At 47.0% G+C, this 124,203-nt stretch overlaps 4 protein-coding genes across 11 annotated transcripts; 2 read left to right on the top strand and 2 right to left on the bottom strand.

Moving 5' to 3' along the window:
* Nucleotides 1–3,389: 3,389 nt before the first annotated feature.
* Nucleotides 3,390–14,111, bottom strand: Tmc8 (transmembrane channel like 8). Its single transcript, XM_036196805.1, has 16 exons — nucleotides 13,748–14,111; nucleotides 13,259–13,503; nucleotides 12,991–13,139; nucleotides 12,359–12,508; nucleotides 12,057–12,142; nucleotides 11,401–11,537; nucleotides 11,024–11,171; nucleotides 9,379–9,549; nucleotides 8,653–8,792; nucleotides 6,189–6,312; nucleotides 5,734–5,831; nucleotides 5,398–5,581; nucleotides 5,146–5,276; nucleotides 4,904–5,062; nucleotides 4,290–4,368; nucleotides 3,390–3,894 (listed from the first exon to the last, which is right to left on the bottom strand). Exons 1-16 carry the CDS (start codon nucleotides 13,760–13,762, stop codon nucleotides 3,649–3,651), a joined length of 2,262 nt encoding a protein of 753 aa, XP_036052698.1. The 5' UTR covers nucleotides 13,763–14,111; the 3' UTR covers nucleotides 3,390–3,648.
* A 1,624-nt stretch (nucleotides 14,112–15,735) lies between these two features.
* Nucleotides 15,736–29,483, top strand: Tmc6 (transmembrane channel like 6). Of its 6 annotated transcripts, none has more exons than XM_036197501.1 (20): nucleotides 15,736–15,862; nucleotides 17,147–17,285; nucleotides 17,390–17,508; nucleotides 17,626–17,721; nucleotides 18,210–18,368; nucleotides 20,039–20,144; nucleotides 20,247–20,343; nucleotides 20,516–20,773; nucleotides 21,117–21,307; nucleotides 21,817–21,961; nucleotides 22,780–22,935; nucleotides 23,187–23,338; nucleotides 23,430–23,609; nucleotides 25,151–25,246; nucleotides 25,397–25,472; nucleotides 26,448–26,581; nucleotides 26,688–26,864; nucleotides 26,968–27,046; nucleotides 28,057–28,121; nucleotides 29,210–29,483. In XM_036197501.1, exons 2-20 carry the CDS (start codon nucleotides 17,230–17,232, stop codon nucleotides 29,343–29,345), a joined length of 2,478 nt encoding a protein of 825 aa, XP_036053394.1. In that variant the 5' UTR covers nucleotides 15,736–15,862; nucleotides 17,147–17,229; the 3' UTR covers nucleotides 29,346–29,483. The 6 variants fall into 6 exon arrangements, with proteins under 6 accessions (XP_036053394.1, XP_036053392.1, XP_036053393.1 ...); XM_036197499.1 differs by having other exon boundaries at nucleotides 16,008–17,285; XM_036197500.1 differs by having other exon boundaries at nucleotides 15,736–16,373.
* Nucleotides 29,484–33,631: 4,148 nt separating this feature from the next.
* Tnrc6c (trinucleotide repeat containing adaptor 6C) lies at nucleotides 33,632–116,750 on the bottom strand. Of its 3 annotated transcripts, XM_036194825.1 has the most exons (21): nucleotides 116,727–116,750; nucleotides 114,885–114,906; nucleotides 98,855–99,181; nucleotides 85,531–88,128; nucleotides 76,239–76,451; nucleotides 71,787–71,953; nucleotides 69,424–69,504; nucleotides 66,441–66,498; nucleotides 62,395–62,537; nucleotides 60,486–60,659; nucleotides 59,173–59,310; nucleotides 55,768–55,887; nucleotides 53,397–53,480; nucleotides 52,925–53,165; nucleotides 47,717–47,884; nucleotides 44,546–44,737; nucleotides 43,945–44,088; nucleotides 37,557–37,751; nucleotides 36,731–36,801; nucleotides 36,012–36,151; nucleotides 34,299–35,388 (listed from the first exon to the last, which is right to left on the bottom strand). In XM_036194825.1, the coding sequence occupies exons 4-21, from the start codon at nucleotides 87,908–87,910 to the stop codon at nucleotides 35,028–35,030; spliced, it is 5,070 nt and encodes a 1,689-aa protein (XP_036050718.1). In that variant the 5' UTR covers nucleotides 87,911–88,128; nucleotides 98,855–99,181; nucleotides 114,885–114,906; nucleotides 116,727–116,750; the 3' UTR covers nucleotides 34,299–35,027. The 3 variants fall into 3 exon arrangements, 2 of the variants coding, with proteins under 2 accessions (XP_036050718.1, XP_036050719.1); XR_004945599.1 differs by lacking the exons at nucleotides 98,855–99,181; nucleotides 114,885–114,906; nucleotides 116,727–116,750 and adding an exon at nucleotides 33,632–33,911 and having other exon boundaries at nucleotides 34,867–35,388; nucleotides 85,531–87,985; XM_036194826.1 differs by lacking the exons at nucleotides 98,855–99,181; nucleotides 114,885–114,906; nucleotides 116,727–116,750 and having other exon boundaries at nucleotides 60,486–60,635; nucleotides 85,531–87,985.
* Nucleotides 64,291–65,008, top strand: LOC118590217 (transmembrane protein 14C-like). Its single transcript, XM_036198105.1, has 2 exons — nucleotides 64,291–64,457; nucleotides 64,801–65,008. The coding sequence occupies exons 1-2, from the start codon at nucleotides 64,291–64,293 to the stop codon at nucleotides 65,006–65,008; spliced, it is 375 nt and encodes a 124-aa protein (XP_036053998.1).
* Nucleotides 116,751–124,203: the final 7,453 nt, after the last annotated feature.

The following is a 124,203-nucleotide window of genomic DNA, read 5'->3' as shown; positions in this document are numbered from 1 at the left end:
TTAACAGGAAGCTGTCTGAGCAGTGGTCTCACAGCCAGAGAGCAGAGGGAAAAGCTATGGGAAGAACCAGCAAAGATGTCAGGTCACCTGAACACCAGCTCTGCTCCTCAGTGAGGCCCTTCCTGCCAACCACCTTGAGTCAGCTCTGCCACTGAGCACCCACAGTCTGGCATCTCCCCCCGGGCTAACATCTGTACCCCACACACCTCTGTAAGATTCTCCAGTGGGAGCTGGGAGAGGGAGAAGACTTTGATTTAGTTTCCAACAAAATCTCTTTTCTTTAAAAATTAGATTTTTTGCCAGGCGGTGGTGGTACATGCCCTTAATCCCAGCACTCGGGAGGCAGAGCCAAGCAGATCTCTGTGAGTTTGAGGCCAGCCTGGTCTCCAAAGCGAGTTCCAGGAAAGGGACAAAGCTACACAGAGAAACCCTGTCTCGAAAAACAAAACAAAACAAAACAATCTAAGATACTTATTTGTATTTTATGAGTGTGTATGTGTGCCTGAGTGCTTGTATGCCACCATGTGTATCCAGGAGCCTGGGGCAGTCAGAAGAAAGTACCAGATCCCCTGGAACTAGAGTTACAGATGGTTGTGAGCCAACATTGTAAGTGCTGGGAATTGAACCCAGGTCTCTGCAAGAGCAGCAACTGCTTTTGATGGCTGAGCCCTCTCTCCAGCCTCCATCTATTTACTTTTGAGACAGGGTCTCACTACTGTTGCCCTGGACTAGCAGTGCAGGCACATTTCATGGCGCCCCTGGTACTCATCACTCAGTCCTGACACACCACAGAGGTGTTGCCCAGGCCTCCTGCACTCTGACCACCTTCTCAGTGTCTCAACTGGGCAAGCCTGGACAGCGTAGCACACTGCGTGCCTTTCTCAACACCCGACACCTGCCAATCTCCTGCTCACATCCTCCCTTTCCCCAAAGCTGTACCTGGAAGGACTCCAACAAGCCCTCCCTTGGAGGTGCCATCTCCAGAGGCCCCCTGGCTTGTCCTCTGGTTGGCAGCAGGTCTCAAGTCCCTTCCTACCTCTCCCACTTCTGTATTTTGGAGCATGACTTAACAATATTTTGTTTAGTTTTATGGTAATGTTTATTTTTAGGTGGTTTCTATTGTTTGTTGTTTGAGGCAGGGTCTTAGTTTGTAAGCTGCCCTAGAACTCACTAAGTAGACCAGGCTAAACTTGAACCTACAAAGACTCACCTATCTGCCTCCAGAGTGCTGGCATCAAAGGTGTATGCCACCATGCCTGGGCATTTTGTTTTTTTGTATGTTTGACACAAGTTCTACTCTGTGTTCTGGCTGGCCTGTAACTCACTATGTAGACCAGGCTAGTCTCAAACTTAAGGCTATCCTTCTGCCTCTGCCTCTTGAGTGCTGGGATTACAGGCATGTGCTACCATGCTGGACTAGTTTTGTCTTTGAGACAGGGTCTTGCTGTGTAGTCTATGCTGACCTCAACCTCATAATCCTGCCTCAGCTTCTCAAGTGTTATAGGTGTGAACTATGAACCGGGCTGAAAAAACAACAAATAGCCAGGTGGTGGTGCTACACACCTTTAATTCCAGCACTGGGGAGGCAGAGGCAGGTGGAGCTCTAAGTTCGAGGCCAGCCTGATCTACACAGTGAGTTCCAGGACAGTCAGAGTTACACAGAGAAACCTTGTCTGGGGGGGGGGGGGGCAACAAATAAACAAAGAACCACAAATGAACAAGTAAGCCCAAAGACTCCACTGCTGCTGGGCCTTAGAGCTCGTGATTTAGAGAGTGGGACAAGAATCTGTTTCCAGCAGAGTTTGCTGCGGCTGCTGCTCAAAAAGCTGTTAATTGCTGGACGGTGGTGCACATGCCTTTAATCCCAGCACTCGGGAGGCGGAGGCAGAAGGCTAGCCTGTGAGTTCGAGGCCAGCCTGGGCTACAGAGCTGTTAATTAATGTGTTATGTTTACCTGGACAGTTTGTGACCTCCTTCCCATTGATCACCAGAGCCTGCCTGTGCCCATCCAGGTCTTGATGCTCCAGACACAGGGCCATGCACCTCTCTCCTGCCCTGTCTTTGTGGACCCTGGAATGGGGAGGCCACCTTCCACCACCTACAGTACATTCTCCACGTGTCTCAAAGTGTAGGCCTGTACATACCACCTAGACCCTGGCGTTTAGAGGCACTTCATTGGTGTTTGGTTACAGATGGGAGGAGGCCCTGTGAGGGCCAGGCAAGCTAGGCAAGGTCAGTCACAGGACGTCTGAACGGGCCAAGTCTTCAGTGCACCTGAGAAGACTCCAGTCTCCAGGGCAGAAGTCCAGGCAGGAGCTACAGGCTTCTCAGCTGGGTGGATGGCCCATGCCTGTCACCCTAGTGCTTGGAGGCAGGAGGATCAGGCTACCTTGGCTACATTTCCTGTTTCAAGAGAATAAAAGACACCCCCTGGGGTTCCCTCTGCCTCTCTGCTAGCAGTTCTGCACTCTAGCTGCCTTACCTGGGTACTTTAAAATGTCCCCACAGAGTCTGGCGCATGCCTTTAATGCCAGTACTTGGGGAGGCAGAGGCAGGAGGATCTCTAGATCTCGATGAGTTCCAGGGCAGCCTGGTCTACAGAGAGTTCCAGGGCAGTGAGGGCCACAACAGAAAAACTGTCTCAAAGATAAAACAAAAACAAAAACCCAAATAAGATGCTGACCCCCATGCCTGACTATGGCTACATCCAGACCAGTCACCTCAAAGCCAGAAGGATCCATTAGCATCTGCACTTTATGGAGATTTCCCTCCAAGCTGTGGTTTCAAAGCCATTGCAGCAAGAGATGGGGCGAGAAGAGGAAACCCAGGCTGCACCCTGCCCTGCCATTGTATCCCCCATGCGCATGCTACCTTCCAGGGTTGCCTCCCACAGCACTCCCCAAGGTCTCTAAGTGCAGGCCCGCACCTGCCACTGAGTCTGGCGGGGTGTGTGCACTGTCACGCCTCAGACTCACTGTCAGCTCACAGGAAGGCTAAGAGAACAATGTTCTGCAGAGGTGTGGCCATGGACCCTGACCTGCTTTCCCCAAGAGACCCAGAAGTCACTGAACTTAAGCAAGCCACTCTCAGGATCAGGAGTGACCTCAGGGCCCCACCCTGGTTTAGTGTGTCTTGGAGCCCCTATATCTAGTTCAAGCCCCAGCCTTGCCACTTGCTGAGCATGGCTTCACCTTTGTGCACAGGTGGGAGAGGGTTAAGCAGGTGGTACAATGTGGGAGGGGGGTGGCAGAGAAAAGCCCTCAGTCTGCAGAGACCAGGGCTTGCAGCATCATGGAGAGAGGTAGGTATACAAACATTCCGGAAAGCAACCCTTTCCTAAGAAATTTGAATGCTTCAAAAAAATGTGTATTTATAATATATCCATGACTTAATATACATACCATTATGTACACTACAAAACACTCAATAAAACATATGAAGGGATTAGATAAAATAAAATAGAGGTAGAAATTCTCATGTTCTTCCTGCTGACCTGAGGATAAGGCCCCGGAGCCAGCTGTAGTCAGTGGTTCCTGGGACCAGGGATCAAAGGTAAGGAGGCGGAAGGGCTGGGAGTGGAGGCGCCAGAGGAAGCTGCCGCAAAGCCCGGGGTAGGGTGTGGGTGTGTGGGGAGGGGTCGGGTCGGTGCTACAGCTCTGTGCGGCTGGGGAAGTGAAATTTGGAGACGGGAACCGAGGCACCGGAGCTCGAGGAGCTCAGCCTGGTGGAGGGTCCTTTCAGGGGTGTCCTGGGGCCGGGTGAGCCTGGACACGGGAATCCAGGGCAGAAGGACCGCGGACGCGAAGCTCGAGAGTGAGGGGACTCGGGTTCCGGGCTCAGCTCCCGCAGCAGCTGCGACAGGTCGTCCACCAGATGCCACTTGTCCTGGACCAGCTGCAGGGAAAACAAGAGACCAGATGTTAGTAGCTTGAAGCAAGCTGCAGCCGGAAGGCACGCCCACAACGTAATCTGAGGCCTTGGCCCCGCCAGGGCGGGTTCTCCACCTCGAAGCGGGGGTGGGGGGTGGGGCCCAATTTAGGACCAGACAGCACCACGGCCCCGCCCCTAACAGTCCCGGCCCGGACCCAGACCACGCCCACCCCCTGAAGCTTTGCTTCAACCCAAGCCCACGCCTCTACCAAAGTAGCCTGCCAGTGGCGGGAACCAAGGGTTCCTCCCTAACCTCCGGGTACACTAGGCAGGAGAGAAAAAACCCCTAACTCTTCTCAGCCAGATTCTTCATCTAGCTACACACTCCTAAAGGGTTGGGCCGAAATGGAGCCACTCACCCACACCAGCTGCTTCCGCAGCCCTTGGATGGCTCTGGCATTCGCCCGGGACTGGGAGACGCACACGGTCAGGACGAGGCTTAAGGCAGATAGGATTCTAGGTCAGTCACCTCCCAGGCCACAACGGTCGCTGCCTGACTTCCTCAGTCTTTATCTTTGAGACAGGGTCTTGCCTTGTAGGCCAGGTTGCCCTGGAGCTCACTCTGTAAGCAGGGTGGCTTCAAATTCATAGCCATCCTCCTGCCTCAGCCTCCCGAGTGCTGGGATTATAGGTGTGCACCGCCACACCAGATCTCCCGTCTCAATCTCACAGTTCTGTGCGCACTGTCTTATCTAAAAACTCCCTTCTTCTCACAGTCCCTCCCTCCAAACGCTTCAGCATGGGAAGGCTGCTTCCTCGGCGGCCATGCGGCGGCCATGCATTCCTCAGTGGCATCCTAGGGGCCCCGAGGGCCTAGAGCATGCCCTCAGGTCACCTCTCTTCGAGTCAGTTTCCCTGGGTCCTACACCCCAGGACACTGTCTGGGGATGCTCCGGTGTACACCACCCCTGGGAAGGAAAAGACAAAACCAAGAAACTGGGTTTCTCCCACGGTCCCTGCTGTCCAGAGGCACCTGAGCAGAACGAGGAGCGGGAAGCTGAAGGCATGGGAGCTGAGGTAATGGAGGGTGCGCTGGCCAGAAAGGGGCAGCTGGAGGGTCATCAGCTCTGGCACCACCTGCCAGGGGGCTGAGTAGTTGGTGAAGAGGCCGCAGTCCCAGGAGGAGTGGGTGCTGCAGAGACGGGAACAGACAGCGTTGTCAGGGTCTCGGGTAGGAGTTGCTGGACCAGCCTCCCAGCTGCCAACCCCCATCACCTGGTGATCACGTAGGCCAGAGGTACTGCAGCCAAGAGCAAGCCCAGGAGCAGCACCAGTTGGAAGAAGAAGGTGGAGCTGGAGGCTCGGAAAAGCCTTGGGGACGCTCTGGAGTTCCTCAGGAGGGTGTACTGGAGGTGGTCGAGATAGCAGGACTTACCAGGGTGTTTTGTGGACCATGGAGTCTGAGGTCCAGGGGAGGAAGGGCAGAATGAGGATGCAGTGCTCGGATGCCTGTCCCAAGAGCCCCACCTTCTTGATGTAGAAGGTGAGGAAGAGAAAGGCACTGTTGAGGAGCGGCAGCAGGGGACAGTAGAAGAGGCCCATCCAGGTGACAGTCTGCGCGGCCACAATGTCCAGCACATTCTTTGGCACCAGGAACTCCTCCCGGTCCAGCCAAGTCCAGAACCAGCCTGAGAAGCGCTCCACTAACAGCCTGAGGTGATGGGGGGGGGGTCTGGGTACACTCCAGGCAGAGCCACATGGGTCTTCCCTATGGGCCATCACACCCTTACTCATGGGGACAGACCTGGCTTGCGCTTGGCAGTGGCCTCCAGCCATCCCCTGGGGTGTCCCCCTGTAGCTCACCTCCGAGGCAGGCTGACCAGGAAGGCGAAGGCCACAGTGAGCAGGAAGTTGAAGATGATTAGTTTATATAACTCTTCACCCACCGAGTTCTCCCAGCACTGGGGTACAGAGGAAGGGGACCCATCACTATCCCCAGGTTCCTCCAGACTCTTGTCTCACCTACTGCTTGCCGGGTTTGGAGGTGGGTTGGTGGCTGGGGTGGGTCTCAGAACCTTGCTTGCAGTCAGACATAACCTCGGGGGGGGGGGGGGGGGGGGCAGAACTAGAGCAGAGGGCTCCTAAACCAGAAGAGCTATCGCAGGACATCTGGGGTGTGGTGCGGGGCGCCCCCTGGGGGCATGCCATGGTATAGCAGCTCCGCCTCCCGCTACTCACAAAAGTAGAAAGGACCGGGACTGAAAGGCCCGGGCTCTGGAGTTTGAGGCGGGGCTTTGTGGGGAAGGATGGGTTACCACCTGGTATTCGCAGGCGTTGTAGCCGTAAGCCTCGCAGCTGCTCTTGTTTCTGCCTACGCACAGCACGGTCTGACCCAGCGAGAAGGAGAACATCCCCAGGCTGGCCAGCTTCAGCACCACGCACCTGAGGGCAGGGGCTGCATCAGAGGGGGGTCAGGGCTCTATCCAGGCTACAGAGCGGCTGGTGTCTGAGACCTGCCTCCTTCTAGCCTGCTTCCTCTCGCTCCAGTGGTTTTCAAAATGCATCCCTCAAGCCTGACTCCACATAGTGCATGGGGAATGGGTCCTGTCTCTAAACCAGTTTGGGAAATACCGCCCGGGGCCAGCTATCCTCCCTGCTGCCAGTTCTACGGTTTATTTGGACGAGTCCTGCAAGAGAAAGTCTGCGCCTTCCTGTGTCTTCAGAGTCTCAGTTGAGGAGACACCTTCCTCCTCCTTTATTTACTGCGTAGCCCTGGCTGGCCCAGAACTTACTATGTAGGCCAGGCTAGCCTCAAACTTACAGAGATCTGTCTGCCTCTGCTGCTAAAGGCTGGTGTTAAAGGTGTGCACCACCATGCCTGGTCACCTTCTGTGTGTGTGTGTGTGTGTGTGTGTGTGTGTGTGTGTGTGTGTGTGTGTGTTGGGTACACTCACCTGCACAAGTGCGTGTGGAGCCCAGAGGTTGACTTTGGGTATCTCCTCTATTGCGCTCTACTTACATTTTTAAATTTTTATTTTTTTGAGACAGGGTCTCACTATGTAGCCCAGGCTGGCCTGGGACTTGTTCTGTGGACCAAGTTTGCCTCAATCTCATAGAGATCTGCCTGTCTCTAACTCTCAAGTGCTATTTTTTAAAAAATTCTGTGTTCTGTGTCTCTATGTGGGTATGTGCATATGAATAGATTTGCCAGTGAAGGCCAGAGGCACTGGATCTCCTTGGAATCAGGGTTACAGGCAGCTGTGAGCGGCCCAATGTGGCTGCTGAGAATGTGATTGGAGTCCTCTGGGAGAGCTGGACCTGGTCTTAACTGCTCGGCCATTATATCCAGCCTCTACTTTTAAAAATTTATTTTGAGACAGGGTGGTTCACTGAACCCAAAGCTCAGTGTTTCAAGTTAGACTGGCCAATGAGCTCCTGGGATCTACCCATCTCCCCCACCCCACTGGGGTGGGATGTGGGGTGTTACAAGCACGTGCTACCACACCCAGCTTTTATGTGGATGCTGGGATCTGAACTCAGGTTCATGCTAAGCATACACTCCATGCTAAGGTACATCCCAGCCCCACTTGTTACCTCCTGGGCTCACTGCTCATATCTTACGCTTCAGTAACACATGCCAAGTGTAGTTTCTAAATATGTCAGGACCACATTGGTCTGATGGCCTGAAACCATCATATGCCTATAACCTGGACAATTACAATGTCTGTGTGGCTAGAATAGCTGGGGACCTAGGGTTGGTCTCCAGTTCAACAGAGGCTAAGAGGCAGGGGTGGCTGGAAGCTTTTACCCTTTGGCGTACCTTTGTTTTTCTTTCTTAAAAAACCAAAACCAAAAACAAGGTAAGCCTGGTATAGTGGTGCTAGTGGTACATGCTTTTAATGCCAGTACTGGGAGGTAGAGGGCGGTGGGGCAGGCAGTGTCTGCCCCAAGTGCTGGGAGTAGAGGATGCACCACCATGCCTGACTTTCTTTTCTAAGGCTGCATTGTATATGAGAGCTTCTAGGTGATGCTCTTGTCTCTCCTCCGTCTTTACACAGGTGTGTTGTAACTGGTTACAGATGTGTGCCACCACATCTGGCTTTTTACATGTGTTTCAGGGATCCAAGCACAGGTTGTCAGGCTGCATGGCATGTGCTTTTCCACACTGAGCCATCTTGCCAGCCCTTGACTTTGGTGGTTTTGACAGCTTCTTCCTGTGTCGTCCAGGCTAGCTTTGAGCTTGTGATCCCCCTGCCTCTGCCTCTCAAGTGTTAGGACTATGCCACTATGCCTGGCACAGTTTGAGTTGTTTCTCATGTATGTGTCAAAGCAAATCAGAATTGATTGTGAGGGAAGCTGAGGAGAAGAAGGCAGGACTCTGAGGTGAGGACAGAGAAGCGACTGAAGCTGGCGAGGCATGCAGAGGTTTCGTGAGGAACCCTCAGAGTGGGGCTCGTGGTGGAATCAGGACCAAGTGGCAGGATGAGGGGACGAGAGTGACCTTGGCCAGGATACTTCAGCAGTGAGTGAGGTCCTCAAGGCAAGGTGTCCAGCCCTCCCTCACGGTTCACAGGAGCTGTGTCTCCAATCGCCAGACTTTGTAAGTGTTCACAGCTGGCTCTTAACTCCCCGAGGCCAAACAGCACCCCTACCCCTCAGATTTGGGGCCCGAGGCTGAATGTTCTAAAAGCACTGCCCACCTCTACTTTGGTGTACTGGTGAACATGAGAGTCTCCCGGTTCAGGACTCTTGGGGACCACGATGATATCCCCCCATACTCACCAGATCAGGGTGAGGTTGACCTCAGTGCTGGGAGGGTAGTTCTCCAGCTGGATCAGGACTGTGAACAGTTGGGGACCCAGGAAGTTGACCAGGGCAATGACTCCAGGGGGCAGGTATTGCAGGACCAGAAAAAGGGACTCCTGTGGGGTGGAGGAGGGAGTCAAGGTTCCAAGGATGCAGCTCACTCGAGGGGCCCTGGCCTGAGCCTCGGTCTTCTCGGCTGCAAAGTGGGGCCACCTATCTCTTCCCACAGTTCACACCAAAAAAACAAGTAAACAATCCATAAAGAAAGGAATACATGGGGGGCTGGAGAGATGGCTCAGCAGTTAAGAGCATGGCTGCTCTTCCAGAGGACCAGAGTTCAATTCTCAGCACCCACATAGCAGCTCACAACTGTCTATAACTCCAGTTCCAGGGGATCTGACACCCTCACACAGACACACATACAGGCCAAACACCAATGCACACAAAATAATTAATTAAAAAACACAATAAATAGCCGGGTGGCGGTGATGCATGCCTTTAATCCCAGCACTCGGGAGGCAGAGTCAAGAGGATCTCTGTGAGTTTGAGGCCAGCCTGGGCTACCAAGTGAGTTCTAGGAAAGGCGCAAAGCTACACAGAGAAACCCTGTCTCGGGGAAAAAAAAAACAAAAACAAACCACAACATAATAAATAAATAGATCTTTAAAAAAAGAAAAGAAAAAGACATACACCATCCCTCACCTCCTTGTTGTCCTGTGAGTACTTGGTGGCCCAGAAGATGGCGCTGATGGCTCCAGCCACTAGGAGTCCAATGAGGACGTTGGTACGCACGTAGGTGAGCAGGCGGCAGGCCTTCTGCGCCCGGGTCTGCTGCAGAGCCAGCTCCAGGCGGCGGGCCTCTTCCAGCTCCACCTGAGGGCAGGAGGGGAGGAGTCCTGAAGTACTCCACACCCACCCACCCTCACCCAGTCACTAGCCACAGCTAATCATAGCCACTCCCTCGCTCAGCTGCACACACACACACACACACACACACACACACACACACACACCCCTACCGTTTGTAGTTTTTTTAAAAAAAGATTTATTTAGGGGTTGGGGATTTAGCTCAGTGGTAGAGTGCTTGCCTAGCAAGTGCAAGGCCCTGGGTTCGATCCTCAGCTCCACATACAAAAAAAAAAAATTATTTAAAAAAAAGATTTATTTATTTATTATGTACATAGTGTTCTGGCCGCATGTATGCCTTTAGGCCAGAAGAGGGCACCAGATCTCATTACAGATGGTTGTGAGCCACCATGTGGTTGCTGGGAATTGAACTCAGGACCTTTGGAAGAGCAGTCAGTGCTCTTAACCACTGAGCCATCTCTCTAGCCGCCCCCCACGCTTTTAATTTTATTTTTACACTCTGTGTGTGTGTGTGTGTGTGTGTGTGTGTGTGTGTGTGTGTGTGTGTATGCCACGGTGCACATGTGGAGGTCGGAGCAGAACGTGGGAACCGTGTCTTTTCTCTCACAGTGAAGACATATGAATGCAGGTGGGACCCAGAGATAAACTTCAAGTCACAAGACCTTTTACCTTAAGAGCCATCCTGCCAACCACTTGTTGAGACAGGACCTTGTCTCATAATCTTAGCTGGCCTGGCACTTATGAAATTGTACCCCAGACTAGTCACAAACTCATGGCAATCCTCCTGCCTCAGCCTCCTAAATGCTGGGATCACAGATATGCATATCATACTTAGACACATTTACATATTTATTTATTTTGTGACAGGGCCTCACTATGTATTGCTGGCTGACCTGTAGCTTGCTATGTAGTTCAGGCTGGCCTTAAACTCACAGTGATCCACCTGCCTCCACCTCCCAGGTGCTGGGATTAAAGATGCTCGCCACTGGGCCTGGCTCACACATTCTTATAACATCTGCGTGTTCACATACACAGCTGGTTCATACTGTCATCTAGTCACTCCTGTTCACACACTGCCCTCACCCACCACTTCATCACGACAGACACACACTGCCCCTCACACACCACTTCATCATGACACAGACACACACTGCCTCTCACACACCACTTCATCGTGACACAGACACACACTGCCCCTCACACACCACTTCATCACGACAGACAGACACTGCCCCTCACCCACCACTTCATCACGACAGACACACACTGCCCCTCACCCACCACTTCATCACGACAGACACACACTGCCCCTCACCCACCACTTCATCATGACACAGACACACACTGCCCTCTCACACACCACTTCATCATGACACAGACACACACTGCCCCTCACACACCACTTCATCATGACACAGACACACACTGCCTCTCACACACCACTTCATCGTGACACAGACACACACTGCCTCTCACACACCTTCAGTTCATTGCTGATTCCATGCTTCTTGATGGTAGCAGCTTCCCACACCCGGATGCAGAAGTCCCAGGACGAGAAGACTTTGGCACTGAGGGGCGCCCTATAGCCCTGGCCCAGGAGTGGCTGCCGTGGGAGCCCCTCTACCATCCTGGGGGAAGGAAGGATTGCTGTGGGGGTTCCTCCACTCTCCAGCCTTGGCAGTGGTTTGACTGGGATTCTGGCCTCAGAAAGCTGGGGCAGGGACCCCTGTTCCTGGGTACCAGCCTCACTGTGTAGGAGGCAGGCCAGGGTGAGCCTATTGCACAGGGATCTATCAGCCAACTGATGAAGGATGGCCAAGGATGGAGGCCTGTAGGTGACTTGGGGTCTTCCCTCACCGCTGCAATGTCCCACAGAAGCAGAGGAGCAGGCAAGCCATTGGGCTGAGGAGGTAGGCCAGGCGGATGCTGTACGCTGAGCTGTGCTCTGGCCCTGCCTGGTAGGCACCATAGAAGAGATAGGTGTTGTTGAAGGCCTGGGGACACAGTGAGGACATGTAAATGCAGGTGGCATGCTGGGCCCTGTTCTAAGTGCTTGTCCTGCAAGGAAGAACAAGACCTCCCTATGTGTCCCAGGCTGGTCTTGAACTTGTGACCCTCCTGCCTCAGCCTCCTGAGTACTATGTTTGCAGGAATGCACCACTGTGCCTGGCCTAAAATATCCATTTTACAGACACTCAAAGAAGCTAGGTGACTCACCCAATGTCATACAGATTTGGGTCCAGGACTTAAGATACTGGCTCAGTGGCCTCTAGGAATTGGCGCACATGTGCTTATCTTAGAGGCCTGGACACTTTCTTCATTTGTCTTTTGCTCCAAGCTGGGTTTTATGGCTCATGGGCACATCTCCCTAAATCTCTATATCTGGCCTGGCTGGTCTGTGTAAGACTCTCCCCTAAAAGCCAAAATGTCCCTTGAGGAGCAGGGGCCCTTCAGACTAGAGTCTCCCAGATGCCCCAGAGCATAGCCACATAGCCAGGAGAGATCCCACTTACCCTGCCAGTTAGAATATTCCAAAGTGGGTTGTGGAATCTTGGAATGCCACTCTGGGGCTGGTGGCTGCCAGGGCACTGGAGGCCTGCTGAGTAGTAGGAAGAGAGGATCAACAACACAGGGTCCCCAAGACACAGGTGAAACTCAACCTTCCAACTCCATTGCATCTACCCTAACATCGAGGCTGTCTGAGGTTGTGTTGGGAGGCATCTGTGCAGAAGGTAGTATCAAGCAGAGTCCAAGGCTAGCCCATGCAGCATGCCCAGGCTGAGGTCCACAGGGTCAGGGCAATCCCAGCACTCACTCAGTTTCAGGGCAGGGCCTGGCTCAGCATGGTGGAGCCAGACCAGGGGCAGCAGGACAAAGCTGCCCGTCATCAGTACCGTCAGCATGTTCAGCAGCAGCAAGAAGCGGAGGAACGTGAAGTAGGACTGGATGCCGGTCCCGTAGAGGCCTGTGGGAGAAAAGCAGGGTGCTCTGCTGTCTTCCATTTTCTTTTTTTAAAAAAGATTTATTTATTTATTTACAGTAGTCTGTCTGCATGTATCTCTGTGGACCAGAAGAGGGCACCAGATCTCATTTCAAGTGGTTCATGTGGTGGCTGGGAATTGAACTCAGGACCTTTGGAAGAGCAGCCAGTGCCCTTAACCGCTGAGCCATCTCTCCAGCCCTCCATTTTCTATACAATTTTTCCTTGTAGCAATTACATTCCTCCTATTTGACTTAGAGATTGCCAACGTTGAGAATCACAGGGCTGTGTGATGCATGTGAGTGGGGACCACCCCATGGCAATATTGGGACTTCATGTGCAGTATGTCCAATAGCCCTCGGAGGGCTGTCACTCACCAAGGTGTGCATGGGAGGAATCCAAGGGGTGTACAAGGATGGAGGAGCTGACTAGGGAGGTGTTAAGGGAGGGTTGGCATGGGATCCTACCCCCAATCTCGTAGAGCGCCTCCTCCCAGAGCCCGAAGCCGCGGGCCAGCCTCTGCGCTGCCTCCCTCAGATGCTGTCGGGCCACCTGCCCTCGGCGACGCCACCGCTGCCAGCAGGAGGTCTTCACCCCCTCGGGCTCTCGCAGGTCCCTGTAGGACCGTGGCGATGGGGGCGCCCTTGAGTCATCCACCTGACAGGTACAACCCTCTGGCGTGCTCGCCCGCCCCCACCGCGGCTCCCCCAGCGTCTGCGAGCCGGCCGCACCTACCGGATGAAGCGCTTGTCGGCCATGGCGTAGGGCAGCATCCGTACCGGCGCCCGGGAGGCGCACAGCCGCTCCACTTCTTCCTCCCACAGCTCCTCCGCTGCCGCCCGGGAGTCAGGCCGTCGGGGGGCCGGTCCTGACTGCACCGACCACTGGCGAAACATCCCAGGGGGCGCGGGGGGCAGACAAGTACGGTCCTTGCTTTCAGGAGGAACGGGGGGCGCCCGGTGATGAGCTTCGCCTTGGCCCTGCCATGTCCACAAGTGAAAAGAAGTCTGCTGCGGTCGGAGCCGGGGCTGTCCCACTCCACCTCCGACCCAGGCCTAGGTCTCCCAGCCTGTCGAATGAGGAGAAGGGCCCCGAGGACGAGAGAGAGGGAGAGAAAGAGAGAGAGAGAGAGAGAGAGAGACAGAGACAGAGACAGAGACAGAGAGACAGAGACACACACAGAGAGAGAAACCACCCGCAAAGCGAAGGCTGGCTGTCACAAACCTTAAGCTTTTCCATGTGCGCATTGGCTTTTTGGGATGTCACCCCGTCCTGAACCCCGACAGCTCCTAGAATCCTGCTTTCTGCAACACCCCAGCTTTGGATGTGCTAGGGTCCCGGTCTGTGTGTTCTTTCTTGTCCAGCCTGGGTCTGCTCTGGTCTTAAGGGACCCAGAATAGGAGGCGTGGCTACGTCCCCAACCGTGAGAAAAGGAGGAACCCCCAAACCACCCCAGAGGAAGCTATAGACCGGGTCCAGCCCTGGGCCTCAATTCTTCCCTCTCACCGTCCTCTCCGCACAGCAGGCAGCTCACAAAGGGGCAAGGGACCAAGCTCCCGAAGAAGCTCCCTCGTGCGTGCAGCGCTGGACCCACCAGACAGGGCTGTGAAGGAGTGCGGTGGGGTCACGTGACAGGAACCCCCCTGGGGGGGTGGGAAGCAGCGTCTCCTCCCCTCCACCCACTCCCGCCTTCCTCGCAGTTTCCTCTGCATCTGCGCGCACTTCCTGCACCGGAGCGGGGGGACACAGGTGAGAGGCGTGGTGAGCGCGCACCAGGCCTCCCTCCGCTCCCTCCAGCTCCTGCCAGCCCCCTTCCCGCCCGCCTCGCAGAGGAACCCGTTATCTGCCCTCCCCAGTCGCCCCCGAGAGCGTGATAGTGACACATGGAGGTTCCAGAACATCGAGCTGCTGGCTCTCCGGGACGCTGCGTTATTTCTTTTCTTTTTTGTTATTTCAAAGCAGGGTCTCACTGTGTATGTAGCTCTGGCTGTCCTGGAATTCACTATGTGACCAGGCTGGCCTTGAACTCACAGAGATATCTGCCCAAGCCTGGGGTTAATTAAAGGCTTGTACCATCACTCCTGGCTGGCGCGTTATTTCTGAACTTCCCGCTTTCATCCTAGGCACTGCCCTCCTGTATGTCCTGGCGCCAAGCCCAGCCTAAGTGCTTAGGAAGCGACTCGGTGCACATCACTCACCGACCAGACCTTCAGCAGTTCATCTCGGCCAGTTCCCAGTTCTGGGAGCCCTAGCCTTTCCTCCGTGTTCACCTCTTTTAAGGCCCCTGTCATCTCAGCTCTGGATTCCCTGAGCCTCCCTGCGTCCCTGCCCAGTGACTTTGTATTTGAAGTTCATGCAGGAAGGCTCCCTAGGAAATGACTTTTAGGTTGGGCCAGAAGTTATGCAAATTTCAGTGCAAGTGCAAGAGGGAGCTGAGGAGAGCTGGGTCAGCCACACAGGGACATCTGTTACTGCCCTCTCCACTGCCTCAGCTCAGCCGGACCCTAATCGCTCAGGCTTCCACATCACTGGACCCCACACGCTTTCTGGCGTCTGTTGTCTTTTGTGGGGGCAGGGGCTTGGTTTTCCCTTTTACTTCCTTCTCATGGTCACCCTGCCTGTCACATGGGGGAAGGGGCTCCATGGAGCACTGTGGTGGCCAAGTCCCCTGCTCCAGCTGGCGACACCCTGAGGCTGGTGACACTTTCTCAGCCTGTATGTCCTCGTCTGTGAAATAGAAAGGTCATTGCCTATGTCTCGGTCACAGAAAAATAGGCAATTGGCACATTTGGAACATTGGGTACCGGAAGCGGCTTGAACTCTGGCTTCAGAAATAGACATCACGCCCAGAGCAGAGGAGGCGGTAACCCCATTCCTTAACTGGAGATGGGGAGCAGTGAACCGAGGCTGGGAGGAGGGGATTGCCCAATCCCTGTGGAGAGGCTGGGGACTGCTAAGTAACCCCGGGACGTGAGTGGCCTTGGAGGAAATACCGTCCCGTTTGGAAACCTGGAGAAGCTGAGTCCTACAAAAATTAGGGACTCCACCTAGGGGTTGTATATATCCAAATAGTCGGCCGCGCCCACTTTGCTCAGAATTCAGGGTGGAGCGCAGGGGTGGAGTCCGAAGCTGGCGGGCACAGGGCACTGTTTTGGATGGGCGGGGCCTACCCGCGGGCCGGAGCAGGTCATGTGACCTTCCGGGCCCGCTGCCATGTGGGCGGGTGGTGGGGCTTCCTCCATCTGCCAGTCTGGGAACCATCAAACCTGGACCCTTAATTACTGTCTGTTAATGACTCTTCTGCTGGTGGAGCTGAAACCGCGGCGGGTACGCGCACAGGTGAGCCACTTCGGGGAGCGGGGCTCCTCCCCTCCAGCTAGGCGCTTGGACCCGGGTGCAGGGTCGCAGCTCGGGTGTGGGGGCGGACACCTTGGGTGCGGGTTCCCGGGAACTGCCGCTGCCGGCCTCTCTCCGTCTGGCTCAGGGCACAGGATGATGCGTCCCGGAACTGCGCACACCTTGCCCGCCCCAGGCGGGACTGAAGTCCTCTGGCCCAAGTAGATCCGGAGTCCCGGCCGGGAGCCTCAGCGCACAACCAGCATCTTATGGAGAAGAGGTGTAGGGCAGCCTGGGGCCTTGAGCCTGAGAAGTACTGTGACCAGGGAGGGGACCCTGAAACTAAGTGGGCACCACCTCGCCTGGCTGCTTTCCAGTCGGGCGATGCCACCTCCGGCTGGCTCCAGGCTGGCCCCTCCCTGCTGTGCTCCACTGCGGCGCAGGCGGGGGCGTGCCTGGAGCGAATCGGGGTTACGTGGGAACGCTCGGACCTCGGGAGAGCTCCCCGAAAACTGTGAGTTCTCTAGGTGAAGACTAGGAGGATTTGACGACAGGGCTGGGCCTGCCTTCTGGGGGGGGGGGGCAATGCTGCTGGAGGCAGGTGATTGGCTGCTCCTTCCGCCGCGCCCTCCCTTAGGGCCTTAGGCCAGGAGGACAATAACCCCTTACAATGCTCTGGTTGCGATGGTGTGGGGTGACAGAGCTGGACAAAGGGAGCTTGTGTCGGCTCAGCTTCCTCCTCCAGCTTTAAGCTGCGTTGGGAATGTAGGGAGTCAAGTCTCCCGGGGACTTGAGAACTTTGGAACACCCAGACCCGAGCGTTGTGGTGGGTTTCAAGAAGTCCTGTGTTTGGAGTGGAGGCTGCCTGGGCGGTGCTGGGGGCAGGGCTTTGCGGCTGCCGGGCAGCACTTCCTGCTATAGAAAGAGCTTTGGGGTCAGAGGGCGGGCACGGGAAGTTCTCTGAGCCTCCCTGCCCCTTCCTCTTTTCTAAAAGAGTTGAAGCCTTAGGGGCTTCAGAGGCCTGAGAACAGACCTCTCCCATTTTCCTGGGACTAGTGACATCTAGGAAACCAGTGGGGAGCTGTGGCCTCACGCTTCCTTCCTGTTTTCTTTCCTTCCCCACAGCCCGTTAAGGGCGAGAATGTTATTTGGGGCCACTCATTAATTAACCATTTGTTTAGCTGTGGATGGGGGGCAGGCTGGGGATTCCTGTAGTGTGTTTGTGCCTTAAGTATGGGCCCCCAGGGAGTGGGTGCCAGGGATTGAAAGATGGTTTTGTCTCAACAGATGGGCCGCGTGGGGTCCCATTAGCTGCATCTAGTCTCTGAGCTCTCTTAGGTCTGCAGACTGGCTGAGGGTGTACCACAGCCATGGCTCAGCCACTGGCTTTAGTCCTCGATGTCCCAGAGACCACAGGGGACGAAGAGTAAGTACCCTGGTGCTGGTGGTCTGGGATGTATCGCCCTGTCTGATATGAAGCCTACTGAAGTGGGAGAGGGCTGGAGCATGGATTCCCACACTCCTCCCTAGCAGTCGGGAGCCCAGCCCCTATGAAGAGAGTGAAGTCCATGACTCCTTCCACCAGCTCATTCAAGAGCAGAGTCTGCGGGTGGCCGAGGAGGGGCTGGAGCTGCTGCCCTTGGCTCCAGGTGAGCAGGCCTTCTCTCTGGGGTGGGCAGGGCCTGGGACTATGTGCCCTTACATGTTACAGGCCTGGGGTGGGTGGGGTGGGCTGGATGAAACTGCTGCGGTGTCTCCATTCCTAGGCAGGGGTTACCAGACCCTCCCAAGGCCTGAGGGTGCCCCCACCCACAGCATGGCCACTCTCCGCATCTTGGCCAGCATGCCCAGTCGTACCATTGGTGAGTGGGACCCTCTGTCCTTGTTCTGACTTTGACCTCAGCCTAGGTGTCTGAACCTAGAGTTGGTTCCTCTGGGCTCCCAGCCTCCCTGTTGCTGGGGCCTGAAGCTCAGCACAAGCTGGGCCATAGTCACCCTTGCTGGATTCTAAACATGACAGCATTTGTCATAGGGTTAAAAATGGGCTTTTGGAGCCCGGTGGCAGCGGTGGTGGCGGCGGCGCCGCACACCTTTAATCCCAGCACTTGGGAGGCAGAGGCAGATGGATCCCTGAGTTCAAAGCCAGCCTAGGCTACAGAGTTCCAGGACTTACAGAGCCAGGGCTACACAGAGAAACCCTGTCTTGAAAAAACCAACCAGACAAACGAACAGAGGTTCCTGGGTTTCTGGCAAAGGGATTTCCCCCCAGCCCTGGTGCTGAGATCTGCCCAGAGGGGTATACTGCCAGACCTGTCCCTGCCTTCTGCTACCCTGCCACTTGTTTTCCAAGGTCGCAGCCGTGGGGCCATCATCTCCCAGTACTACAACCGAACAGTGAGGCTCCGGAACAGGAGCAGCCGGCCCCTGCTGGGGAATGTGGTGCGCTCTGCCCGGCCCAGCCTTCGCCTGTATGACCTAGAGCTGGACCACGCAATCTTGGAGGACGATGGTGAGTGAAATAACCTAGTCTGTGACCTGAGGGCTGCCTGGCTGTGAGGCCCCTTGGGTATCAGGCACGAGCCACAAAGGTCCCTGGGTCAGCATGCCCCCCCAACATCCATCACTGAGTGCTGGGGAGGCTTCCAGCGTGTGGTGGTCCATAAACCAGTCGTGGCTGTTAGCTTTCTTCCTGCTGGGTGAGTAAGAGCTCAGGTCCAAGTGTACTTGGAGAAGACACTGCAGGGGAACCACCTGGGAGCGCCCAGCCTAGGGCTCCAGAAAGGCTTCCCAGTGACCACAGCAGAGGAGGCCAGGGCCTGAGACTGGAGCAGACCTGGCTTTGTTCACAGCCAGTGTGAAGGGCCTTAGGAATGGGAGAACCCAAGGCTCTTGATGGTAGGAGTGGAGTGGGTTAGAGTGTTGTGGGTCCCGAGTTCAGGTGACTGCCCCAGCTTCTCTATTTACTCTGCTGCCTGGCCATGTTCTACCTTCTCCACAGTCTGCTCTCCCTTGCCTCCCATCGTCCCTCTCTGTGGATGGGATTGTACTAGGCAAACACTCTACCCCATTGGTCTGGTTCTCCAGCCCTTGGTGACTGAAGACTGGGTCAAGGCCTGCTCAAGTTGGCCTTGAACTCAGATCCTCCTGCCTCTGAAGATCATTTATGTGTAAATTTGGAGTTGGGAAATTACCCCCATGGGCTGGTCGTAGCAATGAAGGTGGTATCTGTCTATTTTGTGGAGCTGGGCGTGTGGCAACAGTTTCTCTTCCTGTTGTGGTGATAAAATGCTCTGCCAAAGCAGCATAAGGGACACAGTGTTTACTCTGGCTCACAGTTCAAACTGTGGTCCAGGGTGGGTCGTCAGGTGGCAGGGGCTTGAAGCAGCTGGTCACCACTGATGCATGCTGGGACTCTGTTTCCTCCATTTTATATTGTCCAGGGTCCCTATGCAGGGAACATTCATGTTCATGATTACAATGGGTCTTCCCACACTGATTAAAGTATCAACATAATCCCTCACAGGCACGCCCAGGGCACATCTTCAGGTGATTCTATCAAGTTGACAGTTAACACTGACATCATGGTGGCCGTGAGGAGGCAGTGCTAACCTGTCCCCCATTCCCTTGTGACTTTGTGCCTCTGTTGTGACAGGCTTAGGACCTCTAAGATGAAGGACACCACCACTGGGTCCTGGAACTTTTTTTAAAATTTATTTATTTATTATGTATACAGTGTTCTGCCTCATGTATGCTTGCAATGCCAGAAGAGGGCACCACGTCTCATTACAGATGGTTGTGAGCCACCATGTGGTTGCTGGGAATTGAACTCAGGACCTCTGGAAGAGCAGCCAGTGCTCTTAACCTCTGAGCCATCTCTCCAGCTCCCCCTGCTACTCTTTATGTTGAGTCTCAGGGTACCTTGATCAGGTCAGACCCTGCACTCTACTTTACAAGGACTGATCACAGCTGAGAAGATGCCAGTATCTGGGGATAGGAGAAGGGGCTCCCGGGCCCAAGGGGTAGGAAGAACGAGGGAGGGCTGTCTGGACTGCTGGCCTGGGTCTGGCTTTGGCGCTAAGGGTCTTAGAGGGTTGTGTTGGGCTGGTGGCTGCCCAGGGCCCTGGTCAGTGTGCATCGGAAAGGATGCTGGGTACTGAGGGACCTTCTTCCTCTGGGCAGAGAAGCGGAGCCTGCTAGTGAAGGAGCTTCAGGGTCTGTCTGCGGCCCAGCGGGACCACATGGTCCGGAACATGCCCTTGAGCCTGGGTGAGAAGCGCTGGCTTCGGTGAGTGCCCCAATGGCCTCAGCTGGCCTCTCTGAGCCAGGAGGCAGCCACATTCCTCTGTAGTCTAGGCATTTATGGTCTAGGCATTGTCTCTGTCCCCAGAGAGAAAAGTTGGAGCCCAAAGGGAAAGCGGAGGGGTCAGCAGGGCCGAGGTGGGACCTTCTCCTGCTGCAGCAGGCTCAGATACAGCTGCATACTGGTAGGAGGAGTTCTGAGCTGTAATGTCTGCTGTGGGTGTGGCTGGCTGGGGTGGGGACACCCTATCCTATTACTGTCCAGTCAAGCGACTTCTGACCTGGCTTTTTCCTGGGGCTGTGCATGATCTGTCTGGCATCGCAGCCCTCAGGACTGACCTGCAGCAATTCCTACAGGCTCTGCACAGCCTGGGGCTGGTACTGCTCTCAGGTCTGTATGCTGCCAGGCCATGGCGATATGCTCTGAAGCAGATCGGCGGCCAGTTTGGCTCCAGTGTCCTCTCCTACTTCCTCTTCCTCAAGACCCTGTTGGCCTTCAACACACTGATGTTGCTGCCTCTGCTGGCCTTCCTCGTGGGAGTACAAGCTGTCTTCCCACCTGACCCATCAGGCCCAGTCCCTACCTTCTCTGGTCTAGAACTCCTCACAGGCGGGGTGAGGTCTTCAGCTCCTGTCATGTCCTGTGCCCGTCCTGTCCCAGCTTCCCTGGTGGGCTCCTACCTGTTCCCAGGTGTCCTTATGGGTGGCTTCTCCTCCTGGAGGCCTGAGCATAGGCGAGGGCAGTGGTTCTCAACCTATGGGTTGCCACAACTTCTGGGGATTGCATATCAGATATCCTGAATATCAGGTATTTACATTACAATTCATAACAGTAGCAACAAAATCATCTTATGGTTGGGGGTCCACACAACATGAGGAACTGAATTAAAGGGTCGCAGCGTCAGGAAGGGTGAGACGCACTGGGCTGTGGGGATCCCTGACTCTGGCCTCCTGACAGGGCTGGTTCACACACACCGTCATGTACTATGGCTACTACAGTAACGCCACGCTGAGCCAACCATGCGCCTCCCCATGGGAAAGTGGCCAGTGCAGCCCCAGGCTGGGCAGGCTGCCCTATAACATGCCACTGGCCTACCTCTTCACAGTGGGGGCTGTCTTCTTCATGACCTGCATCACCCTGGTATACAGGTAATGCCTCAACCATGTGGCCCTCACTCTGAGCACCATCCTTCTATCCACCGGTCATCTGTAGCTCTGCCCACCCATCCACCCACCCATCCATTTCCCCACACCTATCTACCTACTCAAGTTCCCACCCATCATCCACTTGCCTGTCCATCTCTTTTATCTTGATCAGTCTTTTTTCTGCCCCTATATCTGTTCATTCTCCCACTCACACCCATCAATCATCTGTATACCCATCAACTTGTCTATCTGTCCACCCACTTATTCATCTAAACTATCCTTGCATCTCTCTATTTATTAGTGCTTTCTTCTACATGTCAGTCCATCCACCCATCTGTCCATCCACCTATCTGCCTGCCAACCCATTTACCAATCTATCCACATGTCCATCCATCCATCCATCCATCCATCCATCCATCCATCCATCATCTGTCCACTCCTTCACCTACTTATCTACCTCTCTACCCATCTCTCCAGTTGTTCACTTTCTGCCTGTCTCTACTGCTTGCTAGCATGTCCCACTCCTTTGGGGAAAGCTACCGGGTTGGCAGTACTAAAGGCATCCATGCTCTTATGGTCTTCTGCTCCTGGGACTACAAGGTGACTCAGAAGCGGGCCTCCCGCGTCCAACAGGACAGCATCTGCACTCAGTTGAAGGTGAGCAACTACCTGCCCACACATGGCCCTTGAAACCACATTAGTATTCAGCTCAGGCAGACATGGCCTGGATCCTCTTAGGATGTTTTGGAGTGGTGTTTGCGAGCTGGCCCCAAGGTCCTAGCTGGTGATCTTTCCCTAAGAGTGTCTAGGCAGGTCTGATGCTCTTACACCCTTACTTCAGTTGGGTTGCCTCTGTGGTGTTAGCCCTGAGCTCCAGGGCCATCGAGGAACTGGAGTTATAGAAACTGCTACAATGTGCTTAGGCTTGGACCAAGAGGAGGACAGGGGTCCCTTTCTTGGGGCACTCTGTCTTGTCCTGAACCCATCCGCTGTAGCCAAGAATGGCTTCCTTTATAGTCATTTAATGACTGCAGTAGCCAGAGGCTAAGGACTACAAGGGCTAATTGAAGCATTGGTCAAATCCTATGTATAAGGTTCAAGGTCCCAGGGCTGGCTGGGCCTCATGGGAATTCTCTACCTTTCTGGGGTTTCATGCTGCAGTGACTCATGGGAGTTTCTACTGGGGAAAGGTGTACCCATCCCAGGGGCTCTGGTTGTCTAGGGGCCACCCTTGCCCATAGGATGGGCGAAGGCCACAGGCTTGGCACTTGGGATTCCTAGAGTCTAGTCTGTGGTGAAGGGATAAGGATGGGGCCTCAAGGTGGCAGCTGTCCTGCATTCCCTGGGTCCCAGCAGAAGCAGGTGTGGCCTGTGCCTCTTTAGGGAAGGGGGGGGGGGGGCTTCAGCCTGCCTGTGTGTTGGCCATGTGTCACTTTGGGATCCAGTGACAGGAGCATGCTGCCTCCCGCCTGCAGGAGCTGCTGGCTGAATGGCAGCTGCAAAAGCACCCCCGGAGCACGTGTGGGCAGCTGTGGCAGGTTGTCATGCTAGGTCTGGGATGGTTGCTGTGTCTGGGCACCATGATGGGCTGTGCAGTGGCTGTCCTCACCTTCTCAGAGGTCATGATTCAGGTAAGGCAAAGGGACTGAGACCCCACAACCCTACTAGGCCCATGGTTCACACTCTTCCTTGCTTCCTGTGTGGTTGGAAATGAAGCCTGGGGCAAGCTGTGTGTCTTAGGTGGGGGGTGCTACCTGCCACATTGCTCCCATCTTCCAACCAGACTCTTCCTGTAGTGCTTGCTCTTACAGGACAGCCATGGTGAATATGTCCCCGTGGGTGGTGTTCCTTTTCTGACTGAGCCCTCTCACTGTCCTCATAGAGATCTGCTGCTGGCGGCCAGGGGTTGGAGCTGCTGGCTCTGCCCCTGGTGGTCAGTGTCCTTAATCTGGGTGCTTCCTACCTGTTCCGTGGTCTGGCCACTCTGGAGCGGCATGACTCCCCTGTGTTGGAAGTATACATGGCCATCTGCAGGTGTGTGGCTGTGTGGGCTGCTGGGTAGGGTTCCTTGGAGCATCTGTTGTCTGGCATTCCCCTCAGCCTTCACCACCTCTTGTCTGTACAGGAGTCTCATCCTGAAGATGGCTGTCCTGGGTGTGCTCTGCTATCACTGGCTGGGCCACAGGGTGGCCACACTGCAGGGTCAGTGCTGGGAGGACTTTGTGGGCCAGGAGCTGTACCGCTTCCTGGTCGTGGATTTCATCTTCACACTCTTGGACTCTCTTTTTGGGGAGCTGGTATGGAGGTGAGGAAGCTCCACCTGGCCCTCCCACCCTGCCCTCTGGGCCCCTGGTTCCCACCTTGGTCAGCCAGGGACAGGTGGGACAGGGTTGACGTGTGCTGGCTACCCCTGCCAGCCCGTGAGAAGTCCCTACACCAAGGAGGATGGTGGACGGCAGGATGGGGGTAGTTTCAGATTAGAGAGGGAAATGGTTTCAGTATTGCTCAGACAGGAAGAGAGAGGGAGGGGCATCTTTCAAATGTCATGGGGGCATTGGATCTAGCTTTTTGAGTACTCTGAGTCTTTTTGTGTTTTCTTTGAGAATACATGGCTTGAAGGATAGTTGAAGAATTAGATACCCCCCCCCCTTTTTTTTTTTTTTTTTTTTGGTTTTTTGAGACAGGGTTTCTCTGTGTAGTTTTGCTCCTTTCCTGGAACATACTCTGTAGCCCAGACTGGCCTCGAACTCGCAGAGATCCGCCTGCCTCTGCCTCCCGAGTGCTGGGATTAAAGGCGTGCGCCACCACCGCCCAGCGAAGATACCCCTTTTAAAACTTTTCTTATACATGTATTTATTGTGTTTTTGTGCATGTGTGTGTGCACATGTGCACTGGGGAATGTGGAGGTCGTTTCTCTCCTAACCATGTGGGTCTTGAGGGTTGAACTCTGGTCACTAGGTTTGGCAGTAAGCCGTTTTACTAACCCTCCCTTTTCATTTGAGGTCAATCTTGATGAGTTGCCTAGATTAGCCTTGAAGTTTGACCCTTCTACTTCCCCTTCCTGAGTAGCTGAGGTTACAGATCTGTGCCACCCTATCCACAAGTCCTTGTTTTTTTGTTTTTTTAGATAAGGTCTCTGTAGTCCCAGCTGGCCAGGAGCTCCCTACACAGACAAAGCTGGCCTCAAACTCAGAAATCCTCCGGCCTCTGCCTCCTGAGCACTGAGGCGAAAGGCATGTGCCACCATGCCCTGCTACCCCTTGGTTTCTTGACACACAGTCTCACTGTGTAGCATAGGCTGCTCTTGGCCTCTTGAGTGCTGAGAAAACATAAGGATTTATTGTTTATTTTTGTGTTCTCTAAGAGTCCTGGCTCCCCCCCACCCCCAGACATGGTTTCTCTGTGTAGCTTTATGCCTTTCCTGGAACTCACTCTGTAGTCCAGGCTGGCCTCGAACTCACAGGGATCCACCTGGCTCTGCCTCTCACATGCTGGGATTAAAGGCATGCACCACCACCGCCCAGCCCCTGGCTGGCTTTTTTACTCATAATCCTCCTGTCTCAGACTCCTCCTGAGTGCTGGGATTTCAGATATGCACCACCTTTCCCGTTCCAACTTTTTGTTTTGTTTTAAAGCAGTACAACACTTGATGCTATGTGTTGAGATTGATGTCTCTTAGAGAAGGGTCTGGGGAGAGCTTCTGTGGTGACAGCCCCTAGGTCCAGATGGCTGCTGTCTCTCCTGACATTTGCTGGGTGCTGGCTTGCCCTGGTGCAGGTAGCCCCTGCCTGGTGCCCTGGGGATGAGAATCTCCCCTGCCCATCTCTCAGGGACTCCTCTGTCCAGGCTCATCTCAGAGAAGAAGTTGAAAAGGAGGCAGAAGCCTGAGTTCGACATTGCTCGGAATGTTCTGGACCTGATTTATGGGCAGACACTGACCTGGTGAGGGTCTCTCCCCTACCTCCTGCTGGCTGTTAGCCACTGCCTTCCTTCCCTGGGCACAGCAGCAGCCTTTTGGTCCTGGGTGGGTGACTCTCTGGGCAGGGCCGGGAGAATGCTTACCAGCCCTGCCGTCCATTCGTCCGTCTGCAGGCTGGGCGTCCTCTTCTCCCCCCTCCTGCCTGCAGTGCAGACGCTCAGGCTGCTTTTCCTTTTCTACGTGAAGAAGGTAATGTGGGCGTGGCGGTGGGCGTGGGCGTGGTGGTGGGCGTGGCGGTGGTGGTGGTGGGCGTGGCGGTGGTGGTGGTGGGCGTGGCGGTGGCGGTGGGCACTTTTAATCCCAGCATTCCCAGCAGTGGGGAGGCAGTGGCAGACAGTCTGTGAGTTCAAGGCCAGTCTGGTATACAAACAAGTTCCAGGACACCCAAGGATACACAGAGAACCCCCCCTCTGTGTCTCTGTCTCTCTCACACTCACACACACACACACACACACACACACACACACACACACACACACAAAGTGGGTAACTTGGCAGCAGGGTGGGCCTGAGGCACTGGGCTTCTACTCCATGACAACCCTATCTTAGGCAGGCTGGAGACATCTGCTGTCTCTTGGGAGTCATGCTGAGTCCCTCTCCCTAGTTAGTGTGCTCAGGGGCATAAGCCAGGTCTTTGGTCCCCACTGGTTCTGGGCCCCCTTCTGGCACTGGAGGTGGTGTACTCACCAGGCTGATATGGGCAGTACAGATCCAGAGTGCTGTCTCTGCCTGTCCTGGGTTCTGGCTTGGGGCCTGGCTGCAGGCTCAGCCTTGCCCACCTGTCCCTTTCCTTCCTTTTTGTATGGGTTTATTTTGGCTCCTTTAGAGGGCAGTCCACTGTGACAATGGGAGCAATGGAAGGCAATGGGAGCGGGAGGCAGCTGGGCACATGGCGTCCTCTGTCAGGAGCAGAGATGAGTCGGGGACCCCAGCTGGTGGGATGGTGCCGCCAGCATTCAGGGTGGGTCTTCCCACCTGTTAAGTGAGTCTAGGAACACTCCCGGGGGTGCCCAGAGGCTGGTCTACTGGGTGACTCTAGAGTCAGTCAGGTTTTTAAGTAAGTAGCATTAATCATACTCTTAGAGGACGAGGGTAGGGAAAAGGTGCTTGGGGGGCAGGGCACGGTGACCTTGGCAGAGTGCATCTCACAGCCTCTGTCCCCAGGCAAGCCTGATGGCCAACTGCCAGGCACCTCGCCGACCCTGGCTGGCGTCACACATGAGCACTGTCTTCCTCACCCTGCTCTGCTTCCCATCGTTCCTGGGCGCGGCTGTTTTCCTCTGCTATGCTGTCTGGCAGTGAGTAGAGGCCTGGTTCTTTGGCTTTGGGATGACACAGAACATGCCTTGTCCTAGCTGAGAGTGGGACTGTTGCCTCAGGGATTCTTGTCCCTCTTTTCTCCAGAGTGAAGCCCTCAAGCATCTGTGGCCCCTTCCGGACTCTAAACACCATGTACGAGGCAGGCACGGTCTGGGTGCGTCGCCTGGAGCATGCCAGCTCCGGGGCCTCCTGGCTGCCCTGGTTGTACCACTTCCTGGTGGAGAACACTTTCTTCCTTTTCCTCATGTCAGCCCTGTTGTTGTGAGTTCTACAAGGTGGGGGTGGCAGCGAGGCTGGCCTGAGGTAGTGCCCTGTGCTGTTCTGGCCCTGCCATCAGCCTTAGCCTGAGCCTCCATTTCCTCAGGGCCGTCATCTACCTCAACATCCAGGTGGTGAAGGGGCAGCGGAAGGTCATCTGCCTGCTCAAGGAGCAGATCCGGAACGTGAGTGCCGCATGTGCGGCTCCTAGCTTGTGGGCTCCCTTTGGCACACCTGTTCGCTCTTGTAGCCTAGCCCAGGTTGTCCTGTGTACTGAGATAACCTTGGATTTCTGATCCACGCCTTGTTTATGTGGTACTGAGCATTGCACCAGGGCCTTCTGTATGCTAGGCAAGCACTCTACCAACTGAACTACAATTACAATCCTTTTTTCTCTTTTGACAGTGTTTTTCTGTGTAGCCCTGGCTGTCCTAGAACTTGCTCTGTAGACCTGGCCTCATTAAACTCAAGAGATCCCCCTGCCTCTGCCTCCCTAATGCTGGATTAAAGGAGTGGGCCACCACCTTCCAGCTAAATTTTTTTTTTTTCCTTTTTTTTTTTTCCTCCGAGACAGGGTTTCTCTGTGTAGCTTTGTGCCTTTCCTGGCTCACTCTGTAGCCTAGGCTGGCCTCGAACTCAAGAGATCCTCCAGCCTCTGCCTCCCCAGTACTGGGATTAAAGGTGTGTGCCTGGTGTTTGTTTTTGTTTTTTTTTTTTAAGTGATTGTGGAGTTGGTTCTCCTACTTCTTTGTGGGTTCTGGGGAGCTTTTCTGCGGATGCACCTCTACGGCCTTGGTTTTTGTTTTTGAGATAGGGTCTTACTTTGTAGCTCAGGCTAACCTTAATCTCAAAGTCATCCTCATCTCAGGTGCTTGAGTACTGGGATTAGTATGAGCCACTTCTGTGTAACTGGGGTTAAGCAGAGAGCAGGCTTGAAGCAGTCAGGCCTCGGGAAAGAGTGGGCAAGTAGCCTGTTGTTTAAGGTATGGGAAACAGCGGGCTCACACGGTACTCTCAGGATCTAGGTATGTCTGGGGCCCTATGTACATACGTGGGCCATCAGAAGGGATCAGAACTAAAAACATTATTATTAAGGAGATAGTATGAGCTCCACAGGAAGTCTAGAACAGGTCAACTCTGGGGTGGAGGGATGGACAACTTCTGTCTTCTCATGCTTGTGCTCTGGCCTTTCCAGGAGGGAGAGGACAAGATCTTCCTGATCAACAAGCTTCACTCTGTTTACGAGGGGGAGCAGAGCAGGTGAGTAGAGGCCTGTGTCAAAGGCTGGGAGAGGAAGGAGGGTGGTATAAAGTGGTGCTTCCTTGGTGAGGCACTTCTGGGCTCCAGGAGTGAGTGCCTGCCTGTCTCACTCTCTGCCTTCAGTGTCCCTGCCATGTCAGTTAAAGCTGGGATGGTGTGTGTGTGTGTGGGGGGGGGGGTGCTGAGATACCCCCAGGGATGGAGAGCCACTTTCGGGCACAACTGAGGTGTGTGGGTGGTGTTTTCCTTGCATGTATGCCTGTGCACCATGTGTGTGTCTGCAGAGGTCAGAGGACATCGGATTGCCTGGAACTGGAGTTAAGCTACCATGTGGGTACTGGGAATTGAACCTGGGTTCTCTGGAAAAGTAACAAGTGCCTTGAAAGTCTGAGCCATCTCTCCAGGCACAGATCAGTTTTACAGTGACCTTGAAAGCAGAACTCCCTGCTGAGTGGGGCACAGACACCATGTTTCTACATTTGCACACCCATGTGGAGGTCCCATCCCCAGCAGGCTGAGGCTTGTTCCCCCAGGCCATGTCTGCAGGTCCTCAGCTGAAATCACCAGGGCTGCTCTCTGCAGAATACAGTGAGGCTGATGTCCTGCACTGGAGGCATCTCAGAACATCTAGTCATCATGGGCCTCAGGCTATCTTGTAGGGGAACCCAAGGTCAGACACACAACCCTGCCTCTGTGCCTTTCAGAGACTGCAGTTTTCCTTAGTAGTGGGGTCTTGGCTCCATGTGGTCCTCACAGCTGATATACATGCTGCGTTCCTAGATTCCCTGTGTTGATGACAGGCCTTTCCCGAGGGGACTGTTACTGTAAGCTGCTCCACACAAGGCCCACTGATACTCCAGTTTTGGACCACAAAGAGGCCAGTTCATGTGGCCCAGCAGCTCTCCCTGGCAAACGTAATCCCTGGTGGTTCTTCACACTACTCTGCCAGTCTGGCCTTCACTGCCCTAGAGCCTTCAACCTGGGAGGCCTAACATGCATCACCTAAGACTCAGGGCATCCACTGAGCCCCTAGCCACACAGGTCGGACGGACTTTGATGTTGGTTTGGGTTATTCTCCTTTCTGGCAGAACTCAGGAGGCTACCACTCCAACTGCCCTGCTTGTGGATGGAGGGGAGAGAAATGAACCTTGCACCCCCAGTCACCGAGACCCTTCAGGCAGAGACTTGGACCTGAGGTCCCCACGGGACACCACAGCAGAGTGACTTTTCTTTCCACAAAATCCCCAAGGTGATGGAGCAAGGATGTGGGATACTCCAAGGGACTGTCCTATCTGGGACTCACTTACCCTGGGTTTTTACATTTTTTAAATTTATTTTGAGAGGACAAGATCTGTCTATATAGCCTTGGCTGCGTTGAGTTTACTATGTAGACCAGGTTGGCCTTGAACTCGAGACCTGCTTGCCCAAGTACTGGAATCAAAGGCATGTGCCACCACCCTTGGCTTTCCCTTTCCCCAACTTTTTTTTTTTTTATTCTGATTAAATGGGTTTTGCAATATGGGTTTGTGTTTTGGGATGAGCTTGTGACCTGCTCCTGCCAGGTGCTTAGGGCCCACTAGGTCTTCCATGGGAACCTCAGGACTTGGGGCTAAGTGAAGGTCAGCCTCTACTGGCAGAGGGGAAGTGGCCACATTCTTCTGGGCAAGACAAAAGGCCTGGCTGTGCCCAAGGTGAGAAACCAATCAGTGGTGATGTTATGTGGGTAATAGAGGAAGGCAGATTTAGGGAAGAACTCCCAAGGATGTTCTCAGTGCTCTGAGTGAGCAGCCCCTTAGTAGAGGGATTAGGAGCACCCAGTCTAAGGTGGATGGTGTGGGGTGAGATGACTTGGGTGAGCTGAGCTACAGGTGCTTGGTCTCACTCCTGAGACTGAACAGCCACAGTATCCTCCAAGTCTGCAGTTTTTTTTGGGAGTCACCTTGGGCCGGGACATGCCAGCAGTGCTGGACCCACCCTCATCCACGGAATCACAAGTCCCTGCTGGACACCAGCCAATCATCCCCCAGCTGGTCCAGTGCCATCTCTTAAGGCCAGCAACATGGAAGGCTCCTGTGACACTAAAGTGGATACCATGGGTGTTTCAGCAGAGTTCCTAAGCTGTTACAGCTGATCTGGGCTGGATGGTGCTGTGTCTCCAATCCCCATGGGCACTCCAGACAGCCTACCCAACTGGGTTCTGCACTAATTGAAGACATTAGTGGGTGATGACCTTTATTGTCATCAGTTCCACTTCACAAGGTCAGGACACCACTGAGAAGGGAGGGAAGGCACCCAGGGTGTTGCATAGAATCACCAACACTGTTTTCTATCAGCCCAGATCCAGGTGTGGAGTGATTCCCAACACAGAGATCCAGGCACTGCCCCATGCTTTGCCTCTCCTGACCTCCATTCCTTACCTTGGGATGGGCTCTTCTGCAAAGCCAGCTGCATTGGTGTTTTGTAGGCGTAGAAAGGGCTGAAGGAGGAGTTAGCTGTAACTGGCAAATGAAATCAACTCTAGACTTGGAAACTGCAAATTTCTGTTTAGCAGGTAGAATCGTTTCACAATGAATACAGAAGTCAGTGTGGGGGTCTCATGTAGTCCAGGCTGGCCAAGGATGACCTTGAAATTCTGATCCTCTTGCTTGCACCTCCCTAATGTTGGCATTGCAGGTGTGCATGACCATTCCTGTCCACTCTGCTTCTTGACCTTGGCTGCACAGGGAAGCACATGGGATTTGAAACTACCTGTCCCTCTGCTGCCCCAGAGGTCCTTAGGGAGTACACAAGCCAAGCACTAGGATTCTAAAGGTCAAGGCTGGTAACTACTCTGGGTGGAATCTTGCATCATCGGTCACATGTTGACATCTAAGCTGAAGACTGTTCACAAGGATGGGTTGGTAGGATTCCCTTATTGCCAGCAGGAGATGAGCTTGTGAGGACGACTCTACCAGCAATGACTCTGAGAAGCATTGGCTCACAAGGGCACACATCACCCTGGCCTAATAGGTCTTTTCTAGTACCATGGCTGCAAAGAAGCTTCCTGGAATAGCCCTTGCCACCAATGTCTTGTCTGTTTCACTCAGCCTAGGCCAGCCCACAGTAGCTCCCACCATGTCTTGTGCCCCAGTCAGGCTAGCCCACCTTTGTGGGCACTCTCTGCTCATCCCACCACCTTGGCTGGGCATCCCGCCTTCTGTCTTCTCTGCTGTGCCACAGTCTTGTCAGAATAGTATGGTGATTGGACAGCTCCAAACCCACCACTTTTTGGACCCCTGACATCAGGCTTACTTCATCCAGTCTAGTTCCATGAGGTCTTTTCTGCGGGCCCTCATTGTCAAAGTCCCACACAGCCTCGATAGCTGGGGTAGGTGCCACCTCCACAAAACCTACTGTTACTCCCTGGACGTCTTGAAGGCACCAGAAGGTTGACAACAGCACCTCCCAAATGCAGGCAAGATCCTCTAAGCCACTGCCTCTTTTCCCACAGGAGATGGGAACATCTGTGCCATGGCCGCTCCTAGGCTAGCCCTGCTCTGCTCTGCTGCTGAAGTCCTGGCCAGCAGAACTGGGGCTTGCTGGAAGGCCAAGGGCAGCTTGACATCCGAGTCTTGTTCTTCCTCTGGTCTTTGGGTTCCCGTGAGGCCAGGGCCCTTCAGTGGTTTCCTCGGCAGAGCTAGCAGCTGTCCTTTCCCGTGAGTCCCCTGTGGGAGGCCAGGGCTCTTCCTCAGTACACAGCGGGTCACTATTAGAGGGTGAGAGCTGACCTCGTGTTTCTTCTTTCACCCAGTCAGTGAAACAATGAGATCAATGAAACACTTAGGAAGCATATTATTGCCTTTTCTTTTCTGCGTTGGGGGTCTCGAGCCTGTGGATTCAGGCAGTGCTACTCCTCAGCCTCCTGAGTACTGGGGCTACAAGCGCATACCACTGTGATTTTTCCAGATAGTGCTGGCGATGGAACCCAGGACCTGTGCCTGCACACAAAGGCCCTACCACTGAGCTACATCCCTGCGTCTCTGGTCTCTTAATGCCTGCACTGGCATGTGACAATGAGTATAGGGCGGTGGTTCTGGGAGAACCTGTAGCCTCTGGCTCCACCCCGCTGCTGGCCTGGGCAATGATGCATCCTATTCAATCAGGCCAGGAGGACTTGGAAGCTGTTATGCCTTGCAGGGCTATTGATAGGATCCACAGATTCTTAGCAAAACCAAAGAGCAAGGCTGTAGCTTCAAGTCAAACAGCCAAGTTCAGGCAGGAACAAGTGTAAACTCAGCAGACACAGTAGGCTGTCTCCACACCAAGTGAAAAAGGAAGTCCCTGCCTCTCACAGATGAAAGACCCAGTAATAGTGAATAGCCAAGAAAAACTGCAGTTTATTAAGACTCAACAAAGCGCTGTATTTTTGAAAGCAACCTCTGGTGTGCGTCCAACCACCACATTCCATGAGGGGAGCATTAAGCGCCACAAACTCTTTTTCTTTAATCTTAGAGTCAGAGACATTTTAAATTCAAAAGGTTCAAAAAAAGGGGGGGGGCACAAAAACTGAAAACATCCTTTACTTCCATTCCCAGTTTTAAAATATTAGGAGTTTTTCTACAACTCAGTGCTAAATGGCAGCATGGCAAGCTGTACGTCTGGGAGCACACGCACGCACACGCACATATTTGATATACATACTTGGTTATACATACATCAAATATCTAGGACGCACGTAATGGCGATGAGATGCAGTCACTCTGAGGAGGGCCGTTCCATGGGATACATGATGAACCCAGTTGTGCATAGTTCACGATCCTCTAGAAAACCAGCGTTTCTCTGCGATCCTGCAGGACTTGCTTTCTTGTTTTGATAAAACCATTAAAAAGCTAATTAAAAAATGTAATGCACAAGTTTCCTGACCACATAGGCAGGGAGTACAATGTTCATATATTTTTTAAAACATACTTGAGGGTGTGTTATTTCATTGTCTTTCTTCCTTGCAAAACAATCAAAACATTGATCATCTTTAAAACATAAAGCAATTTTTAATATATAAAGCACTCTTCAAACATCTATTTCTTTTGAGTCCATTATTTGGTAAATATGTAACTGCTACACATTAGAGATTAGGTATTTTTCTTCTTTGTGTGTGTGGTTTTTTTTTTTTTTTCCTTTTTTTCTTTTTTTTTTCCTTTTTTTTTTTTTTTTTTTTTTTTTAAATAACATCTTCAGTGCTAGGAGTTGGGTTTAAAAATACATGAAATGGTGTGGAGCTGCCCCCGGGAGCCCTGGCTTTCCTGAGAGCTAGCCGGCATGTGCAAGACAGAGACCACAATGCCTCATCACCTTGAGGAAGGGTGAAGACAATCGACAGAGTCCATGGTGGATGGAGGAGACAGCACGTCCCATCCCACAGCTCTGAAGTAACACATCTGCATTCTGAAAATAGGTTTTTTGTTTGCTTGGGTTTTTTTTTGTTTTGTTTTGTTTTCTTTTTTTTTTTTTTTTTTTACGATGGAAGTCTTTTTTATTCCTTTTAAATTTTTAATTTTTTTTAAAATTTTATTTTAAAGTCTGAAGGAGAACAAAAGGTCTGTAAACAGGTGGGAGCCCAAACCACAGCTCCTCCAAAAGCAGTCACAACCCATGTCCAAGTGCTTGTCCGCTCCTTGCGGAACACCCATTCTCTACAAGTATCTATGGCCACAGTTCAACAACGGTTTTGTTTTTCTCTTTAACTTTATATTCCAGATGGAAATGGTGCAATACTCTGGTAATAATCTTCTTGCATTAGTCCACAATGAAAAGCTGCTAAAGGTAGATAGACATATTATTTCTCCAGAGATATACACTGTAACTTTAAATGCAATAACAGAGTCCTTGAGTAAACATTTACACATGAATTGTCACCAGCCCTGTCCCATGGGTTCTCTACTGTTCAGGGTTAGCTGAGGGAAGGGCAGGGACACCTCAGTGCAAAGTTAGAAGCGAAGAACAATGACATGTGACCAATGCGCAAAAAAAAAAAAAAAAAAAAGAGCATATACTGAATAAAAGGGAAACCCACAGTTAAATCCTTCACACACTCAAACACGCGCACACAGTAAGCGCTAACTGTGCAAGAGCACAAGCACACACATACACACTGTTCCACAAGCACACATGCACACACACGCGCGCGCACACACACACACACACACATGCACGCACGCACGCACGCACGCACGCACGCACACGCACATGTAGGCTATGAACGTAGACATTTCCTAGAGCCTGTTTCTGTGCACAGATGTCACCGTGGAACTGTTCACATTTCGGTATTGGCCTGCTGGGTTCAAGTATTTGCATGTTTGATATGTCTTTTTTTTTTTTTAACTTTTAAAAAATATTTTTTTGGGATTAAAAAAAATGACATGAAAAAGTAATGAAAGAAGGGTAATGTGCATAGGCGGATCCGGGGGGGACAGAGCACTGGCCACTCGCCTCAGCTCTGTGCCTGCACAATGCAGCTGCCTGTCCCGCCCGCCGCCTCTGGTAATGTGCATAATCATCACAGGCTCACTTTAAATAGGCTTCAAGTCTCCCCCCACCCCACCATAAAATAACTCTTTCCAGCCCACAGTCTGAAAAGTGCCCTTCATGATAGAACTATTCTAAGCAGCTTTTATACTTAAAACTCAAAATGACAACACACCGTACAACATAAGACGACATAAAATAAAAAGCTATGAGGAACATCCTGTCGTTAGCACATGACACTGACCAAACGCAGCCCGCACTGTCTTCAACAGTTCGCAAGGGCTGAGGCCAAGGTTCATCTTCAGAACTGGACAGAGGTACTCAAAGGGGCAGCTTGTCCATCAGCTGGAGCCTCAGAGCCGGGCCTGGCATGGTCAGCTCTCTCCTCCCTGATGATGGTGACCCCTAGATGGACTCGCCGCTGAGCAGGTCCCCAGGCAGCAGAGTGTTGAGAGGTGTGGGGCTGCCGATGACCCTGGCATCATCAGCACTGGGAGGGCCCCAGAGGCTGCTGGAGTACTGGGGCACCCCACCCCACAGCAGTTCACTGCTGCCTTTGCCACTCAGACACGGGGTGTTCCAGTGGGCAGTGTCGCTGCGCACTAGGCCATGGGTGCTGCCTGAGGAGCCCAGCCTGGGCTGGCTGCCCCCGCTGCTGGATTGCCAGCTGGAGGTGGGTGGGAGGGCTTGGCCTTGGGCCAGGAACCGGTTCACTTCTTCTTCACCAGCGAACTCAGCCAAGATGGTGGTGTTTCCCAGTACACACCTAGAAGGCAAGAGGCTGGGTGAGTGTGTCATCCCAAGCCCTGCATCTGTGCTACCAGGAAAGACAGACAAAAGTGTCACCATGTCACAGGCTATCATGACCTAGCCTTGTGGCTGTGCTGTCACTGTTAATGCTACACCAGATAGTGAATCTGTCCTCATTTGAATCTCCTGGCAGCCACAGAGGATTAATGTGTGGGGTACATGTTTAAATGTGCTGTACAATGTGGCTCAGTGCTATCAGTGTCCCCACCTCTGGTGATACTCCAGAGCAGGTCTTTATGTATTCTGCATGTATAAAAACACCCTCAAGTGGGCAGTGGGCTGCTGTGAGCAACCCTGGAGCCTGGGTGGCTAGAGGATCCTTTTCCACTCTTCCTAGGGGACAGACACAAACATAGTGACACCATGAAGACACAGGAAGAGGACGGCTGTCTACAAGCTGAAGGGCTAGGCCTCAGGAGGAGTCAAGTCTGCCCACACTTTGATCTTGGATTTCCACGATCAGGGCTGGGAAAGGACACAGATCTGGCCTGCAGTGTGGGGGTAGTGCCACAACACTACTAACAATACTGGGCGCTTGTGGCTACTGGCAGTGTGAGGGGGGCTGAGGAAAAAACATACATGTGCAGAGACTTCTGGGCCTTGGCGGCTTCTTCCTTGGAGCTGTAACGGACCACAGCGTTGCCTTGGGTCAGATTCAGGTGGAATGTGATGAGAGGCCCATGCTGCAAACACAGCGTCCGCAGTGTAGAACCGTCAATCTGCAAGGAAGCAAAGGGCAGACCATGCTTTCCTCCAAGCTCTTGCTATGTTTTGCAGTAGCAGTATGGAAACTGGACACACTGCATACATTCCCTCTGACAGGCTAGTGACTGCAGCTGACAGAGATGTCTCTATGGCCAGGCATCTGCAATGGAGGCCACTTCAGTTGTGTTAGTCAGAGGGAAGGGCCAAAGTGCCATTCTGAGTTCGCAGTTCGCAAAAGGCATCGCAGCAGCCTGGTAGCCTTGCAGTGACAAGCTAGTTCTGTGCCAGAGAACTGCAGGCTAACCACGAGTCTGAAGTGGCCAGATCCCCTTGGACAGATGTGTATGATGAATGGTACTGTTCTTCAGCTTCTGAAGGGCCACTAAGCTACCAGGCACATGGCTGAGAGAAGCATGTGGCTATGTCTGCCCACACTTAACCTGTCCTCACACTTGCCTCTGCCACTCTAGGCCCTGAAGGAAGATGCCTGACAGAGAAGGTTACCTGTTCCAGGGGCAAAGCAGTTACCTTCTCGGCCACAAGCAGCTACCCATGGGTATGACATGATAGTCCCTACCTGGCAGCACCTGTACCTGGGGTGTGAGGTTGCGCAGAACGAGCCAGCTGCTTGTTCTTCCTGAGGTGTCAGTACTCCAAGCAGAACCTGTGTAACAAGTCCATGGGACAAGAACTCAATCCACAGGCCATGTTTCTAGTCTCACCTAAAACATATAGCAAGCTCTCGTCTTTGGACCCCGTGGAAGCCATGGCACTTCTTGATAAACTCAATCTCATAATCACTGCAGATTCTATCCATGGCTCATGAAAAGCGTGACTTCCCAAATATGCCTGCCAGCCCAGGAGGCCTGTCTTCTTCTGCCTGTGCGTAGGAGCAGGTTTGACAGGGACCTGAGAATCACCTGCAAAGTCCTACTCTACCTTGTTCTGCCCCAACCCCCAGACAACACACCAAGTTCTGCTTGTTGAAGAAGTGAAGCGGACATGGTGGGCAGGACTGCACTACAAGGCTGGGCCACTGCTCTCAGCATCCATAGCTGCCTGGTGCGGCCTGGTGCTTCCTCTTCTGCGCTGCCAATGGAGCCCAGTGACTGCACCTGAGGTACAAGCACTTGGTGGGAGCGGCTCTTCTGAGGGACCCCAGTTTTTAGTATGGAAAGTCATTATGTTTCCATGGAACCTTGTGGAGAAATTAAGACCCCTGTACTGGCTGAGGTTGTAGGAAGCCTAGAATGGCTGAATGGTCTTTTTGAGGACACAGTCCATGTGGTATATGCCCTGATAGTCTATGGCACTCCAGGGGTCAGATAAGAGGCATGGGATAACAGCTACATCCCCTAAAGCATGTAGAACAGCTACAAATACCCCGTGCCCTTGTTAACAGGAGGTGGCAGTACTTACCCGAGGAGTAGGAGCTGGTCCAGCCGAGGGGGCTGGTGCCCCAGGTAGAGGAAGGCTTGGGATTGGCTAAGCCTGGTGGTGGCCTGGTGGGTGCAGTAGTGTTTCTGGGTACCTTCCACAACTCATGAGACAGAGAGGCTTGTGTGTGAGAGGCTGGGCCCGAGGACCATGTTGATTTAATGTCTGACAGTTTACCTAGATGGAGAGAAACAGAGCTTATGCACTGTGCACACCCAGAGGAGCAACTCCAGCCTGGGGCGCTGGCAGTCCTGACACTGCAGATGGAGAGGGTGACAGTGACCAAGCACAATGGCGTGTCTGTCTCATGCTTCCCTGTCTCTGGGGTGCCCAAGCTGGCCTCCAACTCCTAGGTCAGATGACCTTCCTGCATCAGCTGCTTGAGCTGATGGGACCAGGGACTGCGCCATTACACCCAGCTTTTCTCTCTTCGAATTTCTCTTCAAAGATACTGTGTGTGCCCTGGGTAGATTTGGCTGAACTGCTGACATTTGCTATCAAGAAAACAATATTTCTGAAGTTTAATCTTTTTTTAAAAATTTATTAAAGTCTGTGTTTGTTTGCTTGAGATAGGGTCTTCCTATGTAGCCCAGGTTGGCCTTGAGCTTGTGGCAATCCTCCTGCCTCTGCCTCCCAAGTGCTAGGATTACAGGCTTGGGCCATTATATCTGATTTATTTGGTGTTGAAAATGGAATTCAGGGCTTAGTGAATGCTAGGCAAACATTTTATCAACTGGGCTACACCTCCAAGTCCTCTAATGTCCTGCTGATAAGTCTTCAACTTACCAGCAAGTAGTGTTGGGATAGTCATGGTCAGAAGCATGGTCTATACATATGCTTCTTGTGTAGTCTCCTTCTTACAGACACTTCCCCCACAGCCACTACAACCTCCCAAGCGTACAGGGAACTCTTTGTCTATCTAGCTGTACACAGATGTCTCCACTGCTTCTGGATTGAGATACAACATCAGGTGGGGATGTAGTAATTGGAACCATCAGGAGGAATACAAAAGCAATGGCCACAATCGCCCCCAGTTCCTTCATCTGCCCAAGCTCAACTGGAACAGCCACCAGCCTGTGTGTTCCTGAGACACATCTACAATACAGATGGTCCCTTACCCCAGCCTGGCCAATGGGAGACCACAGCCTCACAGTGAACACTGGCTAGACACATTGTACACCAAATGCTATCAAGAAAGGTGATTTTTGACTTATTTCTTTAGCTACTTCCCAGTGGAGGTGTGAAAGGTTTAAACATACTTCTCTGGCAAATTAGAAGGAGTGGAAACAATCCAGCAGCACTGGCTTTGTAATTTGACCATGATGCTGGAGTATATCAACACTGCTTTCCAGTGGCAGCTCTGTGTAGCAAGGCACACCACACCGGTTTAGAAGAGGTTTGATGGCATACAGGTTTATCCACAAATCCAAGACAATGTGTCTACACACATCTTATGTCTGTGTCTTAAGGAAGTTTTTATAAAGCCTGGTTTAGTTGCACGCCTTTAATCTCAGCACTGGAGAGGCAGAGGCAGGTAGATCTGTTTGAGTTTGAGGTCAGCCAGCTATATAGAGAAACCCTAAAACATTTTTTAGTATAATAAACAGTTCTTTCTTTTACTCTAGAATAAATGATTTATTTGAAGGAGTTGTGAGGGCTGCAGTATCGTAAGAGTGCTTCAGACACCACAATGACAGGACAGTGGGACACGGGCACACTGTGGAGCTGGGGCTCACAGTGGGACTACAGCAGTCTCCTCAAACCCAGGTAAGCACACATCTATGCTGCTGTCTGCCTCCTTTGCAGTTCCAGTCTCACAAGCCCTTGTCACTGCTCAGAGAAGGGGGAAGCTGACCTACTCAGGTGGGACCTACATATCATGTGGTCTTCATCATCCCATGAAGAGACATTACCACCCCCTTTTGTGAGGATACATGTTCCCACTGCTGAGATGGTCAAGTCCCTGCCTGGCTTCATCATACATGGCCTCCCTGCCCTTGAGGTGCAATGGACCAACAGGAAAAGCTGGGGCCTGCTCGGGTTTTGTTTGTGGGACAGAAAGGAAAAGCTCCTATAGGCCGAGAGGCCAGTTTCTACCTGACGCACCACTGCAACCAGAGGCATTGAGTGGTCAGGCATTCTGAGAAGATGGTGAGGAGAACCTTGTAGAACCAAACATGCACTAATGTGGGGTGGTAGGGATGCAGTGAGCAGTGTGGATGGGGTATGAGGGACTGTGGCATGATAATAGAGTAGGGAGGAGGCCAGGGTTGTGTTTCCCAGCTCCCAGGAAAGCCTACAATAGACCTTCCTGAAAGTCCCAGAAAACCAAAGTGACATGGTAAAAATCATCTGAGGTGGGTAAGTCACAAGGGAGAGAACCACTGATAAGTTTGCTGAACCCTGTGGCAGGGTGCTGAAGGATCACTGGGATTTTCCCTACTGAAAGGATAAGAATGTAAATATAGTAATTCTCATTTTATAGCTCAAACAAAAGACACAAAATTAAAAAAAAAAAATCCATACTTCTCAATATAAATCCTGGTGAACATAGAAACAAGAGAACTTTTCTGAGCTCCACCACCCACATCGGTGTTTTGAGACATGGCTGTGTAACCACCCTGGCTGTACTGAATTCACAGATATCCACCTGTCTCTGCTGCCTAAGTGTTGGCATTAAAGCCATGCGCCACCACTGCCTGGCCTGAGCCTATCTCTCAATCCCACTTCCCTCGAGGACCTGGGGTAATAAAGAGGCATCTGTCCTGATCACTGTGTACAGGAATTTTAGACACCTAGGTTCCCTATGGATTGGTTTGGCTCTGATCATCCCTTTCTTACAAGTCTGTAAAGAAATCAAGACCCTGTGAGTATGGGGATGGTGCCAGTTCTGTGGCAGAAAGCAGGGCAGAAAGAACTTCTGCAACTGGGACCTAGCCATAGCTGGGCTGTCATGCCCATTGACACAAACAGAAAGCCATGGTTCCTCCAGCTCAGGTGGCTGCACCACTGTACATGCTATGACCTCCCCTAGAGCTCAGGACAGCTGACAATGACTCCTAAACTGTAGGTCTTCAGGTTTTTGTTTTTAAGATTTATTTATTTCTTATGTATACAGCAATGTGTATATGTCTGCAGGCCAGAAGAGGGCACCAGGTCTCACTACAGATGGTTATGAGCCAGCATGTGGTTGCTGGGAATTGAACTCAGGACCTCTAGAAGAGGAGTCAGTGCTCTTAACCTCTGAGGCATCTCTCCAGCCCCGGGTCTTCAGTTTTAAAAGATGTCTGCTCTACCAATAACCCTAAATGACTTCCTCAGCCCAGTGACGTCATCAGTCTAAGATCACAGGATGAAAGACTGGCCGGCCCTTCACTGCTGTTCCTTGAATGAGCAATAGGGTGGAGTCTAACTGGGACCTCCTGGTCTTCAATGTTTTGTTTCAACATTGAAATCTACCCCATAAAAGCATGTCCCTTTCCAGATGAAGCAAGTATTGTATGATGATCCCGCAAAACAGTCCCACCAGTCTGGTTGCTGTTCACTTCTCAAGGGTTCAAACCAAAACAGCACCCATCAAATACTGGGTCTTGGTACAACTTTTTTTTATCTTTTTTTTTTGAGACAGAGTTTATCTGCATAACCCTGGCTGTCCTAGAACTTACTCTGTAGACCAGGCTGGCCTCAAATTCACAGAGATGTGCCTATCTCTGCCTCCTGGGTGCTGGGATTAAAAGCGTGAGCCACCACTGCCTGGCTCTGAATTTTTAATACAGATCAGAATACAATACCAATGGCAATAAAAAAAAAAAAACTTAATTAAAATGTTCAGCCAAATCAGAAATAGTGGTATAATTCCTATAGTCCCAGTGCTCAGCTAGGGCAGAAGGATAGGGAAGTTCAAGGTTAGCCTGATCTAGAGAGTAAGTCTGAGGTCAGCCTGGGCTACATGAGACCCTGTCTCAAAAAACAAAACAAGTAAGAGTAAGTAACTACAACAAAACAGGATGTGACGGTACATACTTATATTCCTAACGCTCTAGAGGTGTAGGCAGGAGGAGCAAGGGTTCAAGGTCATCCTCAGTTACACAGTATATTGAGGACTACATGAGAACTTGTCTTTAAACTATTGAAACAAACCTCCAAAACAATAATTAACCACCAGCCCAAATCCAAACCTCTTCATATCCAATATCCTAAAAAAATATAAACAAATACGGCGGCCCAAGTCTTACATAAAATAAGCTCAACCGACTGTAGGCATTCCCTGTTGGGAACTGTAGTCTTCCCTACTGGGCATGACTGTCTTCTTTCTCTAGTTTGGATCATCAATGCCGTCACTCAAACAATTGCCTTTGTGGCCAGGTCTGGCACTAGGTCAGGGTTCTGTGGGGAAGCATCCATCTGTTGACCTAGAGTGAGTGCAGCAGCACTGGTGTGGTGTGTGGCTGGCATGTCTACAGGTGTGTACCAGCTGTACTCCTGTCAGAGAAGCCCTAGGGTACCAATGTGTAGGAACAAGTTTTTCTAGCATGCAGCACATGGCAGAGGAGGGCCTGAGCCTGCTGCTGAGCACTTTTGTAAATGCACATGACCCTAAAGCAACATCCTTGATAGGACAGGCCATGTACACAGAGAGCTTCAAGCCACTGGGCTAGTTGGCTATCTCTTTAGTGCTGGAACTTGATTCTGTTTCTTTGCCTTGTCCTGGTAGCTGATGACTTTTTAAGGCTTGGATTCCTTTCTGTTCTAGGTCTACCACAGTTATCAGAAATGTATAAAATTGGAAGATGGCTGCTCTGCTGTCTAGAACGCCATGTATTTCTCTAGGCTACCTTTACCACACTTTGGGCAGATGGTAGAGGTCACTCAGAATGCTCCTAGTACTGCTCAGTGCTGACGGATCACTTACTGCTCCACTGAAGCTTGACTCAGGCAGCTCTGCATAACAAACAACTACCCCTTTCCTAACACCAGGACCAGCAGAACCTCTGCTACATTTCTCCACTATCAACACACAGGCTTACCATTCTCGCATAGCCACACTTAAGAGTAATAAGCAGCAAGGGATGGGGTCTACATCTCCGCCTCTGCTTTACTCTTACTCTGCCACCTCCTGCAGTCTCCTGTTTTTGTATAATGCAAGGACACCAGCAATCTGAAAGCAGTAGCTGTATCAGCCCCAGGGCAGGTGGCAAGGAAGGTATGCATACAGGCTTCCATGCAGAGCTGATTATATTAAAGAGCCAGAGGTACACACACACTCTTAACAGGGAAGGCTGTAAGTAGTGATCTAACTAAATACTTGGGAACTGATGAGGGCCTCATGAGTGACAGGATACTATGGAAAGATGGTTCTTCCATCATCAACAGGGAGCTCTCTCTATAAATGCCTCCCAGGATGACCTCCACTCATGTCTAAATGAGTGTCTAAAGCCTACACTCAGGCTTTCTAGCTTGACAGAGCGGCCTGGTACTGCTTTGCACCTGATACCTGAAAGAGGCTGTGTCAAAAGTCAGCACTGGGCTGGAGAGATGGCTCAGAGGTTAAGAGCACCGACTGCTCTTCCAAAGGTCCTGAGTTCAATTCCCAGCAACCACATGGTGGCTCACAACCATCTGTAATGAGATCTGGCACCCTCTTCTGTATACATAATAAATAAATAAATCTTAAAAAAAAAAAAATTGTTTAAAAAAAAAAAAGTCAGCATCAACAATGAGGCAGGAAAACAGACTGGAGCTGGGTATTCTCACCACACCTTTACTCCCAGCATTCAGGAGGCAGAAGCAGGAGGATCTCTGTGAGTTTGGGACAGCCTGGTCTACAGAGTGAGTTCCAGGACAGCCATACAGAGAAATCCTGTCTTGATCCCTGCACATCCGGCCTCCTCCCGAAAAGAAGTGAGAGAAAACAAAAAAATAAAAACCCTTGTCCTGAAAGGCTGATGGCTGAGGCTGTGATTGCCTAACACAATGCACAATGATTGAAAAAATGATGCGGATGACTTGCTGGTTGAAGACTCATCTACACAGCGTTTTTATAAGTGTCAAGTTGTGTTTGTTGTTTGCGGATTAGGGATAGATAGTCTCTGCAAGCTTCCAGAATCTTAAGCTCCTGTGGTCCTGAGCACCTGGCTAAAGGATACTCAAGCTGTGTTAGCCCACTCAGCAGATGCACACACCTCAAGTCAGTGTCCTCACAGGCTCTGCCAGGCATCCTCTGATGCCACAGTGGTCAGGTGAACAGAACAGGTGCCAACCAACTATGTCTGATGCCATACCTGCCTCACAGACCACACACAGCCAGATGATGCCTCTACAGGATCCTGGAGACCCACCCACAGAAGGCAGGGGTGACGGCCCTCCTCACCTCCACTCTTGAGGAGGTAGCGGTTGACATCCTGGATGGTGGTGTTGATGGTAGGTCCAGTAGGGACACTGCCAGGAGTGACATCAGGGTCATTCTCGGGATCAATGTTCTGAAGTCCTTTCCACGGAACTCCGGGATGGAATTCTGTCCATGGAAAGCAGTGTGAGGTTGCATACTAGAGCACCTTCATGTTGCATCTTGACACTTACAATTCATTTTCTCATATTTGTAGAAATTTAAAACTCTGATAATAGGTTCAGAGGTACTCCTTGTTTACATATAGTTCATTAGATCAATCATTCTTTCTGAGCAAACTAGAAACAGCTGCCACATTTCAGGTGTGAACGCCTTTACCAGGTCGAAGCTGGCGTCCCTTCCCCACTCCCCCTTGCCACTGGCCTACTCCTATCCTGAACTGGGAAGCTACAGAAGGATGCTTGACACCAGTGGACTCCATGAAGTCCCAACAGAAACCCCAAGCTATGGACTTAATGACTGCAGGACCCACAGTGCAGGTCTAGGCTCCCTTAGCTCTATTCGCCATCGTAGGCTCAGGGCACATTTGCATCTACTGTTGCCCATGAGTATTGTGCAGTCTTACCTGGGGGCCAGCTGATGCTGGAGCCATTTGAGATCTTATCACTGTCAGATTTGGCACGTGACCAGCTATGAGGAACAGCTACGGGAGGACTGGCTGGTGACTCACTGTTCTGGATTAAATCGTACCGGCCGTACGAGTCATCAATGGAGGACTTACCTGGAGGCCCGATGCTTAGACCTCCAGGGATAGCACCTACAAAACAGGAACCAGGAACCAAGTGAACATTTTGCCAAAGACACCCAGGATACACTGCAGCCTTCCCTTCCAGGGAAGTTACATGGACTGTCAGCCTTAGGCTGTCCAGGGTTCTCTAAGAATTGTATCAGCCCAAATATGGTCTTTAGATGACTAAAACATTTTTTTGTGATGCTAGGCATAGAACCCAGGGCATTGTATATGCTAGGCCAAGCTTCTACCCCTGAGAGATGCTGATTAACCCAAGTATTATCAATCACATACCATTACTGTTACTGGTTTTTGTTTGTTTATTTTTAGTTTCTTGAGATTTTAGTTTCTTGAGACAGGGTTTCTCTGTGTAGTCCTGGCTGTCCTGGTACTCACTCTGTAGACCAGACTGACCTCAAACTCAAGAGAACTGCCTACCTCTGCCTCCTGAGTGCTGGGATTAAAGCTGTTGTTATTGTTATTATCATCATTATTATTACTTTCCAGTGTGGGCGATCTAATACAAGGCTTTATGCATGCTAGGTAAATACTCTACCACTGAACTTTGTTTTTTTGAGATAATATTATATAGTTTGGATTGGCCTTGAACTTCCTATGTAGTCAAGAATAACCCTAAACTCCTAATCGTCCTGCCTCTAGCTCGCCAAATGTTGTGATTATAGGTGTGTGCCACTATAAAACTATTTTAGTTTGTCATGCTGGAAGGTTTGCTTCTTTTTGAGATACGGTCCTAGTATCCCCACACTGGCCTTGAACTTGCTGTGTATTCTGGATCTTCCAGTTTCTACCTCTCTAGTGATAAGATTACAGGCATTTACAAACAAGCTTAGTTTATGTAGTGCTGTACACTTTACCCCAGGCTTCTTACAACCCAGGCAAGCACTCTATCAACTAATCTTTAGCCTCAGCTCAGAAACTTATAAATTTTTTAATAGCATCTTTTAAAAAATTATTATTTTATTTTATAATTGATTTAATTTTACATAACAGCTACAGATTCCCCTATCCTCCCCCCCCCCCCATTCCCACCTCTTCCAAGGCAAGGTCTCCCCTGGGGATTCAGCTGAGTTTTTTATTTGTATGTGTACATCCATGTGCTTGCATAGAGGCCAGAGGTCATCAGGTGTCTTGCTCTATCACTCTCCTGATTTCCTTGAAACATCGTCTTCTCACTGAACCTGGGGCTAGGCTGGTGGCAGCAAGCCCAAAGTACTCTCCTATCTGCTCTAGGAAACACTGGGGTTACAGGCATGTGTGAGCACATAGGGTTCTGAGGATTGGAACTCAGGTCCTTAGGCTTGTGCAGCAAGTGCTCTTACCTGCTGAGCCATCTCCCCAGTGACATCCTCTCCCGCTCTAAGAGACTTGCCCAGGCACATGGGCTCAAGTGATCTTATACTGTCTTGGCCTCTTGAGGAGCTAAATTCATGTCATGTACTCAGTGAATATTAATGACTTTTTCTTTTCTTTTCTTTTTTTTTTTTTTAAGATAAGGTTTCTCTTTGCAGCCCTGGATGTCCTGGAACTCACTCTGTAGACCAGGCTGGCCCCAAGTTCACAGGGATCTAAGCCTCTACCTCCAAGAGCCAGGATTAAAGGCATTTGCCACCATGTCTTTTGTGCTCCGGCTATAAACACAGATTCTTGACTATCACTGACTGAGTTACACCCCTAGCCACGTTGTCAATCTTATTTGAGGAAAAAGTATTTTTTTGAGACAGGTCTTATGAAATACAGGCTGACCTCCAACTTACAAGTAGCCAAGGATGACCTTGAATTCCTGATCCTCCTGCCTCTACCTTCCAACTGCTGGGATTATAGGTGTGCACAGAACATCCCCCACACTCCCAAGCTGGAAATCTTTATACCTTGGGAAAGGGCCTATCATAAATCTTCCTGGTTAGTGATCATGTCTGCTGTTATCTCTCTGTCCCCTCTTCTGCAGTGACACGCTTGCTATGCAGGAACAAAGTGGGCACTGTTTTACACACAGCAAACAACAGTAATAGGGCCAGGTAAAGCTCACATGAAGATTTCCTTGTTAAATTATCTGTTAGGGGAATTTCCTTTTTTTTTTTTTTTTTTTTTAAGTTGTATTTATTTATTATGTATACAGAAGAGGGCATCAGATCTCATTACAGATGGTTGTGAGCCACCATGTATGTGGTTGCTGGGGATTGAACTCAGGACTTCTGGAAGAGCAGTCGGTGCTCTTAACCTCTGAGCCATCTCTCCAGCCTGGGAATTTCCTTTTTCCTTTTAGATTACTTTCTATCAAGAGGAAACTATATGCCCTAATACATTTCTTTTGTTCCTTTCCAGTTCAGGGGATAGAACTCAGGCCCTCATGCATTCCAGGCTAGTGCCCACTGGAAGCCAGGTTAGTTCCCCTGCCACTGATTCACACCCTAACCCACTCTAGGCCAACATGATTAGCAGTTTTGTTTCTTTCTCCTTTCTGAGTATTTCTTTTGTGTTTTGATGCTTTTAGTTCTTTTTTTTTTTCATTAAAAAAATTAATTCTTCATTATGTTTTTGTACATCCAGGTGTGGGTATCTGCATGTGAGTGTAAGTACCCAGAGAGGCCATACAGTTTCAGTTACAAGCAGTTGTGAGCCATCCATTGTGTGATAGAACTCAACTCAGGTAGTCTGCAAGGCCAGTATCTGCTCTTATCTGCTGAGCCACCTCTCCAGGCCTCACAGGCTCTTTCTGTCGGCAGAAAAGGAGTTAATGAGAGAGCATATGGGCTCTGACCTACCCTCCTTGGTGTTCTGGGGCATTTTCAATGATGTGTGCATTTGGAGCTAAGACCTGACGGTGTACCTTGCAGGTACTGTGTAATGGTACAGACTCCCGTTCTTCAGCTTTTGGAGTTGCATTCATAGAAATGCACAGAATGAACATGTGCTACTTTAGGCTACCCCATCAATAAGCCAACTGCAACTTTCTGTGGGCCGGGCATTTGGTCAGGACATACATACCATGCTTGCTAGGATTCTGGTCCAGGGGAGAAGCAGCACTAGACAAGTTACCCATGGAGTTGGGATGTGTCCACTGAGGGAGGCGTGACTGGGACTGAGATGAGTCCTTCACAGACAAACCACTGCTCATGTCTATGCTGTTGACATTCATGTTTGGGTTTAATCCAGCTGAAAACACAGACATTATTAGTATTTGCCTCTCCCCTGACAGATCTCACTCTGAGAGCCCTGAAGAGTCACCCTAGGCACAGCCACACACTTCCACTATAATTCCATTCCCTGCCTCTACAGCTTTTTGGAGACAAGGTCTCACTATGTAGCCCCTAGCTCATCTAAAACTTCTGCTTGCCTCTGAGTCCTGAGTGTTAGGTAGGGTTACAGACATGTGCCACCACCTTGTCAGCCCCTAACTGGCCTTGGAACTCACTATATAGACCAGGTTGGCCTCCACCTCACAGAGCTATCTGCTCCTGACCCCAGTCATGTACCACCGTGACCATCCCCTCTCCTTTTTAAGACAGAATTTTAACACGTAGCTCTCACTTCTATCTTCTTGCTTCAGGCTCCCAAATGCTGAGATTACAGGAGGACACCTGGTTCAACTGCAACCTTTTTTTTTTTTTTTTTTTTTTTTTAATTTTAGTTTTTTGAGACAAGATCCCAAAGTGTAATCCAGGCTGGGCTAGAAATCACCGTGTAGTCCAGGTGTGCCTCAGACTCATGGTGACCCTTCTACCTCAGCTTCTCAAGCACTGGATTACAGGTAGTAGCTGCCACATCCACTTTTTTATATCTGTCTATCTATCTGTCCGTCCGTCCGTCCGTCCATCCATCCATCCATCCATCCATCCATCCATCTATCCATCTATCTATCTATTTTTGAGACAAGGTTTTTAATGTATATTCCTGGCTGTCCTGGATCTCGCTCTGTAGACCAGGCTGGCCTCAAATTCACAAACATCCACCAGCCTCTGCCTCCCAAGTGCTGCAACATCCACTTTAACTATAAATTTTAATGCTGGTGAAAAATACGTGTTTTCTTCTTCTCTATGCATATATTTACTATTTTTAAATGTATGTATGTGTGTATTTATTTTGGTTTTTCGAGACAGGGTTTCTCTGTGTAGTTTTGGTGCCTGTCCTGGATCTCGCTTTGGAGACCAGGCTGGCCTCAAACTCACACAGATCCACCTGCTTCTGCTACCCAAATGCTGGGATTAAAGGCGTGTGCCACCACCTCCCAGCTGAATTTATTTATTTTTATTTTATGTGTATTGGTGTTTTGTCTGCATGTATGTCTGTGTGAGGGTGTTGGATCCCCTGGAACTAGAGTTACAGACAGTTGTTAGCTGCCATATGGGTGCTGGGAATTGAACCCAGGCCCCCTGGAAGAACAGTCAGTGCCCTTAACTGCTGAGACATTTCTCCAGTCCCCTATTTTTATTTTTTAAACTTTTGACACTATATATATATAAATATATATATATTTGTGTGAATGTGTGTGTGTGTGTATGTATGAGTGTTTGGCCTGCATGTATGTCTGTGTACCACTTGAATGCTTGGTGCCCACAGAGGCCAGAAGAAGTCAGATGCCCTGTGACTGGCATTACAGATAGCTGTGAGCCACCAAGTAGGTGCTGGGAATCAAGCCCAGTCCTCTGGAAGAACAGCCAGTGATCTTAACCACTGAGACATCTCTCCAGTCCCTACAACATATTTTTGAAATAAAGATTGCTCCTGAATTAAGGTGAGCATGCTACTAGTCTTCCTTCCTGGTTTCAGTGCTAGACAACAGGGTTCAGACAAGACAAGTTCAGATGAATCCACAGCACCATGTGGGAACTACCAGATCAAGCATACTGCCTCTAAGTACTGACACACCATCTGAAGAACAAGCTGGTTGGGACAACTCGAGCCTACAGAAGTCAGCACTAATGGAACTTATGAGTTAAATAGTAAACAACTTTTCAGCTCTGTGAGAGTGTGGGTGCTGCTGTCTACCCACCTCTAGAATGGTGAGCTAATATTTTGGGGGGATTGGGCAAGAACAGCATTATGCTAGGATAATAAAGACTAGATGAGGAGGACCTTGACAGAGGGCTGCAGTGACACATTCCTGGTAAAGACCCCAGCTGGGAGGGGGGCGGGGGTGGGGTGTCAGACACTCAGGTGGAGAGGAGCAATCAGTAGCAGAGTACCCAGTTCTTCCAGCCCCTCTCAGTCAGCGAGTCCCTGTACTGCCACTGCACACTGGTGTGGCCCATCCCGTTCTTCAAATCTGTCATGGCAGAGGGAATTTAAGTAGAGTCAAACATTTTAGTTCTAAATTTCAGAGCAGGGGCTGCAAATTCATCTGTCCATGGGAGTATGTGGGCAATGCAGACAAAGAGTAGATAGTGGGCCTGAGGCTTGTCCTATGGCAAACTGAACAGGTTTGCCACAAGAAGGAAGTACTACTGGGCTAAACAGGTGCTGCCATATGGAAAGCAAGCTCTGTGCGCCGGTTTTTTTGCTTGTTTGTTTTGTTTTGTTTTTTGGACAAGGTCTCTCTATATGCCTGTCCTGGAATATGTTACATAGATTGTGCTGTCCTGGAACTCAAAGGTGTGTGCTACCACACTGGGCAAGCATTCTGTTTTTGCTCAACAACTGAAGTGTTTATGTTATGCACAGTCACATCCTGTGACAGGAACAGCTGTGTGAATCAGCCTCATTTACTTTACAGATGGACCAGGTAGGGTGGTAACAAGGGCTGGGTGTCAGAGCACTCAAGGGCCTTGTTTCATTCAGTGAGCCAGTCCTGGCATCCTCACATTGGACTGGCCCTGAATAACACACCAGGCCTCCTCTCTGCTGTACCCTGCTATCCAGAAATACTTCTTTATTACTCACTGAACTTTTACCTGTCTGTCTGGGCCTCAATTTTAAATTTTAATCATATATATATATATATATATATTTATTTATTTATTGAGAGAGGGTCTTGGTATATGACCTGGCTAGCCTGTCATCTGCTATACTTGCCCAGGCTAATCTTGAACTGACAGCAATCCTCCTACCTCAGCTCCCTAATGCTGAAATCATAGGTGTATTTATCTTTGGCTTATATGGTACAGTGAACCTTTTCTTTCTGAGAACTTTCAAGGTCACTGAGTTACTGTTCCTGTTGACACAATCAAGCCCATCGGGGAGAGACACTGAGGCCTGGGCTGTCTGACTGGGAGAAAGGGGAGAGACCCAGAGAAACTTGGCCTTCTGGTTTCCTGCCACAGGTTGTTTTGTTTCTAAGTGGCTCTTCGGCAATCAGTGCATTATAGAGAAAAGCCAAGAGCCAACAAGACACAACATTTTGCAGGCAAAGTTTCATATACCTAATAAACTGCCTATTTGAAATGTTATATCATATATATTAAATATATTAGAACTATAATTTCAATACCTTAACATTTTTATCAAAATAAATCTTTATCCAATTTCAAAGATTCATTGTACAAGGTGATTCCTAGAAGTAAAGTCTATGCAGTTTAGGGGACAGGCCCAGCAGGATCTGAGACACTGTAGGATGTAGAATGGAGTATGTTCTGAACAACCATCCTACAAAAGAAGTCCATCATGCATATGTCATGTGGGATTACTGTTACAAACCACATAAACACATGCACACACACAATTATATTTTATTTTTATTATTTTTTGTTGGTGGTGTTGTTTTTTTGAGACATGGTTTTTCTATAGCTTTGGAGCCTGTCCTGGAACTCACTCTGTAGCCCAGGCTGGCTTCAAACTCATAGAGATCCGCCTGTCTCTGTTTCCTGAGTGCTGGGATTAAAGGCATGCACCACTACCACCTGGCTCACACTTCATTTTATTAAGCAGAAACTGTTAGCCAGGCTGGCCTCGAACCTTAGTCTATCTTAGTCTATCTAACTGGCTCAACAGCTCTAGTACTGGGATCAGAGGTGTAAGCCACCATGTCCAATCCAAGAACTTTATACATATTAACTCATGAAATCTTTAAAAGAATCCTGCGTGATAACTATTTCTAGTTCAAAGGACAGAAAAATTTAGGCAAAGAGCAACCAGGCCAACTGTACACATCAGCAGTGGATGGGAACTGGTCCCAACAAGTCCTAACTCGGGTCTTGACCAATGAACAGGATAATAACAGAGGATACAAGCATTCTAAAGAGGGAGGTATGCTGTTGGCAGCTATCTACTGCTATCCGCTGGCCTTTGCCCCTTTGGAGATACGCATTTGAAGCTACTTATTCTCCTTGTCCCATGCCCACAGATTCTGCCAGTTATCAGCAGACAATCCTGAAATGCTTCGCCTAGTTCCCCAGTTGGTACCAGAGTTCTCTAGCATCAAGCTCGTTCTGACAGGTCAGGTTCTGTGTGCTGGGCAGTTACCACACACCTGTACGAGTGCAGATCAGCAACCACCTTACAGAGGGTCTGCTTTATCAGTGTGACCAGATGAGACAAACTCCTCTCTACAGCTGAGGCTGGAGGACAGAGGCTAGCAAAGACTAGTAGAGACCTGTACTCTTAGTACTTGAGAGTGGAAGCAGGAGGACACTGGGGAGTTTTAGTTGGCTTAGGCTATAGTTTGAGATGGTGTATCCAAGAAAAAACAAAAAAACAAAACAGTAAGCGGATAAACCAGGCCAGTTGGTGGTGGCGCATGCCTTTAATCCCAGCACTCAGGAGGCAGAGGCAGGTGGATCTCTGTGAGTTTGAGACCAGCCTGGTCTACAGAGCGAGTTCCAGGACAGCCAGGGCTGTTACACAGAGAAACCAAACAACAACAAACCAGAATGAATTGAATGGCCTTTGTCGCAACAGAGGGTTTTCCCAAGCACTACTCCTCAGTCCCAGCACCAGGGATCAAACCAGGCCCTTGTTATAGAATTCAGGCTAGTCTTGAACTCATAATAGTGCTGCCTCTGCCTCCCAAGTGCTTGGACTGTAGGTGAGGGCCTCCCAGGGCCTACTAAGTTCTGTGCTAGTGGTGAACTTGTGCTATGCTGAAGGCAGTGTTGCTCCCACAAGATGAAGCCTTGAGAGGTCCACTCTCTAAGTCTGCATCTAATGTGCTGTTTCAGCACAGCCAGCCATTCTGCCTATCACACAGGAGTCCTGGTTAACACAGGAAGGACTTGAGGACATCTGTACCTGGTGTAGCTTTTAAATCCATTGTAGACTCACCAAGAGGATAAGGAGCAAAGGTGTTGGGTGAAGACTGCTGCTCTTTGGTCTGCAGGTCGGGAAGGCCGGGAGTCTGAGGATGAGGGGGGAAGCTATCCAGGGCCGATTTGCCTGCAGAAGGGTGCAGAGACAGGTGCGGCGGGGGTGGCGGGGGTGGAGGCTGCTTTACAAGCAGGGCCTGGGCCAGCTGGCGCTGGTGCTGCTGGATCTGCTGCTGCAGATTAGTGATTGTGCGCGCAACCTGGCAGGTGGAAACATATACATATACTACACGTTAGCCAAGGTTGGGGCAGAGTGCATGGATGAGCTCTACCAGCTGGGCCAGCCTCATCCCAAACCTAGCTGGTCCTGGGACTTTCCAAAGAGGAGGTTCAGCTGGAGAAAAGCCATCTTCAAGCTAAGAGTTCATCCACTGGGGTTTCTTGTACTAGAATTAGAGCTAATGGCAAAAGTAAGTCTAAGTGATACTTACTTGCTGCTCCTGTTGTCTCATGGGTCCGGAAACATTCCGCTGGGCCTGTAACATCTGCTGCTGGATTTGTAAACGTTGGTATGCCTGTTGATAGAAAAGTCAGAAGAACATTGTAAGAAAGCCATCAAAATAAGTGATTCACTCTCCTTAACACTGAGAAAATAGAAAGAGAAATTCTTAGAATGATCTAGGTTAAAGGCTAGATTGGCTAGATGACGTGGCAGAGCACTACAAAGCTCAATCCTGTTGTGCATGAGCCAGCACCAAGCACCTGAGTGACTGATTCTTGGACACATAGGGAGAACAAGAGCACAATGCTCTGGCTAATGCAGTCTTCCCATTTGATTATCTCAAATGCTGGCTGAACACTGATTGCTTTTCTGCACAACACATATTTTGGGAGACTTCTTAGCACTCCTATAGGTACTTCCAAATCAAACAACCTGGATTCACAAGGCCCTCTGTGAGGTTCCATTATGCAGTAAACAGGTGCTGAGAAGAGGTTACCAGATGCAGCTGCCTGCTAGTGTAGTACAGGGAGTTCAGGGATGTAGCGTTTGTGAGCTGTCACCCATGTTGGGGTGGGCTTTTTGGTGATACAGCTGCCTAAGTCACCCATGCTCCTGTAAGTCATGCCAATAAACTCACTGGGTCACCAATCCAGACTCAGGCAGAATCATTTCTTTTTGGTGTCCATTTGATCCTTTCTCTCCGGAAACATCATACAGAAGACTTAGTTAAAATAGAAACACATGGAGGTGTACTATACTGTTAAAAATGCCTCATTAGTTGCAGATAAGGTTTTCACTTAAGAATTCTCCTTCTAGAAGTTCTAAAGCTGTAGCAAGTAATAAACTTCATTTCTCTAATTTTTCTGGAAAAAAATTGTGACCAGAATACACTAGGTGCAAGCCAGCTTTTCTTCCATCTTACACAGGAAAGCCTGCTGGGTAACAAAGGCTGTGTGTACAAGCCAGCCTTTTCTTGGACCTTAACATACTTTGTGTGTCAACCTCAAACCCAGCTCTGGCCTGTGGCAGCGCAGGAGGCACAAGCTGTGCAGCTTCCAGTAACCCTTTTCTGTCTCACTACTGCTGTCCGCCCAGGAAGCAGCCCGACTCCATAGGTGTGTTGTCCTTCAGGAGGCTTCCCTGGGGGGCCATAGGCATGTGACTCCCTAGTTAGGGGTCTGTGGTGGTGTGAAAGAAAATGGCCCCCAAAGGGAGTGGTACTATTATGAGATGTGGCTTTGTTGGAGGAAGTGTGTCACTGCAGGGGTGAGTTTTGAGGTCTCAAATATGTACAAGCCACACCCAGTGCAGGACTCTCAGCTACTTCTCCAGCACCATGTGTGCCTGCATGCCCCATGCTCCCCGCCAGTGCTGGGCACCGAATCTGGGCCCTTTGGAAGAACAGCTGTAAGGATTCTATATATGCGCAGCTTGGGGTGTGTGTGAGTGTTCTCGTCTGGCCCCTTCTTACGTCATCAGCAGGCAGCTGCGTCCCAGTCTAAAAGCCAGACCTGTACCCCCACGCGTGCGTGCGCTCTCTTGGTCTCTTGTCTCTCTCTGAACTCTCTCTAGGCTCTCTCTCTGCTCTCGGTCTCCCTCTTTCTCTGCATCTCTCTCTCTGTCCTATCCCCTCTTCTCTCTAATAAAGCCCATTCTAACTCTGGTAACCATGGCTCATGACTCTTCCGCCGCCAACCAAACCATTGCCATATACCCTTTCAACAGCCATTGCTCTTAACCACTGAGCCATCTCTCCAACCTTTAAATCACACAACTTCTTTTTTTTTTTTGTTCTTCCAGACAGGGTTTCTCCATGAAGTTTTGGTGCTTTTTATGGCTCTCACTTTGTAGACCAGGCTGGCCTCAAACTCACAGATCCACCTGCTTCTGCCTCCCAAGTGCTGGGATTAAAGGTGTACCACCACACAACTTTTAAGAACTCCTGAGTCACATTAGCTGATCTCAACTAAGGGTGTGTGAGACCTGAGTTTGAATAGGCCAAAGAACATGTTCCAGGTATGGCAGCATTTTCTCCTTTATGATCCCATGATGGTGTTTGTATATACTATCCTTGGGAGAAGTGAGAAAATATTGTTTTGTGTTCTGTGGCTCAGGGGAGAAACTGAGAGATTAAAGGAACAGACAGGCCAGGTTACAGACTTGTGAGACTATGAACAGGAAGGGTTAAGACATTTACAAAGCTTAGGAACAATAATACCCTTGAACAAAAACCTTCCTAATTCATGAAGAGTCATAGGACACAGTGCAATGTGGAAAACAGTGTGACAGCAACATCATCTATCAGGGTGTTTTTGTTGCTTGATGACATGAGGTCTTTAGACTGGGACCTTTCTGCTTACCAGCTGCAGCTGATAGAGCTGGTTCAACATCGTCATATGCTGAGGGTTAATTGGCGAGGTTAATAGTGCAGGGCTGAGACCAATGTTTTTTGCTGCAAACTGCAAAAGCTGTGCTTGAACCTGTTGAATAGAAAATATATCATTAACCACCATCTCTATGGAAACACACTTATGTGTGTAGCTTTGTTTTTGGACACAAACTGGTTAACTGACATTATATTTGTTTTGACAGCTGAACTTGAGAGGCTATCAGAACATTTTGTGGACATTTCAACATTAGTCGTTAACATGTTCAGAATACAGAAGACAGAAAGTCTTCTAAAACTATTTTTTTTTTCCCCCCAGCTGGGTGTGGTGGCGCAGGCCTTTAAATCTCAGTACTTGAAAGGCAGAGTCAGGTGGATTTATGTGAGTTCCGGGCCAGCCTGCTCTACATAGTGAGTGAGTTCCAGGACATTTAGGGCTATGCAATGAGACCCTGTCTCAAGAAATAGATAATGTTTTTTTTTTCCTTTCTTGAGACAGGATCTTATATAGTTGAGGCTAGCCTCAAACTGGCTATGTAGTGGGGGGGCCTTGAACTCCTCCTAATCCTTTTGCCTCCTAAATTCTGGGATTACAGGCAAGGGCCACCATGTCAAGCCAGCTTCCAGAAGATTTCTTCCTCTAAATACTTTAGCTGTACATTTACTTTCCATGGCTTGAGGCCAGTACTATTAGAGGTTAGTTTATAGTCTGCCAAAGAGAATCTTTAAGGTCTGGAGGTGAGAAAATATTAATCCAGTTAATTGCTGCTTCAGTAGCAGGAAGGTGCATATATCTTACATAGGCCCCCAGCCAGTCTCCACAGGAGTTGCTACACCCTCAATAATACATGTAACTTCTTTTTTTTCTACCAAGTTCCAGCCCTCTCAACTCACTGTACACATCTGTTCTTTTCCACAGGTCAACAATGTCTTCCTGTGTTTGAAAGTCAGAATATAGATCTTCCAAATTCCTAGGCTCAAACACTCTCAAATGTGGTGGTCAGAAGAAGTGGGAATTTTAGCAGGGGCTGGAGAGATGGCTTAGTGGTTTAGAATACTTTTTGCTCTTGTAGAGGACTTGGGTTCAGTCCCAGTATCCACATGGTAGCTCACAACTAACTGTAAGTGACTCAAGTCCCAAGGCTTTAGACACCCTCTTCTGACCTCTTTGTACACCAGGCACACAAATAGTATGTACACATGCAGGCAAAATACCATACACATAAAACAAAATAGATCAAAAAATTAAAAAAAGAAAAGAAGTGAGAATTTGGGAGATGATTAGGTCATGAGGGCTCTGCCTTGAGTGGAATCAATGCCCTTACATGATGTCTGCTTGCATCAAAGTTGCCATTTAGATGAACAAGCCCTCCACAGGTGCCAGACCCTTTGGATCCTTGCTCTTGGACTTGCAGCCTTCAGAACTACAAGCTGCTTGTAAATTATCCATTCCAACAAACTACACAGCAACTTAAACTAAATGTTACAGGTAATGGGAGTTGACAGATCACCATGCTCTCTTTTAAAACAGATTAGATATAAGATTCTTCAAAGCCAGGAAGTGGTGGTGCATGCCTTTAATCCCAGCACTCAGGAGGCAGAGGCAGGTTGATCTCAGTGAGTTCAAGGCCAGCCTGGGCTACAATGTCAGTTCCAGGACAGCTAGGACTACACAGAGAAACCCTATCTCAAAACGCCAAAAAATTCTTCAGAAATCCTAATAACTTCTAGGTAATAGAGGTTTTAGTAAGAAAGTAGCTTTGTTTCTGTCATAAAAGGAGTAACGTTATAGAAAATGAGCAAGTTATATTTATATATTTAGGATACACACATACACAGCACCATCAAAAACAACAACAATTAAAGAAAAAGAGGCCACAAATTTGTGGGGGTTTTGTTTTTGTTTTTGTTTTTTCCTGGAAACAGGATCTTGCTGTGTCATTCTGGCTGGCCCTGAACTCACAGAGAGCCTCTTGCTCCTAAGAGGCCATACATTTGATGAAAGCAAGGAGGGGTACATGGGAAAGGTTAGAGGGAGGGGAAAGGGGGAAAAAAGTACATAATTATATTTTAATCTAAAAATTATATATAAAAGAATCTCTATGGGTCTGGGCTAGAGAGATGGCTCAGCAGTTAAGAGCACTGGCTGATCTTGCAGAGGACCTGGGTTTATTTCCAGCACCCACACGGCAGCTCACAACTGTTTGTTACTCCAGTTCTAAGGGAGCGGACACTCTCTTTTTGCCTCCGGGGTGCCTGGCATACACATGGGTGTACAGAAATACACACAGGCAAAAACACCAATCAATGCACATAAAATTAAAAAATCCTTTAAGTGGGTGTTGTGGTACACACCTTTGATCCTAGCATTTGAGAGGTGGAGAGAGAAGCAGATGGATCTCTGTCAGTTCAAGGCCAACCTGGTCTACATAGAGATCTTGTTTTGTACATACCCTGTCTCAAAAAAGAAAGACAGTGTGCTGGCTAGTTTTACGTTAACTTGACACAAGCTACAGTCATCAGAGAGGAAGGAGACTCAATTGGGCTGTAGGCAAGCCAATACCACATTTTCTCATTAGTGACTGATGGGGGAGGGAGGGCCCAGCCCATGGTGGGTTGTGCCACCCCAGGGCTAGTAATCTTAGATGAGCAGGCTGAGCAAGCCCTGGGGAGCAAGCTAGTAAGCAACACCCTTCCATGGCCTCTGCATCCTGCCTCCAAGTTCCTGAACTGACTTCTTTCAATGATCAACAGTTATTTGGAAGCACAAGCCACATAAACCCTTTTCTCTTCAACTTGCTTTTGGTCATGGTATTTCATCACAGCAATGACAACCCTAACTAGGACATACAACATAAAAACAACCAAAAAATAACATTCCCTCCACCTTAAAAAAAAAAAAAAGAAAAAAGAAAAAACACCTCACCAGGCAAAAAGGATCAACTAGTAAATAGTAAATGTAATTCCCAATCTACAGCACACACACTCTTTTAATTTTTTTTTTGGGGGGGGGGGGGAACAGGGTGTCTCTATCTGTGCATCCCTGGCTATCCTGGAACTCACTCTGTAGACCAGGCTGGCTTTGAACTCAAGAGATCTACCTGCCTCTGCCTCCCAAGTGCTGGGGTTAAAGGTGTGGGCCACCAAGCCCAGTGCAGTGCACTCTAACACAAAATCCCAATTGCCATCTCACTAAAGCATTACTGTCCTGGTTGTCCTGGTGGCCTCTTCTTGATGTCCCATACCAACAGCAGACTGCTTGTTTTTTCGTTCCAAATAGCCCAAGAATACCATTAGGTTATCACAGTAATTTCCTTAAATCAAATCAAATAAAACCAAATAAAAACCAAGCACGTGTTCAAAGCTTGTTGAGTCAGACCTGAGGGGATAGAAACTGAGGCACTTGAGCACGGAGGCTGGGCTGGGAGGAATTAAGAGGCTGCACTGGCGGCTGCTGCATGGTCCTGGCTTGTGCTGCTCCGCTATTGCCAAACACACCCAGATTGCCACTCGGGATCTGCCAGAGACACAACAGCTATTAGGAGGGGGTTGGGGTGCTGGGAAGAATGAAGTGACAGGTTTCCCACCATGAATGCCGAGTATTTTTCTGTTTCCTACCCCTTCAACCTGATCCCTAACTGCACTTGGGATGAATGCTATTTGTACAGGTTATGGAGGATGGAAAAATCAGCTTAGGAAGCTGTCTATGACTTTATATCACAGGACACACACATAACAGTGCATTTTAAAGTGTCCCCAAACAATGCTGTCACAGTTAAAGAGATAATTAAGAACGTTTGAAAAATAACAGTAATAAGACATGTGGTCTGGGTGACACACTTCCTTCCCAGAAGAAACTGAACTCCCTATGTTCAGTCAGGCAGACAGAAAATGTGCTGATCGCTGTGCAGCAGGCAGAGGAGTCTATTTCACTGGAAATGTGGCAGTTCAGTTACTTCAATAAACCCCAATGCCAGATCAGTTAGCAAAGTCAGAGCATCAACCTGGTGTCTAATATACTGAACGTCCTTGGGGTGTGCTCTCCCACACTGGCACGAGCCACCTGGTTGACAGAGAAGAACTGGGCAGCAGAACCTACTATGCCTGTGCTGTGCCCCGATAGACTGGGTGTCCAGGGTCCAGACTTGCCACTAAACTTCACCAAGGAGCTGTTAACAGCCGAGAGGTCCATGATAATCCTTCTGGGACTACAGACACTCTGGGGACTACTCAGTCTCTTGACAGGCACTCAGGTCTCCCAGTTCCTTTCTAGGGACCTCTCGCACATAACATGAACGGGTAAAACAGCCAGAAGGCTCTGTGAATCTCATAGAAGTCCCTCTATTTCTGGGGGAGGAGCCCCCATGGTGAAGACCACTTGGTAACATACCAGTACTTCATTCAATAGCAAGTAAGTTTTGAGTGCAGAAGAGCTCAAATACGATTAGTTCCGTGCAAAAACAACCTTGAAACATTCCTATAGAGGAGCTCAATTTCAAGAACTGCCACTTAGTTCTGAGCTTGCACGAGTGCTCCCAGGGGAGTCCTGAGATCATTTCAGTAGTTTTACATGTTCCCTCCTATCTTAAGATCAAAGTATCAATTGCAAAAAATATAGTTTATCCCCTAACAGTTTAAAACGGTCAGGAGAATGAATGCAGACCACGGCCTGCTCTTCCCCAACAGCCTTACCTGTCTAGAAGAGTTCAAGTTTTGCATGCCCAGCCCTGAGGCAATCCCACCCAGGGCCTGATTAGGGAGTGCACTGTTGGAAAGGGGGAGCTTCAGGCTTGGGGAAGGCAAAAACGGTGAAGTCGTGGGCTCTTCCACGAGGCCGCCATCCTGATTGGAGAAAGAAAGGGTGAGCTGTGTGCGGTGCCCACCAGCACGCAGAGCACCAAATAGTTTCCCACGGAAATAGTGAGGGGTGGTGGATGGATAAAGAATTAAAAGATAAAAAATGTGTGGATAATGAGGAAATGAAGGACATGGGCAAAAAGGAAGAGGGGAAAGAAAGAGAGAAACAGGATTAAGACGCTGCTTTTGCTAAGACGCTGACAAGCACATACTTTAGCTTCTAGCATTATCCCCATGCCACCGCCCTGGCCTGACTAGTAGGGAAGGGACAGAGACAGCAATGGGTCTAACTAGAGACTCCAAGAGCACAGCTCCCACCTCCATGCAGCACTTGACTTTCTCAGTGTCATAAACAGAAGATCCTACTGACTTCAGCTTCTCTGAGGTCACACTAAAGTGCCAAGCTCTGCAAATCTAACACCTCATCTAACAGCACAACCAACCTGCAGATTACTCTACAATTTAAAGAGAGAGCTCAGGTCCCAGTTACACTTCCAGATTCAGCAAATGAAAATTAATATAATGGCACACACCTAGAGTCTCAGCACCCTGAGGCTGAGGCAGGAGGATAATACTTTTGAGGCCAGCCAGTAATTTGGAATTTCAGAAAAACAAATAATTTTTAGTGTAAATGTGCTCCTGATCACATGCCACAGCTCATCTGCCTGTGTGGAATATGAGGAGACTCTGGGAATAGCAAGTCCTGTCAGGGTGTCAAGGGCCCTTTAGGGGACAGAACTTGGGTGGAATTTGGGTTCTACCACTAAGCTAACATCTCCAGGAAGTTTCCCTTTTCTTAGAAGCAGGGTCTTGTTCATAATATAAGGGTGGCTTTGAACTTGACATCTTCCTGCCTCAGTTTCTTGAGTAGCTGGGATTATAAGCTAGTGCCACCAAGCCTCATTTAAACAAAACAAAACAAAACAAAAAACCCACTTGTCTTTTCTTCCTTCAGTTTTATTTTCAGGGTTCAATATTTAAGTTGAATTTTTTCTTTCTTTCTTTCTTTCTTTCTTTCTTTCTTTCTTTCTTTTTTTTGGTTTTTCGAGACAGGGTTTCTCTGTGTAGCTTTGCGCCTTTCTTGGAACTCACTTTGTAGCCCAGGCTGGCCTCAAACTCACAGAGATCCACCTGCCTCTGCCTCCCGAGTGCTGGGATTAAAGGCGTGTGCCGCCACCGCCACCACCCGACCTTTTAAGTTGAATTTAAAGTGATGTTTTTTCCTTCTGGAGTCGTACCATTTTGAAGAAGTGACATAATCCCATGATAACACTAAAGGAGGACAGAGTGTTGACTGGATTTAAAACACCCAGGGAGCTTCCCATCAGTATTTGTGGCCACTGGCAAGAAGGGCCAGCTAGACATAGGTACCCAACCCTGTCACTCCTTAAACCTGCTATGTATCATTTCCAATTGGAAGAACTGAGTATTCCAAGCAAGACAAAAAACAACAAACACCCAAACAAACACCCAAACACCACCCACGTGAGGACGATAACTGTCAAGTCCGTGTAGTAACAAGAACAGTCAGTTTTCAGTTCCAACACTTTCCACACCTTAATGACATCTTGTATAATGCAAGTATCTCTGAGTAAACATTCTTACATGTTAGGAAAATTGAGGCACAAGCCACTTTAAACATCCCAACTTTCCACACTCTTACTTGCTTTAAGGACACACACAGCTCAAATAAAAAGACTTCTAGATGAAGGAGGCAGAAACAAGACAGCAGCCAGATCAGTACCTTGTCAAGGAAGGTGGGGCGGTCCATGGAAGACTCTTTGGAGATTGGTGGGCGGCAGCCGAGGGGTTTGGTGACCATTCCATTGTAGTCGGTCATTCCCAGTCCACGTTTGTCCATGTCCACCTTCTTTTCCAGCAGAGCGCCTGGGGCACAACACACAGAGACCAACACTGAAGACACAGGAGCACAGGACAGGAGGTGGTGATGGCTTCAGGAAGGAGGTGGCCCCTTGGCTGCTAGCAAGGAGCAGGGGCATCATAGGCCTGAGCTGCTCCCCAGCCCCATGACCATCCTTGTACACCTATGACTGGGCCCTCCTGGCTTTGCCCTGTCCACTCTGGCCACACTGCCCTCTGCCAGCGCCTCAGGAGCCCAGTCACTTATTCTTCTCTGTCTCCCCAGGTCTCCATGCACTTGCTCCAAGCCACCCTTCTCAGGGGCCTTCTCGATGATGATCTGACCTGAGAAAACTCCCTCCTCATACTCACTGCTTCCCATTCACTTCCCAGTGTGGGAGAGCTTTTGGCCTGGTGAACTGTGTTTGGGTCACTTTAACTGTACTATATAAGTCTGCTTCCACCTGTCTGGTTTCCCTGCCTTACACTATGCACAACACGATTTGGCATTTTTTTTGTTTTGTTTTCGAGACAGGGTTTCTCTGTGTAGCTTTGCGCCTTTTCCTGGAACTCACTTGGTAGCCCAGGCTGGCCTCGAACTCACAGAGATCCACCTGGCTCTGCCTCCCAAGTGCTGGGATTAAAGGCATGCGCCACCACCACCCAGCCTGATTTGGCATTTTTATATAAATGTACTACTGTCTGTCCCTGCCATGGATTCTGTATTCACTCATTGTAGCATGTTTATGGTCACTTGTGGACCCCTGTAGGTTGGCAGAAAACTTGACTTTGCTGATAAGTGTCCATTTCAGGTCAGACAAGGTAGTGCTGTCTTTCCAATGTAAGGTTCTTTTTGGACCCTACAGTGGAAATTGTCTGTGATACATTTGATGCTACATTCTTCACAGCTGTGTGTTTTTTGCTGATTTGGGAATTAAAGATACTCCCTAATGTACTGCTATGTGGCGGTCCTAATGCAAGAAAGCGAGCTGTGCCTGGCAGAGGAAGTGCACATGCCAGCTCACTTTCTTTCAGGTGTGCTCTGCAGCACTGTAGACTGTGAGTTCAGTGCTAGCAACAAAATCTGAGGCAAGCAGAAGAAAGTGGGAGAAGAGAAGGATTTCACTGGCGAGGCTGCTCAGGAGGTGCCCACAGCATGGGCTACAGACAGATGGAGAAACAGGCAGACGTGGTGGCACTGGCAATATGGCTGAGCAGTAAAGGAGCTGACTATGCAAATTTGGTGACCTGAGTTTGATCCCGAAAATCCAAGTAAAAGTTGAAGGAGGGAGCTGACTTTACAAAAACTGTCTTTTGACCTCCACACATGTACCATTGTATGTGTGTTGACAGACACTTCATGCACATAAACAATTTAAAAACATGCGTAATAGGCAGTACAGCGGGGAGTCTGGGCACCAAAAAAAAAAAAAATCACAGCCATATTACCCAGGGTCAGGAGACAGCTGCCAGATCAGTACCTTGTCAAGGAAGGTGGGGCGGTCCATGGAAGACTCTTTGGAGATTGGTTAACTCACATTTTATTACAAAAATATGTTAAATAACATGTCCTGACACATAAACATATATAAAACAAGGGCAGGTATGGCTAACAGGCTTGTGGGGGCCTCACTGGGTTACCCCAAACGAGGGCTCTGCATTGGCTAAGGAGATGCCGGCAGTGGCTTTAGAAAATGTAATGCCAGGAATATAAAAATGTAGACTAATGGTTGTCTGCTTGTGCCCATCTTCCAGCATAGGTCTCCAAGGTGCCTGAATAATGCAGGACAGTGGCCCACTGGTGCCTTTTTTACATTATTTTGGTTTTGGCTATGCAGCCTTGGTCGCTACTAGTGGGATTCCTGACTATGCAAAAGTAGGCAGTGTGCCATCCCTGGCTGCTGGACTCTTCACTGGGATCCTAGCAGGCCTTGGTGCTTACCAGCTGTGGTGGTTTGAAAGAAAATGGCCCCCAAAGGGAGTGGCACTATTAGGAGGTGTGGCTTTGTTAGAGGAGGTATGGTTTTACTGGAAGAAGTGTGTCACTGTGGAGATGGGCTTTGAGGTCTCATATATGCTCAAGTGATGCCCAGAGAGACAATTCATTTCTTGTTACCTGCAAGAAACTCTTAGCTTCTTCTGCACCATGTCTGCCTCTATGATGCCATGTCACACCATGCTGGTAATGGACTAAACCTCTGAAATATAAGCCACCCTAATTAAATGTTTTCCTTCATAAGAGTTGCCATGGTCACAGTGTCTCTTCACAGCTATAGAAACCCTAACTAAGATACCAGCTGTCTCAGGACCCCAGGAATGTGTGTGTGGGGGGTTTCCTAGCTACATCTGGGATCTTGGCTAGCACTATGGGGATAAGATTCTACAATTCTGGGAAATTAATGCCTGCAGGTTTAACCACAGGTGCCAAACTTGGAATTAGTGTGTTAAGTTCACCCATCCATAGTAACCACATCCCTGTTCGAAACTCCCTGAACTGATACATTACTATGTATGAAGAACAAGTGGAGCATATCTACATATTCTGATATTTTACAAAACGTCCACGAGCATAGTCAGGTGAAGATGAGATGATACTATTGTAACTGTTCAGAGGTGGCAAGTATCTAACTGAGGTAAATGTTGCCTTCATGAAGAGTCATTCTTGCCTGATAATGTCTCTCCTTTCTGTACTAGTGGATAAGGGGTAAAATGTTGGGTGTCAACACTGGGGGCCACAGTTCTGCTGTGTGAAATCTGTTGGTGACCTTTGTGATGTGGAATCTGTTGTATAGGTCTGCTATGAAATTATATCGCAGTGAAATATCAGAGAAAGTAAAGTTTGCTATTAACATAAAAATATAGAATATATGTATCTTTTTTTTTTTTTTTTTTTTTTTTTTTTTTGGGAGGAGGGAGAGGGGGAGAAGACAGGGTCTCACCAGTAACTCTGGCTGGCCTACAACACATAGAGATCTGCTTGCCTCTGCCTCCTGAGTGCTGGGATTAAAGACATGTGCCACCACACTCACCTAAAAATAGACTATATTTTGCAGAAAATTGATAAACAATAATTTTTTTGGTAGCTCAAGAATAGGTTACTTGTTCCTGACTGGCACTTGTGGCACTGTGTCTGCCAGACTACTGCAGGCCAAGGATGGATGGGTGTGTTCAGTCTGGCCTGGGATGCCAGTAGCTCACAATGTAGATGAGTCAACTGTTCTGGATTGAGAATGTCTACATTAGTACAGCAAATCTCTGTGTGTCTGTGAGAGTGGTTTCAGGAATGATCTAAGATGAGGAATGGATTACTTCCTCTATGGATTCATACATGATAACATTATTGGAAGATGGTAAGACAGGTGGGGTCCAGATGAAGTAGGTCACTACTGTGTGTGTCCTCGGGGCTATGTCTTCCCCAGGTCCTTTCCTGTATTCCTCTCTCCTTCCTGCCTACAGGAAGTGAAGAAGGTTGTTCACCACATGCCCCTATCACCATGATGTTCTTGTCCAAGTGTAAAGGGCCAGGTGACCATGGACTGAATTTCCTGAAACTGTTAGCCAAAAGAGATAATTCCTCCCTTTAAGTTGTTTTTGTCATAGCAATAACAAGAACTAGCTAATATAAACATGAGCCACTTATTTGTTGAAGTACTAGCAAAAAAAAAAAAAAGAAAGAAAGAAAGAAAGAAAGAAAGAAAAAAAGAAAGGAAGGAAGGAAGGAAGGAAGGAAGGAAGGAAGAAAAGACAAAGGCAAATACGCTGCTAACATGGCATACTGTCCTCAGACACTCGCCATATGATTGGTGTTCTGTGGTTGCTCTTTCCCTGGAGCCTAGATTTGTCTTCAAGTTTAACCATAACTAGAAGCAAATGGTTTTACAAAGCAAAACTTCCCAAGAGGCACCTGGGAACAGATGTCCTGTTACTTACTCATGGCCTGGTCAAGGTTCATACTGTTGCTCTTCAAGGCCTCTTCAGCTGGCTCTCTCTGGGGGCAAAGCAGAATTCTCATTAGCAGCACACACAGACAGAGAACCAGAGCAGCTCTTGAACAGCTCGGCACTCCAGCAGAGGAAGCGGCTACTAGGACTAGGTTTTAGAATTGGAAATGTTTTTCTCTGCTGTTGAGGTCAGAGATGCTATCTTAAAAAAAAAAAAGACAGGGTTTCACTAAGTGTGGTAGCACACGCCTTTAAATTCTAGCACTTGGGAGGCAGAGGCAGATAGATCTCTGAGTTTGAGACCAGCCTCATCTCTACAAGTTTCAGGCCAGCCAGGGAGACATAGTGAGGCACCCCCATCCCCCCACACACAAAGGGACAGAGTCTCACTGACTGGCCTGGAATTCTATTATGTAGACCCTGCCTCTGTTTCCTGAGTGCTATAGAGATGGTATCATGTAAAAAGAAAACACTTGTAGCTAAAAATGATTGTACTGAGTCTAACATGGAGAGTCAAGAACTTCTGTAAGCTGGGCATTGCAGCACATGCCTTTAATCTTAGCAGACAGATCTCTATGCATTTGAGGCCTCTCTGTCTGCCCTACACAGTAGGATCCTGTCTCAAAAAGAAAGAAAAAAAAATTTTTTTTTTTTTTTTTGAGACAGGGTTTCTCTGTGTAGCTTTGCACCTTTCCTGGAACTCACTTGGTAGCCCAGGCTAGCCTTGAACTCACAGAGATCTACATGGCTCTGCCTCCCGAGTGCTGGGATTAAAGATGTGCGCCACCACCGTCTGGCCAAGAAAGAAAATTTTTATTGAACATCCTAGGAATAAAATGTGGGGTCCCAGGAAACTCTGTAAGCACTCCTATTCTTGCTTTTGTACCACACTGAGCAGTGACAACTCAGCAGGGTCACAGAGTTGTGGACTCACATGCAAGTCCCTTGCATCCTCATAGGCCCATGACACCATCACTACTTCCTTTTTTAGAACATCACTGTCTTCAATTCCCACCCCCCCACTTTTTTTTTTTTTGAATGCCGAATGCTGTTTATTGAAGGAGGGAGGAGGTCTTAAATACAGGCTTACAGCACAATGGGAGAACCCCGGAGGGCATTAGTTCGCTTCTGATGTTTTTTTTTGTTGTTGTTGTTTCTGGAGCTGAGGATGGAACCCAGGGTAGAGCCAGTGCTCTACCACTGAGCTAAATCCCCAACCCCACTTCTGATGTTTTACAATTTTGCATCTAAGCTGTTAATACCCAATATGCTGGATACACAGACAAGGAGTTTCCCTTAAGCATTCAGGAGGGTGGAATCTCACAGGGAATTAGAATAGGGAGGATATCAAGGTCAAGGTCAGCAAGCAATGCAACAGTTACCCAAAACGGGAGCCAGGGCCCTACAGGTCCCCACTTTTACTAAAAAGTGAGCTTTTGGCAAGTCCCTGTCTTATCTGTCACTGAGTGCCAGGACCTATGTGACATCAACTTTCTGTATGTCATCAATGCCAGTCTCTATCATTCAAACCTTCACACGAACCAAGCAAGGCACCAGCTTCCTGCTGGTGACTGTCCTTTAATCAGTACAGAAGCACCTCTGAAGAGAATCAAAGTTGCTTGCTAGGGGCTGGAGAGATGGCTCAGCAGTTAAGAGCTCATTCTTGCAAAGGACCACAGTTAATTTCCCAGCACCACACTGGGTGGCTCACACATGCCTGTAACAATTGCAGTTCCAAGACATCTGACACTCTTTTCTGGCCTCAGCAGACACCACACACATACATTCAAACCCACATGTGTACACATGAGAGCACTGGATGCTCTTTCAGAGGACCTGGTTAGATTTCCAGCACCCACAAGGTAGCTCCCAACAGCCTAATCTTACTCTAGGAGATGCAACACCTTCCTGACTCCTGAAGGCAGTAAGCACACACATGGGATATGGACTTAAAGCAGACAAAACACCACCATCCATAAACAAATGAATGAATTGAAAAACAAAAGTAAGGGCTGGAGAGATGGCTCAGAGGTTAAGAGAGCTTACTGTTCTTGCAGAGTACCTGGGTTCAATTCCCAACACCCAGAAGATTGCTCATAACCAACTGTTATTCCAGTTCCAGAGGATCCCATATCCACTTTCTAGCCTTTGTAGGCTCACCAACTCATATAGGCTCACACATATGTACTTAAAGAATATTTTAAACATTTCAAAAATCTTTAAAAAAGGAAAAAACAAAAACAAAAACCAAAGTTGCTAGGGACTAGGGGTGGGGCATGCTGTGATGTCTACTTCAACATTTTCTGGCCCTCCCTTTTAGAGAGAGGCTGTTAGATAGGGCAGTGTCCTGCTAACCTTGTACAGCACCAAGGCATGAGGCCATTCTGGACCTATTCTTTTTTTTTAGACACATACATAGTGACTGAGTGATAAATGCTCATCAAACAAGGATTTGGAAGAAGATATGTGAAGGGCTTACGTGTGGAATGTGGGCAATAGATCTGGACTGCCATTACCTGACCTAAGGGTCTGAGAAGACTGAGGTGCTTCTTTAGGGGACATCTGAAACACCTTAGTTCTGTCTACATATTGTTGGAAACTCAGGAACCAAGCTGATTTGTTAGGATGCCTCAGGGAGGCATGATGCTTTAACTCATACTGTTTCTTGCTGAATCTTTTTATTTACTACATAAAGGAATTAAGCTCACTTCTAACTATAAATCGTAAGAAAATATGAAATTGTCTAAGTCCATGGAAATTACAAATCATACAGAGTCTTTTATTTAGAAAATGACATTCTTGATGGAAAGTATGTGATTCTTTGCTGTACTCATGGCCTAGGCCAAAGGGAACTTAATCAATAATTAGATAGTAACTTCATCTCGCAAAGCATCTCTGCCTCATCACACACCACAAACTGGCTAGGGAATGCTTTCAGGCCATCCACTTAGAGAGTTCAAAATGCCAGTTACCGGGAAGCCCATGTCTGTGAGTTGTTTGATCAGCCGGCTCATGATCCAGGCCTCATCCTGCTTGCCAGGCGTCTTCATGCCCTGGAACAGAGTGGGCAGAGTAAAGGCCAAGAGTTACTTTTAATGTGTCACATTCAATGGGGGACAGCTCAAATGCAGTGACTGCAGAAATAGAATCTTGTGTGTTAACACTAGACTGTGCTATGTTCCTCAGAGTCCAACATCATCCTGTAGTTAACACCATGGGAAACTGCAGGTGCACTTGTAGGCTGGCTAATGCATGACATTTACGGATTAACAAAAAGCAGAGAAACTATTTCTCTTTTTATAAAATTATTTGTTTCATCACAATACGTATTATTTCCACTGGTCACAAGGAATGCCTCTAAGCTCAGCACTATGTGAAGTTTACTAAAGATTACATGATGTAATCTTTACCCTTGAATAAGCTTTATTCTCAACAATGACAAAATGCAGAGGTCTTGTTCCAATGAATGAAAGAGCCACATCACATAACAAAGGGATAACAAGCCTGTTGATCTTATTAACTATGCAATCTCATCCATACTCTAGCCCTCAGGCAAGAGGAAAGGAGTCTGAAGGAAAATGTAAAAGACAAAGGGGAGAGAATCCAACCACAGAGAAAAGGCAGCCCAGGGGCAGGGGCACAAAGGGTGCCACCAGAACCAGGTACACAAGATCAACAGAGTCCAAGTATTTTCCCTACAACCAAACAAAACCAAACTAAAAAGCCCACCCTTCTCAAAAAGAATTTGCTTTCCCGGTCCTTATTTCCTTTCACTCTCTGTTTCTTCTCTCCCTCCTTCCTTTGAAGACAGGGTCTCATGTAGTCCAGGCTGGTCTTAAACTTGCTTTAGAGCTGAGGATGACCTTGAATTCTTGATCCTTCTGTCTCCATCACCCGAGTGCTGGGTTACAGGTGTACTCTTCCACCATGGAGGCCGCACTAGCTCCACAGCAGAGTGCATGGAGCTGAGGCAGCCAGGAGGCATTCTGTCCCCTGACAGGCAGTTTACCTGGAGGGCATGCTTCCAGGGCCAGAGCCTATCACTGTAGTTTACTACTTGGGGCTTTCTGGTCCCATGGCAACTGTAGTCCCTAGCCCCACTGTAAACAGCTTCTCTTCATGTCTGTAATCACTTCTACTCCTTAACAGATAGGCTGACTTCAGATTCTCAGTTCTGCCTGCTGCTTACTGAATGCTTTCCTAAAACTCTTTATTCTTTTAAAAATAACAATACATTCATAATTACAAATTACAAAAGGGATAAAGTGAAAAGGTCTTCCATACTATCTCATCTGCTCAGATCCCCCCACCCCCACCCCCGCAGCTCTCCAAGAAGTCTCTCTTTGAAGATTCTTAATTATATTTCCGGAGAACAGAAAACTTGGAACATTATATAGAAGCAGATACATGTACACACAACTATTTCCCTCTTTCATCATTGGTGGCCCATGCTATGTACTTTTTCTGTACCTTGCCTTTTCTCTCAACAATATCACTTGATGTTTTCATAAGTATAAATTTCATCAAGTGTTTGGTTCATATTAGGATGCATAGATAGATTCTAATTGGCTGGTGCACTAAAGCATATTTATTTTCATTCTTGATGACAACAATGTTACAAAAGAACTACAGATGCCCATATCAAGTGGTGGTGCAATGTCAATTTTTAGGCGACACTAGTGTACAGCTACTAGCAAGGTGCAGTGAGAACTGATGTTCCACAGCCTGGAGAGCAGATAAGCTTATATTTCATTTACCTCTGTGTTCTGGTTTTGAGGACTGAGTCCATAGTCAATAGGTAGCCCAGCTTCCAGGGGTGTTGAGTTAACCTTTGGATTTCTGTTGGTCCGAGATAAAAAATGGCACCTCTCACTATTGGCTCAAGTGGCCGCCTCCGAGTCAGGATGGCCACCCTCTTATATGCTGGACAGCACGTTGTATTCCTCTCTGATCATCTGATCATTTTTACATTCTCTGCTCATTTTCATTGGGATATTGGATACTTTTATGTATAAGGGAGATCAGCTTTTTTGATGTAAAAGTTATCTCCTCCCTACATTCTTCCTCTTTTTTGGCTTTAATTAGGGTGTTATTGGTTTTGTGCATATTTTATGATTTTGTTGCAATCCACACACCACCTCAGCCTCCCCCAAAGGACTTACTGGAAAAGATAAAATTTCATGAATAAGAAAATAGTTTTGATCTTTCCAATTTACAGCAAGGATTGGAGTCCCAAGACTACCTGGGAGTGAATTCTGTCTTTGTACCATTCAATGGCTCTGCCTAGTCTACAGTACAGGCCTGCTAGCTTCCAGGCCTCTCTGGCAGTGCCTACCTTCTGAAGTCCTTTTTTTGAGGCATTGCCCCAGGAGCTGCAGGATGAGCTGCTTTCTTGAGAGGCAGCATTATTCCACATGTCCCCATCCTCATCCTCCCACTGGCTGGTGCCCAGGTTCATTTCGTCCCCACCACTGCCCCAGCCTTCTTGCATAGATTTGGAAGCTGGAAGAGAGCAGACAGAAACTTGTCAGACTCACCTGCTCCAGAAGAAACCCGTGTCACATGACACACGAGGGATGGGGAAAACATGAACTATGTTATCTACCTTTTAGCTATTTCTTTTCTCTTAGGCACAAGATTAAGTGTAATTAATGTTTTCCTTCTGAACTCTAGCTGTGCTGCTCCACACTTCCTCAACCACTATGCATCATTTGGACACACAGGCATTCTAAAAATAAGTCTTGAGGCTATAGGGGGTGCAGCAGTCTCTTCACAGCACAAAAATATCACTCAAATGTGGACTCCTGAAAAATGTCACTGTCGTCCTTTCAGGTCTATCTCAGCCAGAGATAACCCCTGGGCAATATATCACCTGAGCCAGGGCTCTCATACCTGGCAACAGGTAGGAATCATGTTATAGGAAGCAGGTTTTTGGGAAGCTCAGCGTTTCTAATAATGATCCTGCATTTCTAATAGTGGTCTAGAAGATGTCCACAGAACTCAAGAAACTAAATTTTCTTTTCAAGATGTTATTTCCTCATCCTTTAAAAAAATAGGCTTTGGGTTTGGTGTGTGTGTGTGTGTGTGTGTGTGTGTGTGTGTGTGTGTGTGTGTGTCAAAGTTGCCACACATTATTTACTTCTTAGAAGAATTAGGCTGAAGTTCAGGCCATTTAAGATGCTAAAACTGAAGGCTGGAGAGAGGCTCAGCACTTAAGAGGGCTTTTTGACCCTCCAGAAGACCTGAGTTTGCTTTCCAGCACCCAAACTGGATGCTTACAACTGCAATTAACACCAGCTCCAGGGGATCTACTTCTCTCTCCTGGCCTCTGAGGGCTCACACCTGCAAACATGTGACATAATTCAACACAGGCACATACTCATGACCATAAGTAAAAAAAAAAAACAAAAAAAAACATATTTTTTTTTTTTTTTCTTTTTTGAAATACCAACAATTTGGGACTGAGGACAAAAGCTAAAAGTGACAGACTGCCTCAAAACAATACATATCTCAACATCTGGAGTTTTCTTTTCCCCTAGATTATTAACCAAAATTTACAAGGATGGAATAAATATTTCCAGAACAGTGACCATATGAAGCAAATATTCACTTTTAGCAAAGCAGTAAAATACAAAACGTTGCTTTTTAAGATCCCAGGATAAAGCTGGGCTTGGTAGTGTACCGCTTTAATCCCAGCACTCGGGAGGCAGATGCAGGAGGATCTCTGTGAGTTTGAGGCCAGCTCAATCTACAGAGTAAGAGGCCAGCCAGGACTACAGAGTGAGACCCTGTCTCAAATCAATCAGTCAGTCAGTCAGTCAGTCAGTCAGTCAGTCAGTCAGTCAGTCAATTAGTCAGTCAACCAATCAATCAACCTGGACATACATCTAACAACAAGCAAAGAAAATGGAACAGTTCTGCAGCCATGGAAACAGATATTTTACTGTTTCTGTTTGTGGTCTTTCACAGTAATGAGATGTATCCCGGGGCCTTGTAACAAACATACTAACAAGTCTTCTACCACCAAGCTGCAGCCTGTACTCACCTCTGCTCAAGTTGTTTAAAGTACAGACTTGGGGCCGGGCGGTGGTGGCGCACGCCTTTAATCCCAGCACTCGGGAGGCAGAGCCAGGCGGATCTCTGTGAGTTTGAGGCCAGCCTGGGCTACCAAGTGAGTTCCAGGAAAGGCGCAAAGCTATACAACCCTGTCTCGAAAAACAAACAAACAAACAAAAAAGTACAGACTTGGACATCCAAAACAGATTTTATTTTCAAGATAAAAACAAAACAAGAAATCTCAGACTACTGTATTTTCAAATCCTAATCCTAAGAAGAAAACAATGACATCATTTATTCATCTTGTTTGGTGGAATGAATTTAAATGGGTGGGCATAAAATGCTACAGACAGGTGAATGTTGTTGCAGGTTTGAATGTCTATTACTATAATGCTTGGAAACAGAAATGGTTCAGATTTCAGACTACGATACATTAGGGAGTAGAAACATGAAAGTCATTTATATTCCATACATAATTTTTATGCATTTCCTGAAGGAAATTTTATTTATTATCTGAGGTTCTAGAGAGTGAGTCCAGGTAGAGTCATATGCAAGCTAGGCAAAATTACAGGTCCAGCACATGACGAGTTTTTTGAGATAGGGTTTTTCTTTAGCCCTGGCTATCCTGGAACTCATACTGTAGACCAGACTACTCCCACCCCTAGGGATTCAAGGCTTGAGCCCCCACTGCCCAACTTTTTTCTTTTCTTTTTTTGAGCATTAGGACCATAGGCAAGCTAGGCAAGTATGTAGTGGGCAGCTGTTCTTTTCCACTGAGCCACAGCCTGGTAGTAACAGTGGTTGTAATAGTGGTTGTAGTAGTGGTAGTAATAGTGGTTGTAGTAGTGGTAGTAATAGTGGTAGTAATAGTGGTAGTAACAGTGGTTGTAATAGTGGTTGTAGTAGTGGTAGTAATAGTGGTTGTAGTAGTGGTAGTAATAGTGGTACTAATAGTAGTAGTAGTAATTTTGAGACAGGGTCCCTCTACAGAGCCCTGGCTGCCTGGCTGTCCTAGACCTCACTGTTTAGACCAGACTGGCCTTAAATCCTCATGCTTCTGGTGGGATTAGAGGCATGTGGCAGCATGCCTAGCTCAGCCTGGTGATTTACAGAGCAGTCTTAGGTGCTGTGTGGTGTCTACTGCATGTCACCACCCAGCCAGAGGCTTCTGCTGGATGACTGCCATGCTCAGGAGCTCCCCAGCCTCAGAGCAGTAAGAAATAAGCTTCTTTCTTTCGTTTTTAAAAACAATGTAATTTTTAGCCTGCCTAGAATTTGACTGTGACATAACATACATAAAATGTAGAATTTTCTATTTGGAATGTTGTGTTGGTGTTCAAAAATTCCAGATTTTAGAGCATTATGGATATTATAAAAAGGAACGTTCTGTGGATTTTCCTTTTTATTTTATTTTTGAGACAGGACCTCAGTGTGTAGCTATGACTGTCCTGGAACTCACAGAGATCTTCCTATCTCTGCCTCCCAAGTGACAGAATTAAAGGCATGTACTACCATATCCTAGTACAAAGGAACTTAATTGAAATCCATGCTCTCTTTCAAAAATGAATACAAAGTCAGGTGCTGAGTTTGAAACCATCCTACAAATGAGTTCCAGGCCAGCCAAAAGACTACATAATGAGAAAGACTGTCTCAACAAAACAAAACAGCAGAACAAAACAAAATCTTTTTATAGTCATATATCAAACATGGCAAATACTGTTTTACAGTCTTGGTTTAAATGTATTGAGAATAATTTTTAAAATTAGTATCAGGAAGAGCTTGGTGACAGAGTATATACTTAGCATCATCCCCTCAAAGCAAAACAACAACAACAAACCCCCCAAAAACCCTGTGTTTAAAATAGAGGTATGCTTAACTGGGCAGGTGAATCTCTGTGAGTTCGAGGCCAGCCTGGTCTACAGGTCTACAGAGTGAGTTCTAGAACAGCTAGTGCTACACAGAGAAACCTTGTCTCAAAAACACAATAAAACAAAACAAAACAACACACACACACACCCCAAAACAAAAACACAATGAAAAAAAAAAAACCCAAAAAACGGTATGCTCTAAAATTCAGTGAAAAATATCCCTGTAAACAGAATACTCAAAAACATTTCATTTACTTACATTCATGTGTATGACACATGCGAATGTTCCTGAGTGTGGTACAGGTATATAAATCTATGGATTCATGCCCTGTGTGTGCATACGAGTCAGAGTGCATCAGGTGTCATCTTCTGTTACTTTTGACCTCACTCCTTTAAGACACTATCTCCCATTAAATCTGGAGCTAGCTATTTTGGCTATGCTAGCTGACCAGGAAGCTCCCAGGATGCACCTGTCTCTGCCCTCCAATGCTGGAGTTCCAGGCATGGGCAGTCATGTCTGACTTTTTATGTAGGTGCTGGAGATTTGAACTCAGGTCCTTATACTTGCACAGCAAATAATCTCCCCCGCCCCCACAGCAAATAATCTTACTTACTGATCTATCTCCACAGCACCAGGAATCGTTTCTTTCTTTTTTTAAAAAAAATAAATTATATATACAGTGTTCTGCCTGCATATATGCCTGCATGACAGAACAGGGCACCAGATCTCCTTACAGATGGTTGTGAGCCACCCTGTGGTTGCTGGGAATTGAACTTAGGACCTCTGGAAGAGCAGCCAGTGCTCTTAACCATTGAGCCGTTTCTTAACTGCCCAGTCCAGGCACGCAGAAGGCTTGGCTTACCTGGTTTGCACAGGGCTGGGGCAGCAGCAGGAGCGCTGGCTCTTCCAAATGGCACCACTGGATCAGCAGGATGATCCCATCCACTGCCACTGCTGGGAGGTTTCCCCCACGCTGCTGTGCCATTGTCGACCAGGGGAGATGGGGAGGATGGCTCTCCCCATGAGTTCTCAGCCTTGGAGTGAACACTGGGCATTTCTCCCCAGCCGGATGAAACTGGGAAAGAGGGAGGATGCAAGTGAAACTGAAGTCAAGCTGTGACTTTCCAAATCCATTTAAATACTCATTATTCTCTGCCTCCAAGGGCCCCTGCCTCTGCTGACAGTGACAAGGACAGCGTCCAATACCTGCAACACCATGGTGTATTAGCTCAGAGAGACCTGAAGAGAAGACAGCACAGGATGGGACCGGTTCTAAATTGTTTACTCTCAACATGAATATTATTATCTCAATTGTGAAGTTTGTTAATTTTCTTACTAAAGATAGTATGGAATTAGATCCCATGACATTTTTTATTCTAGTAAAAACAGGATGGGACCAGTTCTAAATTGTTTGCTCTCAACACGAATATTATCTCAATTGTGAAGTTTGTTAATTTTCCTACTAAAGATAGTCTGGAATTAGATCCCATGACATTTTTTATTCTAATAAAATGGAGTTACCCATTAATGACAAAAGGACATGTAGCAATGAATCATTTTAAATTACAAGCTCTCTGTTGAGCAACAGCTTAAGCAAATTGTCAACAATAACTGGTTAGTTAGCCCAATCAGTTACTGCTGGCAACTGCTACCTGTAATTACACAGGAAGCAGTAACCTACAAATTTAAGGGGTAATTAAATGAAGAAAACCCGCACAGCTGATACTGTGTTACTGTGGCCAATCAGCAGAAAAGTACTGAGTCAGCAGCTGGAAGAAAGAGTGAGCAGTGATGCTCCTGGTCTGGTATTCCTCCTCTTCCATGTCTTTGCAAGGCCAGACTACAAATTACTAACAGAATAATTAAGTAAGTTACAACTAAGTATAAAATAGTCAGACCACAGTAATTAGTTAATCCATCTTTTGTGGAAAATTTTGGTTCCTGTTAAAAATCAGTAGAAAATCCTACAAAACATCTGTATGCAGCAAAGAATTCACCACCTTCATATTTAAAGCCTTGGGGGTGAGTGGAATAGTACTTGCTGACTGGGAAACCAAGCGAGCAGACCCGTGGGTTAAGCTGACCTCTGGTCTAGCCTCCAGAAGAAATGTGACACACTGAAACCTACGAAAATAGTCCTAGTGCAAAACAAGCACTTTAGTTTACAGAAAACCATTTTAACGCACAGCATTGAAGTCATGTCCACTGCTTAGTGTTGTTAGAGGAATCCTGACATCTTCTGTAAAACAGCTGGATGGATCATACAGACCAAGCTTTATTTACATCTAAAACATTGATATTAAATGAAGAACATTACCGTTCAGGGCTGGAGGATGAAGCTTAGTGGGAAAGTATGCAAAACACCCATGAGACCCTGTGTTCCATCCTAAGCATCCCAAGACAAACCCCCCGACCCACCCACCCAAAAAAAACCCTCTAAAACTTTCAAATACTTTCATTGTTTGCCAAGAGGTTCCCCCCCCCTCCTTTTATGTGTGTATGTCTGTGTGTTCACTTTTATAGGAATTCTGGGGGCCACACTGTATTTCCAACTGTGTTACCCAGTCATTCATTCATTCATTTATTTATTTTATTTTTTTGGTTTTTTGAGACAGGGTTTCTCTGTAGCTTTGGAGGCTGTCCTGGACTAGCTCTGTAGACCAGGCTGGCCTCGAACTCACAGAGATCCACCTGCCTCTGCCTCCCGAGTGCTGGGATTACAGGCGTGCGCCACCACTGCTCGGCGGCTCATTTATTTATTTTTAAATGAAGGCCCTGTAGTGGGAGCCTATGTATGTGGTTCACAGGTTTTCACATAGGTGCTGTTCTCACTTCTGTAGCAGATCTGCTAATCCCCATGGCCCTACAAAATACAGAAAAGCAAAATCTACCCACCCTACCCATAGCTATAAAAAATACAAATCACTCCAATCACTTCTCTGTTAAAAACTATTGCAATGTTGCCAGGCAGTGGTGGCACACGCCTGTAATCCCAGCACTCGGGAGGCAGAGGCAGGCAGGTCTCTGTGAGTTCGAGGCCAGCCTGGTCTCCAGGAAAGGTGCAAAGCTACACAGAGAAACCCTGTCTCGAAAAACCAAAAAACTATTGCAATGTTGCTGAAAACTGAATCCCTCTGCCTGGTGACTGGAGGGTAATTTTAGAGTCCCGGTCTTAGAAGGGTTGTCATGGTGTCTTGCTGATGCACACTGAAGAGTAACACAGTTCCTAGGATAGGGGTCCTGAAGCTTGCAGCTCTCTAGTTTTTGCTACTCTTAAGACTTCAAAGATCACCAATCATTGACCTAGGCAATCATGTTTTCCCATGTTTCAGTGTAGTGAATGGGAGACATGCCTCTTTCACGATTAACTCACATGATTTCACATTAACTCAGTCTTTATAAAAACCTTTTACTTTTAATATCTGTGTCAGAAAAGTAAGCTTTGGATGGAGTAGCAGTGATATGAATGCAAATTCAAGCTTGTAGTTAGCTTCAGCCCTTCCGGACTTTTAAAGCCAACCATAGCACCATTGTGTGTCTACAGGCTCCGGAAGAAAGGTGACAAACTGAGACTTCTTTTGGTGTTGGACAATAGCTCAGTCTCCATGAGCCACTGGGGGTCACTCATCTTGCTTGGATCAACTATATGCTCTCCTCCACATGCATCTTTCCCTAACACCAATATCTCTAAAAATGATCAGAGTATTTAGGTGAAATGACAATGTTCAAGTACAAACAGCCTCTGGAAGCCAGGTACAGGGCCAAAGGCCTGTAATCCTAACACTGGAGGCTGAGGCAGGATGATCACTGCAGGTTCTAGGCCAGCCTGGATTATGGAGTGAGTGAGACTCAAAGGAAAAAAGAAAGAAAGAAAGAAAGAAAGAAATCAGATACCCACTCTTCTACAAACTAACAAACAAACAAAACCTAACCCAATCCAGGTCCCACTGCTGCACTTGAACCAGCTGAGGACCTGTACCAGTTATATTAGTAGTTACTGCTTCCTGTGTGTCTGCAAGCTACTTAGCTGTCATAGAATACCACATCCAAGTATACTAGATAATTAGGCTATATGGCATTGTCAGAATCTGCTTTAACCCTTAGAAACATAAACGCTGTGTTTACTCTTTTGTTCTTGGCCACTTCCCAACTAGAGGTCAAAACAGCAGCCTGGTCCCAAGATAAGGGACAGCTTCAGGTTCTGCCAGACAGCCTGACCCAGAACAAGCAATCAAGTAATGTCACCAGAAAGGAACACCGTCAAGTGCAGTGCAGTACCATGACTTGGCGTCCTGTGTCAGTACGGCCTGTGAGTGCTCCATAAGCAGCTGAGAATCTGATACAATGACAGGCATAGAGACACTTCTTCAGGCTACCACTGCTGTTCTAACCCCAGGGTGGGGGCTGAGTCAGGTCCAAACAAGACAGTCAGCTAAGCTACATAAAATTTCCTAACAGACATGGATTTTACTGAGACTCCCAGAAAACTAGTATCAATATAAGAACAAGACAAAACTGTCTTGTAGCATTTACAAACCTTATAAGACTGAATACACAATGTTAATGAAGAAGCCATATATTTTATAAGACAGGAGAGATTAATTTACTGTTAATGACTAGCAATTTAAAAAGCAACTTAAAATCCAAACTCTGATATAGATGGGGATTATGTAAAACCAGCACAGGTCAATAGCAAAGTAGTAAAATATCTACAAAATACCAAGTTTACCAACAACAAGAATGTGGTCAGCCACTAAAAATGATGGCTTTTGTTGTCTGGACTGAAGGGTTCCAGTAGAGCCATGAAGAACCTGTGCCTGTGCCCAGCTTCATCTGATCCAGCTTGGCAGCTGCTGTGGCTATCAGTCAGCTGTCTATTACTTCTCTGGGGTCAAAGAACAGCTTCACCCAACAAGCTTGCAAAGACTTTGGCTCTGGTGACTTGGGACTCTGAGGTAGCTTGCATTAGGTCTGAGATGTAAATACCATTCTAAGAAAAATACAGAATAACATCAACCTGCTATACAACACACTCATCTCGACAGTTTCTACACAGGGACTGACCAGATAGGAAAAAAAAAAATCATTTTGTCTTTGTTAATGGTATCTAAACTCACAGAGGCCTCTATGATACTGTTACAACTCTAAGAATATGCAGACTCCAGAAGCTGGAGTGACACAGGGACTTTGAAGTCTGTATCATATACATTTTTCTGCAGTTGCATTTGGCAGTCATGTATGCTTTGATGAAATAGTTACACAGTGAAACTCTTGTAATCCCAGAACTGGAAAGACAGGAGGAACCAACGTAGTTAAACTGGTAAGGCCTACAACAATGAAAACTGTCTCTTAGGTGTTCTTTAGATGATGCCTGAGGTTTCGTTCAGTCTCCATACACATGTAAACACATTTACATGCATCTGCATGTACACCAGTACATACATGGTGAGACTATTCATCATGCTATGAGGGCCATGGTGGTGCCCCTTCTCGTTTTTGGAGACAGGGGCTGTAACTCTGGCTGTCCTGAAGCTCACCCTGTGGACCAGGGTGGCCCCAAAATCAGAGATTCCCCTGCCTCTACCTCCCAAGTCTTGGGATTTAAGCTGTGAACCATCACCTTCAGCTTGTGGTGGCCATTTTCGAGTGCTACCTCTTCTCAGAGTGCTTCCCATCTTTACCACACACAGGTAACAATGTAGAGACTTGGTTCTATTGGCCTCTCCCACTACACTGTGTCATTATGCTTTGAACCAGTTTCTCACATGTACTTCTGCCTGGCGTAGAACTTACTATGTATTATGTAGTCTGGGCTGGCCTCAAACTTCTGACCCTTCTGCCTTTGCCTCCTGTGGACTGAGATTAGAAGAATGTACCATTATACCATATTCTCCACACACTGCATTTAATTTTCAAATTCCTCCTTCTCTGTCTCTCCTAGAACTCACTAAGTAGATCAGGCTGGCCTTGAACTCATAAAGATCCATCTGCCTCTGCCTCTTGCATGTTGGGACTAAAGGTGTGCACTACTCTGCCTGGCTTCCTTCACTTTTTTTCTCCCATCAATTGTCTTTCCTCCTCATTTCCTTCATTCTTTCAAGTCCTTGAAATCTGAGTTCTGAGGTTGGGGATTTAGCTCAGTGGTAGAGCACTTGCCTAGCAAGCGCAAGGCCCTGGGTTCGATCCTCAGCTAAAAAAACAAAACAAAACAGGAACTGGGACTGTAGGGATGGTTCAGCAGGTAAGAGACTTGAAGTTCTTCCAGAGGACCTGAGCTTAGTTCCCAGTCCCCATGTCAGGCAGCTCACAACTGGTCTCTGGGGCACCTGTATTCATTAAAACACATAACCACATGTAGACATATCCCTACACATAATCCATCACACAAACAAACATGCAAACAAACCAGGAACCGCATGTTCAGATGGTGAAGCAGCAGCCTGTAATTTGGTTCAGCAGAAACTGGGCCCAGAACTTTTGGTTAGTGATCAATTACAGTGCTGGGGCTCTCTAGGCTGGTACAAGTGTGTGAATGGGAACACAGCCCTTTAGTAGAATGCTGCCACATGACACCAATGTTTCCTATCTTCCAGGCTTCTAACAGACAGAACTCTGCCTATTTCACTAAAAATGCTGATTCACAGAAAAATATGCACCACTGGGAACATCTATGGGTTTGGGTGCAACCTGTGACATTTCATTCAGGGACAGAGGTGCAGACAGATCCATCCAGGATTCCTATGTGGCAAGTCAACTGTGGAGTGCAGCAAACATACCATGCGAATGAGCACAGAAGGGGACACTCCTCTTGTCCCAGAATCTGCTCAGTCTCCATGTTTCATATTTAACCACAGCATGGTCTCCTGGCTTCCCTCATCACCCTTCCTCACGTCACATACAGAATTCACCTACTTTGGCTCCCTTACTGGCCTGCAGGCCCCACAGCAGGGGCTTGGCTGTTTTGCTACCTTTTGTGACTTTAGCATGAACATTGCCAAACTCAGGGTAGGCCTTGCAGGGCTAAACTATGACCATTTTACCCACTTTTGGGTATATCATTGTCTGGTAGCCCTTTAGGCATGGTTAGCAATCTGCTCCATCTTCTACACAGACATCACGTTTCTGCTCTCACACCTTGTCACCTCATGGCTAATATTGGTGTCTTTAAGCCCCTGGCCTCTTAGATGGCCTGCCTGGGCACTCACCCTTTACTTCTTCTACAAGTTGGAGCATGGATCTTCTTCCCTAGTAAACGAGGGATCTCTCCATTTGCAGCCATGCTCCTTTCTACTGACTTTTAAATATGTTGTGCTCTGCCACTTCAAGTATTTTCTTTGTGGGGCTGGAAATTGAACCCAAGGGCCTTCAACACATTAGGAAAGTACTCGTTCACTGAGTCACAGCCCTAGCCTCTAAATATTTCTCTGTTGATTGTAACTACTTACAGTTACTCTCCCACAGCTGCAGCTGCAGCTAGCTCTGCGCTGAGATTTCACCTTTCCAAGTACATACTTTGGTGTTATTCCTTCCCAGCTGACTCTCTTGCCTCCTGTGCTCTGGAAATGCCAGCAAGAACACCATTACTTGTGTCCTGCCACAACTGAGTCACTTCTTTGCTTTCCTAGTCACTGTTAACCTTTTAAGCACCCCTCCATTTCACCCTACCACTGTCCCTCTAGGCTGCTACCACCTGCTTCCCCATGCAGATTCCCACTGATGCAATCTCTGTTTTCTAGTAAGAACAACCAGTTCTACAAAAAGGAAGCCTAAGTTGTCAAGTTCTTCTTAGAACTGTTTGCTGTTTCTTGGGGTTTCTAGATACAGTCCAGATGCCTATAAAGGTCTCATGTGTCCTTGGGCCTCTTCTCAGGTTGCTTATTGCTTTAAGCCTTCTTCACGATGTCTAACCACTCAAGAATCCCTTCCTGTTCTTCCCTCTGTGTACCACATAGAATGGGAGAAGAGGATGTAAAGAGCTCGTCACTGTTTCTGTTAGTGGTATGGAGCAAGAGATACTACTGATTGTCCATGTCCATTCAGCTCTTGTTCAGTAGTCTGACTGGTCAGGACAGTGTTTTAAGCCAACATCTTTACATTGGTTTTTAAAAAAATTACAATTGCTTATTTTTGAAGGATAGGGAACTATGGAGTACCAGTGGAAGTCAGAAAACAACTTGTAGAAGTTGGTTCTCTCCTTCTACTGTACATGTCCCAGGGATCAAACTCCTGTTTGGGTAAAGTGGCTGCCATAGGCCTGCTTGTAATTCCAATACTCAGGAGCTGGACAAGGAACCCATGGAGCAAGCTATCTAAGGTGGACTAGTTGAACTGGTGAGCCTCAATATATAAGGTGGAATGTGATTGAAAAACACACGTAATATCAACCTCTGACCTCTACAATAATATACATGTATACCTGTCTACTCACATATGAATATACATATACATACAAGCACACTCCATATATATACCCCCCAACCCAACAAAACTATCTCCTTCAACACCCCCCCCCAAAAAAAAAAAAACTCCAAAGAAAACAAAACAGAAAGCAAAAGCTAAAACTAGGAACAGGGTTCTCCACCTGGGACCTAGTGACACACATGGACGAGCAGTCCTCAGGACAGAATAGCTTTACCAAAAAGTAATCAGTTTTTAAGGCTCACTTACAGAGTGCAGTTCTGGGATGAGTGGACTGCAGCCTCTGCTAACTGTACAGTATGTTACATACTTAAAGCAAGGATGCTCTGAGCACAGCATCCTTAAGTTCAAAGCTTCCCAGTAGACCACTAAAAACACCAGAAATCATAACTATAGGAAATTGCTGTAAAAAATGAGGAAAGCTCCTATAGAATGGGCACACAGACAAAGTACCCTCAGTTAATTGCTCAAGTTCTACACTATCGTCTCAAGGACAAAACTTTATGCAATGAGGCCGATTCGGGCCCTGGCTGTCTAAGGAAGAAGAGAGGTTAGGAAGTCCATCTGTAGGGCAAGGTCTCGGAACACAGCTATGCTATGAGTTGGACAGTATTCCCTTCCACATACAGGGAGTGTGATGGTATAGTTCTCACAAACCATGCTTAGAGCATAGTGCTTTGTACCATGGACCAATATTCCATATAGAAACCTGAGGATCCTGCTGGTTCTCCAAAGTCCACCTGCATTGCGCCTATGCTTTAACATGGGTTCCTGTTCATTCAAAACTACTCAAGCTGCCTGTGGTTCTGGCTGGATTATCCCAGTATCTTCTTTCCCACTTGCACAGAGCAGAACTCTAAACACAAGTCTTAGTCTGATTTTGAAATTTGTCTTTCAACTGAAATAAAAATATGACTTGTATAATGACTCAAGTTTTACAAACATTGTTTCATTTTTAGGGAGGAACTTGAAAAATATCAGTGAAGAAGTTCTGTTCCAGAACCATTAAATTAGGTTCTCTGGGACTGACAGGCCATCTTATGAAGTGCCAAGGCAATTTAAGGAAAGCTAGGGCTGAGAATGACTTGTTTAATCTAGTAATAGACACCTTGCAAAAGACACGCTAATGCAAGGGGTCCCGGGCTTCACTGAAGAGGACTCTGCTTCTTTCCTCCCAAATCTCATTGGTGCTGGCCCTGTCATGCAAAGGTTGGATTATAGTATGGGACAGACTCAGACTATTTGCACAGCACAGGGCAGAAGAATGAGCTTGTACCTGGCTGTGGTATTGACTAAGATCAAGTAATGCTTCATCGAGTGGGCAAAAGCCAAGGAAATGCACAGAACCATGAACATGTGGTTTAGGCAGACAGAAAGAATACAGCTGCATGGCAGAAAGATTTCAAAGTTGATGTTATAAAAGGATGTCATCTGCCCAACGGATCTATTACTGACAAAGAACCTAGACAAGCAGAATACAGCATAGTAAGACACAAGTTCAAAACAAAATTAGCCTGTGGCTGCTGGAAGAATGATAAAGAGGACCCAACTGGCTGGAAACCCTGGCTGTATTGAGCATACCCAGTGCTTTTCTTGGAGAGCTAGTAGAGGATCTTGCTTTGTTTGTTCCCTTGGAAACAGCTACACTAGTCATTTGCTATGAAAGTACCAGTCCAAGGATTCACCCACAGACAGAGTACACACCAGTAATATGACCAGAGGGCCCCCGAGCATACCTGGCCCGAGCAGTGGTGACCGATTCAGCTGAGTGCCAGCCTGGTGTGAAGGTGGCGTCTCGGCCTGGTGTGTGGTGCTGCTCGAGGTGGGGGTCGTGGGAGTGGCAGGGGTTGTGGTACTGTTCTGGATGACTGGATTGTTTCTGTCCCACATGTTTACAGTTTTATTGTTGTAGGTGCTTGGGTCCCCCCAAGCTGAGGTACCATCATCAATTTCCATTTTGCGTCGGATGGATGGTGGGGAAGGCTCCTCCCAGCCAGTTGCCTCACTGTTGTCCTTCTGCTTGACTGGCAGTGGCCCCCCAATCCACCCTGTCCCTGTCTGCTTAACAGAAGCAGCTCCTCCCCAGTTACTCACATTGTTGTCTTGAGGCTTGTGAGCCCAGTTCTGCTGGGTACCAGTCTTGAGAGACTCCCCCCAATTTGTACCTGGATTCACCTTAGCATTTGTGCCACTGCCCCAGCCACTGGTCCCAGATCTCGTGGCATCATTCCAACCAGACCCTGACCTATTACCATCAGCATCCCATCCAGATCCATTTTTCTTCCCATCCCCTAGATGTCCAAGGACAGATGATGAATCTGCCCAGTCTCCTGCTCCTGCACTCCAGGCTGGGTTTGCTCTTTGTCCATCTCCCCAGTTTTGGGATTTGGGTTTCTGAGGCTCACCCCAGGTAGGTGATTTGTCCTCTTGGTTTACGGTCCCACTCCAAGCATGGCCACTCTTGGTGGCAGCAGCATTGTTAACAGCAGTAGAGCTTATTGAGTCCCCCCAAACTCCTGGGCCAGTTGGCGCTTTGTTGTTGCTGTCCCCCCAGCTTGTGTTTGCTGGCACGGTGGCAGGTGGCGAGCTGACCCACCCCGATACTGAAGAGGTATTTGTACTGTTCATGATGGACCCATCACTCTTCCCCCCTGAGTTTGAAGGCTGAGTAGCTGCACTACCCCAGGCCTCTGTCCCATTGTCATTTTTCCTCTCAGACCTGGGGGACTCTTCAAATTCCCAGGCAGTGTTTTGCTTTACAGGAGTCTGTCCCCAACCAGTATTAGACAGAACTCTTGGGTCAAGATCGTTCCTTGGCAACTGGATGTGCCCTTGGTCTAGAACCCCCTTGTCTCGCCTCCTGCCCTCTCCTGTTCCTTCCCTCCCAGTGCTTCCTTCATTGTGATTGCCAGACCCATCGCTGCTTCCTTCACTTGTAGTTCCAGAAGATGCGGCTTTGGCCCACGAATTCACGTGTTCACTGCTAGGCTGCAAGGCAGATGTCTGGCTGGTGGCACTGGGACTGTCCCACCCTGTTGATCCTTTCCCATTGATGTCACTACTGGAATGCTGGTTTGGGGGCTTCCCCCACTCCCCATTCACACCATTAGAAGAGCTTCGGCTGGGGTGGCCCCAAGCTCCTGAGTGGATATTACCAATGCCATTACTGCCACTGCCCCTTCCCCAGGCAAGGATGCCAGGCCCTGCAGGAGGCCCCGAGTCCCAGGCACTCCCTCCACTCCCTTCCTTTCGCACAGCACTGCTGGATCCATTCTGTTTAGCACTTAATGCTGAGTTCACAGTGTCTCCATTCCCCTGATTGAACCCAGAATTGTTATTTCCTGTGGTAGGGTTACCAGGGGACAGTCCCCACACAGAACTGCCCAATCCTTCCCCACCACTTCCATTGCCTTGAGAGACTGATGATCCATTAGCACCAGGAAGGCCTTGCAGGTGGGGCGGGATGATGGCCCCCATACCAACAGCCATGCCCCAGTTTGGCAGTCCATTTGTCTGCATTGCATTGATAGGGTTTGGGGAAGAGTTCATGGGGTTAGTGTTATTTGGTCCATCAGTGTTAAGGTTCTGAGGTTGTACGCTGAAAGACACATTCTGAGAAGTGGACGTCTGTGGTTCTGTGCTCTCTTGGGGCAGCAAGTTTCCCCAGGCACCTAGGGTGCCCACTGGGTTCCCATTCTGGCTGCCCATATTCTGACCTATGGCACTGACTGGACTGCAAATACTGGAAGGGTTGCCTGTTGCCACAGTTCCTTCATGCCCGAGTACAGGCCAGGCAGCTGGGTTGGCATTAGGATTAAGGTTGAGATTAATGCCCGCATTGGAGTTGGAAGCACCCCAACAATTTTGACTTCTCCCATCTCCAATCATGTTGTCCATCTTTCCATCTCCACCACCAACAGAGCAGTGAGTCAGGCCAGAGCTGGAGCCTGTGGCTACACCCCACACTCTGGCCACCGCTCCATTCCCATTGGTTCCACTTGCCCCAAGGGCACTCTGATTCGAAGGGCTTTGGACGAGGGCACCACTGGTGCCATTATTGCCATTGGTCTTCTTGGGGTGTCCTGTGAAGCTGCCCTGGGCGGCCCCTGTAGCCATGCTACTGTTCTCTGAGCCACAGTTGGAGGCAGAGTCAGTGTCTGTTGGACATTCTGAGGCAGACTCGGTCTCAGTTCCTGGGATGGACGGCCACACCTCCTGGTCAGTCCTGTCTGCTGTCACTTTATCCCAGCTGCAGCTGGCTTCACTTCTGTAAGAGGGCTGCTGTCCCCAGTGGGAGTTTTCATAATGCTCTGCCAATCCACTGTGACCAAGATCTGAAAAAAGATGAAATGAAACTCAAAATTATATTCTCCTTCCATTTGCCAATGAATCAACTAAGAATTCTAATAACTAGTTTTGGGTTTTTTTTTTTTTTTTTTTTTTTTTTTTTTTTTTTTTTTTAAATCTCAAGTTCTCAATTCTAAATGACAAATGCAAAAAAAAAGAAAGAAAAAAAAAAAAAGCCTTAAAGGGGCTGTGAGTATGACTCAGTGTAGAGCACCACAAAAAAACACTACAAAACAAACAAACCCTTAAGACTTAGCATGTTTTCTTAGCAGCTATATTGATGACATTATGCTCATTGGACTAAATGAGCAGGAGGTAGAGACCAAAATTCAAGGATCTTCTACCTCAGTGAAATTCTTAGGAATCCAGTAGTGGTTTCTGGTATGCAGTAATATTCCTTCTAAGGTGAAGGGTAAGTTATTGCACCTGGCCCCTTCCACTACCAAGAAAGGACATTTAGTGGGCCAATCTGGATTCTAGAGACAGCATAATCCCCATTTGGATGTGTGACTCCAGCACATATACTAAGTGATTGGGAAAGCTGCTAGCTTTGTGTGAGGCCTGGAACAGAAGGCTCTTCAATAGGTCCAGCAGGCTGCTCTACCACTTGGACCATATGATGCAGCTGACCTGATGGTATCCTCCTGAGGGGTCAGTGGCAGGTAAGAATGTTGTTTGGGCTTTTGGCAAGCCTCTATAGGTGATTCACAGAAGAGACCTTTGGGATTTTGGAGCAAGTCACCATCACCTTCACCCAACTAGTCTCCATTTTAAAGAGAGCTCTTGGCCTGCTATTGGGCCTTGGTGGAAATTGAACATTTGACAAGGGGCTACCAAGTGACCATGTGACTTGGGCTGCCCTTTATGAGCTGGGAATTATCTGATCCACCAAGTCATAATGAAGGACGTGTAGGGCATCCATTATCAAATGTAAGAGGTATAGACACATGATTGAGCCTGAGCAGGTCCTGAAGGCGCCAGCAAGTTGCATGAAGAAGTTGTCCAAACGCCCATGGTTTCTACTCCTGTCATAGTGCTGCCAGGCATTCACCTACAGCCTCAAGGATGTTCTCTATGACTGGCTGACCAAACAAGAGAAGACTGGTTTACTGGTGGTTCTGCACGTCATTCAGGCACCATCCAGAAGTGGACAACTGCAGTATTACAACCCTTTTCTGGGATAACACTGAAAGATACAGGTGAAAGGAAATCTTCATAGTGGGCAGAACTTCAGGCAGTACACAGGGTCATGCACTTTGTTTGGAAGGAGAAATGGCCACACGTGCAATTTTTCACTGATTCATAGGTTGTACCAATGTACTGGCTAGATGATCAGGGACTTGGAAAGAGCTCGATTGGAAAATTGTTGAGAAACACATCTGGGGAAGAGTATGTAGCTAGATTTCTCCAAACAGGTGAAGGAATGTGAAGATACTTGTGTTCCATGTAAGTGCTGATCCAAAGCCAGGGAGTTCAGTAGTCAGGTAGATAAGACCTGTTCTGTGGACAATACTCGACAACATGGACTTTCATTCACCAAGGCTGATTTGGCTACAGCTGTTGCTGAGTGCCAGATCTGCCAACAGCTGAAATAACACAGAGCCCCAGATATGACACCACTCCTCAGGGTGACCAGCAGCAACTTGGTGACAGGTGGACTACACTGGACCACTTCCTCTGTGTAAAGGACAATGCTTTGTTCTTATTGGAGTAGATACTTAACTCTGGTTATGGATTTGCCTTTCCTGCGCATGCTGCTTCTGCCAAAACACTGTGATTCATGGACTTATAAAATGCTTTATCTACCATAATGGTATTCCACACAGTATTGCTTCTGACCAATATGGTGATATTTTGAACAAATAAAATTTGCCTGAAGATCAGAGGACAGAACAAGCCACTAGATTAAACACAAAGGTCAGGCAGTGGTGTCACACACCTTTAATCCTAGCACTTGGGAGGCAGAGGCAGAGATTGTCTGGATTTCTGTGAATTCAAGGCCACACTGGACTACATGAGATTAATCCAGTCTGAAAAAGAAACAGAGCCAGGCAGTGGTGGCACACACCTTTAACTCCAGCACTTGGGATCACACACCTTTAATCCCAGCACTAGGAAGGCTGAAACAGGAAGTGATAGGACTGGGCAGAGAAAGGAATATAAGGTGGGAGGAGACAGAAATTCACTCTCTTGCAGAGGATCTGTTAGGTTGAGGAGTTGGTGAGGTAAAAGGTGGTAGCGGTGGCTTGCTCTGCTTCTCTCATCTTTCAGCTATCACCCTGATATCTGGTTCCGGGTTTTTTATTATGAGAGCATTTAGGATTCGTGTGACAGACCAAGGAACTCATTTCACAGCCAGAGAAGTGCAACAGCAGGCTCACGATCATGGAATCCACTTGTCTTACCGTGGTCCCTACCATCCCAAGGCAGCTGGCCTGATAGAAAGATGGAATGGCCTTTTGAAGACACAGCTGTAACATCAATTAGGTGGCAGCAGCCTGAGGGCTGGGGCAGCGTTCTCCAGAAGGTGGTATATGCTTTGAATCAGTATCCAATATATGGCATAGTTTCTCCTATAGCAAGATCCACAGGTCCAGGAACCAAGAGGTGGAAAGGGGAATAGTTCCACTCACTGTCACCCCTAATGACCTACCAGGAAAGTTTCAGTTTCCTGTTCCCATGACCTTATGTTCTGCTAGTCAGAAGTTTTGGTTCAGAGTAAGGAATGCTTCTGCCAGGAGTCACAACCTATTCCACTGAACCAGAAGCTCAGGCATCCCCCTGGCCACTTGGGCTTCTGATACCCTTAAGCCAACAGGCTAAGGAAGGAGTAACAGTGTTAGGAGAGGTGACTGATGCAGATTACCATGGGGAAAATGGATTGCTTCTCCACAATGGAGGTAAGAAGGATTCTGTCTGGAGTGCAGAAGATCTTTTGGAGAGTCTCTTGGTGCTACTGTGCTCTGTGACTAAAGTCAATGGAAACTACTATAAGTAATCCAGGCAGGATGACAAAGGGCACAGACCTGTCAGGAATGAAGAGCCAAGACCTGCTGAGGTGCTTGCTGAGGGTGGAGAAAATGCAGAACAGGTAGTGGAGGAAGGCAGTTATAAATACCAGCTAAGGCCATGGAACCAGTTGCAGAAATTAGGATTATAACTGACAAGAGTGTTTCTGTCATAATTTGTTAAGAATGTGTTTGCATAGATATTTGTGTTTCTTTTCCTCAAATTCTTTCTTTTTTTCTGGTTTTTCGAGACAAAGTTTCTCTGTGTAAGAGTCCTGATTGTCCTGGAACTCACTCTGTAGACCAGGTTGGCCTGAAACTCACTGAGATCCACCTGCCTCTGTCTCCTTAGTGCTGGGATTAAAGGTGTGCGCCCTTTCCTCAATTTCTTTATCATATAACATTAAGAGATTACCAATGGTTATCATATTTAAGTTTTCTAAAAGAATGTTCTGGGGCTGGAGAGATGACTCAATGGTTTAGAGCACTAACTGCTCTTCCAGAGGACCTGGGTTCAATTCCCAACACCTACATGGTAGCTCACAACTGTCTATAACTCCAGTTCCAGGCAATCCACATGTTACACAGACATACATGCAGGTAAAATACCAATGCACAAAAAATAAAAATAAATTATTTTAAAAAACTAAGAAAGTTCTTTAAGGGACATTGCCACTTTTCCTAAAAGTTCTAATGCATTTGTGGTTATACAAGGGAGAGTTACATCATGTTAGGTGAAATTATGGCCTGGTTAAATATATAATGTGATTGTACATGGGATAGTTACACCATGTTAGGCATAATTACGACTGGGTTATTGTTTTCATTCTGCAATAAAGAATGGCATGAGATATGATTATGGGTTCAACTGACAAGGGTGTATTTGGGATAGCTATTCCTGGTTGCTGACTGCATTTGGAACTAACTAAAACCCAAGTAGGTGGGTACACCTTTACCTTAATTAAAACATCTAGAGTGGGAAGACACACTTTTAATCTGATCTTTTGAGGTGGGACATACACCTTTACTCTGGACCACACCTTCTGTGGGAAGCCTACCTAAAGACCATGGGAGCAGCAAGACTACACTCTTTCATTTGCTCTAGCAAGTCCGTTCCTTCACTGGCATTACAGCACACTTCTTTGGAATTCTGGTGTATACTGAAGACCAGCTAAGACATGTAGCCTTGTAGACTGAACAACTACTGGATTCTTGAACCTTCCATTGGTAGACAGCCATTGTTGGTCTAGCTTTTAATAAATCCCATATCATTTTCATTCTGTAAGTTCTGTTCCTTTAGAGAGTTAAGGCCATGTGTGAAGAACTATCATAGTCACTGGAAAGAACATGTGGTCACATCAACCTTTGAAAACAGAAAGCTTTGCTGCCTGACACAAAAGTAACATAGCTGGAAGTGGTAGGCATGCATGGAATCCCAGTACCTAGTCCTCAGGTATTTCTGGTTGTCCTGTGTAGCACAAGGACTTTTTCTATCTTTTTTTGCTTTTTAAGATTTATTGATTTTCTCTATATATAGATATTTTGCCTGCATGTATATATATCCAGAGTTGACGAGTGAGAATCTTCACTTCCCTTAAGACATCACACACCTACCAGCGCTCTGAAGAATTTCCACAGACACCAGCTTAAGTGAACCTCACAAACAAACCTTGTCTATCTTTCAAGAAAAGGGAGAGGTGAGGGAGGTGGGGTGACTCACTGAAGTCTGGAACCCCTAAGTAGTGAGGAATTAAAACACAAGCTTCAGAACATGATTTGTCCTGCTACCCATCACTCACTATTATCAATATAACTCCCTCAAAAAAGGAAAGATAAACAGGGTTCAAGTGTAATGATGAATTCTCTTCTTGTGTTTACACGGCTTCTGTTCTATAAATAGGAGTCTCTATAAAAATCTAAGCAAGATAGCTGTCTTAAGTGATTAAATCAAAAAGGATTAAATAACAGCAGGAAAGGAAAAGCTCCCCTTTTGATTTTTAAATATCCAAATGTTACCATATGAGGATAAAATTTTCTAGGCAAAGTAGATAATATATACCTCCCAAAAGCTACAGTAAGCAAAGTTTTAATTAGGTATCAAATTAACCAGCTAGGAATGTGAGGACAGTGTGCTGGATGCTTTAGTTGGCACTCACACTGGCAGTAAAGGCACTTGTTCTTCATCACCATATGTCTTTTACCTGAAATCACAAAGTAATAAACCACAAACTGTAGGAAGTAGTCCCTGGTGGTTTCAAAGTTTGACAGTGTGTGTTCCTTAATATTTACTGAGAGCACAGATTCCTTGCTACCTGGTTTTTAGGGACAGGGTCAATGTCACAGCTGTCTTCAGCTCTTGAGATCTTCCCCCTCTACCACATATAAATTTTACATTTCATGTAAAAACCTAAGGGCGAAAGTACTTTGTGTTCCAAATTCCATCAAGGGGCAGAATCTCTCACATCTCACCTGTCAGTTGCTACAAGCCCGGGTAGTCAATAAGGTGGAACAAAGCAAAAATTTGCTGTGAACAACAGTGTCCAAAAGAATAATCTGTCACTTTGTGTTTCTGTACAAGAGATGACTTCTCAAGGTCGAGAAGATGAAGATACAATCAGGAAATGATGCAGGGAGGGTGTGCCTGCATGGTGCCATGGGCAGTGGGGTAAGTAGTGCCATGGACATGGCTTTGCTTTGGGCAGCTCTCCCATTTTCTCTATTCTGAACTGTGGCCAAGAGCTCCCACCACAAGCTGGAATGCCCCACACACTCCAGCTGGAGAAAAGCAGCTACTCCAGGCTCAGGGTCGGTTCTGTTTCTCCTGCTTTAGGGTCTGAAGAAATACCTGAAGTCGGTACAGCCCACCTCCCAGGAGCTGCCGCCTCTTGCAGAGCGGCCTCTGGCATCTGGGCTCTGACTGCAACATGATGGCCACCTCTTGTGCAACTGCCAGATCTCTCCCAGCAGTCAGGCTCAAGCTACCTGCAGGCGCCGACCGTGCCAGCCTGAAATGGACCTGGAATGCTTTTGCCACCCTGGGGAAGTAGCCCATCTTATTATCCCCTTAGCAGGAGTAGGAGGCATCCGTGGACAGGTTCTTTAAGCTTTGATAATCTAATTGCAGCTGACACTAAACCGATCTTCCTTCCTCTTTAAATTCTCTCGATTGTCAAGAACATTTTACTTCAGGACTCAATGACAATCAGCACCAGAGCCACCCCCACCCCTCGTTCTTGTTACTTTTTGAAAGCTAGCCAAAAGAATAACAGCATGCTGCCTACTGGCTGAATGCAAATAAACTGGTATTTCCCCAGCCACCTTTGTTTTACATTCCTCCTTGATCTCCTTTATACAACCCCTCAGCACCCGCAAACCAGCACTATAATATTCTAAGCAAGGTCCATATGTAAACTGGCACGAGTCCAAGTGCTTAATTACTTTCTTGTCTCAATCCAAAAAGCTCTAAGAACTAACTACTGCCACATACTAGTCAAAGCTTCAGAGCTTTGTTTATGAATGTACAAAGTAGGCACGAAGACAATACATCATTCTGCCTAAAGGCACAGGAGAAAAATGTTTAAAAAATATTTTAAAGAAAAAGTTCTTACCTGGTGGTGGTGGCATATGGTTTTAATCCCAGCACTTGGGAGGCAGAGGCAGGTGGATCTCTAGGTTCAAGGCCAGCCTGGTCCACAGAGTGAGTTCCAGAACTGCCAGGGCTATACAGAGAAAACCTGTCTCAAAATGCCTCCCCCCAAAATAAATGCCTCCCCCTCCCCCAAAAATAAAACAAAAAATTAAAAAGTTCTCACATGCTTCAAGCTGGAGTTACCCTGAATCCTTGCAAAACCAGAGTCTAAAGAGAAAAAACACGGCAAAACGTGCTTTAGAAACACACCACTGTGTGAGTCCCTCTGTGTGTGCACAAACATTCATCTGACCAGGGCAGGGTAGGTCTTCCTCCAGTTGGTTAAACAAGCTCTTGTCCCAATCAACGTGAATGTAAAAGTTCACTTTCTGTTGGGCTCTTCTGTGCCAAAGCCAAGGCTTCACTCACCAGCAGCAGCGTATACAAAGAACGTCTGGACTGTAGCTGGGAAGGACAGAGACCCTCACAGAGCTCATCCTGACCAAGTCAGGGCTTGTGGCCTGTGTTTTCAGTTTTGTAGGTCTGCCTTCTCTAGACTGTGGCTGTAGTGAAGGCTGCAGGGTGGTCTTCCTCAGTTGCTCCCTGAGCCCTTTGAGGGCATTTCTAGGCTTCTGTCACTTGTCATTGGGCACACTTATTGGAAAGCCCAGATTCCACGAGGGAAGCCACCTACAAAGTTATATGTAAACTGCATGTTGTGGAATATTATTTTAAGATGTGTTACGTTTGTTTATGCTGTGGAACATTTGTTTAATGATACAAAGATGTGTTGCATTCTTTTATGTTGCATTTGTTTAACTCTGTGAGGCTGTGTTACTTTGTCTAAAATACCTGATTGGTCCAATAAAGAGCTGAATGGCCAATGGTTTGGCAGGAGAAAGGATAGGCAGGGATGGCAGGCAGAGAGGATAAATAGGAGGAGAAATCTGGGAAGAGAAGATCGAGGATCAAAGAGCAAGAAAAGAAGAGGCCCGCCACACAGCCACACATGGAACAGGAAGGAAAGAAAAGATACACAGAAACAGAGAAAGGTAAAAGACCAGAGGCAAAAGGTAGACAGGATAATTTTTTTAATTTATTTATTTTTATTTTATGTGCATTGGCAGTTTTGCCTGCATGCATGTCTGTGTGAGAGTGTCAGATCTTAGAGTTAGACAGTTGTGAGCTGCCATGTGGGTGCTGGGAACTGAACCCTGGTCCTCTGGAAGAGCAGTCAGTGCTCTTAACAGCTGAGCCACCTCTCCAGCCCCCAGACAGGATAATTTAAGAAAAGCTGGCTAGAAACAAGCCAACCTAAGGCCAGGCATTCATAAGGAAGAACAAGTCTCCATGTGTGCGTTTATTCCAGAGCTGGGTGGCAGGCCCCAAAGAGAACAGCCAACAGAGTGAATAAAACAAAACAAAACAACTGCATATAATTCTGCAGTCACAGAATTAACTATAATAAGCTTGATGCTAGAAAACAGAGCTTTAAATTGGTAGATCATTATAAAAGTCTGTTTCTGTTTTAAACTTGACTAAGTTTCACTGTCACATCGTATTATTGAACATTACAAATATCCAGGAATAATAATAATAATAATAATAATAATAATAATAATAATAATAACAACAACAACAACAACATTATTATTATTGAGACTAGGTTCTACTATGTAGCCCTGGCTAGAAATTGTTATGTAGACCAGGCTGGCCTCAAACTCACAAAGATCCTGCCTCTAACTTTGTGCTGGGATTAAAAGCATGTATTAGCATGCCTGGCCAGAACTTATTTTTGCATGCAAGTATCGGAAATCTTGGTTGTCCTACAAAATGGCAGAAATGCTGACACTAGTAAGCCTCATGTGACAATACACCATCTATAATGAGTCAACACAGAGGGATGACAGAACTGGGGTCTGGAAGGAAAAATGTATATTACTGTTCTCTGGGGACCTGCAGCCTAGCAAGCATGTATAACCAGTCCTCAGCCTCAGGTTGCTGAGGCCTGGGCATGTAGTTCAATGAAAAAGTGTTTACTTAGTATGGACAAGGCCATGGGTTTCATTCCCAGCACTGAAAGTAAAAGTAACAAATAAGCATAGCCAGGCTGTTCTAGACCATCATGAAACACACGACAAAGGTCAGAACTGCTTCAAAAAGGCCATGGTCAAATCCCTTTGCCTCTGACACATGTTCACTTGCCTGTCAGTTTTAGTGCTGTAAAGAGGGTGCCCACTGAGCAGGAGCCTGCAGGAAGCAAACATTCCCACACTTGTAGCAGCTGGCTCTAGGCATTTATGGAGCACTTAAAATGCTAATAAATCCTGCCACCGGCCCTCAACAGAGCTGGCACCAATTCACACACTCTTCAGGCTCACAAGCTGCCTGGGGTAGTTTTTGAGCCTGGAGAGGACTGAAGGAATTAGTAGTTAGCATTTAGAACAGCAAATGGCAAAAAGCACCCAGTAAGTAGTATGACTGCTGTTAGCCTAACAGGGAACAAGATGTTAAAGTTTTGAGAAGAAATGAGAAGGCAGAGAGAGGAGAGAAAAGAAGAGGGATTAGGTTTTGATGCAAGCAGAGAACTTATTATCCCTCTGGAATACACTGGAATGAACTGACCTAGGTTTGGCTTTAGTAAATCATTTGAACCATGAAAAAGAGAAGCTCCTAGTCACAGTATGTTACATACAGGTCACAGAGGTGAGAAAGCATGACTGCACTGTGTGACAGAACCAAGTCAGTAAGACTGAGAGTTTAAAAACCTGCTTTCTAGGGTTGGGGATTTAGCTCAGTGGTAGAGTGCTTGCCTAGCAAGCGCAAGGCCCTGGGTTCGATCCTCAGCTCAAAACCAAAACCAAAACCAAAACAAAACCTGCTTTCTAACTGCTTCAAAGATGGGTGCATGCTCACTATACACCTCAGTCTCAGCAGTCCTGCTACACGCTGTCATTTGCATTTGATGATGCCTGTCACAGGCAAGGGGATGCAGTGTGAAACTGAAACCATCTACCAGGAGGAAGGAGGAACCTTTTCACCTGATAGGAGTCCCAAGTGCCAAGAGTGTAAGTGACATGGCAGCTGTGGTCTGGAAGGAGAATCTGGCCTGGCTCTCCCATACTGTATGCATAGCTGCTCCCCTACAATTCTTGTGGTTAGTCTACAATGCCATGTCATCTAGCCATGCCCACCTTGGCCAATTCAACTTCTGTGGAATAGTATTTGAGTTAGAAAGAAAAGGGAACCAACTCTGGAGACTTGAGTCATAGGAGAGCAGTGCTATGGGAATTTGTTCTGTTTAGCCAGTGTTATTGGGGTGACTAGCCCTTTAGGGCATGGTCTTCTCTGAGTATAAGGCCAAATAAGAATGGAGGAGAGGGGTTTGCAAGCTCTCTCTTGGGTGGTCAGAGCAGGAGCAAGCAGCAGAGGCTCTAATAAATTCATCAGCAAAAGATGCAAGTCATAGCACCCCGCAGAGTTGTGCCCTGCAGAGTGGCATACTGCAGCTCTAAGAGGTGTGATGGAAACAAGCAACAGGAAGCTCTGAACAGAGAGACACTGAGAGGGTAGCCCTTTGCATGGGCCTCTAGGGAAAAACTAACCAATGGCTCCTCTGTGAGGTGGCCAGGACAGAAAGCAGGCCATGGAGAGGACAAGTGTTGACCAGACATAGCTGTGGTGGCAGAAAAACTGAGTCTGCACATTAGGAAGATGCAGGTATTGGGGGGGGGGGGGGAGGCTGCTGAGTCAGTGAGGTGGTAGGAAGATCCAGCCGGCAGCACTGCCAGACACTGCTTGGGAGAAAACAGACGGTGTGAAATGAAGATGTCTGTCTGGGAGTCAAGAGCCAGCTTCTCATTTATACTCATTATACAGACTGATTCAATTTTCAGATTCTAGAACACAAAAGATCTTCTCACCTCAGCCTGAGTAGTGGAGACCACAGTCACATGGAAAGAAAGTCTCAGCATTGGGGAGCAGTGCAGGAGCCAAGCACCTGCCTAGTATGTACAAGGCCCTGGTCCTATCTCTAACACCAAGAAGAAAAAAAGCCCTATTCTTTCCAGTTCTTACCTGGCTGCAGTTTGCTGGGATGTTGCTGTGTCCCAGCTCCAGGGAGGGGAGGAGGGCTTGCTCCTGCAGGTCTAGCAGCCTGTGCTGGGCTCCCACTGGTCAAAGTCCCTGTAGGCAACGGCTGGCCTCTCTTTAACAGCTGCTTCTGTTCTTGCTGGCGAAAGCGTGGAGGCACCTCCCGAGGCAGGTAACGGGATGCAGCTGGCTGCTGGCCACAGGCAGATGAACGTTTGCCATTGCTGCTGCTAGAGAGAGTGCTGGTGGAAGTACTGGTACTGGTACCGGCAGGTTGGGGCTGGCTTGAACAGGTCTTAGTAAGTTCTGGCACTGAAAAGTCCCAAAGGAAAAAAGATGACCCAAAGCTTTAGAAACCTCTTAAAACGCAAATAAAACATAGTTCCCAAGGACACACTGCTCTTGTTTAGTGCAGTGAATGTAGCATCATGTAACTTCTGATGGTAACAATGCAATATTCTGCATCTTGGGTTATGTCAATGACTAGGTGAGCACTATGGGGTCTCAGAGTTGGCATTTATGGAGACCATACCTGCAACACTGCTGTGCTCTGCTACAGACTTGTTGACAAGGATGCAGGTGGCCTGTTTTACCAACAGTGACAAACATGTTAATGAAAAAGACAATTTGTGTCAGGTGCAGAAGATCTGACCCTCAATACTCAGAGCCACCTTCATCTTGAATGTGAACCATTATCCAGAATATATAGGTGGAAAAAAGTTTCCACCTACTCATTTTGTGAACGTCTTTCCTTTTATGTCTGATAAAAAGCTTTGTACAAAGGAGTTAAGAAACAATTCCAGGTATCTTTTTATTGTATTTTTATGTTCTGAAGTGTTTTCTATGTGCGGCATGTACATGCCTGGTGCCCATGGAGGCCAGAAGAGGGTGCAAGATCCCTTGGAACTGGAGTTACAGGTGGTTGTGCACTGCTATGTGGGTGTTGGGAATGGAATCTGGGTCCTCTGGAAGAGCAGCCAATGTGCTTGACTGTTGAGATGTCTCTTCAGCCGCTCCAGATACCTCTCTAAGGTACAATAGCCCTTCTAAGTCACAGCTACAGTAAGACAATGCTAAGGTCTATAAACTTGTTTTCCTTTCCTTTTATGGGCAGCTCTAATTAGCCTGAGTTTGGGTCCTCCAGCATGGACTCTACTGTACATCAAGTAACCATTACACTGTCGGTGCCCTCAGGGTCTTTCCTACCTTTCTGTCATTTGTGCCTATCAAGAAAGCAACTGAACTCTCTCTTTATAGTAACTCAGAATAAGTAAGACTCTCAGGGTGTGCCCCCCTTTTTGTTTTGTTTTTTTTTAGACAGGGTTTCTCTGTGTAGCCCTTGGCTGTCCTGGAACTCACTTTGTACACCAGGCTGGCCTCGAACTCACAGAGATCTGCCTGCCTCTGCCTCCCGAGTGCTGGATTACAGGTGCGCCGCCATGCCCGGTTTCAGGGTGCCCTTTCTAGAGCAAGTTCTCCCTCAGTGCTTCCTGCTGACCCTGCGTCAACAATCCATCCCACCTCTAATGCCTTACCGCTCTGCCTTAGCCTCTCATTCCCAGAAGATAAATGTGACTTTAGTGTGCAGAAAAAATAAAAGCAATTAGGCAAAACTTTCTGAGTTTCTGCCACTATAGAAGCACAACCAACACACTGTTCTTTGTGGTACATATCTGCTAACTCTATTCTAAGACTAAGATTGTAGTCTCTCACTGTGTGACACATTTCTCAAATGCTAACACACAGAGAGGCACCGTTTTTCTTCTTCTTTCTTAGTGGCATGTGCATACCTGGTGGGTCTCAGGATCAGTGGCCAGGAAAGGAGAGGAAAGATGGATGCCCTGAATTTTCCATCCAGGATTCTCCAGAGCAGAAACAAAGACCTAAAGACTGGGTCTTAGATTAACCTGTTTTATAGATGTTTACATCTTTTCTTGCTTTAATATGGCAGATACCATTCTTTCAAAAGAAAAGAATTTAAACCGGGCGGTGGTGGCACACGCCTGTAATCCCAGCACTCAGGAGGCAGAGGCAGGTGGATCTCTGTGAGTTCGAGGCCAGCCTGTTCTACAAAGTGAGTTCCAGGACAGCCTCCAAAGCTACAGAGAAACCCTGTCTCAAAAACAAAACAAAACAAAACAAAACAAAAAACAAAACAAAACAACAACAAAAAAAAAAAAAAAAAAGGAAAGAAAGGAATTTAAGAGTCACTCATGTTCCCTTGGAGGGCGGGAAAATGCACACTTCTTCAACAGCCTTTGACAGCCACCCTTATCCCTGGCCCCAGCTCTCCCAGCTTCCTTCCAATTTCTCTCCTCTGTGAAGTGAGAGGTCTTGGAGAGTCTGTGTAAGCTGCCCTTTATTGCACAGTGGAGGCCACACTGTGCAAGGTGATAATGACTTTCTGAGGCTTAAAATCCAATGTCATCTTCTGACTATATTCTCACATCTAGTCGTCAGGACAAAAGATCTCTCCTGTGGTCACCAGTGAGAGCCACTGCCTTCCTACTCCCTGAGCCACAAAGATGACTAGGCCAATGTCAACACAACCACTGAGTCAGAACTAGAAGCTATGACTTTAAACTGTCAGTCCAGGTCTCTTCTACTATACTGCTACTATTTTTTACAAAAGACCAAAGGAGCCAGGAAGGTGGTAATGCCACATAAACCTGGTGACGTGCATTCAATTCCTGGAGCCCATGTAAAGGTTGAAGGAGAAAACTGATCCCACAAAATTCTCTGACCTCCACATGTGGCTGTGTCATGCACACGCACCCATCCTATGCAATATCAACTAACTAAAGAACTAGACCAAAGGACAAGTCCGGGGCTATTTTCTGTTGTTGTTAAACCTCTCACAGGAAAAGGAGTCCACGTTAAGTCAGCACTGCTGTAAGTCAGTCACTTTATTCTCAGTCTAAGCCACCAACGTCTAAGACCTGTTACTACAGAATGTTCGGCTCTCCTGTGTCGCTTGTCTGACATACTAAGTGTGTCTGATCTGCGAAGCCTCCCCTTCCTCTTGATTAACTGCCACGGGGACAGAGCCTGGCAGAAACCAAGAAGAATACTTCTCACAGTTCTGAAGGATGGGAGGAAGAGACCAAAGAATACACAAGAGAGAGCATACATGGTCTCCTAACTCTAAAATAGTTACCACCCAGCCCTTCATGGGACAAGTTTGCTGCGTACTGATACAGGAGCAGAAACTATACTTTTAGACTACTGGGCACACAAGTCATCTAGGAAAAGACTCCAGCTGTGCATCCCCACGTCTCCTGTTTATTACTTCAAAGCATGTGATTATGAATAAATATGAACACACTTCCCCCATATCCTTTGCTAGGAAGAGTTCAACATCACAGAATGAAAAGGGGAGGAAACCCTTTTTTTTTTTTCCTTTTTTTTCAGAGCTGAGGATCGAACCTAAGGCCTTGTGCTTGCTAGGCAAGCGCTCTACCACTGAGCTAAATCCCCAACCCCAAGGGAGGAGACACTTTTAATGGAGAAAGGCACAGCAAATACCATGTTCCAGAGGCATCAGCTCCTCCTCTCCATCCCCGCACTTCAGGCACAAGACAGCAACACTCATTACACTGGTCAGGAGGAACCGGCCCATCTCTTACCACTCCTTGGGTCCTTCACACCTTTTTTGTTCTCAATCCTGCCCTAGGCTACCCAACAGTGGGCACCCACACTCACACAACCTCCTTTTTGAAACCCAAACACAACCCCAGTGCTGCTCTAGCTCTTGTCTTGGTTTTATCTTGGCTGTCAGCTGAATGGGGCCACTTGGAAGTGATTTATTTCCCTTCCAAATGAAGATATCCAGGAGTGGAGCAACACGTCTCTGGTAATGAGCCAAGTGTGTCCTTTTATAGAGAGCACTGATACACAACTCATGATTTCTTACCCAAATGGACCAACAACTGGGGAAATAAAACTGTAACCACTGATTCTGCTGGAGTATCTGCTGCAGATAAGCACTGGAGGGCTCCTGTTGTAAATCACCCTCTGGTGCGGTGAAAGGATCTTTCTACTGGCACTTGGAGGGGACCTGATTTGGTGTTGGTGTGGGCCTGGGGTTCTGTTTGTGTCTTTCCTCAGGACAATGAGGTTCCTCTTTGGGTTCCTGAGCACTAAGTGCGCCCTGTGGCTGCTGCTGAATCCCAATATGGCAGAGACCTATTGGACCTTCATGAAAAACTCTCCCCTTCTGATGCCAATGGGGATTGAGAGCCCAATATGGCCAGCTTCGGCAAGCATTAACATAAGCCTAGGAACTGTAGCCATGTGGTTTGATTCTCCAGAAGGTAATGTGTGTTTGAGAACGTGTCACCCAGACACCTTGGAGATTAAGGATAACCCTGAAGGTCACTGACCTCCATTTGTTAATAGTAGCAGGCCAGCTAAGCCTTTTCATTTTCACAATCCTCTGAAAGCTGGTGTAGTACCTACTTTTCAGGAGTGGCTCTGTGCAACATTTATTGGCCTCCTGAAATTCATTTAGCCACCTTTGAAGATACCTTAAAATTTGTGAATCTGAAGGTAGCCATTATGAGACCATTAGTTCTGCTCCTTGTGAGCTGCCTGTTTTTCCTTTATGGTTCTTAGTTGTTCTTTTGCAGAGCTGCCAGCTTAAGTCATGCTGAGATCAAGAAAAATGGGCCTTGGTGGTTTGTGTTCCTGGAGTTGTGTCCATGCCAGTGGATGCCCACACGCTCCAGAAGAGAATTTGACATCGCTGCTGCCATTGTTGCTGTTATAGCAGTGGCAGCCACCGCTGCTACTGTTTCTGGGATTGCCATTTCATAACTGGTTACTACAGCTAGCACAGTGGAGACCCTGGCAGCAAAAGTAGCTACCACAGTTAGTTAATCTTTCATTCTATTGGGCATGATAAATTTAATTCAATAGTTATATACATTTTGATTGGCTTTGAAAGTTATAAATTTACAAACTCAAGTTCCATTTGCTTTTGGGATACCATCTTACAAGGACTCCAATTTGCAGTAAGGCTCATTAAGGAAGGGAATGGCTCAGTTGCCTTTAGCCTATTGGCTATGGGTGGGTTAGGACTTCTGTTTGTCTTTTCTGCGCCGAACACACAGATTGCAAGCCCAGCACCACTTTGAGATCTTTGGCAACAGTTAACTCTGCAGCTCACACACAGTTGAGCCTGTATGAAAATGAGTATTCAGAGATGGGTAATACCTGGGGGGGCGTTCACCAACCTAAGACAGAGCACCTGTATGGCCTGGGCAGGTGTCTCCATGACGGGTAAGGTGACATCCCATTCAACCTAAGTCAGAAGCTCATTTTTTAGTAAAAAAGGGGACCTGTAGGGCTCTGCCCCCCCCCCCCCCCCCCCCGTTTTGGGTAGCTGTTGCCTTGCTTGCTGAGCTTGACCTTGATGTCCTCCCTATGCTTATTCCCTGCCAGTTTCCACCCTCCTGATGCTTAAGGAAAGTTCCTTGTTTGTATATCCTGCATATTGGGCGGTAACAGCTTAGATGCAAGATTGTAAAACATCGGTAGCGAACTTCTGCCCTCCGGGGTTCTCCCATTGTGCTGTAATTTAAGGCCTCTTCCCTCCTTCAATAAATGGCATTCAGCATTCTGCTGAGGCAAAATACCAAAATAAACAAATAAACAAACAAACAAACTGTAACCGCATGTGACTACTGAATGCTAAATGTACTGAGGTGTGCTATGCATATAAGACAGAGACTATCCTCAAGTCCAGCTGTGATGGCATGGGCCTATCATCTTAGCACCTGGGAAGGGAAAGCAGAATGATCAGGAGGAGTTCAAAGTCATCTCAGCTACACAGCAAGTGTAAGGCTAGCCTGAACTACATGAGACCATGTCTCAAACAAACAACCAACCCAGACTGGCCTCATGGTCCCGGGTTCAAGTGCTTTGGCCACCTGTATAGCTATAGGCATGTGTCATCATGGTGAGCTAAATGGAATTTCTTCTCTTCTTTCCCTACCTTTTCTTCTCTCTCCTCTTGTTCTCTGCCTCCTGAGGGTCAAACTCAGGGCCTAACACATGCTAAACACTGAAGTACATTCTCAGCTGTTTGCATTATGTCTCTGTTAGACAGTACTGATCCAAAATAATAATAATAATAATAATAATAATAATAATAATAAAATAAAAGGTAATGTGCTCCTTAAAAAAAAAAAAGTTTGAGCAAGTTTCTCAAAAATATATTGCACTTAAGGATTTGTTTTCTTAAAGGCCAAGACAGAAACAGAGAACAAGAACCTAGTAGCAGTTGTGAGAGGCCAGAGGCTATTTCAGGTGACTGGTTTCACTTACAACTCTGTACTCTACATTGAGTACTAAGCATATTGTCTCAAATGGAAAAATGTCATTTAGTATATGTGACACTAGCGATAGACTGAGGGTCCTGGAAAGTAATGTGAAGATGCTCAGTTCCTAATCTATGAGTTATTTTTCACAGAATGTTTCCAGCTGTCTGAAGGTCTAACACCTTGGGCTGGTCATCTGGAACCCAAAGAAGAGATCCCCGGATGAACAAAGCAGTAAGGTAGCCAGTTAACAGTTTGAACAGGGTGAGTTGCTCTGCTGGGCCTCTTTACGTGATGTGCTGATAAAGCTTCTCTGGTTTAAGCCAGTATTTTTTTTTGGCTCTCTGAAAGTACTTAGCCACATATGGCTACATGCTTTTTTCAGATCTAAATTTCTGATTCTATTCCTGCCCCTGTCTTAGACATCCTATTTCTGCCCTCCTCTACTTCAGATAAATGAATCTAGGGCCACCTTACAAAAGAACAGTTATAAAAAAAAAAACCTTTCAGCAAGATAGAAATTTTAGTTCCTCTGCATAATAAGCAGTTCACGTTTCTTAAGTGAAGGTGACACCTGCTGGCAACAATCTCTGAGTGCAACTTTCTAAGAAGTAATTTTCTGTTAAGGAGTTCAACAGCACAGTCCCAAGTGGCCAAACAGCAAACCCTCCCACAGAGCAGACTGCAGTGACTTGGGAACCCTTTCCAAACCGTCAGCAGTCTCAGTGTCTCTAGGAGACCAAGGAACACAAACGTGCCTTAGTCCCGAGCCACTCAGTGTTGGTTCTAGCCAGCAAAGCCTCTTCCAGCCACGGTCACAAGCCATGCTCACTGCTCATGTCTGACCTTCGTGTAGCTTCAGCCTTCCCTCTGCTTTGCTGTCATACTTCTGTGTTTTGAATATGACTTTCAGTCTGGCTTCCAGCTTCTGACACTGCTGTGACCTCAGAGACAGGATGGCACCTGCTGCCTACTCATTCCTAAGTGCCATGGCCACAGAGAGTTCAGTGTAGTGTACACAGTTAAACTATTGTCACTGTTTAAAACACAAATCCTAACAACCCAGATCTTCTTTGCCTTGTGGTCTTCTGAGGAAGAAGGTGCTCATTCGTGTAACAGACATATTAGTTTACTTATCCAACCGTTGGCCTGGGGCTTTAGGGAGTATGGCAGCTAGGGGACTGTGTGTGTCATCCAGTAGATATGAGAAACAATGTTTAGAGGTAGGTTCTGTCCTAATGCATTACCAGTTTCTCTGAAATGGTATTGAGAGTAATGAAGTGCTACTCTCAGTATAGTGTACTAGATAACATTAATGCTAAAAGTAAAGTGTTTTTTTTCTTTTTTCAAGGCAGGGTTTCTCTATGTGTAGCTTTGGAGCCTGTCCTGGATCTCGCTCTGTAGACCAGGCTGGCCTCAAACTCACAGAGATCCACCTGGCTCTGCCTCCCAAGTGCTGGGATTACAGGCATGCACCACCACTGCCAGGCGTAAAGTTGTTTTAATAGTGACTACTAACAATAAGAATAATTTCATTCAAAAGAAGATAAGGTTACTTGGTAACTGTGTTATGGTAAAGCTGAGTAAGCAAAGCAGCATCAATGCCTACTGGCCTTTATGAACTCTTATCCATGTCGATTTCCAGTAAGGCAGCACACTGGGCAGATAACCAAGGATGAGGAAGGCTCATGAGCACCTTTAGTGTTCTCTTGCCTCTCCTTTTCACAGTCATCCTCAAGTGTGCGAGCTCTGGGACAAACAGGGCTTCCTCCATCTCAGAAAGAGGCTTGTAATTTTGGGTCTCAGGAGTTACTGAGATACTGGATACACCGTCCATAGGGCTGTGTGCATTATCTTTAATAAACAGGTAAATTGTGAAAAAAGCTAAAATCTTGTGACTATTTCCCAGAAAATGTAAAACTGTGCAATCTACCAGAAGAGGGAGCTCATGTCAAATCTTGAAACAGTGAGAGAAGCTGGTGAGGGAGAAGGCAAGTCTTTGACAAGTTCATGCTCATGCAAACCTGAAGCCTTGCTCACACTCTCCTCTGCTAGCTCCTGAGGCATTGCACCAACCTTCTATTTAGTTCTGGAAAATCTCCTACCACCAGCCTTAAACAAAGTCTGTGCCCTTGGCGTGTGTGGGTCCTAATCTCTCTCTTTTAGATCTCAGTTCACCACTACCCAGATTCCCTCTAGAACTTCTCACCTACTTCACCTTTCCTTGCCCTCAGTTCTCATCAATCATGTTACTGTCTTGCCCAGCAGCCACTGCGGTTAGCAAAGACACATGGAGTAGATGGTTGAGATCTCGGTCCGTCTTCCATAAGACACTGGGGCCTGTAACGACAGTGCTGGCTGGTTGGTTGGTTTGTTGGTTTGTTTGTCCTCTCTGAGCCTGGCTGTCCTCAAACTCGCTCTGTAGACCAGGCTGGCCTTGAACTACAGAGATCTGCCTGCCTCTGCCTCCCAAGCTGGGATTAAATGTGGGTGTCACCACACCTTTCTATTTTTAAAAGCAGATAATCTTAAAGACAAAAGGTAATTGTCCTTAAAGAGACAAAATACTTATCGAAAAGATGACTAACTGTATAAATTTTTCCAGACAGAAAGTGCAAAATAAGTAAATCACAGTATCCAGAAATTTTCTTGCATTCACTTGTTTATGTATCCATCTCTCTACTAAAATATTTGTAAGAACAAGAAACTTACCTAGAGCATCCAATAGGTCTTTACTGTTAGTCAGCTAATGAGCTAACTAGTATAAAGTCCAGTAGCAGAATATGACTAATGAAAGCTTGCACTGTGCAGAAGTGTCATCATCTTTCAAAGTTATCAAGTCACTGCATGGCCAAAAAGAGGACAATGACAGCGACGTCAGGCAAACAGGATATGGTGCTGAGCCTTTATGTGACGCTCAAGAGACCAGCTGAGAATCACAAGTAAGTAACATACAGGCAGGCAGTGATGGGAACAGACACTCCTCAAAGAAGGGACACAGACGGCAAATAAGGACATGAAAGTAATATTCTAAACTATGCTGGACAGTTTCATGTCAATTTGACACAAACTAAAGTCATCCGAGAGGAAGAAACCTCTATTTTTAAAACGCCTCTATAAGATTAGGCTGTAGGGCATTTTCTTAATTAGTGATTGATGGGGGAGGGCTCAGCCCACTGTGGGTGGTGCCATCCCTGGGCTGGTGGTTCTATAAGAAAGCAGGTTAAGCAAGCCATGGGGAGCACACCAGTAAGCAGCACCCCTCTATGGCCTCTGCATCGGCTCCTGCCTCCAGGTTCCTGCCCTGCTTGAGTTCCTGTCCTGACTTCTTTTGATGATGAACTGGTGATGTAGAAGTAAAAGCCAAAGAAACCCTCTCCTTCCCAACTTGGTTTTGGTCATAGTGTTGATCACAGCATTAGAAACCCTGACTAAGATAAATACCACTAGTTATTAGGAATCATAACAAGGCCCAAACCACGTGCTGGTGGAATATGGAACTGTGAAACAGTACAAATCACTTTGGAAAACAGTTGGCAGCCTCTTGAAAAAAAAATTAATATAACTATTCTCTTCCATGTATTTATTCAAGAAAATCTAGCTATATACTATTTTAAGACTGGGACATAAATGCTCATAAAAGCTGAAGAACAGGACAAACTCAAATGCCCAGGAGCAGGTGAATGGATATGCAAATTGTTGGTATGCCTGCATAATGAAACACTACCCAGCAAGAAAAAGGAATGACCCAGTGACACACAGCGCAACATGAATGAATCCCCAAGAATTCTGCTGAGTCAGAGTACAATGGCATATGATTCCATTTATTATATATTATGTTAAAAAGTTAATTCGGGGGATTTAGCTCAGTGGTAGAGTGCTTGCCTAGCAAGTGCAAGGCCCTGGGTTCGATCCTCAGTTAAAAAAAAAAAAAAGAGTTAATTCTATGGCAGAATCAAGTCAGTGTTTGCTCAGGGACAGATGGCCAAGGAGGAGACAGGAGAAATGGGGGTGGAAAGAACAGAGATACTCTTAGGAATTGCTTGGTGTCATTTTGATGGTAGTGATGGTTTCACAGGGGCATACGTTCCAACATGCAGCAAACTGTTTTCTTTAAATATTTGCAATTTACTGCATTCCAATTATAACTCAATAAAGCTATTAACACAGGTGTGCGTATGTGCGCGCGCACACAAACACACCCACACCCACACACATGAAAAGAGGCCAAATGGGACTATCATATTCTCAAATTCTTTCTCAGAAAGCAGATTGCCAGCTCCTTTTTAGAATTAAGATCTGCTATTTCTCATCTTGGAAACCGTCTTTATGGTTAAAGTCTCAGTGGCCAGTCAGACCTAGCAGAGAGGTGTCCTACCTTCAAGCTGACAGAAACTGAGCAGTATAGGGACCTGGACTGTCACCTGCTGAATCTGTAGCCAAGGGGCTTTGCTGACTTTCTTTAAACTTTAGATTAATAATTTTACATGTCCACATACCTGCCCAGAATTTGGGTTTTAGCAATATGTTTTAAAATTTTTAAAACAGTCTATATATTTTAAAACACCTTAAATCTTAACACACTTTCCTTTGTTACTACAGGGAAAATTAACACATTTATTATCTCTTCCCCCTTGCGTTGAAGAGTAGAATTTTAATAATTCCCGTAAACATAGAACAGCAGAGCCAAAGAAAGACAAATCTAACATTTAAAACCTTAAAAGATGATCCCTAAAAATCCTTCACACACTAAATCTCTCAGGAATTTCTTTCAGTCCGGATGGACTGTGTTTCTAGTTGTTCTGTGGTAGCAGAAACAAAGTACAAGAGACAACCAGAGACCGAGGGTCTCATTCTGCCACTAACGAGCTGTCATAAACCAGTGAACTCCTTGGGATGACATTTTCTCACTCAGCACTATGGGAGCTGGATAATCCTGAAAGAGCTTCAACTCCCAAGATTTTAGTAAATCCTACAAACAAGAAAATGAAGTGTCATACAATGTAAAACGCACAGTGCTGAGCCCACTGAACAGACTTTAAGCTTCTGCCTTTAGGAGACACTCACACCCTCAATACAACATCTGGTTTAGGAGAAAAATGAGTGTAAGCCTGAGATTTTTAGCCATTTTATTTTCATTTCTAATGCAGGAAAACAGAGATCTGATGTTTTATAAAAACAAAAAACAAAACTAGATGTTGGTTACTGCCTTAAGAGGACTGGACAGAGAGCCCTGGCTGCCTCAGTTACACAGAAGTGCCACAACTCAGTGAATGTGGAATCAAGTTCTAGTTTCTTCTCATCTCTACACCATAAAGTTAGGATGACATGCGGGTTCCCAGAACTCTTCATTCATGTTGCTAAAAAGCTTGTGTGTTTCCGGTGAGCTACATGTAACCTGTGACTCTGAAACCTAACACCACGCATGGATATTGAAAGACTATGGTTTCAGATGGTCACACTAATGATAAAGCTTTCTCTGAGAATGAGCAATTACAAAGTGAACACATGTCAGTCCCATACCCCTACCACTAAGATCTTAATTCAGTGGGCTTTTCATCATATCCAAACATCAAGGCACTTGCTTTCACAGATGATGTGACTAACTCTCAAATCAATGAAAAGGTCCCAGAAAACAACAGGCTCACAAAGTTCCCCTATAAAGCTATTAGATATGTAACTTTAGGTAGGACCCCAAAGAAAGAGACTGCTGCTATTTGGACACCAGCTATCGAACAAGGTAGCAGGCTTGGGTGTTTAGCTTCCCTTCTTTAGTCACTAATGAAAAGATAATGTGTAGAAGAATTTATCAGGATGATTTTGTTTATGAACAGGCTGGCAGGAAGGTTTCTTTCTTTTTCTTTTTTTCCTTTTAAAGACAGGGTTTCTCTGTGTAACTGCTTATCCTGGAACTAGCTTTGTAGACCAGGCTGGACTTGAACTCACAGAGATCCGCCTGCCTCTGCCTCCCGAGTATTGGGATTAAAGGTGTGTGCCACCACCGCCTAGCTGGCAGGAAGGTTTTTAAATGGCTTAGTATTTGGGCATAAGAGAGCATGAACTATGGAAAGCACTGGAGTCTGTGTATTTACGTGAATACAGAATGAGATGTAAAGGATGGCTAATAAACATTAACTGGGAAATAGCTCAGGATGGAGAAGTTTTTAGGAGTTTTTGTTTGTTCATTGTGAGTGTGAGTGTGAGTGAGTGTGTGTGTGTGTGTGTGTGTGTGTGTGTGTGTACACATACTTGTGTGTACATGTGAGTGTAGAGAGGCCAGAAAGTAACATCAGGTATCTTCTTCTATCACTTTTTATCTATTTTTTGAAACTGGGTCTCTCAATGAACTTGGAGCTCACCAATTGGCAAAACTAGGCCGGAGAGTCCCAGGACTCCCCTGAGATGGAATTACAGGTATATGCCACTTTACCCAGTTTGTCATGTGGCCTGGCATCTGAACTTAAGGTTCTTATGCTTATTTAACAAGCACTTTACCAAATGAGCTATTGTGATCTCCCCACCCGCTTTAGGCAAGGTCTCCGTTTTATAGCCAAGGCCAGCCTTGAACTCATAAGCCTTTAGTATTTGTCTCCCAAATGTTTGTTTGTTTGTTTGTTTGTTTGTTTATTTGTAACAATGTTTTCTGTAAGAGGAAGGCATTTTACGTAGAGCTGACTTAAGGATAGAGGTCAAGCAGGCCCAGAGGAGAGAAATACTGGTAGAAGAGTGGAGCCGCCATTTGCAAGCAGAGCTCTAGAGAGGAGCAGTAGTGTCTCCTGTCTACAAAGAAAACATGGTTCCTCCTGGTGTGACCTAAGGGCAGGATGCTAGAGAAAGGATGTTCTGAAACTCATCTACTTGGCCTGATCTTACAGGCTAGGGCTTGAAAAAACTTGCCAGGTACTGGAGAGATGGCTTGGTGGTTACAGAGGATCAGGGTTCGATTCCGTTCACCCACACGGCAGCTCACAACTGTCTAAAAGTCTTGTTCTAGGGGACTAGACATTTTCTTTTCCAGCCCCTGCAGATATACATGCAGGCACAGGCACAATGCCCAAACACATAAAAGAAAAACAAATCTTAAAATAAAATAGAGATCCAGAGACAATTTCTGTTTAGTTATGATTTTGCAAAGCAGACTTCCTAGAAACCCCACTTTCAAATTGATAAGGAAGAGAGAAGTGTGCTCTCCATTAGACTGACGAGCCAGGGAGGGACTGCTAATGTCCACCTCTGCCTGGAGTGCTGCTGTCTTTCTCTGACTACCTTCTGACATGAGCTACTCGGAAGCCCACTCACTGGCTGCAGAGACAGGAGAAGGTAGGTAAGGGGCTGCTATGTGACATGTCACAGACTCTCCTGGCTTTGTAATGAACTTTGTAGCTTGACATTACCACTAGCCCTGGTTGACAACAGCAGCAACAATGAGAATCTTTAATGCCAGGGCCTAGAACTGGCCTAGCACAAAGGCAGTAGCTGAGTGAGGGCTCTGGGAAGAAAGGAGGGACATACAGATGTAGCCCTGCACTGGGTTCTGCAGGCCACGACAGGAGAAACAAACAGAACACTGGCAAGTTCTAAAAGCAAACCTGTCTTAGGTGTGAGCACAAATGTTGCTATGTAACACGTCTCATCACCAAATCAGGCAAGTGTCACCTCACAGCAGCTGATTCTGATGGGACCGAGTAATGATGGACTCTGAGAAAAATATAAACCCGACATTGCTTATATTCATTAGAAAACATTCTAGGTTGGAGAGATGACTTGGTGATTAAGAGCACTGGCTGCTCTTTCAGAGGACCTGGGTTATTTTCCAGCACCCACATGGCAGCTCACAACCACTCTCCAATTCCAAGGGACTCAGCACCCTCTTCTAGCTTCCATGAGTGCCAGGCATACATGTTGTGCACACATGAACATGCAGGCAATATATTCATACATATAAAATAGAAATAATTAATTAAAAAGAAAATTATGTAGGAGTACTTTTATAAGGACACAAACAACTGTTTTTAGGACAAACCCACAGCCCCAGTCACTCAGAAGAGACAGCAGAACCCATAGTAAGTCACTTGTCGGCACAGTGACACAAAGCAGGAATCTCATGCAGGGGGCAGCACAGTTAGTTCAGGCACCATGCAGCAGTGAGCAGTCACTGTTGGGAAGTAAACAATTAATAAAGACAACGGAAAGGGATTGTGAAAATGGCTCATTGAAGGAGGGGGAGATGAATGATATAGAAAGATTCTGTTTTTGTAAATGACAGTAAGAACCATTGTTTTATTTGAAATCATAAATTCAAATACAGCCACCGCCAGTCTTTTTGGACCCTTCTAAAAATATTCTAACAGAGCAGAGATGTCCTTGTACCCTACTGCTTCTAACATTCATTTAACGGTGAACTCATCTCTGGACGTGACTCTAGTAACAAGGTGCAAGGACAGACGCACAGGGTCAGAAAGAAGCCTAGCTCCACTACTTATGCCTTTACTGTAATAAAACCAAGAACTTATCTCAAGCCCTGTTCAATTATGAAGTTCAAGTGAGATCATACATATAATTTTAACTTTGAAAACTAAAGATGCCAGCTAGAAGTGAAGTATTAGTACAGACTGCAACTGACAGAACTCTTGTAAAAGCCCTGACAATGGGAACAAGTGTGCATGTTCAACTGCGTCTACATGTGCAACTGTGTTCAAGGAAGACAAAGATTTAAGGAACAGTGAAGAACAGCACAACCCTTTACCGAACATCAGTTACACTCTAGGTACTGGCCTTTCCTGTGTGAGCTCATTTGTCTTTGTAACAATTTTATGAGGCAAGAACAATCCACCACTTTTCTCATTTTAAAGACGCAATACCTGAAACTTGAAGCAGTACACTGTCATGGATGGAACAGAGCTGGTCTCTGTGACCCATGAGTATCCCTACTGTGTCAGGTATGAAGTGGAGGGCCTGGGGGCGTACAGCTTCCTTGAGCTCATTCTGAATCTCCAGAAAAGCCAGCATGCCTGAGCCACACTGAAAGCTGCCTCTGTTTCTACCGTTAAGACAAATAGGCAAGCAAGCTCTGGAAAGAAGCCTCTTATATGTCAGTAAGAAAGAAACATATCTGTTTGCAAGGGAGAAGCTGGCAGTAAGGAATTTCAAGCTTTAAAAAAAAAAAAAATTAGCCTTTTCTGAGTCTTATTCCAAATGAATCACCTTCCTGAATTCAATCCTTATTTGGTGGAAATTAAACCAAAGGAAAATTAAAAGTATTGTTTAAAACACAGACGACATTTTCTAGGCAGTTTTATATTAAACTAAGGACAATGAAATGTAGATATATAAAAAAACAGATTTAAGTGAAGAGCTTCACAATATATAATAAATGTAGCGTCAAAGGCAGACTTAGGTCCTTTGTTTTAAAGTCACCTTCTGGGGCTTAGGGTTTAACAGCACTAGCTCTTGCAGAGGACCTGGGTTCCCAACACTCACATGGTGGTTCACAATCATCTTAATTCCAGTTCTAAAGGATCCAAGGCCCTCTTCTGGGCTCTGTGGGCACTGCACACACTTGGTGCACACAGACACATGCAGGCAAAACATCCATAAACATAAAATAACCTTTACAAAAGTCACCTCATTGCAAAGTTTGGTACTGCTATAAAAAGTATGCTCCTCCCAAAATATATTAAAAACAAACAACTTACCTTTGGTTTTTTGATCAGCAGCCTGAAAAAAAAAATCAGAAATGCTTTAGAAACAATTGTGTAGAATGTACAGATTGAGGAAAGTTTATAAGCAGATTTTTAATTGTTTTAGGTTTTTCTCTTTTAGTTTCTTTGAGACAGGGATGTAGTTGGAATCTTAAAAGTTCTTATTAATAAAATCAAATCCGAGGCCAGTTATTGGGGTGAACGCTGGAAGATCAGAGAAGCAGAACAGACCAAGCTACCTCACCTCGCCAGTTCCTCAGCTGGTCTTGTTTCCTCAGACTGGATGCCTCTGAGTCCTCAACCAGAATGGATCTCAGCTGAACTGTGCTGCTCCAAATCCTGAATGCTTAACCAGCCAAATGCTTCTAGTTTCTGGTCTTCACACCTTATATATCTTTTTACTTTCTGCCGTCACTCCCTGGGATTAAAGGCCTGTGTCACGGTGCCTAGCTGTTTCTAAAGTGGCCTTGAACTCAAAGATCCGGCTAGCTGAGCCTCCCAAGTGCTGGGATTAAAGGTGTGCACCACCAGACTGCCCAACTTCTGCTATGGCTTGCTCTGACCTATTTTCTAGTCACCATTTTTGGCTTTGTCCTAGTGGCTGTCTGTTCTTCTGACCCCAGATAATTTTATTAGGGTGCACAATATTGTGGGGAACACAATACCACCACACAAGGGAGCCTTGACTATCCTGGAACTCACTGTGTAGACCAGGCCTGCCTCTGCCTCCCGAGTGTTCAGACCAAGACCTTTAATTCTTGATTTTTTTTTTTTTTTTTTTTTTTTTTTTTGGTTTTTCGAGACAGGGTTTCTCTGTGTAGCTTTGCGCCTTTCCTGGAACTCTCTTGGTAGTCCAGGCTGGCCTCGAACTCACAGAGATCCGCCTGGCTCTGCCTCCTGAGTGCTGGGATTAAAGGCGTGCGCCACCACCGCCCAGCCTTAATTCTTGAAATTTTAAAAGCACATCTCAGATAGTTTACTACTGAGAAAAATGAGTATTTGTCTACATGCTGTGATTACATGACAGTGTTAAGTTACAGGCAAAAAAGTTTTTATGGAAGCCACCTGAGCTAACACAGTCTAGAAGGAATCCTTCAAATCACAAGGCACATTACTTAAGTGAAAGCAAAGATGGGTGGTATAATTTGGTTTACATGCAATGAAATAGAAATATGACTATAAAGTTTAAAGATTTCTAAAAACATATATATAATATATATATATATATATATATATATATATATATATATATGCGCCTCTGTAAGTGTGTGAGACCGTGCAGGTGAATCCAAGTCCCCAAAGGTCCAGCAGAGGGCGCTTGATGCAATGGTGCTGGAGTTACAGGTAGCTGAGAACCTTCCAAAGCAGGTGCTGGGACTGAGCCCGGGACCTCTGGAAAAGCAGCAGATGGTCTTAACTGTCGAGTCATCTCTCTAGACAGTTTATAGAACTTTTTATTTTAACATTTATAAACAGGACTTATAAAGAATATTTACCAAAACTGCAGAAATTATTTCTAGCTTTTCTAATGTCAGTTTCATGGTCCCTTCCTGATGTTTTAGATGGGGCTGCTCTAGGCTGGACACCGTCCACTCTCAGAAGAAGACATGAACATTCTTGACACATCAACTACCACGGCCCCTAAACAAGACATTTTGTAGCTGGTACCCTACATTTACTTCCCTAGCCAAGTGTCTATTATTTACTCATTGTAGATTTACCATATTGATTTAAAACAGCAATAGAGTAAAATCAAGCGTGGTCATGAGATAGCTATGTTAATGCAGATGCGGCACACATGACTGCAAGGGTATGGAGGAAGGAATTCTAGCAAACCTTTTTCTGAGCACCTTCCTTCTTTTTCTTGTCTTCCTGCTTTTTCTTTTTCTTTTCTTCCATCAAACGTTCCTCTTCTTGTGTTTCCTGTTCTTTTTTTACCCTATTAAATATTTAAAAATTGGTATTAGTATGATGACTGATTTACTTAGTATGAAAAGCAGTAACCTGGACTGGCAGCACAGGACTATAACCTTAGCTATTTGGGAAGCTGAGGCAAGAGAATCACAACTGACCCACAGGATAAGTTCCAGCCCAATCTGTGTGGGGAGGATACTGAATGTAGAGGAGTGCTTGCTTGCCTTGTATGTGAGAGGCCCTGGCGTCTAAGACTCAACACTGGGGAAGAGGACAGGGATCGTATTAGTACACAAAGTCTTGAGCTAGACACTGTCATATATAGGATGGAGCCACTTTGAAAGAATGTCAGAAATGGAAGTTCACTCAGTACTATAGCAATTGCCCTGCTTTGTTCGTTTGTTTAAGTGTCTCAGCTGTCTCATTTGTTCAGTCTACATTTGTAGAGAACAAGACTAGCATCGTTCACCATATGAGGGATATAGAGTAAGGTACAACCCATCAGACTAGTGCTTTTCAAAGTGTTCTCTCGAGAGACTGCCATCACCAGGTGCTACCCATTAAAAATGTCCATTTGTGGTTTCTACCCTGCCCCACAAATTGGGCTCTTTAGAGGTGATTCCCATGTATGCTCTAATTTCACATTTGTCAGACTAAAGGATTATCTTTTTACACAGAGCCCTATTCAGCTGGAAAGCTATTACAAGATACACAGCATGGAGGAACTCTGCTTTAAAAGGTCACAGCAGCCTCAAAGTTGGGCTGTAGAGCTGAAAGGAGACTAGCTAAGCCAAGTGGTATGCCAGTGATCACGAACTATTGCCTGACATCTCCATGCTCTCCCAACAACACAGGCTTTGGTCCTTCTTCATTCATCAGTGATGTGGGGAACTTTCTCATTAGAGGGTACTACAGGATGAAGGGCTTTCCTGTTATCTGATGCTGTGGCACTGTGGGGTCAGCATAGGGTATGAAGACCCCGATGATGGCTACAGACCTAGGCTTAGCATAGGCAACCTTGCAGCTCTGACTGTCTAGCATCCCATCAAATGGCACTCTCAACACGGATCTTATTCCAGTCCCCCTGCTACTAGCCACCTAGCCATTTCTCTCTCATGAGTCTCGCAATAAAGTGGTCTCTGTTAACAGAAACATTGGCCTCCAGGCTTGCCGCACTCATATCCAATCCATACACCATCAATATGCCCTGGGTTCCTTTCTAGTGGATGCCCAAGCAACTGGCTGAGGGCTACTGTTTGTGATTGGCTTTGGTTTTGCATGTGCTCCAGCTGAAATACAGGGAGTCTGGAAGTGCTTCTTGCTGCTCAGCTCAGCCAATCTGTCCACTGCTCAGTGCATGTGCCAGCAGGTGGGGACTCCCTTCTAAACCAGATCTTCTGTGGGTACTCTATCAGCTTACGGGCCACATCATTTTCTATAGTTAATTCTTTGTTGTTGTTGTATTTTGAAAAGGAATCTCACTATGTGGCCACGGCTGACCTGGAATTCATTACATAGACCAGGCTGGCCTCAAACTCAGAGATCCACCTGCCTCTGCCTCTGCCTCCTCAGTGTTGGGATTAAAGGCATGTGTCACCATGCCCAGTTTACAGCTAATCCTTTTATTATGGTTTATTCCTTGAATGAAACACAACCATTTATACCACTGTAAGATTTCTATATCCCTACTGAACCTAGACTAATTTAGGAGAGCAGGCATATTTAACAGATAATAAATAGGAGGAATAATGTGCCCCAAAGCCTCTGCCAAGATCATTTACCCGTGCATAGATGTTGCTTTGTATTTAATAAATTTGCATTTTTAAATTTATCAAAGTATTTTATATATAACTACATATAAAAAAGAATTTCAACCTAGAGGCAGAATGTTCATGACAAAATACTATCATAATAAAACCAATTTAAATTGATATGGTGGGGATATCTGTGAATATTCTTTCTTCAAAACAGTGATTTCTCAGTCTTTGGCTTCCAGTCGGAATTAACTTGGGAAGCTTAAAAATGTCCAAACCAAGGTTGCGGCAACTCATCTGGATGAAATCTTTGTGAACAGTACTCTGGCACAAGTATATTTAAAGCTTCCAGATGACTCCAGAAATTCTGCACATTATAAACTTCGAAAAATGACTATTCATGATCTTAGAGATACTCTCCAGGAATGTTTTCATGCTAAAAGGTGTACAGTCACTAAGCCATTTGTATGCACAGTATTCTAGGTTTAGGTAGTCCTAAGTATGACCAGGTATGGTCCAACCATGTAGCTTCAGCCCAACATCTAAGGAAGAAAATAAAAACCATATCAACAGTGGCTGCCGGCTGTTACAGTCAGGCTTTCTTAATATACAGCACACTGAGACTCTTAAATTATCTTTAGAGAGGAAATGTAATAAAGGATAGGTAGGGGTTACAGAGGCATTCTACAGAAGGCGGAATAAAATGACTTCTGCTTGATTCTATTTATCTGCAAATTAAAGTCATTAAGGCCAGCTACTTCTTCAGCCCAGGTAAAAGCCGCTCTTTTTTTTTCTTTTTGACTGCTTATGTTTACATGACAAAACACTCCAGCAGCAATCGCTTCTACCTCTAACTCCTACTGTACAGCTGCTGTTCCTTTCATTAATTTCAAAAATCAACATCTAATCACATTTTTATTTTGTAATGTAATACATGCCCACGGGAAAACACATGTTATACAATGATGAAAGGAAAGACTCCTTTGCCTGTGTGTCAACTGCTGTCATCTTAGAAGCAATGGATGCTGAAAAGCTTCTTGTGTATCCTTAAGAATGTTCTTTATGGGGCTGCGGGTGTAACAGCTCAGTGGCAGAGCATTTGCCTCAGCACATATCTGGCCCTGGGTTCAATCCCTGGGTCGCCACCCTCCATAAAAGAAGAGCAGCTGCAGCTCTAGAAGGTGGGATGGTGGGAAGCAGGGATATCCTGAAATTGAGGCCAGCCTCAAAAAACCAAACCAAAACAAAACAAAAAACAAAAACAAAAACCCTGAACCAAACCAAAATATTCTTCTTCTGTTTCTTCTCTTTTTGGTTATGTGCCTAGCCTTTAATAGCTGATCCATCTCTCCAGCCCCTGTAACAAATGAGATGTACTTACTATTCCCATTTTCTGTGTTACTTAATGATCCAGTCCAGTAAATGTGGGGCTTGTTTTTTCTTGTAGCTCTGGTAATGGTGGATGGGGCCTGTGTAAATGTTACAGCTCTGAGAGGGAAGGTTTCCCCAGTGAAGGTGTTACAGTTCTGGAGGGAAAGGTATGCTGTGGATATCGCTCTGTGTAAATAAAGTTCTGATTGGCCAGTGGCCAGGCAGGAAGTATAGGCAGGACAAGAGAGAAGAGAATTCTGGGAACAGGAAGGCTGGGGGGAGACACCGCCAGCCGCCTCCAAGAGAAGCAACATGTAAAGACACTGGTAAGCCACAAGCCACATGGCAAAGTATAGACTAACAGAAATGGGTTAATTTAAGAGTAAGAGCTAGACAATGGTTGGCCTGAGCTAATGGCCAAGCAGTTTAAATAATATAAGTGTCTATATGATTATTTCATACGTGGGTTGTGGGACTGTGGGAGCTTGGTGGAACCTGGAGAGAAGCTCTCCAACTACAAAGGTACCCTGACAGTCAGGAGCCAAGGAATACCACAAAGTCATGCCCTACAACGAATCTCAAACAAGAGATTTATTGGGAGAGAGACAAGAAGGTGGCTGCCTCTGCTGAGGTGAGAAGCAACAAAGAACTGAGCAGGCAGGTTTTACACATGAGCAGGCAGTTTTACACAGGGTTTTCGTGTGTGTGTGTGTGTGTGTGTGTGTGTGTGTGTGTGTGTGTGTGTGTGTGTGTGTTCCATGACAGAGATTTCCAGAATGGGGATTTATGGGATTTATAAGTTTTGGTGAGTTTTCAAATCCAGAAGTGGGCTTGGACCTTTTATCCTATAGCTTGGCTCTGCTGTTTCTTCAAATATGTAGCACATACAGGTCACTTTTTTACTTTTTGTGGAACCCTCTCCCCCTCTTTTAAGGTAAGATCTCACTGGGTTGTCCCCCTGGCTGACTTTAACTTACTATGTAGATTAGATCAGTCTTGAACTCAGAGACCCACCTGCTTTTCTGCCTCCCAACTACTGGGATTAAAGATATGCACCACCACGCTCAGTTGCTGTTTGGAATCCCCCCCCCCCCCCCCCCCCGAGACTGTGTAGTTTTGGTGCCTGTCCTGGATCTTGCTCTGTAGACCAGGCTGGCCTCGAACTCACAGAGATCCACCTGGCTCTGCCTCCTGAGTGCTGGGATTAAAGGTGTGCGCCACTGCCACACGGCTGGAATTTTTGAAAAATTGTTTTTGGTTTCATAATAACTTGTTTTTATTTTATGTGCATTGGTGTTTTGCGTGCATGTGTGTCTGTGTGAAGGTGTCAAATTCCCTGGAGCTGGAGTTAGAGACAGTTGTGAGCTGTCATGTGGGAATTGAACCCAGGTCCTCTGGAAGAGCAGACAATGCTCTTAACTGATTAGCCATTTCTCCAACCTCTGTCTGGAGTTTTTAATCATTGTTCTTTTTTGTTGTTGTTGTTCTTTGTTTTTTTGTTTTTGTTTTTCAAGACAGGGTTTCTCTGTGTAGCTTTGCGCCTTTCCTGGAACTCGCTTTGGAGACCAGGCTGGCCTCGAACTCACAAAGATCCGCCTGCCTCTGCCTCCTGGGTGCTGGGATTAAAGGAGTGTGCCACCAACGCCCGGCTTAATCATTGTTCTTTTATTCTTCTTATGTTTATTTGTATTTTACACTTCTCCCCTCACCTAGAGTTTAAAGTCCAGCCTTTTAAAACAATCAGACAGAAAATGGGACCTCATGAATCCAGGCTGGCACTGAACTGGTTATGTAGCAGAGATTGACCTTTTCAACTCATGATCTAGGTCCATTTATCTCCCAATACTGCCATGTCCAGAGCTTTCGGTCTAGCTCCATTCAGCTGGGAGCAGTCCTTATTAGAAATGACAACATGACAGGTACACCAGTTTAAAAATCTAAAACTTCTGTAAAAGTATATGTTACATTCCCTTTTAAGCTTTTTTTTTTTTTTTTTGTTTTTCGAGACAGGGTTTCTCTGTAGCTTTGTAGACCAGGCTGGCCTCGAACTCACAGAGATCCACCTGCCTCTGCCTCCCAAGTGCTGGGATTACAGGCGTGCACCACCACCGCCCGGCCTCCTTTTAAGCATTTTAAAGTACATATAGCTTAGGTCCCCCCACCAAGCCTGGTAAGTATAGCTCTCACCCCTCATCAAAGAATCTTCTTTTTGCAACAGATGGAGACTAGTACAGAGATCCATACCTGGCCAGAATGCAGAGAATAACTGGCAGTGGAGTGCCCAATTCCAATGGACAGACCTGCAATACAGCCCCTACTCCCAAGCTTGGGGACCATCATGGGAAAGGGGGCAAAAAGCTGGAAGAGGAAGTAGACCAGGACACCTGCAGGTAGACAGCATTGCCTAGATATGACAGGAAAAATGCACCCATGAACTCTCAACAACATCATTACCTGAACAAGACTAGCACACCAGCTGACATGGCAATGTGGACAGGGGAAACTCCATAAGGTCTTACCCCTAGATGAAGGGCTACAGGTCGTCAGTGGCTGCTAACAGAGGGCTGTCCAATCCCAAGAGGTCAGTCAGCAATGGACATATATTCACACCAGCAATGCTAAATGGATTCAGTAGATTGCACATCCGTGTGTGTGTGTGTGTGTGTGTGTGTGTGTGTGTGTGTGTGTGTGTAAGTATATATATGACTATATATATGAGTATACATATATATACACACATATGTGAATTTGGCAGGGAGTATGGGAGAAGTTAGAGGGAGGAGTAGCACAAGAGTGATGTAGATGCAGTGCTCATGTATGACACTCTCAAAATAAATTTAAAAAACCTAACACATGACATTAGGGCAGAAAGACTTACAGGTCAATTTGCTCTCCAAATAAATGACATGTTCTGTGTCACTTAAAAAGGGGGGGGGGGCTTAATAGTGTTATTATTCCCAACGCCATGTAATTAGCATGCTTCCCCTTTCAGAACACAAACTATGTATTTCCCCTCTCCCAGCCGCTATTCCTCTTTGTAAGTCTGAAAACACTAACTAGCTCACTCAGTTGTGATTCTAATCCCCCTATGGTCTCAGCAATGCTGAGTATACTCTTTTAGGCTACCGGCATTTGTACATCTTTCCAGGATCCTAATAGTTATTTTTTTACATTCAACTTCTATTTTGAATCATTTTTAAAAGTATTTATTTTTGGGTTGGGGATTTAGCTCAGTGGTAGAGCACTTGCCTAGCAAGCGTAAGGCCCTGGGTTTGATCCCCAGCTCAAAAAAAAAAAAAAAAATTTATGTTAGTGTATTGCCTGCATGTGTGTATTTGCACTGTGTGCATACATGAGCTAGTGGAGGTCAGAAGAGGGTGTGTCTGATCCCCAGGAAGTGGAGTTACATCAATGCTTGTGAGCCACCATGTGGGTGCCAGGAACTGCACCCAAGTCCTCTCCAAGAACAAGTGCTCTTAACTGCTAAGTTCTACCTTGAACCCATGAATCACTCATTTTGATGTGACTCAAACTGCCAGGGTAGGACAAGGACACAGATGAGCACAGGGACACTGACACCCTTACCTACCCAGCATTGTTCACTTTAATGTTTTAATTCAGTCTTCTCACTGTTTGTCTTGTGGAACTGCTTGCTCATCTTGCTGGGAAATAAAAGTGTCTCTTTAAGAAAGGGTTCATGGGGGCTGGAGAGATGGCTCAGAGGTGAAGAGCACTGGCTCCTCTTCCAGAGGTCCTGAGTTCAATTCCCAGCAACCACATGGTGGCTCACAACCATCTGTAATGAGATCTGGTGCCCTCTTATGACACGCAGGCATACATGCAGGCAGAACACTGTATACATAATAAAAAAGAAAGAAAGAAAGAAAGAAAGAAAGAAAGAAAGAAAGAAAGAAAGAAAGAAAGAGAGAGAGACAGAGAGAAAGAAAGAAAGAAAGAAAGAAAGAAAGAAAGAAAGAAAGAAAGGATTCATGTAAGACAGGCATGGTGGTGCATGCCTTTAATACCAGCACTCAGGAGGCAGAGGCAGGTGGTTATCTGTGAGTTCAAGGTCAGCCTGGTCTATGTATAGTGAATTTCAGGACAGCCAGGGCTATATAGTGGGACCTTGTCTCAGATGGAGCTGGAGAGATGGCTTAGCAGTTAAGAGCACTGACTGTTCTAACAACGACCCGGATTTTATTCTCAGCACAAACTCATAACTGCCTATAACTCCAGTCCCAGAGAATCTGACACCTTCTTCTGGCCTTTATGGC

This window comes from Onychomys torridus, chromosome 8 (assembly GCF_903995425.1).
Source record: "Onychomys torridus chromosome 8, mOncTor1.1, whole genome shotgun sequence".
In the NCBI taxonomy this organism is placed as follows: domain Eukaryota; kingdom Metazoa; phylum Chordata; class Mammalia; order Rodentia; family Cricetidae; genus Onychomys; species Onychomys torridus.
The sequence above is the reverse complement of the archived record's forward strand: the minus strand, read 5'-3'. Positions and strand labels throughout refer to the sequence as shown.

Coding starts and splice junctions, on each gene's coding strand:
- Tnrc6c (XM_036194825.1), bottom strand. CDS start 87,910: ATGGCTACAGGGGCCGCCCAGGGCAGCTTCACAGGACACCCCAAGAAG. Junction 53,166..53,396: donor TGAGACAACAGGAGCAGCAA/GTAAGTATCACT, acceptor TCCACCTGCCAG/GTTGCGCGCACAATCACTAA. Junction 47,885..52,924: donor CTTTGCTCCTTATCCTCTTG/GTGAGTCTACAA, acceptor CTGTGTTTTCAG/CTGGATTAAACCCAAACATG.
- Tmc6 (XM_036197501.1), top strand. CDS start 17,230: ATGGCTCAGCCACTGGCTTTAGTCCTCGATGTCCCAGAGACCACAGGG. Junction 17,722..18,209: donor CATGCCCAGTCGTACCATTG/GTGAGTGGGACC, acceptor TTGTTTTCCAAG/GTCGCAGCCGTGGGGCCATC. Junction 26,582..26,687: donor CTCTGCTATGCTGTCTGGCA/GTGAGTAGAGGC, acceptor TCTTTTCTCCAG/AGTGAAGCCCTCAAGCATCT.
- LOC118590217 (XM_036198105.1), top strand. CDS start 64,291: ATGCAGGACAGTGGCCCACTGGTGCCTTTTTTACATTATTTTGGTTTT. Junction 64,458..64,800: donor GGCCTTGGTGCTTACCAGCT/GTGGTGGTTTGA, acceptor ACCCTAACTAAG/ATACCAGCTGTCTCAGGACC.
- Tmc8 (XM_036196805.1), bottom strand. Junction 11,172..11,400: donor TTCTGTGGGACATTGCAGCG/GTGAGGGAAGAC, acceptor TCCTTCCCCCAG/GATGGTAGAGGGGCTCCCAC. Junction 4,369..4,903: donor CCGCTCCTCGTTCTGCTCAG/GTGCCTCTGGAC, acceptor ATCTGCCTTAAG/CCTCGTCCTGACCGTGTGCG.